Here is a 144,179-nt window from a genome sequence, read left to right as displayed (position 1 = left end):
AAGGTACATAAAACTACCTTATCATAATCTTATCTTTGCTATTCTGACTGCTCAGGGATTGTCTCCATATCCTCACGAGATAATGAAATCCACAACGCAATATAAAGTTGATGATCAATTGTTGAGTGGAAAACATGTGAAGGATGTTACACCAGCTATACCATCACTAGTGCCAGCCTAAACTGATGCGAATGAAGAGAACCTGACTCCCTATGTAACACCCCACTTTTCTATAAACTAAAGAGTTAATACCCAAAATGGTCCCTCGACTATGTCATAATTACCAATTTGGTCCTCAACTACCATTCTTACCCAATTAAGTCCTCAACTATGTAACTTTTACTCAATTAAGTCCTCAACTATACAATTCTTACCCAATTTAGTCCTCAACTATACAATTCTTACCCAATTTAGTCCTCTGTATTAATTTGACTGTTTGTTGACTGTCAAAAGTCGGGATAAAATTATAATTTTACAAGATTTCTCCTTCCTCTCCATTTAGCAGTGCCAAACCATGCAGCAATACACTCCGATCAGATTTCAATCGTCAAAAAATCGTTGGAAATCAAATTCATGGGCTATCTGATGCATAACCACTACTTCGATACTGACAGGTTTAGAACCCAACCGGAGCTTATTGCTACATAGTTTGGCACTGCTAAATGAGGAGGAAGGAGAAAACTTGTAAAATTACAACTTTATTTCCACTTTTGACGGTCAACAAACAGTCAAATTGACAAAGGACTAAATTAGGTAAAAATTGTATAGTTGAGGACTTAATTGGGTAAGAATGATAGTCGAGGACCAAATTGATAATTACGACATTGTCGAGGGACTATTTTGGGTATTAACTCTAAACTAAATCCCAACTTAACTTAATAAGATAAGCTAAACAAGATTAAAAGAAAGATTCAATAACTTAATTCAACCAAAACCATCCAACGGGTGTTACCGCCACAGTCACTGCTCGCGGTGACTGCACAAGCTAAAAAGGATAAACTAATCAAAGTCAAACTTCATCAATTAACAACCTTAAAATTAGGGGAAACAAGCCCCGGTGTCCAAGCACCAACAAAAAATCAACAACAAAATCTAACATCAAAAGTTTAACAGCAGAATCTAAACTAGAAATACTAACTCAATCTACGTACTAATCTAAACTGTGCGCGCTCAAACTCCGGGCCCACCTGAAAGGGGTTATAAAAACAGTAGGAAAATAAATCCATTAGCATGAATGCTAAGTATAAAGCCACTCAACCCTGTAAAGTACTATAGATATAGATTTTGAAAATGATTTGGCAAGCGCACATAATTGCAAGTACTTTCAACACTTAAACAACAAGCTCAAAAACACTTATAAACATCTCTATATGCTTGCAACTTAATCAACACATAATCATGCTTTCTCAAGTACTCAACAAAATCACAAATCTCAAGCTTCAACAAATATCTCAAGACATAGCCCAATATACAATCTCATGCTCAACTAATAGATAAAGAGATACTAAATAACTCAACAAACAATCTCATGCTGTCATGTCAAATAATAAGCAATCTCATGCTATCAACTCATCAAATTCATAATGCAAGTCATACAAGACATGTAACAATAAATGACAAGATGCTGTAAGTATATAAATATACTCTCTCTCTCTCTCATATAAAAAGGATTTCTTTTTCTGTGGAGGTTTCTGTTGAGTCACACAGACTCGCTTTTCTCTTCTTTCTCTTTGAGTCTCTTGACTCGCTTTCTTTCCACTTTCTCATTTATCTTCTTGGGCAAAGCAGGTACTCAGCCGCAGCGAAGCCCTAGCGAACGGTGCAATCTCGTGCAGCCGCCACATCCGTATCAACGGAACCTCTAACTCGTGGGGGAGGTAGGACTTCACGAATCGTGAATGGACCTAACTGGCTCGGCAATCTAGCCGGCCACATACTCAACTCGCCCACGGAACCCATTCTGGTGGTTCTTTAATCAATCTTTCTTTCTTTCTTTCTCTATGGAATCAGGTATCGTACTTTCAGTGTGCACACCCCTAACCAGGATTCCAAGCCCGGTGGGTAGTCTCCAACCTAGTAACGCGAGAATATCGACCTTGTTACTTCTAAAATATCTGTCAGTTCGCAATGTCCGATTCTTTCCTTTCTCAAACTTTCTTTCTTTCTATTTTCTTCCGAAAGGACATAGTCCTAACGGTCCTCCAAAATACTATTTTCCTCACAATAGATAATATATAGATATATCTCATGCAACACCTTTTTTCATGCAACAAACTCTTCCTATGCAAGCTCATGCACATAAATCTCAACAACTTCTCTTACTCACAACTTTGAAAATCAAATATCATGCAACTTATCAATGCCAATAGATAATGATTTTTCAAAATAGATATAGGTTTTTTGAAATAGATCTTAGGCTTACTTAGAGCCAGATGATGCACTTTAAACAATGAAAATTACTATCATGTTCTTTACTGGAAACTTATGCTCAAAATCTCATTCTCTATAAACCATGCAAATATGCACTACTCAAGTCCAGTTTCTCTAAAACTTATCAAAACTTCTCAATAAGTATAACAATTATTTAGACATGCTTCTCAACTCAATAACATATTCAGATGCTTTATTTACACTCACTGAAATGGTCCACAGGCAACAACATCATTAACAGAGAAGTCAATTCTCACATTTTCAACTATAAATCATGCATTACAACTCCAAATTCAACGAAATTAACTTCTACTAGTGCGTTGTAACAAGCCTGAGTGTCCGAGCCTCAAGGGCCCACGAGTCCCGGTCCAAACAACGCGTAGCTGAGCCACAAAGAGCCTGGCTAGAACTGAAAATGGCCTGGCGGAGCTTGGTGACGGGGCTTGGGAAGCCCCGCCACTTGGCTCCGCAAAACCGCGGTGCTTGGCAACGGACCATGCCATGGTCCACCTCAAAACGGGGCTGGCTAACGGACCTTGCCAGGGTCTGTTGGCTAGCTCCATTGGGTGATCTAGTGCACCATCTGTGTGCACCAGACACCTTCTTCTTCACCTGTAACACAAAACCAGTGCAATCCAACACTTCTAAACCACAATAAATCAATCATAGATCTTCAACAACATACAACATTTACCAAGCATTTCTACACATCTAACCACATTTCTAACAGTTAATAGAGATCAAAATGTAGTTTAGGAATCCATGGTTTATACCTTAGCTTGTTCTTCTTCTTGTGTGGATCTCTTCCTCCTGTTTACTAAACTTCCACCACCTTCACTACTTAAACTCCTCAAACAAACCACACAAACAACATACAGGAGGAAACCTCAGAGATTGAAGGCTAAGAGATGAAAATCAGGAGGAAAGATGAATGAATGGAGGAAAATGAATGTTAGAAAACCTTACTGCAAATTGTCTTCTTTTTCAATAGAGAACTCAAGGGAGGAGATGCAAGGAAAGAGATCAGGAATAACAAATGAATAGTGTTGAATTTATAGGGTGCAAAACCCTAGGTAAGAGACCAAATGATTGATTGAGGGTGGAATGGTAATTTTGACTTTTTCTAGCAAAGATCAGACAAAGTAGTAGAAGGCTCTTGGTTCACCTTACATCATGGACCAAAGTCTCAAAAAGTGATTTTGAATAACTTGGGGTCAAAAATAGCTTTTCTAAAAATGTTTTCTAGTTAAAACATTTGGTTCAGGTTTCACAGGTTCCTTTCCGGTTTCACTCAAATTGACTTTTTGGGTCAAAACTTGGTACATAAATGTACCTAAAGCTTAGGATTTTTGAAATAGAATAAATCTTGGTGTTGAATTTATTTAAAAACTCAGTTTAAAATATTTAATTCAAACACCGTTTTCGAAATAAAATTTTGAAAGAGTGAAAATGGCTATTTTAGAATTTAAAAAAGGAATTTAAAAAAAAATTATTTTTGGATTATCACACACTATGTGCGTGATTTAAGACACTCAAATTGAAATGCACTGTTAATGACCTGGAGGTTGCTAGCCGCATTATTAATCAGCAATTGGACGCAACCAAGACTGACCTTGCCACTGTCCTACTCAGACTGAGTCTGATAGATGCTGAACCAGTTGTTGCTGATGCACAAGTCATTGATGACGAACCCCTTGTTGATTGAATTTACTTTGCTATTATTTTGACAAAAAGGGTGAATACTGCTCTGGTTTAGGGGGAGTTTGGTTATTTAAATTGAATTTGAAGACAATATATAGTTCTTGGTTACTTGGTTACAAGCCGTTTAATTAATTTGTGTTTGGTTACTCTGGTCTGTAACAGTTTGAACAATTGTCCTCTAGAAAAGTGTTTATCTTTTACCTTTTATGTAAGTAACTACTCTTTGTTTTAAGGTTTTTTTTTTTTTTTTGGTGATTTAAATGTACTATTTTTTATCGAGTTGTTTTGCCAAATAATAGTTAAAAGTGAGAGTTTGTTAGTGTTTAGTGATGTAAACCCAACTTGTAATTGGCTTGATTATTATGGCAAACTAGATAAGTTAGGTTTAGTGTCAGTTAGAGTTCTAATTAAAGATATGAGTATCTTAAGGAGCAGACACTATACCAGAGCCTTTGAAAGCTTATCGTTGGAACCACACTAATGGATCCGAAACAACTTCTAGAGCAGTTATATTGTTTGAGGTTAGTTTACAAGAAAGTCCTTACCTGACTTAAATACCTCAAGGATAAGACAGTAATTCATCTACATGGAACATCTAAGGAATTACTTGTCTTCCAAGGGTTAGAGTATTATAGATACGCTGGTCAGAGAGAGAGCTCAACTAATTAAGATTAAAAATTTACGAAGAAACATTTGAATTTTATGAAACTCTCTCAGCATTCAAAAAGAGAGTATCTTCTCAAGAGAATACTCTGACATATCATCTTCTCAAGAGAATACTATGACATATCATACTCTTTATTGCCTCTCAATAAAGAGGCAATACGTAGTTCTTAGAGCATGCATCCATCCACTGAATTTCAGGATCTATTGTACTGGTGCAGGATGAGAAAATAGTGTACTTGCTTCTTGTCTTGTGCATCCTACCAAAAAATAAAATAAAATAAAATAAAATAAGCATTTGAAAAGGTGAAAATGAATTTCATATTTGCATCGATCTTTCATGGTGCAGGGTAAAAACTTGCATGTGTTGTGATCTTCGATTGTTGATGCTAGATTCTCACGATCTAGTTTGATTTGTGATTTTAGTTAGGGGGCTTGTGTTTAGATTTGGTCATTATTGTGAGCGATCATGGAAAAGTTGTAAAATAAAGAAATAAGGGAATGACTTCTTTTTTTTTTCTTTTTTTTTTTTTTTGTGGAAAAAGTTTTTGTTTACAAAATTTTGTATACAAATTTCATATATTAATGTGATTTTTATACTTGTTGATATTAATCCGATACTTTTGAATTGGTGGCCTCAGTTAAGTACTAATCAAATGAAATCATGTCCATCACAAAGTGTAAAAAAAAAAAAAAAAAAAAAAAAGTTTACTTGCATAATATATAAATTATAAAATAGTTTTACATTTTTTTTACTTAACAGAAGAATTTGAAAAGAACCTTTTTTTTTTCAAATACACAAACACATGTAATAACTTACGACTTTAATTTCTACTTCACCTATTTATTTAGAGTAAATATCAACTATGGTCCCTCGAGTTTGGTGGCTTAACCACCAATGGTCCCTAATTTCTATAATTACCATCTATCATCCTCCGAGTCGTGAAAAGTGACTTGTTACCGTCCTTCCGTTAGTTCAGGCCGTCTTAACCGTCAAATGCGAGGGTATTAATGTCATTTGGCTTATAAGAAAACATCTAAAATTAAAAACACACACAATAGTGATTTCCTCGAACTTAGAGAGATGGTGGAAGCCGGCTGCTGGGTCGTGGGTTTCATCGAGGATTCAACAGCGTCCGAGGTGGAGTGGCATTGAGAGAGTCGAGTGGAAATTGGGAATTGGCATACCTTCTTAGTTAAGAGAATTGAGAGTGGAAATTGGGAATTGGCATCACAGATCCGTCGTCAGCGCCATTGATAAATAAAAAAAAAAATAAAAAATAAAAAAGAGTAAGTCAACTTCCACCAACCCTATCACAGATCTTAACAAAATTGGTCAGAAAAAAACAAAAGGGAAAATATAAGAAGAGAAGAGAAGAGATGATGCTTCCCATTTTCCTCCGCCGACCCTCTCGTCGGGTAACAATGTTCCTCCTTCTCCGGCGACCTCGACGCACTCCTCCAGTTCTCCGATCTCAACGCCGCCGTCTCAGAAATCTTGTCTCAACTAGACAAACCCAAAAATTTACCAGAACCCCAAAATTAAAATCCCTTTGCAGTTCAGATTTTTCCAAAAAAAAAAAAAAAAAAAAAAAAGGAGATTCTAGTTATTGATACGGACCCGGTGTAGGGCGTGGCGGGAGAAAAGCGGTGTCTTTGGCGGGAGAGGGGAAGGAAGCGTGACGATGTCGAAGATCCCCCGCTAGCGCGCTCAGCCCAAAATCAGACACTTTAAGATTCCCCATCTCGTCCAGCAGAAGATTCTGCGGCTTCAAATCGCGGTGGTACATGCGGCGGCTGTGGCAGAAATCCACGGCGGTGATCAGCTGCTGAAAATATTTCTGGGCGGCTTCCTCCTTCAACCGCCCCTTAGCCACCTTGTTGAAAAGCTCCCCTCCCCGGACATATTCCATGATGAGGTAAATCTTCGTCTTGCTCGCCATAACCTCGCCAAATTCTCCGGCGTTAGAAGGCGGGGACAGAAGGGGATGGGTGGGGGTTCTTGATCTATGGAGGTATTTTGTGATTTTTTATTTCTAAATGTTTTGCTATATGCCAAATGACACTTTTATCCCTGCTTTTGACGGTTTAGACAGCATTAACTAACGAGAAGACGATGGCAGGTCACTTTTCGGAGGATGACGGATGGTAATTACAGAAGTTAGGGACCATTGGTGGTAAATGAGTAAATCTACCAAACTCAAGGAAACATAAGTGATATTTACTCTATTTATATTAGACCACAAGGTCCTTGACAGGTGAATTTATTTAAGGGTCAAATAGACCATTAAATCTTAATAGAGACGATATACAAAGGTCAACTTGCACTACTGGAAATTATGAAATTTCCGACCACCTGAAAGTGATCTTAAATCAAGTTGAAACCAAAAAGTTGTCGGAAATAGCAACAAAGATTTTTCGGAATACCAAAAGTGGTCGGAACAAGGCTTTCGACTTGATTTAAGATCACTTTCAGGTGATCGAAAATTCCATGATTTCCGATAGTGTTGGTGCCACTAGACCACAAGGCCACTAAATTTAATTAGTTGACCCTTATTCCTAAATCTAATAATAGTATGTTACTTTATTTATTTATTTTTTTAAAAAAATCGTGTTAAGTACAATTAACTTTATAGAAAGAAGGGATTGAATAAAAATAAAAATAAAGGAAGAAAAGTGGGAAAACCGCGCATGTCAATGGCGGAAAAATTGACCAGTTGCAAGAGTGAGACAGGTGGATGGTGCCGGTGGTCTCACTCAAATGACGACATGAAGTGTTATAATTGTAAGTAAACACTTTTTTGAAGTCTTCAATTGTAAATTGTAATTGTAATTGTGACCAAAAAAAAAAAAAAAAAAAAGTTGCTTTGGTTGGTGGGCCCTACGAGGTCCCCAATAATTGACATGTGTCTAACGTAATTATTATTGATTATGATTTACAATTCCCCTTATGGATTCGCCCTTGCCGCTCTCCACCCTTAGATTCATCTCTTTTCTCTTCAATGTACATCCAAATTCACTATTAATTTGTGGCTATTTTGGTTCAATGTTTTTTTTTTTTTTTTTTTTTTTTTTTTTTTAATTTTTAACACCTCTCCGCAAGTAGATTAGGCCTTGAGTCTATGCGCCAGCTGTGAACCTAGAGAAGATTCGTAATGGTCTCCCAAGTCTTCTAAAATATTATAATAGTTTTTCAAATTCTCAACTATCTAAGATTAGCTAAGGAGTTTGTCCATTTATTTCCTTCACTAAAATATCATAAACTTTCACAAAGGTTACGGGAGGTGTGTTTCGAGATCATACGAGTTCCTGAGTCGTGGGTTTCATTTCCAAAATCGGGATCATTTCTTGCTTTATTGTGGAAATCTGGGGTCTTTGTGAGAGCCTCGTTATCGCCAATAATAGAGGCTTCGATATGCTTGTTGTCGAGTGTGACTCGGAAGCCATGATCAACGCCATCAAAGGAGAATACTAGTCTTGGTTGCAAGCTAATACGCTCATCACCGACTGTAAATTAAAACCATCATGAAGCAATTTCAAGTTTGTGATATCACACATATTCTTTGAGAAGGAAATCAGTACGCGGACTTTTTAGCCAATCGAAACAAAGAAACAACTCACGAAACAATAGAAATTGCATAGTTAAAGTACTAAAGTAACATTTTTAATAGTCAAGTGTTGCAATTAACACAACCCCAATAGTTAATGGACCAAAATTGAAATTTTCTCAAAAATATATTACCATTCTGAAAACAATCAATTTATAAATAGGAAGAATATGAACATTTTGTTGTTACGTTAAATGTTAAAGAGATAAATATAGAAGAAAGAAATTAAAATAGCAATTTATAATTAAATATTAAAAAATTTTAAAAACAAGATTTATTTTATAATTATTGTAAATTTGAAAGTTTGTTTTTTAAGCACTACTCTAAAGTTCAAACCTCTGATCTCCTATTTGGAAGAGCCACATCAATGCCATTGAGCTACAAGCTATGTAGCTTTAAACTAAACATTTAGTTTAATAAATGTTTAGTAATGGTAAGATTCTAACATTTATTTTCTTAAGATGAATGAACGAATGGTGTTGATGTGTTCAGGTACGAGAATGGCTTCCCATGCGGTTGTGCGGTTGGACGCACCTTAAACATTAAAATGGCGCACATTAAGTATTAACTTCGGCATCTTAGTTTATAACATTGACGCACTTTAAGCATACGAATCACGCACCTTAAGCACACAACACACGCACCTTAAGCGCAAAAGTCACGCACATTAAGCACAGAACTCACACTGCTTAAGTTTCACACAACTACTCACATTAAGCACTAACCCCACGCACATTAAGCACAAACCCCATGCACCTTAAGCACAAACCTCACGCACCTTAAGTTTCAACAACTACTCACATTAAGCACACAATCCACGCACCATAAGCACAAACCACACGCACATTAAGCACAAAACTCACGCACATTAAGCCCAAACCCAAGCACCTTAAATTTACCTAGATGCAAAAATTACCAAATTGTCACCGCATTTTTTTTTTTGTAATTTTAGTAATCTTGGACGTTGATTTAAGCAAGATCAATGGCTTAGATTTAATCGCACAATCGCACCTGAGGCTGCCAACCGCACCAGAACCTAATTTATTTATATATATATATATATATATATATATATATATATATATATATATATATATATTGTTGGAACCGTTGGTAAAAAAACAAATAATAATCAAAAATAAGATTATTATTTTATAGAAAAATAGAGAAGGAAAGATGGAGAAATTTGGCTCGTGTTTGGTGTTGGGTTTTTGCAAGAGTCAAGCGATCACTCTTTCCTTAAAACCTTATTTGCCACCTCCCAAAGATGCTAGGAGCGTTGTGGCCTAGGCTTCCCAGGATAAAACTTGCTATGATTCAATGTTTGAGCATTCAAACAAAGAATCCGGCGAGCAAGACAAGGTTTTGAACACAGTAGGCTTAGAAAGTGAAGGAGTAGAAGCAGAATTTTGAGGCTTGAAAAACTCTAAGTTTCGTGTAAAGTGCTTGTGCTCTTGTGTGTAAAAATATGCTTCTCACTGCCTCTCTTATATAGGGGTGGAGGAGTCGATAGCTTTTAATATGGCAATGAAAACTGACATTAAAGCTGACTTCGAACAGCTATAACAGCATGCCACTACCCGGGAATTGAATTCAGAATTCAAAATTGGAGTTAATAGGATATTAATTCTGTAACAGATGAATTCAATCCCCATAACAGTCAGAACTTTCGGGTTCCAGACCGTTGGCGTGCAGGGTTCGGTCTCAACTTTCGACCTTACCCAGTTTCGGCCTTTACACCTCTCGTGGTCACCGTTGCACGAAAGTTGTGCTCTCGGTGCACCACAACCTCTCGTGCTCTCTGTAGCACGAGAGTGGTGCTCTCGGTTTCGACCGAACCAAGTGACTATACCGGTTGGAAAATGATACCGAAGTTTGGCATAACTTAGCCCGCAAGGCCAGCCAATTTCCGGACGACATTCGTGCCCGCAGGTGCCGGTGCACACGAGCTCGGGCTTGAATCAAGCCTTTTTCAATCTCGTCTAGTTGGAATTTGATTTGCACCCCCCTCCCCTCCACCCCCCCCCCCCCCCCGCACGAGAGAGCCTCTATGCTATACAATTCTACAAGCTTCAAAAGAGCTCTTGTATATAAGGGGGGAAAATCCTCATTCCAAACGAATGTGGGACAAAGCCCACTTTTCCCTTCCATTTTCCAATTCAAATGGGTCTACTTTGAGAATCAATATCTCATTCACCCATTATCCGTTTTGAGTGTACAATATATCGATCTCTTCGTCTCACTACAAAGAATCCGAATCCACTTTGACCCGACCCAAATTGAAAGTGGACCCCACTGATAATTGTACCACAAAATAGCCATTTAACATGCCATTTTAAGCTATTTTTCCAACAATCCCCCACATGAATGAAAAATTGATTTTTGGGGTATTTTGAAGTCGGAAACAATTGTGTTCAAACGGTCGATCCCTGCATAGGATAGGTAGGGAGTCACTATACCCTTTGAACCTTCCCTTGTGAAGACATGTTTACTCTACTGGCTGTACGGTAGAACGCGATGTCTTTGAACCGACTGCCATTTGTGTAGACGACGACATATCTCACACATGAATCTCCCAACCATGCTCTTGCTCTCACGAGTGTGCCCGTTTTGGTCGTGGGTAACCGTTCCTGGTTCTGCGAGAGTTTCTAAAGAATTGTGCCCAGCAATTCTCCTTCGAAGCGACCCTCACTTCTTCGAAGCGATCATCACTTCTCTCTAACATAGGTGATTCTTTCTCGAGTATCCCGCATACTCAAGAATCATTAAAGCATCAACATGCTAGCCTCATGCGGGAGTCACTGTTTTAACGAGGAGTGGTAGGGAGTCCAAGACCCCCACAGTGACGCACTCCGTTCCATAATTTAGTTGTCCCATTGAACCTAGGTGCCAGCTAGGTTGGGTATCCACTATAGAACTTTTTAGTCCAAGGGCATTAGACCCATTCCTCGTGTCAACTTCTCCACAACTTCTTTGCCTAACCCTTTGGTCAGCGGATCCGCTATATTGTCTTTTGACTTTACGTAGTCAATCGAGACAACACCAGTTGTGAGTAGTTGTCTAATGGTATTATGTCTACGACGCACATGTCTAGACTGACCATTATACATATGACTCTGTACTCTCCCGATTGTGGCTTGACTATCGCAATGCACACATATTGGAGGTACCGGTCTTTCCCAATTAGGAATATCCTCTATAAAATGGCGTAGCCATTCAACCTCTTCACAACCTTTGTCCAAGGCTATCAGCTCAGATTCCGTCGTGGATCTAGCTATCACAGTTTGCTTAGAGGATTTCCATGCAACGGCTGCACCGGCTAGTGTAAACACGTAGCCACTCGTGGACTTAGATTCCTTAATATCATATATCTAATTCGCGTCGCTATACCCTTCAAGTACAGCGGGGTATCTCCCGTAGTGCAGTCCAAGATCACGAGTATACCTCAAGTATCTCATAACCTTTACTATTGCCTTCCAGTGCATAGCAGCGGGGTTACTCGTATATCTACTGAGTTTACTAACCGCATAGGCAATATCCGGCCTAGTACAGCTCATAAGATACATCAAACTACCAATAACCCGAGCATATTCCACTTGTGAAATACCTTCTCCGTGGTTCTTGGTTAGATGAATGTTTGTATAAAATGGTGCCCTAGCCACTTGACTATCATCCTTGTTAAATTTCTCAAGGATTTTGTCAATATAATGTGATTGGCTCAACACGAGACCATCAGGTCTTCTAATGATTCTAATCCCGAGGATTAAATCGGCCAAACCCATATCTTTCATGTCAAATCTCGCATTTAACATGTTTTTGGTAGACTTGATCATCCAATCATTACTACCAACGATGAGAATATCATCGACATATAAACAAAGAATGACGTAGCCGTCTATCGTTTCCTTAACGTAGACACATTTGTCACTTTCGTTTATTTTAAACCCATTAGTTAACATCGCATGGTCAAACTTCTCGTGCCACTGCTTAGGTGCTTGTTTCAAACCATAGAGCGATTTAACCAACTTACACACTTTCCTTTCTTGGCCCGGAACCACGAACCCTTCGGGTTGTTCCAAATAGATTTCCTCATCTAATTCGCCATTTAGGAAAGCGGTTTTCACATCCATTTGATGAACTTCCAAGTTCCGCAACGCGGCTATGGCAAGTATCATCCTAATGGAGTTTATTCTCGTCACGGGAGAATATGTCACTACAAGAAATGTTTCATTTCCCGACGAAAATTTTAATGATGCTCTAAAAAACGTCGCTAAATATAACAATTTGGGACGTTATATTAAATAACGTCACTATATATTTTGGTAGAGTCAATAATTTTTTTTTTTTAATATTTACTGACGAAATATAATTTTTTTGTCAGTAAAAATATAGAATCAATGACGTTTTACAATAAACGTCCCTAAATATTTTATTTTAAAAATCAATTTTAGCATAAAACGTCAGGAAAAGTGAAAATATTGTGGCGGGAATACTTTTTATTATTTGGAGGCATTGGCGCCAATAAGAAACATCCTAGTACACTTAGTCAAATTTTTTTGTTTCAGTCCCAAATAAAATTTTTTGTTCCCTCCTCACTACACTTTAGCGTGAAAAAAATACTTCTGCCTTGCCTCCCAGTACACAGCTCACACCCAGCTCCCGTTTCTCCCTCCGGGGACCTCACACGCCCACGAACCCCGGCCAGCCACCGCCGTCGACGTCGCTCCAACCTCCTCCGGCGTCGCCTCTTTCCTACTCTGCTTCCGTCGCTTTTCCCGGCCTCCTCTACCGCCGTCGTGCCGCTTCCCGACCACCTCTCTCGCCCTTAAGCTCCTACAGGTTAGTCCTCAATTTTTTAACCCTAATCCCTAATTTCTTAATTGTATTGTTGAATTTCCATAGTTGAAAGATATGAATGTTCTTAAACCCTAGGTTAGTTGTGGATAATTAAGTTAGTTAATGACTGACAAAACAGGGACAATCACTGAAAATAAAATGATTTAAAAAGATGTTTTGTTAATGAAAGTTTCTATGGCAGTGAGAATGGAGATACTGTAAAAGGTAAGACTATACACTAGAAATTGGTGGCTCCTGTAGCTACCTTTGACCTGTAGCCATTTTGTGTACAAAATAAACCAAGTTTTTCTTGATAAAATGATAGTGTTAAACTAACCTTAAAGTTACACTTATAATTTATAAAAATTTGGCACCTCATGAGAGAAACTAGGATTGTGTTTTTATTACCCCTGTCGTTTATTTACATTCATGCAAAGCTGAGCAACATTTTATAATATAATTTAGTTGGAAAAAAGCCTTTAAAGGTTATTTTCAAAGTGAGACTTGGAGTTGTGATATAGATTTTCCTTTGTTATTTTATTATATATTTTATTCTAGTAAGGAAGAATTCACCAAAAAGTAAAAAATAAAAACTGGTTTGGCCAAATGATGGTACAAAGACATTATTGTCATAAGGAATGTATTCTATCCATAAATAAATTTCTCTAAATGTGTATGAATCCATTCAAAACATTTTTCATTCCTGTCATTCCATAAACTGATTTTTCTCATTCAGAAAACCCGTGTGAAAAGGGGTTGGTTGTTGAATCTAATGTCGATAAACTTACAAATGCTTCCCTAATTACTGCAAGTGGTGGAGCTGTTACTAAGAAGGATGAGCAAAAAGCAAATAAAAAGCCTGCTCCAAACAGCTTCCCTTCAAATAATGGTAGGAGTTTACTGTCAACTGGTATATTTGATGGAGTTCATGTCAAGTACATTGCATGGTCACGGGGGGTATATTTTACTTCTGATGGATATATTATACCCACGACCCGACCCGGGGTAGCAACATGGACCCGGAGCACCTTGGTGGATCCCAAGAGCAACATGGAACCGGGGGACCACGGAGGTGCCCAAGAGCAACACGGACCCGGGGGACCACAGAGGTGCCTAAGAGCAACACGGACCCGGGGGACCACGGAGGTGCCCAAGAGCAACATGGACCCAGGGGACCACGGAGGTGCCTAAGAGCAACACGGACCCGGGGGACCACGGAGGTGCCCAAGAGCAACACGGACCCGGGGGACCACGGAGGTGCCCAAGAGCAACGCGGACCCGGAGCACCATGGAGGTGCCCCGACCCGAGCCGACCTACGTGGAGCTCGGGTCGGGGAGCTCGGTCCTACCCGAGCTCGACACCACCCGAGCTCAGGACCCGACCCGACCCGGTCCGCCCGGGCCCGGTCAAACTTGAGATCTAACCACCCCCAATTTAAGGGGAGGCGGTTGGGGGGTTTGCTTGTATAAAAACCCCCCTCCATGTCCTAACAAGGGGTAATTCAATCCACATTATACGATTATTACACACTTTTGTCCTACGGAATCTTTGTAATAGCCAAATACTACGGCAATTAATATAATATACGGTCCACAGCGACTTTTACGACGTCGTTCCGTATTTCGTTTATATATTATTTATATAACGTTCTTGTTCGGATTTATTGATTCGGGCACACCCCCGGGTTAATTAAATCCATCATTGGTGCTCTTGTTGAGAGCTGCTGTATAAGCTTAAGCGCTCTCCCCACTATCGTTCATCCCCAGCGATGGCAAGATCGAGATCTAGCTCTCGTCATACCAATGGTTCCCGCGGCACCCAGCTAGTCGCGAACGGGAACGGCCCCAACGGGGCCCCCGCCCCCAGCATCCAACCAGCCACCTCCGCCAGGTCGGGGGAGGATCTGAGGGCCCAGCTCACCAACCACCGTAGCAGTGGTGCGCCACCAGCACCCCCCGCCGCCCCCGCTCCAGCTCGCGCACTCATCCGGGAGGGGGTGGCGGTCTTCGAACAAGCTTCCACCGCGCTGGCGCGCGTCGCGGCAGGCCTCCGAGCAGAGGAACAAGCCGCCTTAGGCACCACCGGAGGGGCGCCGGCGTCGCCCCCGCCTCCTCCCACCCGGGGGCGCAGTTGCCCGAGCACCCGACTGCCCCAGGCACCTGTCACCCAGGGGGAGGTCAACTCGCCTCGACCATCGGAGAGGCGGGGAAGAGGGGACTCCCGCCAAGACCGCCAGCGTAACGACGATGGAAGGGCCCCAACCCAAACCAGGCCCGCCCTGCAGAGGTTGGGCGACCGGGTGCCAGCCCGAGAGAGGTTGGGCCCAAGGCCTGCTGCTAATGAGCCTCCGCCAGCAGAATCCTGCTCCCGCAGGCAGGCACGACAGCAGTCAGTCACCCGGAGGTCGCCGAGCCGCGGACCCCGGGCCCCGCCGCGACAAGAGGTAGGCCCGCGGGGGTCACCTGGACGGGGGACCCGAGTCCCGCCTCGGCGTGCACAGGCCTCCCGGGTCGAACGATCAGGGGAAACGAATGGTAGAGCTCCGAGCTCCCATCGGGTAGAGGTCGAGCAGATGCGGAGGATGATGGATGAGCTCCAGAGAAAGTTCGACGAGAGGGACGGATCCCCAGAGCCCCAGGATGTGTTGTCCTCTCCGTTTGCAAACGCCATCATGGAGGAGCCCTTACATCGAGATTTTCGCTTTCCCACCATTAAAGCATACTCGGGGAACACGGACCCACGGGCACACCTGACCAGGTACAGAGCCGCCATGATGATCACCGAGGTGACAGACGCCATCCTGTGTAGGGGGTTCTTCGCCACCCTGGACGGGCAGGCGCATGATTGGTTCGGATCCCTCCCGGCGGGGTCCATCTCCACCTTTGCAGACCTCACCCGGCAGTTCCTGTCCCATTTCGCCACCAGCATACAGCGGAAAAAGCAAATTGCCGACCTGTATGATTTGAAGCAGGGGAGCTCGGAGTCACTAGTCGAGTACCTCGGCAAGTGGAAGAAAGAGGTCATGGGGGTCGCCGACTTCGATGCGAAATCGGCCATGGTAATTTTCCGGAACAACTTGAGGTCGGGCGCTTTTCACCAGGACCTCATCAGGTACCTCCCCAGGACCTACACCGACCTGATGGACAAGGCAGCAAGGTACGCTGACGCCGAGGCTGCCGAGAAGAGGAAGAAGGAGCAGGAAGAAGGAAGGGGTCGAAAAGACAAGGCACCCCAGGAGGAGCGCAAGGCGCCCCAACCGCACCGGCGTGAGTACGCTGAGGGGCCCAGGATGAACCCCACACGCTATCTCACCCCGCTGGCACAACCCGTGGGTACTATCTTGGCGCATGCGGAGGACCAGGGAATCGTGGTATTCCCGAAGGAGGAGTGCATGAAGATATCGACGAGGGGGGACCCCAACAAGTACTGCAGGTTCCACCGGCAGAAAGGACACGATACAGACGAGTGCATCCTCCTAAAAAGACAAATCGAGCAGCTCATCCAAATGGGCTACCTCGGCCAATTCATTAAGAAGCCCGGCCAGGCGCAGGAACAGGCCCAGGGCCAGAAGCAGAGCAATGTATGGCGGAAGGGGGGTGGCCAGGCGCCATCCACCTCTGCTCCTCCCCGCAAGAGGGACCACCACGACCACAGTTCCGAGGAGGAGGAGAAGACGACGGAGGACTCCCAGCCCCAGAAGAAACGGGCCATCTACGTCATCTTTGGGGGGCCCGAGGGAGGGGACTCGCCAGCCGAGCGGAAGAGGTGGGCGAGGAGCTTGTACGTGGGGGAGGTCACACGTACCCCCCACGAGAAGAAATCAAAGAGGGAGCCCATCACGTTCACCGACGCCGACCTGCCAGATGGGCCCCTCCCCCACCTAGACGCCCTGGTGGTCAAGCTGGACATCAACAACGTGGTGGTGCACCGGTGCTCGTAGACACGGGTAGCTCGGTGAACGTCATGTACTACGACACGTTCACCCAGCTGGGACTCTCAAGAGGGCAGTTGGAGCAGGTACGCACCCCCCTGTCCGGGTTCACGGGGGACTCAATTGAGACGGAGGGGTCGATCAGTCTGGAGGTAGAGATAGGCACCCCACCTCACACCAGGAGGTGGGAGGTCGAGTTCGTAGTCGTGAAAATCAGTTGCGCCCACAACATAATACTCGGCCGACCCGCCCTGGAAGACCTCAGGTGCGTAATTTCCATGGAGCACCTGTGTCTCAAGTTCCCGACACCGACCGGGGTCGGGGTCGCCCGTGGGGACCAAAAGGTAAGCCGCAGCTGCTACTTGAAGGCGTGCCGCCAGATTGGTCAAAAGGACCTCCAGGTACATACCATCGCCGAGAAGGCATTTCAGGAGGAGGTAGGTCGACCTCGGGCCGAGCCCGTGGTCAAGACAGAGGAGGTCATCCTCGACCTCAGCCGACCCGACCGGGTTGTGAAGGTAGGGGTCGGCCTCCCGGCCGAGCTCCGGGCACGGATAATCAACACCATCAGGAGCTACAAGGAGGTCTTTGCATGGGGTCCCGAGGACATGCCGGGCCTCAGCCGAGACGTGATCACACACAAGTTGGCCGTCGACCCCGTGGTCAGGCCAATCCAGCAGCGCAAAAGGTACCTCTCCGCCGAGAGGAGGGAGTTCGTCAAAAAGGAGGTCGACACACTGCTGGAGATTGGTCATGTTAGGGAGGTCATATACCCCACCTGGCTGGCCAACGTAGTCCTCGCCCCAAAGCCGCCCACCTGGAGGATGTGCGTGGACTACACCGACCTCAACAAGGCCTGCCCTATGGACCCCTTTCCCCTCCCCAACATCGATCAGCTGGTGGACGAGACTGCAGGGTGTGCCCTTATGAGCTTCCTAGATGCGTTCAGGGGGTACCACCAATTTTTTATGGAGGAGGCTAACGAGGAGAAGACAGCCTTCACCACGCCAGAGGGGGTCTATTGCTACAAGGTTATGGCTTTCGGATTGAAAAATTCAGGTACCACCTACACCCGAATGGTGGCCAAGGTGTTCAAGCAGGTCCTCGGTCGCAACCTCCAGGCCTACGTCGACGACATGATCGTCAAGAGCACCGACGCCGACCTCCACACAGATGACCTTACCGAGGTATTTTCAATTATGCAACGCTTCAATTTACGGCTGAACCCCAAAAAGTGCACCTTCGGGGTGCACGGGGGGAAATTTTTGGGGTACATGGTCTTGAAGCGGGGCATTGAGCCCAACCCCGACAAGGTCAAGGCCATCCTGGACATGGAACCTCCGAGGTCCCTCCGGGAGGTCCAGCGCCTCAACGGGCGATTGGCAGCCCTGGGCCGTTTCCTTTCGAGGTCGGCCGAGAAGGCCTTGCCGTTCTTTGGAGTCCTAAAAAAGACTAAGGGCTTCAAATGGTCCGAGGAGTGCCAGAAGGCGTTCGAAGACCTCAAGACGTACCTGATGTCGCTCCCCCCCCCCTAGCCAAACCCGTTAAGGGGGAGGTCCTATATCTATACTTGGGCATCTCGCAGGCCGCGGTCAGCTCCGTGCTGGTCCGGGACGACGAGGGGGTCCAGCGGCCCGTATACTACACGAGCCGAGCTCTACGGGGAGCAGAGATCAGGTACATACCCGTGGAAAAGGCCATTTTTGCAGTAGATGCGATCGCAAAAAAGCTGAACCACTACTTCCAGGCCCACCCCGTGCAGGTCCTCACCAACCAGCCGCTAGACGCAGTACTGAGGGCCTCGGGGTCGGCAAGCAGGCTGGTCAGGTGGGCCATGCGGCTGAGCCAGTTCGACATCCAGTTCAAGCCTCGACCCGCCATCAAGGGGCAGGCGCTGGCTGACTTTATAGTCGAGTGCACTGCCCGGGAGGCAACGGAGCGGGTCAGGGACGAAGACGAGGAGTGGTGGACCCTCTCAACGGACGGGTCCTCCAGCAACAAAAGCTGCGGAGGTGGGGTCTTCCTCATAACACCGGAGGGGTTTCGGGCCTACTACGCCCTCCGCTTCGCGTTCAAATTATCCAACAACGAGGCCGAGTATGAAGCACTCCTGGGGGGGCTCCGCCTCGCACTAAATATGAGGGTGGAGAAGCTCAAAATCCGATGTGACTCTAGACTCGTGGTGGGACAGGTCACAGGTGAATTTGAAGCAAGTGATGAAATAATGAGGAGGTACCGGGACGTGGTTCTCCAGCTACTGGGGCAGCTGATCAATTATGAGGTCCTACAGGTACCCCGAGACCAGAACACAGATGCTGACATGTTATCCAAGCTCGCCCAAGGGGCCTCGGAACATATCTCCAAGATAGCCCGAATTGAAGATTTCAAGAGGTCGAGCCTGGATGCCTACCCGGTCCTACCCGTGCAAATCCGACCTCCCTGCTGGTTGGACCACCTCAAGGAGTACAAGAAGACAGGCACGCTACCTCCCGACGAGGTCGACGCCAAGCTGGTGAAACAGCGAGCCCCCACGTACGTGGTCATGGGGGACATACTCTACAAGAGGTCCTATAACGGCGCCTTGCTGCGCTGCTTGTACCCAGACGAAGCCAGGTCAGTCATGGAAGAAATCCACGAAGGGACCTATTCAGCCCACCAGGGGGCCTTCGCCATGTCCCGGAGGGCCATCTTACAGGGGTACTTTTGGCCCAAAATGGCCAAGGAGTGCGCCGACTATGCCCGGGGTTGCGAGACCTGCCAACACTTCCAAGTCACCCCCGGCCGGCCAGCCACGAGCTACACCCCCATCAGCTCGGCCATCCCCTTCTCCAGGTGGGGAGTGGACCTAGTGGGAGCTCTGCTCATGGGGTCGGGAAAAAGGAAGTACCTCATAGTAGCAGTGGACTACTTCACCAAGTGGGTAGAGGCGGAACCGCTGGCAACCATAACAAGTGCCCGTTGCGAGCACTTTGTGTAAAAAAATATTTTGTTTCGTTTTGGGGTCCCGAGGCAACTCATCACCAACAACGGACGCCAATTCGAGGGGCAAGAGTTCGAGGGGTTCTGTGCAGAATGGCACATTACCCACAGCCGGGTAGCAGTATGCTACCCTCAAGCAAATGGCCAGGTGGAAAATGCTAACCGCACCATTGTGGGTGGCCTGAAAAAGAAACTGGAATCTGCGGGGGGAGCGTGGGTGGAGGAGCTCGACGCCATTCTTTGGGCCTACCGCACCACCCCCTGGAGGGCTACTGGGGAGACGCCTTTTTCCTTAGCCTACGGTTTTGAAGCCCGAGCTCCAGCGGAGGTAGTCATACCTTCTCGGTGGGAGGAGGACTACGACCCTGACACGAACGAGGAGCACCATAGAATTGACCTCCACATGATTGATGACAGGCGCGAAGCAGCCGCGATTCGAGCTGAAAACTACCAGAGGCAGACCAAGGCATATCATGATAAGCGGGTCCGACCCCGCTATTTCCAAGTAGGTGACTATGTGCTCAGGAGAAGGGAGGCGAGCCCGCCCCAAGCCGGAGGAAAGTTTGCCCCTAATTGGGAGGGCCCGTACAATATAGCAGCCGTGGTCCGCCCGGGCAGCTACAAGCTCAAAACTCCCAAAGGAAAGATGATAGCCAGGGTCTGGAACTCAGAGCACCTGCTGAAATTTTACCAGCAGACCTACCACGTGAGAGGTGGGTCTTGGCGTTGCTATTCTAGGAGGGAGACCATTCCCCTCCCCTAATAATGTCTTAGTGAGCGGCAATAGTCGGAATAAAATCGCATATTACAGAACACATTGTGCGCAGGATCCCTTTTGTTACAAAGTTGGTTATCAGGCATTTTATCTCCCTTAAAATAAAAAAAAAAAACGTGAAACAGGGGGGAACGTGTAACACCCCAGATTTTCAAGACATTTAAAACTTATAATAAAGGTAGAATCTTATTAAATCCCAAGATATAAATACAAGCGTTCAGGGTGCTATGCCACACCTGGGCTAGAGAACCCAAGTGCACAGGCTAACTAACTAATATAATCAAAGCGTAAATACGTAAATGTGGCACGCAGGCCAAAAGGGAAACTATCTACTTCTAAGTTCTAGCGCACTCCAGTGACTTAATCTTCTGTGCCTGAAAGCCAAATATATCTGTTCAGTGAGAGATGCTGGTAACCCACTCCAACGCGTTGAAATACAATACATATAGAGATATATATAGATATACGAAAACCATTTTGAGCATGAAGATATATCCTACAAACTCTAGCTTTAAAACCGGGAATGACTCGACAGATAAGGCCAGACACAAGCAACAGTTATAACAAGCATATGCAGTTCACAACAGATAAGGCAGATAAGGCAAAGCATAAACAATGATCATAACCCATCATGAACAATCCCCAATATAAATCCCATAGTCACATCCCCCAAGACACTCGTAATCACAACTCGTCCATGTCACAACACATAACACACTTTGTTGGCGCCACAGGACCAATCGCATGCCCATACATGAGAGTCAGCGCATATAGCTCTGACACGGCCCCGCAGCACCCTGCCCCGTATCGCAACACGGAGGGGTCGATCGCAACCGACCGATGAACCGCAGCTCATCATAGTGTTTGATCGCAACCAAACAGTGGACCGCAGCCCAAGAGAATGTCATCTGACCGCAGCCAGGAATAAAGGACGAACCGCAGCTCGTATAGAAACGTTTGATCGCAACCAAACGGTGGACCGCAGCCCAAGAGTATCAATCTGACCGCAGCTAGCTTCTGAACTGCAGCTCAGGATAACCAATCCGATCGCAACCGAATTGGGGTAACACACACACATAACACGTAGCAAGCACATGCAACACACATTACACATTGGGAAGGGGGAGAAAACGTATAACAAAACCTATGCGTGACCCATCACATACTAAGAATAGCCCTAAGGGGTTCATACTCCTTCCACCTAGGTTAACGGGATACCAATTCAACTAGCATGCAATATAATAGACTCGTAAACCTACGAACGGTACCCGAGATATCAAACTAGACATAGGCACGATAAACGGAGTCCGTTGGGACACCACGGGGAACAGGGGAACATCAAACGGGGATGTCGGGAACCCAAGGTGGGGGAAATTCCAGCGGGTAGCCGGTGGGTGGGGGCCACCCGCCGGCGGGCAGCTGCCCGCCCGCCGGCTACCCGCTGCCGGGCGGTGTTTCACGGCCGTGGGTAGGTGGCGGGTCCCCTACCCCCCCACCTAACCCCCACTGACTCTTTTCATCACTTTTGCGCCCCGGGAACCATTGTGGAACCCGAAACCATGCTTAGACACCTTACAACGCAATTAACGACAACACGTAAATAATTAACGGATCAAATACGAGAAACGAACGGCACATAACCTATCATGCTTTTCTAGACATAATCAACACCCAAACATGCGATTTCCCCACCCCACAATCCAAGAATCATAACATACGATACAACCTAGGGTTCTAATCACTTTTATATCAACAAGGATACGATTCGTCTTCTAATTGCAAGATTCGGTAAGAATAACACATAACCATCAAGAGCATCACACAATTATCAAGAACAACACATAATCATCAAGAGCATCACACAATTATCAAGAACAACACATAATCATCAAGAACTCCATATAATTATCAAGAACTCCATAATTATCAAGAATCTCCCAATATCAAGATTATCAAGATCCCTCATGGGATCATCACATCAAACATCAATAGTCATCATCATATCTCGCCAATCACAATAATATCGGGGAAACCCTAAGGGGGAATCATAGCTATGAAAATAGGTTTTGTTGAGACATGGGTTACCTCTTAGCCTTAATTAATTCCTTGGCTATGAAGGATCTTTCTTTAAGCTTTCTTGATTTCTTGATTTCTCCTAAGGGGATTCTTGGAACTCTTTGGGTGGTGAGAGATTATTGTGGTGGGGATTCTAGGTGCCTCCTAAGTTCCCTATTTATATATTTAAGACTCCTAGTTAGGGCCTGAATGGTATGGGTTTACTAATTCTATTCCTTATAGGGCTAGGGCTTGTTTTAGGGATAAGGGTCCATGGTCCATAGTGGACCATATTAATTAAAGAGGATCCTAATCAAAATCTGAATAGTAAAAGGCCTACTTCCTTTATTCCTAACAGGCTTAAGATTCTTATTCGGGCAAGGGAACACGGTTCATGGTGGACCTTACTAATTAATTAAAGGTAAACCTAACATAATTAAATCATATTTAATTATTATTAACGGGATTAATTAAATAATTAATCCGGGATTGAAGGCCGTAACACGGGGTGTTACACTCTCCCCCCCCCCTTACGAGAAGCTTCGTCCCCGAAGCTTGGAAATCATTGCAGGGTTAACGAGTCAAGAGAAGAACCGTGGTCCTATAGAGAAGGTATTCCACGGGGAAATTGTATACTTGCACGCCTATGTGTGTTGGGTTTTTGGGAACGATTAGGTTTACAGGGCTAAGAGAGTGGGTTTCAAACTTGAGGACACAGTGATATCAGGAATTAGGATCAAGTTTTCGAGGTTGCAACTTAGGTTGTGAGGTTTCCACTTGTATGGAATCGTTAAAACATGGGATTGAGAATGGGGTCTGAAGGGTAGAAAGGGTTTTGAAATAAGGAAGGGGCTGATTTTCCGAGGGATGGAAAGGAGTTCGGCTAGGATGGGTTAAGGTTTCTCGATCCCAAGTGAATAATCTGGTTAGATGCTTTGATCACGATGCGCCGACGAGCTGATGATCCTCCTTCCTTGGTGTTGGTGCTTGCTTGACTTTAAGATCCTTGTTAGACCTTGCTTCCCAGGCTAAGGTTTCATCCTTCTCTTCTTTCTTGAGGGAATTTCCCGTGGTGATTCGACACTTACTTCTTTAATGCGCCCAAGGTCTTGACCGAGTTGGGTCAACCAAGCCAATCTCTTAGGGCGCACTTCCCAAATTCTTCCCAAAGTCTCTTGGGAGTCGATGGACTTTGGGTTGAATTTCTCTTCTTATTGAATTTCATCTCCTCTTTAGTGGATGAAATTCTTAGTAAGACTTCATGTCTTACCCAAGGTTCGGCATTGTTGTGCCCTGTTTGTGTTATTTTTAATGATGAAGGTGTCCTTGGGTGCCCTTTTTCTTTTCAAGCGCAGTCGGTTACCAAATCTCGTTGTGGGATGACTCGGCGACTTTACGAGTCACCTCATTTCCTTGTGGGTCCTTAATGACCCTTGAAGTCTTGGCACGAATGTGTTCTTCACCCTTTTGCTTAGCACCATGGGCTACGTAGTTCTTGATTCCATACAACTTGTAAGGAGTCCTCTGATTTGCTCGAACGATGTCCATGGTTTGGAGGAGTCCCGGTCCCTCCTTAGCATTTTGACTTTTAAGGTTTTCGTGGGTTCTTAGTACGAGTTCTCAACTCGCCTCCTTGGTTTGCGCAATCCTTTACGCCAAACATCCCTAGTCGGTTGTATCGTAGGATCCGATTTCAATTACTCGTGCAATGTAATTGATTGTGATTTCCCGATGGTGTCTCGTGCGTCAAGGTCTTTTACGTAGGACACTATGTTTGGGTGGTCCATGGTTCCTTACCCAAGACTCACATTCCTCAATCGGGGCACACAAGTGCGCCACAAATCAATAAAATGAGGGGTTAAGAAATCAGCACATTGTACTAGTGGGCGCGAGGTGGGCGGTCGTCCGCCTGCCAAGCTCCTGCCAAGGACCCGCCAAGGTCCCGTCAAGGACCCGTTGGGGACCCGCGGGAAAGTGACTAGGAATAGTCAATTCCTTCGGGAAAGACCCCAAAAATGCACAGATTCATGTCCTGACAAGTCCCATGCCCTTGTGCACAATAAAAGGGACTTGGATACATAGGATGACCCATCGTACAATGTTCATTGATCCTTAAGCACAAGTTCTAGAGGTAGATATACATACATATATATATATCTATGTTTTCTTGGTCTGGGTATAAAGGGGTGTAAGAAGTGCAAGGGCTAGGTTTCAAAGTCGAGGGGCGGATAGGGTCGATGTCTCAAGGTCGTAATACAGGAAGGAAGGTTGCCACCTTGTACGGGTTTGTCTGTAATGAGGGATCAAGAGCGAGGTTTGGAGTGATAGGACGGATTCTTTAACGAAATGGTACTTGATTGGCAAGGGGATGGAAAGGGGCTAAGGACTCTTGGCTTCGAGTGATTATGCCTGTTTGGGGCTTGGTTGTGGCGTGCAGTCGAACTGGTGATCCATTTTCCTTGGCTTTGTTTGATTCTAAGATTTTCGTTTGATCTTCTCTTCCCGTGTCGAAGTCCCCTTCGTCTCTATGGCTTCCAGGGGAATTCTCGTGATGGTTTCCGTGCACGTTCCCCTCGGATGTCCAGAAGTCTGGACCCAGTCGGTTTAGTGGGTCAAACCCCTAGGTCTTGACTCCTAATCCTTGCCGAGGGTTCTTAAGGGTAAGGGGGGTTTCGGGTTAGTCTTTCTTGTTCTATTGGGTTTCATCCCTTCCTTGGTGGATGAAATTCTTAGCAAGGCTTTATGTCCTCCTTGAGGTTCGGCCTGTTGCACCTATTTGACGATGTTTTCTGTAGCGAGGGCCCCTGACACATTGAACGTATTTGTTTGCCTGCTCTTGTCAACGCATGGCGTTCTTCGGTGGCGTACGTACAGGCTATGGTTTCTCGTGAAGCCTTCACGGTTTTCGTGTAAGGGTGGGGTGATACGTATTCTACTTCGCCGATTCCTATCTAACAACTTATTTTAATATTGAATCAATGAATGTCGGTTCTTCACGCCCCTGGGCAGGGTAAGGGCCTTATGCTGCTCTACGGTTTTTAACAGGGTTTCCAAACGGAGTGGGGATATGAACTTAGAGTAAGGGCAATAACAATTTAGGGTTTCCGAGGGTTTGGGTTAAGCGCAACAAAGGGTGAGCAAGGTCATGACGGTTGCGAATTTGCTCTTAAGGTAATTAAGGATTCGGGGTGGGAGTTTTCAACAAATAGGGGTATCAAGATGCTGGGGTTTCGGGGCGGATGATATTTTAAATTGGGGTGGTGGGGTCGCAAGGTGTCGCGATATACTTATCTTGCACCCAAGGATTCGACTAATGGTGTTGTTCCTTCGCTACTTTAATAGGTGTCCTAGTTCTCCTTCCTGTTTGTTGTAGCCGCAACCCGGGTTTGCCGAGATAAGGCAACTTGTCGGAAGGTGCATGTCATTTGTCTGACTCGGGGGTTATCGTGGTTACCCTGGGTTGGTGCGTATTGCAGTCCGTCCATTTTAGCAGTCCTGACTGTAACGCCTCTTCTTAGTAGTCATCCAAATCTTCCTTTTCTTTGGTCAAGGTCCTTGTCAAGTCTTTTGACGGGAGTTAGGACGAGGCGATTTATCGGGTAAGTGTACGTTACCCAGTTGTGGAAGTAAACTTATCTATTCGCACCCTTACATGGTGTGGTAAGCGTAGGGGGAGGCTCCTTTAAGTTAGAGAGGGATGAAGTGAGGGGAGGTTATGTGTAGGTTTCACAATCTCACTGCGCGTCCTAAGATTCCTGGATCCTATGTTCCTAAGTACCTAGAGTTCAAGCCTAGTGTCCTAAAGTCCGGTCTTAAGAGTCTTATCCTAGGGTCAAACTTAAGCTCTGATACCAACTGTAACACCCCAGATTTTCAAGACATTTAAAACTTATAATAAAGGTAGAATCTTATTAAATCCCAAGATATAAATACAAGCGTTCGGGGTGCTATGCCACACCTGGGCTAGAGAACCCAAGTGCACAGGCTAACTAACTAATATCCTCAAAGCGTAAATACGTAAACGTGGCACGCAGGCCAAAAGGGAAACTATCTACTTCTAAGTTCTAGCGCACTCCAGTGACTTAATCTTCTGTGCCTGAAAGCCAAATATATCTGTTCAGCGAGAGATGCTGGTAACCCACTCCAACGCGTTGAAATACAATACATATAGAGATATATATAGATATACGAAAACCATTTTGAGCATGAAGATATATCCTACGAACTCTAGCTTTAAAACCAGGAATGACTCGACAGATAAGGCCAGACACAAGCAACAGTTATAACGAGCATATGCAGTTCACAACAGATAAGGCAAAGCATAAACAATGATCATAACCCATCATGAACAATCCCCAATATAAATCCCATAGTCACATCCCCCAAGACACTCGTAATCACAACTCGTCCATGTCACAACACATAACACACTTTGTTGGCGCCACAGGACCAATCGCATGCCCATACATGAGGGTCAGCGCATATAGCTCTGACACGGCCCCGCAGCACCCTGCCCTGTATCGCAACACGGAGGGGTCGATCGCAACCGACCGATGAACCGCAGCTCATCATAGTGTTTGATCGCAACCAAACAGTGGACCGCAGCCCAAGAGAATGTCATCTGACCGTAGCCAGGAAAAAAAGACGAACCGCAGCTCGTATAGAAACGTTTGATTGCAACCAAACGGTGGACCGCAGCCCAAGAGTATCAATCTGACCGCAGCTAGCTTCTGAACCGCAGCTCAGGATAACCAATCCGATCGCAACCAAATTGGGGTAACACACACACACAACACGTAGCAAGCACATGCAACCCACATTACACATTGGGAAGGGGGAGAAAACGTATAACAAAACCTATGTGTGACCCATCACATACTAAGAATAGCCCTAAGGGGTTCATACTCCTTCCACCTAGGTTATCGGGATACCAATTCAACTAGCATGCAATATAATAGACTCGTAAACCTACGAACGGTACCCGAGATATCAAACTAGACATAGGCACGATAAACGGAGTCCGTTGGGACACCACGGGGAACAGGGGAACATCAAACGGGGAAGCCGGGAACCCAAGGTGGGGGAAATTCCAGCGGGTAGCCGGTGGGTGGGGGCCACCCGCCGGCTGCCCGCCGGAAAGTACTGTTCCGGGAAGCGGGTCGCCGGCGGGCAGCTGCCCGCCCGGCGGCTCCCCGCTGCCGGGCGGTGTTTCACAGCCGTGGGTAGGTGGCGGGTCCCCTACCCCCCCACCTACCCCCCACTGACTCTTTTCATCAGTTTTGTGCCCCGGGAACCATTGTGGAACCCGAAACCATGCTTAGACACCTTACAACGCAATTAACGACAACACGTAGACAATTAACGGATCAAATACGAGAAACCAACGGCACATAACCTATCATGCTTTTCTAGACATAATCAACACCCAAACATGCGATTTCCCCACCCCACAATCCAAGAATCATAACATACGATACAACCTAGGGTTCTAATCTCTTTTATATCAACAAGGATACGATTCGTCTTCTAATTTCAAGATTCGGTAAGAATAACACATAACCATCAAGAGCATCACACAATTATCAAGAACAACACATAATCATCAAGAGCATCACACAATTATCAAGAACAACACATAATCATCAAGAACTCCATATAATCATCAAGAACTCCATAATTATCAAGAATCTCCCAATATCAAGATTATCAAGATCCCTCTTGGGATCATCACATCAAACATCAATAATCATCATCATATCTCGCCAATCACAATAATATGGGGGAAACCCTAAGGGGGAATCATAGCTATGAAAATAGGTTTTGTTGAGACATGGGTTACCTCTTAGCCTTAATTAATTCCTTGGCTATGAAGGATCTTTCTTTAAGCTTTCTTGATTTCTTGATTTCTCCTAAGGGGATTCTTGGAACTCTTTGGGTGGTGAGAGATTATTGTGGTGGGGATTCTAGGTGCCTCCTAAGTTCCCTATTTATATATTTAAGACTCCTAGTTAGGGCCTGAATGGTATGGGTTTACTAATTCTATTCCTTATAGGGCTAGGGCTTGTTTTAGAGATAAGGGTCCACGGTCCATAGTGGACCGTATTAATTAAAGAGGATCCTAATCATAATCTGAATAGTAAAAGGCCTACTTCCTTTATTCCTAACAGGCTTAAGATTCTTATTCGGGCAAGGGAACACGGTTCATGGTGGACCTTACTAATTAATTAAAGGTAAACCTAACATAATTAAATCATACTTAATTATTATTAACGGGAATAATTAAATAATTAATCCGGGATTGAAGGCCGTAACACGGGGTGTTACAGAACGAGTGCTCACTCATGTCTTCCCCCCCCTCCCCCCCCCCCCCCCCCCCCCCCCGCGGACCCTAAGGGGGCACGAGGTCCGGCCTCGCGTACTAACCCCGACGGAAGACGCACCCTAAGGGGGCACGAGGGACGACCTCGCGTACCAACCCCGACGGACGAGCCCGGTGGCACAGTTCCGTCGGACTGTGCCCGAGCAGCTAACGCGCACCCTAAGGGGGCACGAGGTCTAACCTCGCGTACAAACCCCGACGGAGGAGCCCGGTGGTTTGGTCCTGCAGGACTGGGCCCAAGCGGTTTGGCGCACCCTAAGGGGGCACGAGGTCCGACCTCGCGTACCAACCCCGACGGGAGAGCCCGAGGACATAGTCCCGTAGGACTTTGTTGAAGAGGCTAGCACATGGCAAAAAAAAAAAAAAAATATATATATATATATATATATATATATATATATATATATATATATATATATATATAAAATACCGTGCCTACCTCGGCCAGCTGCCGAGGCCGGCCTCGGCAAGCTGCCGAGGTCTACCTCAGCAACTGCCGAGGCCGACCTCGATGAGTTGCCGAGGTCCACCTCGGCAAGTTGCTGAGGTCCACCTCGGCAACTGCCGAGGCCCACCTCGGTGAGTTGCCGAGGTCCACCTCGGCAACTGCCGAGGTGGCAAAAAAAAAAAAAAACCAAGTATCTCAGGGAAAGGCGATAGCAGGTAAAAGGTGGCACCCGTTACTGAAGCAAAGGAGCAGTAGCCATAATATCCAAGTCTAGCACATGGCAAAGGAAGGAACAAGTTTGTGCTACCTGGGTAGTCAAAATAACAAGTCTAGTACATCACCAAGGGTGAACAAGGTCGGCTACTTTGAGCTCGGGCCATGTGCGTGAGGAAGGCGTGGAGCAAGGAGGTGGAGCGGCCCAAGACGTCTCACCACGGCGCAAGAAACCTCGACTCAAGACGCCTCGGTACAAGGCACCTCGGCCATGGTGAGTTCGGCTACATTCGCACATGGAGGTCGGGTCCGGATATTTACTCTCATGCGTTGACTCCTACTCGCAACGAAGAGAGTGGGGGACTCATGATGGATATATTATACCCACGACCCGACCCGGGGTAGCAACATGGACCCGGAGCACCTTGGTGGAGCCCAAGAGCAACACGGAACCGGGAGACCACGGAGGTGCCAAGAGCAACACGGACCCGGGGGACCACGGAGGTGCCCAAGAGCAACACGGACCCGGGGGACCACGGAGGTGCCTAAGAGCAACACGGACCCGGAGGACCACGGAGGTGCCCAAGAGCAACACAGGCCCGGGGGACCACGGAGGTGCCTAAGAGCAACACGGACCCGGGGGACCACGGAGGTGCCCAAGAGCAACACGGACCCGGGGGACCACGGAGGTGCCCAAGAGCAACGCGGACTCGGAGCACCATGGAGGTGCCCCGACCCGAGCCGACCTACGTGGAGCTCGGCACCACCCGAGCTCGGGACCCGACCCGACCCGGTCCGCCCGGGCCCGGTCAAACTTGAGATCTAACCACCCCCGATTTAAGGGGAGGCGATTGGGGGGTTTGCTTGTATAAAAACCCCCCTCCATGTCCTAACAAGGGGCAATTCAATCCACATTATACGATTATTACACACTTTTGTCCTACGGAATCTTTGTAATAGCCAAATACTACGGCAATTAATATAATATACGGTCCACAACGACCTTTACGACGTCGTTCCGTATTTCGTTTATATATTATTTATATAACGTTCTTGTCCGGATTTATTGATTCGGGCACACCCCCGGGTTAATTAAATCCATCAACTTCTAATTAGTTCTTCAAATTGATATTTCATTGATTGACATGTCTTTCATTACATGGTAGAAGGAGCTTCGTGGCATTATAAAGGGTACCGATTATCTCTATGGCTGTGTATCTTCTCCAAGGTCGATCAGTTATCAATTTTTTTTTTAAATCAGGATTCATATGTCCATTGTTTGTTTATTGATGTTCTATACTTGTTTATGCTGTAGACAATTAATGCATATAAGTTTGAGCGTCATGCTGGTTGTAAAACAAAACACCCAAATAATCACATTTACTTTGAGAATGGGAAGACAATTTATGGGATTGTTCAAGAGCTCAGGAATACACGTCAGGATTTGCTGTTTGAAGTTATCTAGACAATCAGTGGATCACCTATTAACCAAAAATCCTTTCGTATTTGGAAAGGTTCGGTGATCACTTATTTTTGTTATACTTCAAATACCTTTCTCATGGTATATATATATATAAATGGTTTGTGCTTTTCATCTATTTGTAAGCTCTTTCTTTATCCTCAGAATCCTTTCTAGCTGCTACACGTGAACTTCAGAGGATATATGGGAAGGATGAAGGAAAACTTTTGTCTTGAAATAGTGACAATAAAAAGTGATGTATGTTAAACAACTGAAATTTCCATGAATTCTGGAGCAATCTTAACTGCTGGAATCTTAACTACTGCAATCTTAATTTTATGAAATTCCAGCAGCTAGGTTGCTCTCTGTTTCTGTGAGCTTTGCAGGATATATTTTGTGAGTAGCATAGGAGCACAGTGCCAAAATTAGCACTTAGCATATTATTTAGTACTAGTGTAAGTAAATTGTATTTAATTTATTGTTAAATCATGTAAAGCTCAGGTAAAACACCCAATAGTGATCATGAGGTCCATGATTCTGATAAAATGCTTTTGATTCTATCACTTCCAAGAGAGTTTCACAATCAGGTCCACATTTGTATGATTTCATTAAATCCGAAGAGTATTAATAGGATTCTTTCTTCAACTGTTTCCATGAAGTATAAATGAAGTACGTAACATAAGAAAATGAACCAGCATCTTCCCAAGCTTTCCAGAATTGACATAATCTATCTTATGCATGTGTGCTAGGGTCTTCGACTAGAACTTCTTAATAATGCGCACCCAAAGCTGCTTGAGCTGATGCAGAGGTGTAGGGAAGCAGTTCCTGGCAACCGGCCATCGTTCTCTGAGGTAAGAGCAGAACTTGAGGAACTTTTACATGAAGTTTGATATAAAAGAGGTCAGAGGTGTATATATCATATATGCTTTACTTTTATCTTGTGTAGAGGAAATCAAAGTAAGCTTTTTAATTGACCAGTGAAGGAGTAGCCATTTCTTGTGCGGTAGAGTAGAGAGTAGAAATTGGGGAAGAAGGAGTTGCCATTATATTGAATTTTTTGTACTAGTGATTATATATATATATATATATATATATATATATATATATATATATATATATATATATATATATATATATATATATATTTTTGAATTTCTACTTCAGGCTAGATTTTTTCATTTGTTCACATTACTTCTCAGCTTCTAGAGTCATTCTTCTAATTCTTGCTTCTTATTTAGTTGTTTTTGTTGAAAGGCACTCCATAGTGTACATAAGTTCTTCTTTTGCTGCTCTTTTATCCTAAAATAAGTAGTGTGAGTGAGTTGTCGAAATGAGATAAAGAGTAATAGTATTATCTTTTGATTATCATGATCAAGAGTTAATGCCAAGCTTGATTTTGAAAAAAGAATATTTTCTGTTCATTAATTGTATGAAGTTCATTTTGTTATTGTTTCCGGATAGAAAGCTAGAGGACTGTGAAGCTGCAGAACAATATTGTGCAAATGTTGGTAGACCAGATGCATATATGCGGTGAGTACATCCTACAATTGCTTTCTCAGTGTTCTCTGCTAGATAAATTTTTGCTTATTTTTCATTGATTTATTTTCTTACGTTGCTTGATATGTATTTGGAGAAATGCTGGATCCATTATATACACATTACATCCTCGTAATTCAATATTATACTATGAAACGTGTTCTTCTATTTCGAACATTTAATTGATGCTAAAATATATTTTTTTCACTTACATGAAACTTTTGTTTAAACCTTTTTATATACAAGTATATGTAAATATAATCAATTATTAAAAAAAATTGCAAATATCTCCAAATATAAAACACAACAAATATTGAAAAAATGTCAGTAAATGTCTTTTTACTGATAAATTGTTATTTTGTCATCAATTAATTTTTTTAATGACAAAATAATAATGTATACAATCGTCAATAAACGTTATTTTATTGACGCATTTCATTTTTCGTCACCAATTAAATTTATTCATGACAAGTATAATTGTATGAAAAACGTTAGTAAAGACACATTTGCTGACGAAATATTTTACTTCGTCACAAACTATTACCGACGTTTTGTTAATATTTCGTTTCAAAAAGTATGCATTCCATGACATTATCAAGACCATGCAAAAACGTCGGTAATAGTAATATTTTGTGACGAAAAATTAACTTCGTCAGTAATACCTTTCCATACGCCGCTAACCCGACGGTCCGGGTGATGTTTTTATTTCGTCAGTAAAGACATTTGGCGACGCATTTTTTTTTTTACCGACGTTTAAAAAACGTCGCTAAATGCTAATATTCTTGTAGTGTGTGTCGAAGTAATCGAGGCCCTCGCGTTGCCTGTAACCCTTGATTACAAGCCTAGCCTTATACTTCTCGATGGAACCGTCCGGTTTCATCTTCCTTTTAAAGACCCACTTGGATCCTAAGGGTTTACTACCCGGAGGAAGATCAACCAGTTCCCAAGTGTGATTCTATAGAATAGAATCCACTTCACTTTTTATAGCCTCTTTCCACATTGGTTCTTCCATAGAAGTCACAGCTTCTACATACGTTCGAGGCTCGTTCTCGATCAAACAAGATAGAAAATAGGGTTCATTTTCTAATAAACAAGTTAGAGTACCCGAATCATACTCTAACATGTAAGTTAGAAAATCAGGACCGAATGATTTTCCAACTCTCGCCCGCTTACTGCGTCTCGGCTCGAGCTTGGGTTCTTTCTCAGATTCCCCACTATCATTATCCATAGTTTCGTCAAACGTTCGTTTTGACGTACTTGGTCCCTCGTTGGACCTACAAGGAAATATATTTTTGAAGAAATATGCATTCCTTGATTCTATTATCGTGTTCTCATGTACGTCCGGATTATGGGACTCGTGTACTAAGAACCGATAAGCACTACTATTATGTGCATAGTCAATAAAGATACATTCCACCGTCTTAGGACCTATCTTTACTTTCTTAGGTGTTGGCACCAATACTTTGGCAAGACACCCCACACTTTCAAGTACTGGTATGAAGGTTTCCTACCGTTCCACAGCTCATAAGGCGTTTTATCAAGCTTTTTGTGGGGTACCTTATTCAAAAGGTAATTACTTGTCAAAATCGCCTCACCCCACGCATCTTGAGGTAGGCCCGAACTTATAAGCATCGCATTCATCATATCTTTCAATGTAAGATTCTTTCGTTCGGCAACACCGTTCGATTGAGGTGAGTAAGGTGCCGTACGCTCGTGTATGATACACACACTTGCACAGAAGTCACCAATAGGTGCTTCGTACTCACCACCTCGATCGCTTCTAACCTTCTTAATTCTCCGATTAAGTTGGTTTTCCACTTCATTCTTATAAAGAATGAATTTATCAACGGCTTCATCTTTGCTTTTGAGCAAATACACATAGCAGTATCGTGTGCTATCGTCGATAAATGTGATAAAATACTTATTACCACCTCTCGTTTGTATCGCTCTAAAATCGCACAGATCACTATGGATTGTTTCAAGTGGTTCAGTTTCCCTTTCAACCGATTTGAAAGGTACTTTCGTTAGTTTTGCCTCAACACAAATTTCACACTTGTTATTTGTGTCAATTTAAAAGTTAGGGATATGGTCCATGCTAATTAATCTACGCATAGAATTAAAATTAACATGACCTAGTCTACCATGCCATAAACTGGAAGACTCAAGTAAGTAAACAGAATTAACTTTGCTTTTATTGATAACAGGAATTACATTGAGCTTAAAAAGCCCATCAGTTACATATCATTTACCAACAAACATCCCTAACTTGGACAAAACTACTTTGTCTGACTCGAACACCATGTGAAAGCCATGCTTGTTCAATAGTGAGCCAGACACAAGATTCTTCCTCAGCTCAGGAACATACAGCACGTTGTTCAACGTCAGTTCCTTCCCGGAAGTCATCTTTAGAACCACCTTGCCCATGCCTTCCACAGCAGACTGAGCAGAGTTTCCCATCCACACCTTTTCACCCTCAACGGTCTCAAAGGTGTTGAACATCTCTCGGTTGCAACACAAGTGCCTGGTTGCACCGGTATCAATGAACCACTCACGAGGGTTTAAGCCCACGAGGTTCACCTCGGTCACCATAGCCGAAAGGCTAATCTCGACCTCCTTCTGACTTCTATCTCCAACAACATTGGCTTCAGAACTCTTGTTCTTCTTCCTTGGAGCCTTGCATTCAGATGCTCTGTGGCCATGCTTGCCACAATTGTAGCATTCACCAGGAAACTTGTTCTTGGTAATGCCACATTTCGGACCTAGCTTTCGCTTGTCCTTCTTGTTCCTCTTGGAGCTCTTCCCGTGCTCCACAACATTGGCCTTGGCGCCAACAACGATAGGAACTTTCCTATCATTCGTCCTGTTCCCTTCCTTAATCCTGAGTCGCTGGATCAGGTCCTCCAGATTCATCTCCTTTCGCTTATGCTTAAGGTAGTTCTTGAAGTCCTTCCAACCTGGAGGCAATAAGTGGATCACAGATCCCACTTGGAAGGCTTCACTTAGCATCATGCCCTCGTCACGGATCTCATCGAAGATTAATTGCAAATCTTCTACCTGACTTAGCACGGTTTTTGAATCAACCATTTTGAAGTCGAGGAATCGGCCAACCACAAATTTCTTTGAGCCGGCATCCTCACTTCGGTATTTATGATCCAAAGCTTCCCACAAAGCTTTTGATGTGCTTATCTTTCGATATACATCATATAGCGTGTCACACAATCCATTCAAGATGTAGTTTCGGCAAAGGAAGTGCGAATCCTTCCAATAGCCAACCGCCATCACGGATTGTGCGTCTTGTTCCTTCAACTCGGGAACCTTCTCGGACAAGAACCTTGCCAAGCCGAGAGTTGCTAGGTAGAACAACATTTTCTGTTGCCACCTCTTGAAGTTCGAACCAACATCGGTGAACTTCTCCGGCTTTTTTGTCGAACCACTCGATACCGAAGGTACCCGAGACATGGGAATATATCCCTCAGTGCTCCCACCATCTTGTGAACCAACGTTCACTGGTGTAGCTTGGAAATTAGAAACATTGTTACCGTTTTCTCCACTGTTGTCCGCAACAACGTTATTGTTGCCGTTTCTTCCACTGTTGTCCGCAACAACATTATCCTCCCCATCGATTGGCAGTACGGGATGCTTCATTTTCTTCAAGGAAATTCGGAGAAGACCACCAACGGGAAAACAAAATATAAGGTTTTAAGACTGTTGGAATCGTTGGTAGAAAAAAAAATAATAATAAAAAATAAGATTATTATTTTCTGGAAAAATAGGGAAGGAAAGATGGAGAAATTTGGCTCGTGTTTGGTGTTGGGTTTTTGCAAGAGTCAAGCGATCACTCTTTCCTTAAAACCTTATTTGCCACCTCTCAAAGATGCTAGGAGCGTTGTGGCCTAGGCTTCCCATGATAAAACTTGCTATGATTCAATGTTTGAGCATTCAAACAAAGAATCCAGCGAGCAAGACAAGGTTTTGAACATAGTAGGCTTAGAAAGAGATGGAGTAGAAGCAGAATTTTGAGGCTTGAAAAACTCTAAGTTTCGTGTAGAGTGCTTGTGCTCTTGTGTGTAAAAATATGCTTCTCATTAATATGGCAATGAAAACTGACATTAAAGCTGACTTCCAACAGCTATAACAGCATGTCACTACCTGGGAATTGAATTCAGAATTCAAAACTGGAGTTAATAGGATATTAATTCCGTAACAGATGAATTCAATCCCCATAACAGTCAGAACTTTCGGGTTCCAGACCGTTGACGTGCAGGGTTCGGTCTCAACTTTCGACCTTTACACCTCTAGTGGTCACCGTTGCACGAAAGTTGTGCTCTCGGTGCACCACAACCTCTCGGTTTCCAGACCGTTGACGTGCAGGGTTCGGTCTCAACTTTCGACCTTTACACCTCTAGTGGTCACCGTTGCACGAAAGTTGTGCTCTCGGTGCACCACAACCTCTCGTGCTCTCGGTTTCGGCCGAACCAAGTGACTATGCCGGTTGGAAATTCGTGCCCGCAGGTGCCGCCTTTTTCAATCTCGTCTAGTTGGAATTTGATTTGCACCCCCCCCCCTCCCGCGCGAGAGAGCCTCTATGCTATACAATTCTACAAGCTTCAAAAGAGCTCTTGTATATAAGGGGGAAAAATCCTCATTCCAAACCAATGTGGGACAAAGCTCACTTTTCCCTTCCATTTTCCAACTCAAATGGGTCTACTTTGAGAATCAATATCTCATTCACCCATTATCTGTTTTGAGCGTACAATATATCGATCTCTTCGTCTCACTACGAAGAATCCGAATCCACTTTGACCCGACTCAAATCAGAAGTGGACCCCACTGATAATTATATCACAAAATAGCCACTTAACATGCCATTTTATGTCATTTTAAGCTATTTTTCCAACATATATATCTTCTTTTTTTTTTTTTTAATATAGTAACAATTTTAAATCCTTTAAAACTGATAAAGTCACATGAGACTGTTTCAGTGCAAAAACCAGTGAAGGTTTGCCATGAGCCTTATGAACTACACGACGGTTGTTATACCATGGACCATGGTCTAGAAAAGGTACCGTTTCTTTAAGTAAAAAATGATTGTCGTTAAATTTTAACAAATTTTGTATTTTTTTGTGTGTTTATAACAAAATAAAACTACAATGTATCTAAAATGAAATTGAATTACTTGTCTCGCATATTGTGTTTATATTTTGAAACTGTAATTGAATTGAAATGATACTTTAGTTGTATTGGAATGAAACTGTACTATGTATAAAATGAAACTGAATAACATGTCTCACATATGAAATGTATATTGTTAAATAGAATTGTAGTTGAATTGAAATGATACTTTAGTTTTGCTAAAATGAAACTACAGTATGTATAAAAAGAAACTGAATAACATGTATCACATATTGAGTGTATATTGTCAAATGAAACTGTAGTTATATCAAAATGATACTTTAGTTGTGTTGTAATGAAACTACAGTGTATATAAAATAAAACTGAGTAACAGTTTCACATATTTGAGTGTATGTTGTCCAATGAAACCGTAGTTGAATTAGAATTATAATTTAGTAGTGTTGTAATAAGACTACAAAGTGTATATAAAATGAAATTCAATAACATGTCTCATTGTAATAAGACTATTAATGTATAATGTCGAATGCAATTGTAGTTGAAACAAAATTAAACTTTAGTTGTGCTGAAATAAAACTACAATGTACATAAAATGAAACTGAATATGTTATACAAACAGAACTAATTACACGGAATGAGTGTCGTTTCCTTTCATTAAAAGAAACGACACCGTTTTGGACCGTGGTCCACAGTAAAATTTCCCACTACCAATCATTATATCGTGGACCAGGGTCCACAGTCCATTGTGGACCTTGATCCTAAACTGCGTAGTTTTGAATTTTAATTTTGATTGCGACCGTTTGGTATTCAATTCACGTTACATGTTTTTTTAATAATGTAAAGCATGTGTATGTGTCTTGTGTTGTATATTTCTGTGTTTCATGTTATGAAATTATGTATGTTAAGTAGCGTATGGATTTTGTATGCTTTTGTGTCTTGTGTTGTAAGTTTTTGTTTTTTGTGTTATGAAATTCTGTACCTTAATAGTAGTAATTTTGTACCTAAAATAAATTAAAATTTGTATTTGAAATGAGAAACGAGAAACTACAAAATATGGTAAAGTTTAAATATCAAAATGATGATGTTTTGATCCATAGTCCGTAATGCTATGTGAATCTTGGTCTATGATATAAATTGTCGCATCAAATCTGTGGTTGATGTCATTATTTTACTCATTCTAGTGTTTGGGTGTGCCTAAAAGCAAAGCAAATAAAAATCAAAGAATCAACGCCATTCCATTTGCCTACGTTTCATTTTTATTACTTAAATTACTTGCCCATCGTTTTCCCAATCCCGTCACCCTCACTCACTGCCCCACTCCTAAAGCAACGCTAATATTTATTACCTAATTCTATACCTCTAGCACTGCGTTTGGTTTCCTCAATCTCCTTACGGACAAAACGGAAAACTCCGTTTTTTTTTTTAAAATGATCATGACTTTTATTCTTTTTCTCGTCACCTCTGATTGATTTCCAATGTGCTAGCATGATGCCTATGTTACATAACCATGATGCTTAATGCGTGTGACTCTGAAACCCAAATCAATTGAAAGTGTGTAGTTGAGTGAAAGTGATTCATACGTATCTTTAATCAAACGTACGTCAATGGTTCAATCATTGACTTTGGGTATGGAGCAACTTATTGAGTTAATGTGTCTCTTACTTATAAGGGAAAACGTAATTTTTTTAGGACAAGTGTAATACTTTTATATTTTCATGTAAAAATATTATTATTTTTATTATCAAAAGTATTATATTTTTTCTTATAAGTAATGTTGACAAGTGTTTGTTACTTATAAAGAAAAGCGTACAGAAAAGTGTAATACTTTTATATATTTCCTCGAAAATATTACATTTTTCCATATAAGTAATAAATATTTTATTCCTGATTTAATATTACATTTACTAATAGATTATGAACTTAACTGATATTATTGATGTAAAACAATCAGCTTTAAATAGCATATAAGGGAGAGCACTGACAATAACTTGGTCTTGACGATACCAAGCTAAATGAGCCGGGTTGACAGAAGTTTGAGCAGGATCAGTGAATTTGGCTGGTTCCTTGGTTGTACATACCATCAATATAGCCAAAGAGATTAAACCCAACAAGTGTGGCATGAATTTGACGCCGCCACACTGAGAAATTCACGTTCGTGAGTTTAATTGGGAAGTGTGTTGGGGCATTTAATTGGATTATTGTGGTTGTAGTAGCGGAAGCCATTTGGAAGGGGAAGGAGAAAAAAAACTTCGTAGGAGAAATTAGGCTCTTGATACCATAATAGATTATGAACTTAACTGATATTATGGATGTAAAACAATCAGCTTTAAATAGCATACAAGGGAGAGAAGATAGTGAGTAGTTAGCATGTTATTGTAACAACCAGTCTAACAATGCTACATAAAAGGAATGCAACTAGATTTAATTATATATAAAAATATGTCAGCCACAGATATCCTTAACATTTACTAGTATAAGTATTACATTTTATCTTGATCCGACCTGTTTCACGGACAAGGATTTGTAAGGCGGTCTCATACAAATTTTTGCCAAACAAAAAAAAGAGTATGAGTAAACATATTTTAATTTCTATTTTCTTAATTCTCATTTTTTTAAATAATAAAAATTCCTTCAATTTAAAAACAAAATAAAGGGAGAATAATAGTACCTATACATTTTTAATTAATATATATTTTTAAATTCAATCTTGCTTTCCTTCCCTACCAAACACAACCTTTCACTCCAAGGTGATGCAAATATAAACGGCTGAGATTCACTCCCCGGCTTTCATTTTCCTCCCCACTCCACTCAAGAACTCCCCCCCTAAAACAAGAGAAGAGCGAGTAGTAGAAAACACAGATTTCGCAAGAAAACAAGATGCTGGGGAAGCGCGGTCGGCCTCCGTTCCGGCGAACCACCAGCATGACGGGGATCACCGTCGATTTGGGAAACCACGTCGAAGAGGGTCGGCCTCCGGCGCTCTTTGTAGATGATGAGTTCAAGGCTTTAGAGCAAGGACCGTCGTTGGAGCGACAGGCGGCGGTGGTGCCGAATGGGTATGACCTCCAGTACACGGCCATGGTTTCGCCGAGATACTACGCCGGTTGGAGGTCCACCGGCGATGGTTATAATATACAGACGGCCGATTTCTTGAGGAGTTGCGGCCTTTGCAACCGCCGGCTGACACCTGGCCGTGACATCTACATGTACAGGTACCAATAAAAATAAAAAATAAAATCCACTGCTCTCTATTCAATTCCTTCCCGAATCTTTTTAATGCTAAAATTAGAGGAATCTGATTTATTTTCAATAAAAATAACATAGTTATGAAATTAATTATATTTTTTCATTGTCAACTATTATGTAGTGTGATGATACATGTGTTACAATTTTAAATATGTGGTCACAGGATTAAACTCAGGTGCTAGGAGTGATTCTTTGGACTGATTTCAAAAAAATTTGAGAAAGTTTAAAACAGATACTACCTTGCAACAATTTGTTAAAAAAAAAAAATTATATTTCCTCATTATATTCTAGACTAATGTTAAAAAGTGATGTATGGTTGATTGCATTATTGCTCATCTATGATTAATTAATTAATTAATTATATATATATATATATATATATATATATATATATATTTCTGCTTTCTTTGACGAACAATTATATAATAATAATAATAATAATAATAATAATAATAATAATAATAATAATAGTTCTGGTTATAAAATAGGCACCGTAAATAATGTCTGTTCATCTATGTTTGACCTAGCTAGGTAAATTAATTAAAATTACGTGTATAGGGGTGACACAGCATTTTGTAGTCAAGAATGTCGGGAACAACAAATGAAGCAAGACGAAAGAAAGGAGAAGTGCAAAGTGAAGCTGGGAAACAAGGGCGAAAACCACCACAGTCTTTCTGAAATCTCCACCGCTAATTCAGACGCCGCTGCCGCCTCTGGCAATAACGAGACGGTGGCGGCCGCGTAAACAATGTAACTGCCGCCGTGCAAGCTATGGTGTAACGATATGTATGTATATACATACGTCGTACGTTTCCATGCACGCAACAGCGTTTAGTTTTACCATGATGAGCATATAATTACGAGTAATAATAATTATAAGTATGGTGTGGGTAACTAATTAAGGCTTTATTATATTGCGTTAACTTTCATGCAAGGATTATCAACTTTGTGTCTCCAACGTTTGCACTTGTTGTACCAAAGGTAATGTAGCTAGTATTTAGATCGTTCTCCCTGTAGTTAATGTGATGAAATTCTAATGTCAAATTAGTGATGTACTTACAATGGACCACTGAATCTTTTGCATACTATTTCTTAATGCATGTGGCTATGTGCGATTCCATATTGTACTCCGTATAAAATTTCATATGGCCTGAAGTACAATTCTAATACCATAGATCAATATTCATTTTGTATTGTCGACTCTATCTAAAAATTATGGTTACAGTCGACATATTCTGTACATGTAATTAACCGTTTATATGCTTATTTATAATTAAACTGAACGCACATATATAATATGGTAACTATAGACACATAATATAGTAATTATAATTTATGAACACATAATATGTTAACTGCGGACGCATAATATGTTAAAAGTGTTAATTATCGAAATGGTCCCTTGACTATAGCAAAATTACCAATTTGGTCATTGACTATTTCTTTTGACTAATTAAGTCCCTTAACTTTAAAAATCTTAACCAATTTGGTCCTCTGTTTGTTTGACCGTTAGTCAACCGTTAACTTGGGACCAAATTGGTGATTTGTTATAGTCAAGGGACCATTTTGGTAATTAACTTTAAGGGTGGCAATTCGGTTCAGTTTTCTCGAACCGAACAGTACCAAACTAGTTAGATTCGGTAATATACCGAACAACCGAACGGTAATAGATTCTTGTATACCTAACGGTTCGGTAAATACTCGAACAGAACTAAATTTGTTCGGTAAAAACCGAACTGAACCAAATACCGTTTGAACTTTGGATTGCTATTTTGTTATAGATTAGATATATTAGACTTTGGATTTAGGTTATGTAAACACCATAACACATAATATAGAACTTTTGATAACAAACCATAAAGAAATCAAATAAAACATTTACGAGAGATACCCGTGAGAATATGAGCTGAACGGCAGAGCAAGCAACACGAGACTTGGATTTACTTTTTATTTATTAATTTATTATTATTATTATTATTATTATTATTATTATTATTATTATTATTATTATTATTATTATTATTATATTTTATTTTTTTAAATCAAACGGTATTCGGTTCAGTTCAATTTTTTACCGAACAGTTCGGATCGGTTTTTTATCCAACCGCTCGGTATACAAAAATCCAATACCGTTCGGTTGTTCGGTATATTACCGAACCAAATTAGTTCGGTTCGGTTTGGTACTGTTTAGTTCAAGAAAACTAAACCGAATTGCCCACCCCTAAAGTTAATTACCAAAATGATCCCTAGACTATAGAGAAGTTACCAATTTTGTCCCAAGTTAACGACTGACTAACGGTCAAACAAACGGAGGACCAAATTGGTTAAGATTTTTAAAGTTGAGGGACTTAATTGGTTAAAAAAAATAGTCAAGGACCAAATTGGTAATTTTGCTATAGTCAAGGGACCATTTCGATAATTAACTCTATGTTAAAATATTATGTGTGCAGTTTGCATATATTGGCTCTGTTTACGCTTAGCTGAAAGTTAAAAATTGAAAAGTTAGTAGCTAAATTGTCTGGTAAAATTAATTGTTGAATTATCTATAAGTGTAAACAGACAAAAGGATAAACTAATTAAGATATTAGGATTTTGATTAATAAACGGTGGATGGTATCATTTTTATAAATTAATAAAAGATAAAAAGGTAGAAAAGATAAAAAATCATAGCTTATTTTAAAACTTTACTTGTGTCTTGTGGTAGGCTAGGTAGCTTCTCAAAATAAGAAGTATTATTTTAACCTCCCAATGTTTTACCAAAGAGAATTTATAGTTTATTTGTAACTCAAAATAAACTATAGATTCTAAAATAAACTCTACTAGAGCCATTTTACACACATCTATATTGTATATGCATGTAAAGTTATAATTAAATTATTACTCTGTATTTATAAAATGATGAATATATATATATATATATATATATATATATATATATATATATATATATATATATGCAAATGCAATAAACTTAATGCTCGCCTCACTTTAGGTCAAAGATGGGTGCCTAAAAACTTTAATTTATCAATAATAGAGTGATTACGTGATTACCAAGTAGTTAATTAATGCGGAACTTTTCAATTAATTAAAACATGACTAATTGTCAATTCTTAGTCTTAACTAGCCATCCTAGGCGCATTACCTTACCTTAGCTCATTGCTTCCGTGGTTTGAGCAACCCACATCCACTAGTACAAAACAAGCCATTCGCGTCTTTACTAATTGAGAATACGCGTCTTTTCTTATCAAGACGCGTATGGCGCAGACACTGATAGTTGGGTACTCTACGCCTCTTTATTTGGAAGTCGCGTAGAGTAGACTATACGCGTCTTTACTCTCTTAGTAAAGACGCGTATTCTGTTTTATAAAAATAAAAAAAAATTATAGGCGTCTTTACCATAAAGGTGAACACGCCTATAATTTTTTTTTTTTAAAACATTCTGTTTAATTCAATATATCTTTTCTACTAATCCTTGCTCAATAGAAAATCCACTACCAAACAACATTTATATGGTTTAAACCATTTGATACAATATATATAATCCAACATAGATAATTTTCTAACACTATATAATAATCCAATATTAATCTATCATAATATATAGTTATTTCATCTAAAACACATAATAAACATTTATATGCACTCATAAACATTTAAGGTATTCTTGTTCCAATGTTCTGACTTATTGTATTTAGTTTACCTCCTCATAATAATCCAAGACTAATAGATATGATGTAATTCTATCTAACACAATAAAAGTTTATACGCACCTATCAACAAAATATTTTGTCCATAACCTCCATATTTCATCTATTTCGTCAAGAAGACATCTTTCCACTTTTACGCTATGAGATCCTCATAAAACAGAAACTAGTAGCCTAGTAGGCAACTACTTATGAAGATAATAAATTAAATTAAAGTTTGCAGATTCATAAAAATATAATGAGAACTTTTGTAACATAAAAGGACATGAAAGGGGAGGCCAGTAAAAGCATTGGTGGAGATAATTCACATGATGATATTCACTATAGATCTATAATACATACACATGCATATGTGTGTGTATATATATTGTAGTCAGAAACTTTAATGTTTATATGCATGTCCTTTTTATTTTTTGACCATTCAAAAAGTTCTTAAAGAGAGAATTTTTTTTAAAAAAAATTATTTCTTGATTTTATATAAAATGATATGTAAATTATTATATTGTAAATTACCTGGATATCTTGAAGTGGGAGAGCAAAGATCCCATAGAAAGCAAATTAGCACAATGATCATATCTGACTGACTGTCACAGTGGTAAACATACTGCTGCATGGAACACTAACCTAAAAAAAATGCCACAAAACCTTTAATTTGTGTCACCATTCTCTAACATCAATTTTCTCAAATTCATTATATTCAAGCTGGAAACAAACAAATTAAACAAACATACATATACAGATGTATATATATGGAAAGAATTGTGAAAAGAAAATAAAGGTTAAAATAGGAGAAAATAAATAAAAATATCCACATTATATTATTGCAAAAACACAAGCAGCACTGATGGATCAATCTACTACCTGATCAGCATCTTGTGAAGGGGAAATTAAAGTTTCACAAAAGATGTTAGATTTAGAAATGGATATACAATATAACAATACTATAATACCATCCTCTGAACGAGTATAAAATGCATGCATCAAATGAATATCACACAAGTATAAAATCTGAAAGCAAAACAATTGGATAACTACAAAATTGAGTAAAATTAACAGAAGTTCTTTTTAAATGCACCACCTACTGCTCCTTCAGTACCATCTCCATCATCATCAACTCATGTATAGTAGTTGGAACAAACCTCATGTTCACATGTGCATCAAGGCAATGAATGTTGTAGATCCCAAATAATGATCTTCTGATCCATGCTTCTAATTGAAGCCCGAGGAGAGCTGCTAAGACAGTCATTTCAAGCTTCACCAATAATATTGAAGTAGTCTATATTATTACGTACTATTAATATGAAAACAAGGCTACAATGCATACCGAGGCTATATACAATCCAGTTCATCTCAAACGCCCATCAACTTCAAGAATCTTAAATCAGAATTGGAGATGATCTCCTACCAAAAGAACTATCACCAGGCATTAGCTCAAGAAATGGCACTAATCAACCATCAAAACAAGACTTAAATCACATACCTGCCCACAGTAATTCCAGGAATTCACATCAGCTCCATTCTCAAGCAACAATGCCACAATCTAAAACACAATTTACACAAATCAAGCACACTCCGAAATAGATGAAAAAGAACAAAACTTGATGGCACTGAAATGAAGGGAAAGAAAACGGCAGTACCTCATTATGGCCCTTAGCGGCTGCAAAATGAAGAGGAGAGTTCAGACCACCGAAAGTTGAGTACTTTGCCAAACATGGATTCCAATCTAGCAACATCTTGGCTTCTACATAGTCGCCGTCTTTGGCCGAAACCAATCTCTCTCCCGATGCAGAACAACCGAAGGAGTTCCCCATCTTCCTCCTCATCCCTCTCTCTCTATGGAAAATAGCTCAAATTTCACTATCAGAATCTAAATATATGGAGTGTATTTTAAATAGTAAATACATAAAAATTGTGTCTTCGTATTTTATATGTACCTTTGGTTGGAAGTGGCCAAGTGGGGTCTTCTAATCATTTTGAGAAGCGAACTTGAGAGACTTTCCGCCGGAGGAGTTGCGGGTAGAGGTCGACGCTGGAGACGGTGTTGAGATTTGAGAGGTGGAGGTCAGTTGGAGAGAGCGGCAGCGAGGTGAGGGGTCTAGGGTTTGAGGGGTAGGTGGGAGGACATGGCACGACGGCGATGAATCTGAGATGGGCGGCGGCGGCGCCTTTAGCTATTTGGGGGTTTTCTGAGATCTTCTGCTCGGGGTTTCAGTCATTTGCAGAGAGGTTGCTTTCACTGGCTCCGGCAGGAATGCGTCGCTGCTGCGGCGGCGTCCATCGGCTAAGTTGGGTGGGTGGGTGAGACCAGAAGGATTAGGGCTTGACGGCGCATAAGAGAATTGAGGTTTAGAATTGTCTGAAACTCTAAATACTCTTTATATACTTATATATACTTAGATATATTCACGCATACAATACTCGTCATTACCATAAATGTAATGACGTGTGTACTATAATAATTTTTAAAAAAATAAAAAAGCTGCACGATACTCGTCTTTACTATACAAGTAATGACACGTACAGTTTTAATATATTTACAAAAGTGCCACCGCTGGTTTTTTCCTTACTTTACGCGTCACTAATTTGAACTAAAGACGTGTAATGTTACATTTTTTTGGTCAATTCTCTACTAGTGATCAAATTGATGAATCTAAATAACAAAAAGTTAACACAAATTAAACAAACATTCAAAAAGAAATGAATGGCTGGGGAAGGCAGAAGGCTAGCTTGTAGAAGTTTTGTTTGTATATAGTTTTATATTGAGCAACATATACATTAATGGAGTACACATATTTCCAGAAGCCCGAATTTGAGCAAGGAATTGTCCTTGCATTTTGGATGATTATTGGAAACTAGACCAATCTTTAACACTTTTTTTTTTTTCTTTTTATCAAAACCATATCAATTTAATAACCCAAAAACTAGTTTGTACAAAGTCAAGGGGGCAAATTATTGTGTGGAACATGGTCCGCACGATGTTATGTGGACCATAACAAAAAGTACATTTTTAATATACTAAATTTATATTATTTTTATACTGTATGTACATTATACAATATAATATATAGCCAGTACAAAAATAATGTACATCCTCTGGATACAATGTACATTATTTTTGTACTGAATGTACATTATTTTACAGTATACAAAATAAGATCCATATAAGATACAACTTTTGTGCACCATGGTCCACACAATAATGATTGAGCCAAGGGGATAGGTCTCAAGCCCAAGAGAAACCCATCCACAAGTGTCCAAGTAAGAAAATAAAGGCCCGCACAATTTTGTCAAACGCTTAGACAAAATAACTATAAATTCCTAGGCTTAAAAGTAACCTAAACCTCATCTAACAAGAAAATGGCCATATCCAAGCCGCAACCACAAAATAGCAAGCAACATAACCATAAGGCCACACGCATCGCCAGGCGAGATAAACTAAGAACGTCCTGATTTAGCAAAAAATTCAGCAACATAACGACAGTTCCCGAAATATGGAAAAATGACGTAAGCGACCTAAAAGCCAAGCAAGCAGTAAAGAGGCACATAGGCCCACGAACTAGAACCAAAGGAGAATAGAGTGGCGCACATGCCTACGACCACCTGAAAGTGATCTTAAATCAAGTCGAAAGCCTTGTTCCGACCACTTTTAGTATCCGGAAAAGCCTTTGTTGCTATTTCTGACCACTTTTTAGTTTCAACTTGATTTAAGATCACTTTCAGCAGGTGGTCGGAAATTCCATAATTTTCAGTAGTCTAAAAAGAATGGCACATAGGCCTAAAGTAAACACAATGGCAACATAATTAAAACACAATGACACAAGCCTAAATTAACGAAAACACAATGACGAACTGTCCTAAACCAACACAAGATGCACATACGCCCAAAGCAAATTAAAGACATGAAGGAAAAATAATACACGATCAACAAGGGCTATTATCTGTACAATCAACACCACTATGAGCTAGTGTCCAATTCTGCACCAAGTAACTGCGGGCATGAACATGACAATTTGTATCGCTGCCATCATCACTTTGAGCAAGTGGCAAGCAAGTACAGGAATTATAGTCTGTACTAGCCTTCAACACTACCGGACTAGGCTATTGCAAACTGCCAATAGTTGTAGGGTAGTTTGAACTTACCACCATCACCACTTTGAGCAAGCGGCCAACGATATACCCAGGTAGGAACTAGAATTTTAGCTTTTACCCGCTACCAACACAGCCAGATTAGATTGTTGCAAACCGTCAACTGCAAGATAGTCTGGACTGCCATCACTCTTCAGGGTCTAACAGTGTTCTAATGAACCGCAATCACAAGGAAATAAAAACAAACAGAGGAGCTTGCAAAGCTAGAACATATATATATATATATATATATATATATATATATATATATATGTGTGTGTGTGTGTGTGTGTGTGTGTGTGTGTGTGTGTGTGTGTGTGTGTGTGTGTGTGTGTGTGTGTGTGTGTGCGCACGCGCGCGCGCGTGCGTGTTTGTGTTTGTGTTTGTGTGTGTGTGCGCGCACGCGTACTAGTCTCCCTTTCAGTTTGGATTTGCATGCAGTTATGCAAATTAAAACAAATTAATAAACAACCAATACATATAACTATTTTGAACTATTTTTTTTAATAAAATAAGTCTCACGTCAGGACTAAAGAAGTGGATTATATTGGATCGCATCTAGTCCCATACCCGCAACATCATGTTTTAGCATTCGTAGGAATGTAGAATACAAGACATTTGTCCATTAATCTTCTTAGCTTGAACCTGGTAAGAGTTGAGACTATATACAACAATTTTCAACTGGTAGTATACTATAGCCTATATGCCATTCAGAACATAAGATTTTGGCCCTGTTTGGTAACATAGTTTATCCGTCTATTTTAACTTATTTGACCACTATTAGTTGTTTGACTTGATTAAACAATCACTATGAGTGTTTGATTAATTAGCTTTTTGTAACAACTTCTTACTCCAAAATGCTAAAATTCAAAAAGTTTCTCAAAGTGGCTTTTTCGATAAGCTTTTTGAGAAAGTTATTTTACATGTAATCAGCTATCAACTAACAACTAATTTACCAAACACTTTGTTCACAATCACTAATGCTATCAACTAGTCAAACCTATTAACCCAATCAGCTAACAACTAAAAATTATTTACCAAACACCCCATTTATATGTAGTTCTCTAATAAATTTATGTACGGGAAATCATTTTTGAAAAATAGTGCAAAAGCTCCTGGCCATGGTATTTATTTACAAAATGTTAGAAAAATATCATAAAATGACATTTTAAGTGACTATTTTGTAGTACAAATATGTGGGGTTCATTTTCTATTTGAATCGTGTCAAAGTGGATTCAAGTTCTTCGTAGTAAGACGAAGAAATCAATATATATATATATATATATATATATATATATATATATATATATATATATATAGGATTAATGAGAAATTGATTCTCAAAGTAGACCCAATTTTTAATTTACCCCAGGCACAATAAAGCCAATCCGCATCCGCATCCTAGTCCTCTCATTCAAGGCTTCAGTGACACTTTACAGGACTGTGGTTTAATGGATTTGGGGATGGTGGGAAACCGGTTCACCTGGGAACGGGGTCGAGGCACGACTGCATGGGTGGAGGAACGCCTAGACCAGGTGGTGGCGACAATGGATTGGAGTGACATATTCAAGGATGTTGTTGTCAACAACTGCCTTACAATCACTTCCAACTACAGTGCCATCTTCCTTGATATAGAGGGCATTACTTTACGTAGTGGGTGCAAGAATTTCAGGTTTGAGGCAGCCTGGCTTCTCGATGAAGGCTGCCGTGACGTTGTGTAGTTTGCATGGGGACATGCTGCAGGGAAACCATTCCAGTTGAAGGTGGTGGAGTGTGGGCAGAGTCTAGCGAGATGGGGCAGCAAGCATTTTCCCAGGTTTGCTAGTAGGATTGGCAAATTGCGAAGCAAGATGGAGCAGATCCGTGAATGCCGCAATCCTGGGGCAGTGGAGGTATACACTGAGCTGGAGAAACAATTGAGGGTGGTGCTTGCGCAAGAGGAAACATTTTGGCGTCAAAGATCCAAACAGATCTGGTTGAAATGTGGAGACAACAATACCAAGTTTTTTCACAAGTCAGCAACAACCCGCAAACGAAGTAATCATCTACTAAGGTTGAAGGGTACACAGAACACATGGGTCGAGGGTACAATGATGGCTGCGGAAGTCATGCAATACTTTAACACTATTTTCACGTCCACTTTTATTTAGGCCGATTGGTTTCAAAGTGTGCGATGCGGGGTGACGGGTGAAATGAACACACAACTCGTGCGCCCTTTCACACAAGAAGAGGTCAAGCTGGCTCTTTTCGACATGGCCCCGGATAAGGCTCCAGGCCCGGATGGCATGACACCCGCTTTCTATCAACGCTTTTGGGCCATTGTTGGGCATGATCTAACAAATTTCGTCTTGAGCTGCCTAAATAACTGTACTATGCCAAATGGGCTTAATGAAACCAATGTTGTGCTGCTTCCCAAGAAGAAGGTCCCCGAAAGAGTGACAGATCTACGGCCGATAGCCTTGTGTAATGTTGCGTACAAGGTTTTGGCTAAGGTGGTGGCGAATCGTCTAAAGGAATTGCTGGATGCTCTCATTTCTCCGAGTCAGAGTGCCTTTGTACAGAATAGGCTGTTTTCAGACAATATTGTGGTCGCGGGGGGATTGGGCACTATCTTCGCCGAACACGTCAAGGGGCTACGGGTTGGGTAGGGCTCAAACTCGATATGGCCAAAGCTTACGACCGCATGGAATAGGGATTCTTGGAGGGCATGCTAGTTGCACTTGGGTTCGCCCGAGGGTGGGTTGACCTGGTGATGCTATGCGTGACTACCATCCATTATACTATTCAGGTTAACGGGAAACCGATCGGCACAGTGATGCCCACGAGGGGTATTCGAAAGGGTGACCCGCTCTCTCCACACCTGTTCATTCTCTATGCGGAAGGCCTCTCCATTTTGTTATAGAAGGTGGAGGCGAGGGGTGATATCTATGGCGTTCGGGTGGCAAGGGGTGCACCCTCGATCACGCACCTCTTTTTCACGGACGACAGCCTGGTGTTTTTTCGGGCAAATCAACGGGAGGTGCAAGCAATTAAAGGGTGCCTGGATCAGTACAACCGAGCCTCTAGGCAGGTTGTCAATTTTGACAAATCTAATATTATTTTCAGTTCCAGTACACTAGACACCATGCAAGCACTTGTCGCGGAGACTCTAGGAGTACGACGCACGGACGACCTGGGTAAATACCTTGGTTTACCTTCATTTTTGGGACGTGACAAAGCAGCAATTTTTTGATACATTGAGCAGAAAATCCGGGAACGTATGCAGTCTTGGAAACAGAAGTTTTTATCCCGAGCAGGGAAGGAGATTCTTTTAAAGTTTGTGGCGCAAGCAATGCCAATCTTTACCATGTCGACATATCTAATCCCCAAGCATGTGTGTGATAGGCTGGAAAGGATCATGAACCGCTATTTTTGGGAAACCAATGGGGCTAACGGCAGGGGAGTTCCGTGGATCAGCTTGTCACGATTATGCTGCCTGAAGAAATACGGTGGCCTGGGCTTCAAGAGATTGCACGAGTTCAATATTTCCTTTCTAGCAAAACAGGGGTGGCGGCTGATGGCGCATCTAGCGTCATTAGTGTGTCGGCTTCTTAAAGCAAAGTACTTCCCACATTGCGAGTTTCTAGATGCCAAGTTGGGAAGCAATCCTAGCTACATCTGGAGAAACATATTGGTAGGGAAAACACTTCTATGAACGGGGCGGTGAAACGTATTGGGGATGGTGCGGACACAGCGATATGGGGATGGCCGTGGTTGGCGGATGAGGCGGATCCGGGCTTGGAAACTCCATGCATTCCAGAACTCCGGGACGCAAAAGTGAATGGTTTGTTCCCTGCTGCGGGAACCTAGGATGGGGATATTCTTCGTTACATATTTCTTCCCAGGGACGTACAACGCATTCTCGCGACTCCAGTTTCTATCCAGTTCTGTGATGCCCGGCGGTGGAAAGGAAGCATAAGAAGAATTTACACTGTACGGGAGGGGTATTGAATGCTTACTGCCTCGACGCTGACGCTGGAGTCTCAGTTTGAATTTGTGGAGTGCGAGAGTTTATGGAGGCTTAAGATCCCACTGAAGGTGAAGAATCTTCTATGGCGTTGTGCTCGCGGCGTATTTCCAGTTCGCGAAATCCTAAAGGAGCGCAGGGTGTGTGCGGGGGGAGGTTGCCCACTTTGCGGTGATGAGTTTGAAACACTGGATCATTTTCTCTGTACATGTCCGATCGCTTCTGTTATGCTTCTACTTTCCTTTTTGAATAAACAAGATTGCCTCCAGTACTTTAGTAAGAAATGAGGGAAAAGACAGACAGAGAAGGAAGAAAAATAGAGAAGAAATGGGAGAACTTCAGAAGAAATGAAGGGAAAACAGACATCAAATTCACTCAACATAATAGTCTGAATACAAACACTGGTATATAAGCTTAAAATAACGACAAAACAAATTTAACCAACTCCTACACTTGCGGATCACCCTCCAGCACAGCAGCAAATCCAGCACAGCAGCAGCTATTCCAGATTAAATCCCACAAAGCCACGTGTAGTCCTTTCTCAGCCTAATTTTTTTTTTATAATATCACTGTCCTTAGGGATATAACAATCCCCTCCCCTTAACCTGATCCTTGTCCTAAAGGATTGAAGTGTGGAAATTGAGCCTTCAAATGATTATAATCTTCCCAAGTTGCCTCTTCTGGACTCAAATTGGCCAACTGGATCAGAACTTCCACCTGGGCAGCATTGTTTCTTTTCACCATTCTTCTCTGCAAAATGGCTATTGGTTCAGTGAGAAGTTGTCCATCCGGACCAGTGAGAGGGGGATCAACTTGAGGTGGATGGTGCCTTCCCACCTTTCTCTTTAGTTGGGACACATGAAACACAGGGTGAATAAGACACCCAGCTGGCAACCTAAGCTTGTATGCCACTTGACCAATTCTCTCAATGATCTCATAGGGACCATAGAACTTGGAACTCAACTTAAGATTTCTTTGTACTGCTGCTGAAGTCTGTCTATAAGGTTGCAGCTTGAGATATACCCAATCTCTCAAAGAGAGAACTCTATCAGTCCTTTATTTATCTGCATATTGTTTCATCCTGTTTTGAGCCATAAACAGGTTATGTTTTAAGATAGCCAACACTGTCTCTCTGCTAGTTAGCCATTCCTTAACCTCTGCCCCTGAGACTGGAGTTGACTGCTTTGCTAAGAACATGGGAGGAGCGTACCCATAAAGGGCTTGAAATGGAGTCATTTTTAAGGAAGTGTGATAATTGGTGTAATACCAATATTCAGCAATAGTAAGCCATTTTTTCCAGCTTCTAGGTTGATGTGAGGTGGCACACCAGAGATAAGTTTCAAAACATCTATTCAATCTTTCTGACTGCCCATCAGTCTGAGGATGGTAAGCTGTACTAAGATTCAATCTGACATTCAGCTTCCTGAATAATTCTTGCCAAAAATTGTTGGTGAAGACTTTATCTCTATCACTAATTATGCTTTGAGGTAAACCATGGAGTTTATATATATTGTCAAAGAAGAGAATTGCCACTTCTTTTGCAATAAAAGGATGGGCCAAGGGTAGGACATGAGCATATTTGTTGAACCTGTCAACTACCACCATGATAACATCTTTCGAATAAGATTTTGGAAGGCCCTCAATGAAGTCCATTGTGATATGAACCCAAGCATGATATGGTACACTGAGTGGCTGCAATAATTCTGGGCTATGGACATTTTCTGTTTTGTTCCTTTGGCATGTGTCACACTCTTGGACATACTGAGTAATATCTTGTTTCATGTGTGGCCAATAGAATGATACTTTAGCTTTCTGGTATGTTCCCAAGGATCCAGAGTGTCCTCCCAAAGCTGAATCATGGACTGCTTCCAAAATTTTCTGTCTAAGGCCCCCAACAGTGCCCACATATAACCTCCCTTTGTACCTGAGGATTCCTTTATCTTGACTAAATAGTGGTTGAGACACAGGATCTAACTGTACAGCAGCCAACTTATCTGCAACCCAACTATCTTGAGTATAACTTTTGAGAATTTCCTCTTGCCAAGCCGGAATTACCACTGTAATGGCCATAACAGACCCTTCTTCTTCATGCCTTCTAGAAAGAGCATCTGCTGCTCTATTTTCAGTTCCCTTTTTGTATTGGATCTCATAATCCAAGCCTAGTAATTTATTTAATCCCCTCTATTGAATTGTTGTGGTAATCCTCTACTCCATGAGATATTTAAGGCTTTGTTGATCTGTCCTAATAATGAAGTGCTTGTTTTGCAAGTATTGCCTCCACTTATCAACATCATTAATGATGTAGAGATATTCCTTCTCATAAGCAGACAATCCAACATGCCTGGGACCTAGCCCTTTACTGTAGTAAGCCAAAGGCCTTCCCTCTTGCATAAGAACATCTCCAATTCCCACACTGCTGGCATCAGTTTCAATGTTAAAAGGCTTCTGAAAATCAGGGAGATATAATACATGAGCATTACTCAAAACATCTTTCAATTGCTGGAAGGCATCCTCTGCTTCTGAATTCCATTTAAATCCTCCTTTTTGTTGTCCTTCTTTTTTCAAGACATGAGTGAGTGGCCTGCTAATAAGACCATAATTTCTAATGAACCTCCTATAATACCCGGTTAAGCCAAGGAATCCCCTTAACTCCTTTAATGAAGAGGGTGTAGGCCACTCTTGAACTGCAGTCACCTTGGTTGGATCAGTTTTAACACCTTCCCAAGAGATGATGTGCCCCAAATACTCAAGCTGTTTTAATCCAAAGAAACACTTACTCTTTTTGGCATAAAGGGAATTAGCTCTTAGTAGATGTAGTATAGAAGACAGGTGGTCTACATGTTGTTTCATTTTGGGACTATAAACCAGTATATCATCAAAGAAGACTAAGACAAATTTCCTCAGGTATGGTTGAAAGACATCATTCATTAAATTTTGAAATCTGGCTGGGGCATTTGTTAGCCCGAATGGCATAACCTTAAATTCATATAATCCAATGTGTGTCCTGAATGCTGTCTTATACTCCTCTCCTGCCTTCATTTTTATTTGATGATAACCTGCCCTTAGGTCAATTTTGGTGAAGTAGCAAGCCCCACTTAACTCAGAAAACAACTCTTCAACAATAGGGATAGGGTATTTGTTCTTAATGGTGAGAGCATTAAGTGCCCTGTAGTCAACACAAAATCTCCATCCTCCATCTTTCTTTGGGACCACTACTACAGGAGAAGCAAAGCTAGACTGACTAGGAGTAATGATTCCCTTGTCAAGCATTTCAGTAACCAATCCTTCTATCACATCCTTTTGCTCATGGGAGTACCTATAGGGTCTTTGGTTCACTGGTTGTGCATTAGGAATTAAAGGTATAGTATGATCATGCAATCTGCAAGGTGGTAGCTTTGTTGGTTCCGCAAAAACATCACTGAATTGTTGTAATACTTCTGAGATTTTAGGTTCAATCTCAATAAGAGCTTCCACAGCTTGTACTCCACAACACTGCACTATGAGTCCCATTCCCCCTTGCTGTATGACCTTACACATTTCTGCAGATTCCACTTCTTGCCACGGTTTTCTAGTGCTTAATCCCATAATTTTAATTTTATCCCCCTTGTGATTAATGGTGATGCTGTTTGGCTTCGTTTCTAAGAGGATAAGAGAGTGTTTGTGGATCCAGTCCATTCCCAAAACCATATCACAACTTCCAAGCTTAAGCAGATAAACATTGTTTTCAAATAGATTTCCCTACATATTCCACTGGAATTGAGGACAACTCAAATCACATTTAATTTTTTCTCCATTAGCAACTGTGACTTCTAACCCAGCCTCTTGTAATTGCTTTACCCTTTTATATTGAACCAACTGGGGATTAATGAAACAATGGGTGCTTCCACTATCTACCAAGATGACAAATCTTCTTTTTCCCAACACTCCTTGCAACTTAACAGTGTTCATGCCACTATCACTAAGGATTGCATTGAAGGAGACTTCAAAATTTTCCATTGGAATGTCTTCCGCTACTGGTTGATCCATTTCCCTTTCTTCATCCTCTTCCAATTCATTCACATTATCTGAGACTCCATTTATACAATTTAGAGCTCTTTCTCTACATTTGTGACCTGGTTGCCATCTTTCTCTGCAATGGAAACATAAACCCTGTTCCCGGAGTCTATTCATCTCCATATTATCATCATCATCATCATCATCATCATCATCATCATCACCATCACCATCACCACCACCACCACCACCACCACCACCACCACCACCACCACCACCACCACCACCACCACCATTATTATTATTATTCATAGAGGGTTTGCTAAGATCAGTGATCAATACTCCAGTTTTTTGGGTCTCTACTGGTTTAGCCACTATATTTTTGCTCACATAGGTTTGCCTCAACGAGGAATCATTAGCAGACAGTGCTTCTTCATACAATCGGGCACATTCATAGGCTCTTAGTAATGTTGTAGGGTCAGCAAGCTTGACAAAACACCTGAGGTTCCTTTTAAGACTAGTGATGTATTTAGCAATGAAAAAGGATTTAGTTGTATAAGGATGTAACCTCAACACTTGCACTCTCAACTCCTCAAACATCTGTGTATAAGCCAACACAATGGTGATTTGCCTAAGTAGAGTAAATTCCTCTTCCACACTAACCCCAACAGACATCCCAAACCTCTTGCAAACATCAACAGAGAAATCTTCCCAATTCACCCTCCCTCTACGGTCATTTATGTATCCTTCCATCCAATAATCAATTTTATCCTTAACATACAAGCTGACAAATCCCATGGTGGATTTCAGCTCCTAACTTGCCAAGGAACGTAAGCTCTGATACCACTTGTTATGCTTCTGCTTTCCTTTTTGAATAAACAAGATTGCCTCCAGTACCTTAGTAAGAAATGAGGGAAAAAACAGAAAGAAAGGGAAGAAAAATAGAGAAGAAATGGGAGAACTTCAGAAGAAATGAAGGGAAAACAAACATCAAATTCACTCAACATAATGGTCTGAATACAAACATTGGAATATAAGCTTAAAATAACGACAAAACAAATTTAACCAACTCCTACACTTGCGGATCACCCTCCAGCATAGCAGAAAATCCAGCACAGCAGCAGCTATTCCGGATTAAATCCCACAAAGCCACATGTAGTCCTTTCTCAGCCTATTTTTTTTTTTTTTTTAATAATATCACTGTCCTTAGGGATATAACAGCTTCGCAACTACGGAGTGATGGAGCTGTTTTACTAGTCGAGAGTTTTGCGAGGCTTATGAATATGATGCTTCACGAATCTAGTGCCAAGGAAACTAGACATCTAGCCGCGAGAGTTTGGGTGCTGTGGACGACGAGAAACAAGGTGGTATGGCGGGGTGAGCAGTTGAACGTCAAGGACATGCGGCGGCAGATTACTACTTTAAGCACATTGTGGACGGAGGAGTTATCTCTTCCCAGTGATGGCAGGATGAGCGACGCTACCACTGCGTTTTGGCAGCCACCACCGGCAGAGATGCTAAAATGCAACATTGATGCCGCAGCTGGTTCGAATGGAGTTGGTTTTGGAGCGGTTGTGCGGAACCACCAAGGCAACTTCGTGGCAGCTTGTGGTGGGCGGTTAGAGTGCGAGCGAGATCCGTACCTTGCGGAGGCGCTAGCAGTGAAGGAGGCCCTTCTATGGTTAAAATCATGTCATTTTAATAATCTCATCATTGAGTTTGATTGTCTTAATTTCTGTTCCGCTTTTACTTCGTTTGTGTTACACAATTCTTATGCTGGTATATATAATTGTGAAGCAATTCCATTGGATTGCTAGGGACATAGGGGATGTAGTCATTCGCCATGTCAAAAGATCAGCAAACCATGTCGCTCATGTGTTAGCTAAGGCGACTGTGTCTATGTCTGTCCTAGGGTCATGAAAGTCTGTTCCACCCGCCTGTATTTCTCATCTGATTTAATTGTTAATGCAAGTTGTTTTCACCAAAACACCGCCTACTGCATATGGTTGCACCCTATAATCACAACTACTAACCCCACCAAATCATGAAGACGCGGAAAGAATAACCACCATTGCACTTCACACAAACGTACCTACGATCGATGCAGTATGACTACCACACCATTGTACAAACAAGACTAATGGAATCCAACCTCAACACACAACCCACAATGCACCATAACTAGCAGTCTAATGCACAAACAAACTCACGGCATGCACAATTTCACCCAGCCTAATGTCACCAAAATGAAAACATACATTCATAACAACAACCAACAACCCTTAGAATCATCACCACCGCAATGAAATACACAATTGTCACTGTTACCATGCTGGACACATACTCAAAAATCGATGCACACACATATTATGCAATCCGACTATTATCAGAAAAAACATTACAAACAACAATCCACACCATAGAAAACTTAAACACTACTTGCATCCATTCATACAAACAAACTACAAGCATTCCACCACCGAAAATCAATTCACTAGCGATGCCAATTACAAACAGCTCCGAAAATACAAACAATTTCGACAACTAGATGATATTCACCACCTTACAAGAAGTTTTGTATTTCCTTAATTATTTATGTAAAGAAATAAGCTTTTTAAACACTCATTCGCTTAAATATTTAAGCGATAGTGGGGAACAGCTATCAAGTGCTTGGCACGAGGCATCACAAGAGAAAATTCCTCAGTCATGTCTAACTCTTCAGGTGACATACCATTTGGAAGTTTCCAATCAAAGCAGTGCACTAGTTGTGCTACCACCAATCTTACCACAGTAATTCCAAGTTGTAAACCAGGACAGCTTCTTCTACCAGAGCTAAAAGGAATAAATTCAAAATTGCTCCCGCGATAGTCTATATTGCAACCTTCAAACCTCTCTGGGATAAAATTCTCAGGATCAACCCACACATTTGGATCATGTCCAATTGACCAAACATTTATAATGATTCGTGCTTTTTTGGGTATGTGAAAGCCATCAACGGTGGAATCCTCCATTGCCTCATGAGGGATAAGTAATGGCCCTGGAGGATGAAGTCTAAAGGATTCTTTCATGACCATTTCTAAATAGTTTAGATCCTCCAAATCTGATTCATCCACCATCCTATCCAAACCAACCTTACTTTCTAATTCGTGTTGAACTTTCTTCAATACTTGTGGATGTCTCAAGAGTTCTGTCATAATCCACTCAATTGCACTTGATGAAGTATCTATTGATCCCGCAAGCATATCCTACATATAATATTCAATATTTAATTTTTAAAGAAAAATAATTATACTTGAAAAAATATATATATTGAATGAATGATTACCATCAAAACAGATTTGACATGTTCACGATTGAATTGAAACTTAGTCTCTCCGGACTTCATGATGGACAATATGATATCTACAAAATCCTTTGTCATCTTATCACTGCTTCCACTCTGTTCATGCTCATCAAGGATCCTCTCAAGGAACCGATCAATGACTTTGGCGAGGACCTTCATTCGTCTAGTTAATCCTTGAAAGTCAAGCTTACCAAGATAAGGAAAATAATCCCCAAGATTTGGTATAGCTGATAGCTGCATAAGTTCGTTAATCACACCTTTGAAACCCCTGGCATCAATGTCCTTATTCTCGTACTTCTTCCCAACCACCATCCTGCAACTCATGTCTGCACTCAAGTCAGAAACTTTAGCACTTAGATCAACAGCCACACGATCCAGAGCTGATTGCTTGAGTGAGTCGATAAGATAACGCAATTCTTCTCTTCTCGTGGCTTGAAATGAATTGATCTTGTGATTACTAAGCAACTGTAATGTACACAATTTGCGCATGTTGCGCCAGTAAGGACCATATGGGCTAAAACACATATTCTTTTGATTATAAGATATATACTTAGCTGCCTCAATAGGTGGTCTGCTTGCAAACACAAGGTCATGAGTCTTGAGGAAGAGCTGTGCAGCATGAGGAGATGAAGCCACGATGGTGTCAAGGAAGCCGAATCGCAAATGCATGATAGGACCGTAGTGTTTGGCTAGCTTGCTCAAATCCTGATGGGGATTTTTACCAAGCAAGTGAAGGTGTCCCAAAATGGGAAGCCCTCTTGGACCTGGTGGCAGTAGTTTCTTGGCTTTCGTCTTCATTAAAAGACCATGAATGAGAGACAAAGCTGCAGCAAACACAGCAAGCGTTGTCCAAACCCATGCCATGGTTACTTTCTCTTGATACGTACAACTCCAAGAGGACTACGAATTGAAGGAAGGAGAAAAGAAAATCAGAGAAGCTCTTAGGATTGGAACAAACAACTAATACTTCTCATTCACCTTAACTAAGCATCACACAATATAAATACACGCATGCATGCTGACGAAATTAAGGAAAAGATAGTAAAAACGTGAAACCGCATGAACACGTAGAGGTTGACTAGTAAAACACACTGGAAACTTCCTCATGCATGCATTCCACGTCCCTATGCAACTCTGTCGTCAACAAGTGGCTTGGAAGAATTTCCTACTTGTACGTACTGTCATCTATCAAACATAAATAAATATAATATAAAATGCGATGGTAGTAATTCGTTTTACCAATATTGCTTGTTAATTATACATAAGCCTGCAATGATGTATATTTAGTATTAACATATAATGTATTTAATATTAAAAGATTGCACACGTAAAAATGTGAAAGTGTATTGCATTAAATTTAGGTTTTGTACTCATAAAGATTGTTTTTTAGTTTAAATTTAGGTTTTGTACTCATAAAGATTGTTTTTTAGTTTTATTTGTACTTTAGATTTAAAATGTACGGAGTAGCCTTTCAAAAGATGTAAATTAACTGTGAGACTTGATCCCTGGTCATTCTTTCCAACTTTCACCTCTATGACCAGTTGAGCTGTCCATGCAAGCTTTAAAAAGCTATCCATGAATACATATTTATTTGTCACAGTCTCACATAATGCATAATATAGTGTTCTAAAATGCACAAGTACATAACAATAATTACGAAAATAACACCATATTTTTCTAAAAATTTGATATCTTATTTTTACAAATACGTGGGTGAACACCTCTGGAAAGATCTACCAGATGGACAATCCTTGTGAGAACTGTACGTAGACAAATATGGATTGTCCATCTAGTAGATCTAATTGGGAGGTTTTCTCCCTTGAATCTTTCATATATATATATATATATATATATATATATATATATATATATATGGAATGGTTCAGGTGCGGGTGATGCTTCCCGTGCGGTTGTGCAGGTGGATTCACATTAAGCATTACACTGGCGCATTTTAAGTAAACAACAGACGTACATTAAACACACAAACAAAATACATTCGGAACACAAACTCACCCACCTTAAGCACAAAACTCACGCATTTTAAGCACAACCCTCACGCACCTTAAGCACAAAACTCACGCACCTTAAGGACAAAAACACACGAACCTTAAGTTTTAACAACAACTCATATTAAGTACACACTCACGCATATTAAGTACAAAACTCACGCACCTTAAACACAAAACTCAGGCACATTAAGCACAAAACTCATGCACTTTAAAGTTTCAACAACAACTTACATTAAAGTACATACTCACGCACATTAAGCACACAACTCACGCACCTTAGGCACAAGACTCACGCACCTTAAGTACAAAACTCACGCACATTAAGCACTACACATTCACGCACATTAAGCACAAACCTCACGCACCTTAAGCACAAGACTCACGCACATTAACTACAAAACTCACGCACATTAATCACCTGCACAACCGCACGGGAAGCATTCAGCTGCACGAGAACTTAAAAAAAAAATTTATATATATATATATATATATATATATATATATATATATATATATATATATATATATATATATATATATATATATATATAGCCTATCTAGGAAAGAACTATGAGCTAAGCCGTCTATCTAGAAAGATCAATATATAGATCAAAAGCAATTTCAAAAAATATTATGGTATTTTTATAAATAAATCAAACTTTGGAGTGCAAGTAACAACTTAATTACATTACTTGCATGCGTTCTTCTACGACAAATTATTGTGTGGACCATAGTTCACATAGTTGTGTGGGCCATGAATGCAATATATATTTTTAATATACTAAAAGTACATTTTGTACTGAATGTGTATTATTTGATAGTATATAAGAAATCATATATTTTCAGATAATGTATTTTATGTGTACAAATAATATACTTTTAGTATATTAAAAATGTATTTTTTTTATTTATAATTTACACAAATGTGTGAACCACGTTCCACAGAATAATGATCGCTCTTCTACTTATTCATTCTCAACCTTATTCCTTGTAATATATTTAGTAGTTATATTCACATCTTTAGTTCACAAATTGCTTAGTTATTTTATTGGGTTATAAACATTGCCTTGTTGAGATTGACCATTGATTTTACATAGAGTTAATTCCCAAAATGGTCCTCTGACTATGAAATTTTTTTAAATTGGTTCATTGACTTTTAATTGCACCTAAAGTGGTCCTCTGGCTATTGAATTTTAAGTCAAAATGGTCCTCTGTTAGTTTTGGTGTTAAGTGTGTTGGTCCCGGTAGGGTCGGAAGGTGAGTTTAGGGGGGGGGGGGGTGAATAAATTCTACTCGATTTTTCAAAGCAACTCCTTTTGGAGTGATGCACAACGAAATAACTTGTTTGTTTTTAATTTGAACTTTGCACATTTTTGTTATTGAGAATTATCGTTGGGTCAGTGTGAAATGCAATGCACGAAAGATAATCAACCGAAAGTAAAGAGAGATAGAGAGAGAGATTTTTATAGTGGTTCGGCTATTAACAAAGCCTACTCCACTCTTCTTTTACAACTTGTGAAAGGGTTTGCACTATCACTCCTAGTACAAACTACTTCGAGCTAGCTTCCTTGATCACTAAGCCGGATAGCCACTTAGTTGGTTTTTCAACTCCTCGAGTTTACTCCGCCTCTATCAAATTCTTCCTCAGAGTTGAGTGTTGGAATCATGATGTTGAGTTTCTCCAACATGTTGAAGTCTTGTCTTGTTAACTGGATGAATCTTCACGTGAGAAAAGATGCAAGACTTCTTCAAGTTTGTGAAGTGTAGATGTAGGATGAATCTCTTTGAAGACTTCACAAATGTACCACGCTGATTATGAAAAGCTTATGAATGAGCTTGTTTAAGGAGCTTTTCAAAGGATAAAATCTGTTGAACAATCAGCACCTTATTCAATGGTGAAGAGAGGTATTTATAGGTGAGGAGAAATTCATCCGTTGGGGGGAGATCATATTTCGAACCTATAACCAGTGGGTAATAACCAGTGGGCATATAACATTTAATTTGGCGGTACTATGTAGCCGTTGATGATAGAAAGCACCGTGACTTTTTGTCCTTTCTAATGACAAGATGGTACCAATCATTTAATGCTCATTGGTTTTTGTGAATATCATTCCTAAGACACCTTTTGTCTATGATGATTGCCCAGCTGAGAGACATAGACAGCATTCTTCTTGCTTCACTTAATAAAAGTTGTCTTTACAAATCTAACTTAGACTTGTTGTCTCTAAAAGGTTACTTTGAAGGATAGACTTTATCTTTCGTCCTTTCTTTTAGAAGAATGATCTTCCTTGTTATTTGATGATTGTCCGAGAGTTAGACCCTTCCATCTTTCGGTTTGAGTTGATCTCTAGTCTTTCTCTTTGTCTTCATGTCTTCAAGTAGACCTATCCTACTAACCTCAATCAAGATTCGTGTATTGCATAGTGCGAATCATTCGTTGAGTTACAATGGCTTTCGTTTGCAACGAAAGTTCTAAAGAAAAATGAAAATAGGGGTCTACAATCCTAGCAAGTTTGGTATCATCAAAGTCTAATTACACTTGTTCCTAACAATTTCCCCCTTTTTGATGATGTCAAAACCTATACTCTTGCTATCAGGCCGAAGGATATCCTTTAAAAGAATTTTTATTACAAAACAACCAAATAGTTGAGTTTACATGAAGTTCTAAGAAGCTTTAACAACACTAAAAATGTATTCAACACAGATAACAAAAATATATGGATTTTCATTCTGATCAAGCACATTACAAAAGAGATAATGAAATTAAAAGATATTACATGTTCAAAAGTTTCAGTTTCATCTGACATGCTTCCTCTCGTTTTTTGTCATCACGTTCCTTTTGTTCCTTGAGCAATTTCTTGAAATCCAGATCATTGTTGATTAAGTTTTTGAATGTTTGGACTGGATTGGCTTGAGCTAACTTGGCGTATTTCTCCGTCAGGTTGTAGCTCATGTAATTGTTGTAGGCTTCTAAGATGTTTCAACCTGGTACAATGCCGAGATTCCACTATGACACGAGCTCAATAGAGTTCATTCCCTCCATATAGCTTTTGCCTGATTCTTCATGTATCTTGAACACAACATTTTATTTGGCGCTTGGATCAACATCTTTTTCAACTGAGGAAACATCCCTTATTTTCTCTTCTATTTCTTGAATGCGAATGAGGTCTTGTTCTCTCTGTTTTTTATCTTCTTCTTGTTCGAGCCAAAGTTTTTCATTTGCTCTCTTTATTTCATCATTCTTCTTTCTTTGGAACTCCTGTCTTGTTACATTGTCTTTCTTCATCAGCCATATAGGCAAGTTGCATCCTTCAAACCTTTTTCCGCTTCCTTCCTCATATTCCTTGTACTGAAGAAAATTTCCTGAGCCATCCATTGTCATAATTTTGTCCATCATCAACCTTTGACGAAGGTTCTTCTTCTCTCTCAGAGTTCGTCCTACAAATGAATAGGCAGATTTGGATCCATAGGATTGTCGAGGCCTTAAGGAATTTTGTCGAGATCTGGAAGGAGGAGGGTGACTTGACTTGGGGACAGGTGGAGGTGTGGACTTCTGCGTTCTTGCATTACTTCTATGATCTTGTTTCCTTTCGCCTTGTCTGCTTTCAAGACCTCATTCCCCTCTTCTTTCGTTTTCATCATTATCATCTTTCTTGTTCCTCGTTTCCCTCTTTTTGGCATCATCAGTAGATGGATCGGAGGGCTTCAAGAGTTTGTTGACTGCAATGGTTAGATCCTTGACATACCGCAAGATTTAGAGTTGGTAATCGGCCATTATAAACATGTTATCACTAGCAGTGTCAATTTTTGTGGATGCTAAATCCACTCTTTCCTTGAGACCAAATTGGGAAAACTTGATAGTATGTTGGTCTTTGGAAATTGTTTAAAGAAGTTGTTGCTTACATAGTCCCGAAGTTTTCTGACTTTGTCGAATTGTAGACAAACTTTCCAAGACTTGATCCATGTTCTTGGATAAGGCATCATGTTTCGAGTTGTCGATCTGCTGTTTGGCTTGTAGCCACTCATAGCTTATCCAAGACTCCTCACATTGTTGTTTCAAGAGTGAGATTATTGCCCTTGCTTCAGGTTGTGAAATTTCAATAGCATCCGAATTTTGAGCACCTTTATCCCTTGGACTGGAGTTGTCATGGCTCGCTCTAGGTGATGCATCCATTTTGCCATCATTAGTTGTCATGCCATCGTGCATCTCATTCAAGGGATTGTTCTGAGCACCAGGTGAAGTTTCGGGTTGTCCTTTGTGTGATAGAGAGTTTCTTTCAGCTTCCACATCGGTGTTTCGTGTAGCAACAATACCTTCATTATCAGGATCATCATCATCATCATCAGACTTTCATCACTTTCGTCATCATCATCGTTGTCCTGATTGCTGTCATCACTTCCTTCTTCATCTTCTTTTTCTTCACCTGTTTCATCCTGTTTCTCTTCTTCTGATTCATTGTCATTTGCTTCTTTGTCTTCTCCTGTGTCTCAATTCTCTTTTTTTGCTGGATTTTCTTCTTTCTCATTTCCCTGGTTTCCTTCCTTCTTTTCTTGGTTTTCATCTTGTCTTCTTTCTTTCTTCTTATTTGTGTTTGTTTCAGGGATGTTATCACTTAGCTCAACATCTTTCGTCCCGCTTGTGCTACAATTGGGGTCATTTTGATGTAACTTTTCACGCTCAGTTTTGATCTTGGATAACCTCATTGCTTCCCTGAGCTCCTTCATTTTGGCTTCAAACGTTGGATCAAGTGGAGGCTTCTTAACGTCGAGACTTATTGTAGCCTTTCCTTTCGCAATACTGCGATTTGTCAGCTTGTATGAGTAGGCTCGATTGATAGTTTCGAGTCTTGTAGCCTCATAGACATTCTGAGTGCCAATCCATGCAAGTGCAAACTCTTCTTCATTTCTTATTACATCAAACTCTTCAAGAAACTGATTGAGAGATGATGTTCGCCACTGCTGCCATCTAATCACTTGTTGATAATCACTCGAGATTTCTTGTTGAAAGAAGTTGATCTTGAGATAGTGGTGGAATTTCTTCTTGCGTGTTGATCACTTCTCTCGTCTCTTCTGGCAAGCCAGGTTCTTGTGGGAGACTTAAGTGATCAGCTGGTGGAAGAGGCAAACTTTGTCCTTGTCTACTATAGCATGTTCTTGTGTCAGAATCGTTTCGATATGCTCTGCCATAGTAGGTTCTTGTGGAAAGATGCTTTCGGTTTCTGGTTCTCTGGTGGACTTTCGTTTACGAGACTTCTTGTTCTTTCTGTCCAGAGCAAGTGCTTGTGAAAGATGTTTGACTCTTGATGATTGGCTCGTATTTCCTTCCCCTGAGCATCTTGCTGGTGAGATTCTGTCCTTTCCTTTGATTTCGGTTTGTCAGAAACAGAAGGTCCTGGAGCAAGTCGGAGTAATACTTTCTGTGTTTTTTTATTAGTTGGTCTGAATCTTTCTTTGGTCTGTTCAGCTCGACTTAGCTATGAACTGTCTGCTTCAATTTATGATGATTTAGATGAGAGACTGCTTATTTGCTGTACTTTCGAGGAAGGCTTCTTAACAACTTTTTGTTTCTTGGATTTTCTCTTTCTTTCCTTTCCTTTCGGATTTTCCACCACTTTTGTTGAGGGTTTAGAAGTAGCTTCAGCCAAAGCTATATCTTGTTGAGGCAGTTCTTTCTCTGAGACTAGTGCCTAGACTTCTTCAGTAGGTGTCTTAGCCTTTTTCACCCATTTTTGTTTCTTCTTTGGTGATTGTTCTGGATCCGAGACCTTCTTTCGCTTGGACTTGCTTTCGGCTGGAGCAGGTGAGGCTACCACAAGTACACCCATTTCTAATGCTCGTTGTCTATCATACCCAGGAGGTTTGGACTTCATGTGATAAACTTTCGGGCCTGGAGGAGTTCCTTCTCGGAGAACAACTTTCTTGTGATTCAGGAGGTGTCCAATCATGAATCCAAAGGCAATCTTTCGCTCTATATCTCCTTTCGGCGTCTTTCCAGAGGTCATATTTAACCGTAAAAAGTCGAAGACGACTTTCAACCAATCAACCTTATACCCATTCAGAAATGCATGGAGCATCTTCTATTTATCCTTTGACACATCATCCGTTCCTGAGGTTTTGTGCTCCACAATTTTGTTGAAGATGTCCACTATGAACTCGTAATCGAGTTTGAAACACTTTTTCCTCAAAGGTCATTCGATCTCCTCGAAAGATTGTGCATTCCGAATGCTTTCGTAAAAGACCTGTTGGTCGAAGGTGTGCTGAGAGAAATTCGAGTGATATGTATCATCTCTTTCCGGGAACATGAAAGCCTCTTGGATGTCTTTACTGGTGACGGATATATCCTTTCCGTTCACTTGAGAGGTAATGGTTGTAGCATCTGAAGAAACTCTTGCATTGAGATAAAGTTGGGCGACATCAAATGCAAAGAAGAACTGATAAGTGTGAGTGACGAAGTTGTATAGGCCGCAATCTTTGATTAGATCAATAACTTTTTCACCAAACTTCTTGTCAAGAACGTGCTGGCAGAAGCCAAGAGCATCCCACATGAAGCCACATAGCACAAACGGTGCCCTTGATCGGATGAACTTCTCGTCTGAGATAGGGTAGGTAGGCAACTCTTCCTTGTTGGTGTTTTCAGGCTCTGGATTAGAGGCTTTTGATCTAGTTTTCTTAGCCATTGGAATAGAGATGGAGAGGCAGAGAAATTGCAGAAGTATGAAGAGTAGAGAAAGTGTTTTCTTGGGAGGAATATGATGCTGAGAAACGTGTATGAGAAGAAAAAGGTTTATGGGTGAGTGGGTGTAGGTTAAATAGTATATGGGTAGTTTCTCAGGATCGGGTGTTCAATGTGGGTCACCCGGAATTTGAATTAGAGATGTTTGGGTGGAAAATCGTATAGACCCTTGGTATGTTTGACAACTTTTTGTATTTGTGGTAAAATACTGTCAAAATTCATCTGATAAGGCATATAGCAGATCAAAAAGAATCATTCCGCATTTAGTGTGGAGAGAGAAAATACTTAAGTATGGAGGTATGGACATTTAATACATGTCCTCTCAACTAACACGACATGCGATATCATGGGGTAGTGGACCTATTTTCTTGGTCACACGATCCTCTTCCATTTTTTCATCGGACGATTGGGATGCAGACCTTTCAAATAACTCTCAGTTATGGAAAGAATTCATAATTGATTTTGTCTTGCATCGAATAAGGATTCATCAGTCCCCACGAACCAAATAAAGTTTCGTGGAGAGTGTTGATTAAACGTCTCGTGTTTAAGATCCAGATGAAGTTTCAGAGAGAATTATAGTACTGATTCCAAAGACACGAAACTTAAGGATTTTTATTTAAAAGATAGAACACGAAACATCAAGATTAAACGACAACCAGCTTAACACACATAAATAACATTAAGGATCACAGAATGACTCTTACTAAGACTACTCCGTCAGTCTTCTAGACCATAGCCGAAAGTTACTTCTTGCCCTTTCCTTTCGAGCTTGTGCTGGCTTCCCCCTTAGGCATGTATTTCTTGTAGAGTTTGAGGGACAACCAGTCCGTAAGAGTTGAGACGGTGGAGTTAGCCGAAGAGTTGGGTTCTAGTTCGTCTTCAGTTTCATCATCAGGTTCAATTTCTCCATCATACTCACTGAGAAACTCAAGATAGTCTCGGTCAAATGAGGGGTTGTTCCAGTCTTCCTTTGATGAAAACATTTTTGATTTTCCTTTCTTTTTAGTGATTGGAGGTGGTCCCTCATGTTGATCCACAACTGGAGATGAGTTTTCGGAGTCATCCGCCAAGAATCCTTCATTATGTGGGTATTGTTCCTCTTCAGAAGAGATCTTTAGTGGTGCTCTGACACTGTTTCCAGGATAATAGTCACCTTGCTTTTCCCGGATCTTTCTATTAGTTTCAACCTTTTCAGTTACCCAAGAATTTCGTGTAGCTTTGACTGCATTTGTTGACTCAATTTGACATTCCCAATGTCACTTTATTAACCTTATGGCAGAGGTTCTTTCGTCCAAGTGCAATTTCCTTGTGAATTAGTCAGATAGTTGGTGAAAGATTCTCCCTGAGATATCCTTTTAACAGTCCCGTGAAGTTTCAGAGAATAAAGTGACTGTTTTGAATCAAATAAAGATTCATTGTTTGAAGGAAACCATAGACGATCATTACGAAACAAATAAGGTTTCTGATAGAGAATTTATCATAATTAGCAGCAACACATTCATATTATCATGGATGGACACTTATTACACTAACACTAAACATTATTAAAGACATGTGTCCACAAATATTACATGAAAAAGAGAAGATCATTTCTTTTCTTTCTCTTTGAAACTTGGCACATCCACAGATGATTCTTCCCCCTCAGAAGTTACTTCTCTCTCAGAAGTTTCTTCATTTAGCCACTCGCTGGCTTCTCTCTTCCAAGTGTTGTATGATATTAGTGATCCCGGATCACTGTCTAAATCATTTGCAACCGGATGGCTATCAACGAAGGCTAAGAAATCCCTGTTGAAGTTTGGATTAGCCAAATCCTCCTTTGTGAGTTGCGGTGGTTTTCCGGGAATTTTCTTTCTTCTGAGACGTTTCTTCCTTCTTTTTGCTGCTCTTATCCTTTTGTTTCCTGGGAGATGCCGATTTGTCTCCTTATTTGTTCTCCATTTTTCTTTATGATGAGAAACATGAAAGATAAGCTGCCTTTAAATAGCCGTTTCAAGATGATCACGGATCATGAGTTTTTGGTGGTCATAATGACGAGTCGGTTATTATGTCCTCTATGACCGTGAATTTCTCCATAGTATTCAATTTCCGTTTTGAATCCTTGAATACTTTGTCAAATCAATGCTCTTCCAATTCCATGTGTCATTATTGCATTTGACCCTACTCATAGGGAATCAATCTGAGACCCTTTTGTTGGCCAAAGATGAAATTATGGCAGGATAGAAATTGTATTATAATCCATGACATAGTTAGATAAGGAAAACCATGGAAGTGAGGATTTCATTTAATTTTAAAAAAATATCACAACAGTAGTGGAGATTGTGCCACTTAGACATTAATCTTTCTTTGTCTTGCTAGCAGTGGACTTTAGAGTGCCAGTTAGGCCGGAAGGTGTGCCAGGAGGTGAATAATCAAAGCTATCTTCTTTCTCCAATATTGAAAAACTTATGCCGTCATATTCATCCATTTCTCTGATGGTTAGAGTAGGGGCACGAGATTCATCACCAGGGTTAGATATTTGGTAACCATGAGAGAATTCCTCTGGGATTGGGATGTAGCCGAACGTTGGAATAAATTGAGGTCTCTCATGGAGTGGAGAGTTTGCCTTTTTGAAGTATTTTTTGTAAATTGGGATATAGCGAAAAACAGAACCTGTTGATGATTTCTCATTAAATGGGGTATACGTGATTTCGACTTTGTCATGCTGTTATCTTATTTTCTCAATTCTTTTATCAGCTAACTTCCGTGCCTCCTTCAGATAATGATCCTTTCGAGCTTGTCTTTTGTCAAGTTCATCAACCTTTCCATTGCCTTTGTCCATGCCTGTAATCAAAACACTAAAACAAGCTTGAAGTAAAATAGTTGGTTAATATGAATTTTTCTTCTGAGGAGCACTGCATCTTATATAGGAGTGAAATGAAATTGTTTGCGTGTAGATCTCTCCAAAATATTTTCACTCCATTTCCCAAGGCTATCTTTTGAGAATCTTTCAGTTCACATGCACGGAATAATTTTGGCTCATTCCATCTTTATGTTAGATCATTTCAATCATCCCAAGTTCATGTCTGAGAGATGAGAATATGTTTTCATTTAGTGGCTTTGTGAGAATATCAGCTAGTTGATCATCAGTGTTAATATACTCTAGTGATATGTTTTTCTTCTCAACATGATCTCGAATAAAATGATATTTGATATAAATATGTTTAGTTCGAGAGTGAAGCACTGGATTATGAGTTTTGGCAATAGCACTTGTATTATCACAATTTATGCGCACTTCTCGTGCTATCACACCATAATCCTTGAGTTGTTGCATCATCCATAGTATTTGCGCACAACAACTTCCAGCTGCTATGTATTCAGCTTCAGCAGTGCTGGTTGCAATTGAGTTTTGTTTCTTACTGAACCAAGACACGAGTCTTCCCTCTAGGAACTGGCAGGTTCCAGAGGTACTCTTTCGGTCAGTTTTACAACCAGCGAAATCTGCATCGGAATAACCAATTAGGTCGAAAGATCCTCCTTTCGGGTACCAAAGTCCAACACTTTGGGTTCCCTTGAGGTACTTTAAGATCTTTTTAGCAGCACTCAGATGACTTTCTTTCGGTTTAGCCTGAAAACGCGCACATACCCCAACATTGAAAGAAATGTCAGGTCTACTCGTTGTTAGGTACAAGAGAGATCCAATAATCCCTCGATATTTTGTTTGATCCACATATTTCCCTTCATTATCAACTTCCATTCTTAAGGATGTATTCATTGGAATTTTGACGGATGATTTTCCATCAATTCCAAACTTTCGGATCAAACCTTTCGTATACTTCGCTTGATTAATGAATATTCCATCAACACATTGTTTTACTTGTAGCCCAAGAAAGTAGTTTAATTCTCCCATCATGCTCATTTCAAACTTTCCTTGCATGAGTTTAGAGAATTTCTCGCACATATCAGGATTTGTGCAACCAAAGTTGTTGTCATCTACATAGATTTGCACAAGTAGAATGTGATCACCATCCTTGATACGAAAAAGAGTTTTATCAACAACTCATTTCGTAAAGCCACAATTGATCAGGAAGTATGAGAGTGTGTCATACCAAGCTCGTGGTGCTTGTTTTAAGCCATATAGAGCTTTCTTTAAGTGATAGATTTGATCATTTTCATGATTAGTTACTAAACCTGGAGGTTGTTCGACATAAACTTCTTCTTCAAGAAGCCCATTTAAAAAAGCACTTTTCACATCCATTTGGAACACCTTAAAATTCTTGTAGGCTGCATATGCCAGAAAGATTTGTATTGCTTTCAGTCTTGCAACGGGAGCAAACGTTTCGTCAAAATCTATGCCTTCTTCTTGACAATAGCCTTTGGCCACTAATTATGCCTTGTTCCTAACAATGATTCCATACTCACTCATTTTGTTCCTGAAAACCCACTTGGTTCTGATAACATTTTGATGAGTGGGCCTTGGAACAAGCTCCCATACATTGTTTCGTTCAAACTGGTGTAGTTCTTCCTGCATAGCTGTGACCCAATCTAAATCACATAAGGCATCCTCAATGGATTTAGGTTCTATTTGAGATAGGAAGCATGCCATCATGCTTTCGTGCATAGAACCACGAGTTCTTACTCCTTCTTGAATATTTCCTATGATTTGATCAGATGGGTGATTTCTCAACCATCTCAAGTCTGGTTCAAAGGATGTCTGTTGTGTTTGCACATCCATCTCAGGAATGTAGGGCAATTCAACATAGATCATTGGTTCAGATTGTGCCTGGGGTGCCGGAGAGCTTTCTTCCACCGTTGGTTCGTGCTGGACTCTTGTTTTTGGTTCAGTGGAATTAGGTAGACATCTTTGATAAGATGATAAGAAATCTTTATGTTCTGAACTATCTTCTTCCACATGGGTAGGTTCACCTTGCATGCTTAGATTTCTCACGTCGATAGTTTCATCATTTTGTGGAGACTTTTCAGTTCCTTCATCAAATTTGATGTGGATGGATTCCTCAATCACCATGGTTCTTTTGTTTAGAACCCTGAAAGCTTAACTTACTGAAGAATAACCCATGAAATTTAACGTGGATGGAGACTTTTCAATTTCTTTCATCAAATTTGACGTGGATGGATTCCTCAATCACCACGGTCCGTTGTTGTGAATAAAACACCTGCAACCAATGATGTGAAAATAACTAACAACAGGTTTCTTGCCTTTCCATAATTCAGATGGAGTGAGTCCATGAGCTTGATTGATAAGTGATCGATTTTGGGTGTAGCATGCAGTATTGACGGCTTCGGCCCGGAAGCGCTTTGGTAATCCTGAGTATGCTATCATAGTTCGTGCAGCTTCCTTCAAGGTTCTGTTCCTCCTTTCGGCTACTCCATTTTGTTGTGGTGTTCTTGCTGCCGAAAGTTGATGGAAAATGTCATTCTGTCCACAAAATTCCTTGATAACCATGTTCACGAACTCTGTTCGCTGATCTAACCTTATTCTAATGATGTTCACTTCTTTCTCATTTTGAAGTTGTCTTAGCAAATCTGGTAACATTTTCTCAGTTTCGTTCTTCTTCCTTAGAAACATCGTCCAGGTGTATCTTGTGTAGTCGTCTACTACAACTAGTGAATACTTTCGTCCACTTAAGCTAGCAGGATCAATTGGCCCAAATAAGTCAATGTGCAAAAGACTTAATGGTCGAGAGTTTGTATCAATAGACTTGGAATTGAATGATGCTTTGATTTGTTTTCCTCTCTGGCATGCATCACACACTTTATCCTTGATATATGATATTTTTGGCAAGCCTTCTACAAGATCTTTTTTCGCCAATTTGTTGATGGTTTTGAGATTAAGGTGGTTCATCTTGTTGTGCCAATCCCAACTTAAACCTGCATTTCTTTTAGCAACAAGACAAACATTAGCTTTAGAGAGTTCCCAATTGACGACATACATGTTTTTCTTTCGTCTTGCTGTGAGAACTGTGTCACCATCTCCAGTGCTGACCACTTTACATTCGTCTTTGGAGAACTCGACTTTGTAACCTTTGTCACAAAATTGACTGGTGCTTAGTAAACTGAATTTCAATCCTTCAACATGTTAGACATCCCGAATGATCATTCCGTTTCTAATGATGTCTCCAGTTCCACGAGTTTTTCCACTAGATTCTCCTCCAAATATAAATTTTGGTCCATCAACTTCTTTATAGTTTCTCAAATTTGATTTGTCCTCGGTCATATGTCTTGATCATCCACTATCCACATATCAGATGACCTGTTTTTCCTGCAATAAAAAATTATGCATTTTTAGGTACCCCTTCAGTTTCGGGTCCTTGAGGTTTAGCAGACAATTTTGGGATCCATGTGAACCTAGAGTGGGTATTACTCATCCTTTGTCCTTTGTATCCATTAAATACACGATAAACATAATAAATGTTTGCAAAATTTTTGGCTTTGTATCGACTTTGAAAGTAGGCATCTGGTGGATTGCGATACTGCTTAGAATAGTTGGTCTGTTTATGCCTGTGAATCTTTTCAAACTTTGCTTTTGATAAGGGTTTGGGATAAACAAGCTAATCTTCTTCAGATGGTCCACTCCATCCGTTGCCCATCATTGGTCTTCTAAGTGACCTCTTGGCATGTCTGTTTCGTTCATCTCTTTGATTCCTTTGTAAAGGATTCGTTCGTTGATGCACAGAACGATTTTGCCTCTAATTGACATTTGGATTTACCCTCGTTTGGTTAATCCTTCTAGACTGACCCTTTTGATAGTTTAGACTAGGTCTATTATCTTTTAGTCCATTCCTTTGGTGACACCCCGAAATCCGAATTCGATTAAGGGATTAATTAAGTAATTAATCCTATTTCAATTGGTAATTTAATTCCTAAAAATCCTGAAAATTCAATAGTCGGGGACTAGTAATTGACTAGTCAACCCCAAAGTCAAGGTTGTACCTTAAGCTTTGTAAGGAGTTCCCTTGTTCCCTTACACCTCTTCATGTTAGTAAGGGTATTCTTGACTTTTCACCTTGTGTTAGTATTGTATGCTAACCTAGTAGAACACCCTCATTTCTCTCCTTACACTTTCCAAATTCTAGCTCTACCTTCTCTCTAAAAAGGTAGATAGCTTTTCTTCCAAGCCAAGTTGAAGCTTTGTCAAATCTTCAAGAGTTGTCTCCAAGATTCTACCTTTCATACATTTGGGCATCTAGGAGGGTAAGGTCTATGTTCATCTTGTGTTTTTAGTGTTTTCTTAGGTGTCTTTTCTTAAAGATAGAATCTTTATGATCTTTTGGTGTGTTCTTGAAGTGGGTTTGGAAGGTGAGCCTTAGTAGGAGCTTGGTGAAGTGTTAAGTGAAGGTTTTTGTCTTCAAGAGGTAACCCATGCTCTACAAAATCTATTTTGCTTACCTATATAATGATTTATTGGATAGTACATGTGATTTTGCTATGAAATGTGAGTGTTTATGCATTGTCTCGTGAAAATGCATATCTAGAGCTTGTGTTTAGGGTTCTTTTATGCCATTGCTTGGCTATTCCTTTGATTCAATTCATTTTGTTGTATTTGGTGAGTTTTGGCATGTTTTGGACTTGTATTTGAGCTTGGAGTTGAAAATCCCCGAAGGAAATTATTTTGTGCTGGTATACGTACCCGCTGGCGGAACGGCGAGTAGGCGTCCACCCGTCGCCCACCCGCGAGGTACAAGTGGCCGGTGGGTAATGTACCCGCGGGCAGAACCGCGGGTAGGGGCCTACCCGTGAGTCCACCCGCGGGGTACACTTCGGTGTATGTTCGGGATTTGTTCCCTGTGATTCTTTTGACTGGGTATTTGGTCTTTTGACTTCCCGTTGTTCTTTTGTGGAACTATTTGAGCGTCTTCTTGATGTTTCGTACGTCTAGAACTATATGGTAGGAATCCATGTAGGTTTTGGTGTCTTGAATCGTGTTAAGTGTTCAACATTGTGTTTCGTTGAACCGTGATGAATCTTGTGCGTTCTTCGAAACTACGTTTGGTTTACCCGTTTGTTAAGCATGCTACACTAGTACAAAAAACATCAATAAAATTGAATAATTTGCGTCCAAAGTTAGAACTTTGGACTCCTAAAGTGTAGTGCGGTGGCATTTTTGTAATTAAAATGTCACTATATAAATAAATTTCTTATTTTATTTATTTTAAAACAGTATTGGCGTCCAAAGCTCTGTACTTTAGACGCCAATATTAAAACCCTCGTATTATACGCGTCCAAAACTCAGTATTTTGGACGCGTGTTATTTTTTTTTAATCAAAATAAGCCCTAGCGCAGCAGATCAACCCGCACCATCGTCCCCGCCGTCTTCATCCTCCTTCGATCTCCATCCTCCTTCACCGTCGACTTCGATCTCCATCCTCCTTCATCTTCGACGCCGACGCCCCCTCTGCCACCGCTCTCCATCTTCCCGTCGACGCCCCCGCTGCCGCCGTCGATCGCTGCCGCAAAGTCGCTGCTTCACTTCGACCGCTGCTTCACGCCGACGTCTCCGCCGCTCCGGACCCAGCCGCCGTCCCCGCCGCTCCTCGCTATCATACCAAGTTTCATAGGGCTTAGAATGTCAAGAATAAAGTGAGAGTGTGATCGAATGGTGCATCTGGGGTACACTAGGCTTAACATCCCACTAATTTTTGTACTTGTCTACTTTGTATGATTGTCATTTTAATTTAAAATCTTTTCCCAATATTCAAGTTAATTATGTGGTGGATCATGTTGATTCATAGATTGTACTTGGGGCAATGCTTAAACCTGCTACAATGAATCATAAACAACCTTGTTCATAGAAGTTCAGGAATCATAAAATTCGTAATTAGATTCATGGATTGCTAGTAAGATTGAGTAAGAACTTATAGTCATTAACTGTGTGCAGTTCAGTTCTAGTTGGGAAGGGAGATTTAGGTTGCTGTGGGTTTTATTTTGTATTTGCAATTTTCCAGGGAATGACATAGTAGCGAGCTTTATGCTTGAGAAACCAGTTTCTCTCTTGGAGGATCATATCTTGCAACTTGAAGATGAAATTTTGTATGAAATAAGTGTTTCCAACACCAAAGTATTCCCCATAACTCCCCTCTTGTGTTTCGTGTGTGGTTTTATTTATTTATTTTAAATGTGTTTCTTAATTCTCTTTCTAATCTTCCAATTCTCTTTAAATGTGGTTTTATTTGGGAACCCCCATCATTTGAGGTGCTGAAATAGTGAAGTGAGATGATAGCTTTAGAGTTGCTAACCCCTTCTAGTCTTCTCTAAATATATCTGCAGCTGGTCTATGAGAGTGTAAAGACAAAACAGTCTCGGAGCTTATTACTCTCTAAAAGACATGCATTAGAGAAACAACTTCAACAGTCTAAAACGTCAGCAACCATATGATCTGTTTCTGTTATATTAAACATTTCCTTTCTTAAAGGTAATGAGAGTATGCTATTTATTACAAGTAGACAATTCTTCACGAATTAATAGATGTTGCGCATACTAGTTGTATCTAATTTCTTAATGTTACTAGAGCTAATAGCTTTCTATCTTAATATTCTGAAAGAATTTAACTCGACTTCAGAGTTTGATGTTTCTTTCCAACAGTTAGTTATTATTATAGTTCTTGGTATGTATGACTAAAACTTTTTCTAATATAAAAGATGAAAGTGCAGGTTATGTTTTCTTTGAATTCTTTCTATGATTGATCTTCTGGTGACCTGAGACCAGACAATCCACAAAGCTAATGTATAATGCATTTGATTAGTCAATGATTATCATCGTTCTTTTTTCAAAGGTTAGCTAATAGATTTGCAAGTTGGGGTCTTAAATTGGCCATAAGTTAGTAACTCATCTTTATATAACTCATAACTGTTTCTATGACTTATGCAGGTACAAAGCTGCCATCAAAGCTGATCCTTTGTGTTACGAGGTGTGCGGCTTAATTTGTTATTTGGTTATTGATTCTCCAAATTTTTATAGGTGCTTTTTCCTGACTGAATGGAATTGCAAATCCTGAAACTATTTTCTATACATTGGACAACAAATATACAAATGTATTTAATCTTTCTTTTTTAAATATATTTTTCTTGCCTTTTTACAGGCCTTGGTGCTGAAGATGGTTGGCTCTCTTCATTCTATTCTTGCTTGGTAAAGAAGGTAATAATTTCATATGAGCTGCCATCAACAAGTCTCAAAAGATCTTTGGGATCTGTTTTTGAATCTTAAGCACTAATATTCAATTCACTAATATTCAATTCTCATCTACTACAGGGATCTTTCTTTCAACAATCTGACTTTGTGATCTGTTTTTGAAATGCAACAGGCTTCAGACAAATCGGTTATAATCAGTGAAATTCTGGACTCGAGGACTAAAAATCTGTTGACCATGTCGAAAATAAGTGATTATGTTTTGTCAAATGAGCTTGTGAGCATTGCATTGGCTATGGTTGCAGAGGATCGTCAAATAAATGAGGTACTGGAAGAGCTTTTTGCTGAAGAGGTAATGTAACCTTGCTGTCACATCTCATTGTTAAATAGAAGTATAGAAGAGTTAACTCACTATATGCTGCCTTTAATGCAAAACAAATTTAATGAGTACTCAACACATGCCACTACTGGACATTATAAGAATGACTGACCAATTGGGCTCAATACATAAGATACTTGTAGTATGCAAGGTTTAATGAGAGTATGCAACAGTGTTTCTGCTTGAGTTCTCAGAGAGGTGATTTTCAGTGCTTGAATCATGGTATAATGTTTAGTGAGCTGGCTTTTTATTAGGACAAGCATTTTTGCTTATTGACATTTATATGATATTTGTATAGAAATGGATAGTAATTTATCTATACCCAAAAAGATGGGTTCCTTCTTGCTTGCCTGGATCCACCGACTTCAATTTATTAAAGAGCGAAGCTAAGCTCTTCAAAATTAGTTGCTATATGTACAGAAACTGATTTTAGGAAATTTCTAAGACCATGAAACTGCTCTTAGAAATTTCCAGCGAGCTGTACAACTAAATTCCAGATTCGCATATGCTCACACATTCAATCAGGATTTAGTCTTAGTTATAGTAGTGACAATCAATTTCTCAATAATATATTATACTAGAAGTGCGCTTTCCTATTTATTTTGGTGCTTTTATATTGAGAATAAGATTATAATTTGTTCTCAGGTATGTTGCTGTGGAGCACAGAGAAGATACACACTTTCTATTGTACATTTATGGTGTCATGAAGATCAAGTTGCTTTCTTTATATGTCAACACTGAAACAAGCAGTTCTCCTTTGGCAGAGGTAATGTCTGTGTGTTTTCTTTCTCAGTACATGAAAAAAGAAAGTGTTTAGCAATGAGAAATATGAAGTCCATGACTAGACTTACCTGAAGCTCAAACAAGAACCTTTTTGGTGTTAAAAGAAAATGTTTGCCTCTGACTTTATATAATTCAGTTAATCAATGAAATATTATTATTATTATTATTATTATTATTATTATTATTATTATTGTATGAAGTTGCTAATTAGATTAAAATGATTAATTGTCTTACAGGTATACAAACTTAGCTATGATATATGCATGCAGCTGTATACAAACAATTGTTTGTGCAAAGATATGTGCCTTTTTCTCATGCAATCATTATGAGCTTTAATAATTCATTTCTGGGGCAAACATGAGAGTTTCATCATCTTGATTAATGCTCTCATGTTTTCCTGATAAATAAATTATTAATGCTCTCATGTTTTCCCCATCTCGATTAATTGAACGTTTTTTAATTGCATTTGATCCCAAAGATCGTCCATCTGCTGAAGAGGTAATATTATTAATGGTGTTTAGAAAAGTTTGCATAACTTTCCTAAATGTCTTGTGCACTTTTTAAATAAAGTTGTTCTTATCCTGATATTGGTGATTCTTTGATCTCTTCTTCAGGCATTGGCAGATCCATATTTTCACGGTTTGGCAAATGTCGAAGAAGAACCTTCTGCTAGGCCAATTTCAAGATTTGAATTTGACTTTGAAAAGTAGAAAACTGACAAAAGTTGATGTTAGGGAGCTTGTATACAGGGAGAAAAGTTCATTCATAGCCGCATAGGTTAAGAGGACCATAGACATGGTTATTAAAGAAATGGTTGTCATATCTTGGAATCGAACTCAGGATGCATGACATGTTACTTTGTTCTTGAGAATGCCCTGGTTTTTAGTGCCTACAACTTCAAATGAAGTAGTGCAACCAAAAACTTAATTTTCCATTATTTGGCAATATTTTAGGTTAAAATAATTACTTACATATTTTATACAGGGTCGTGACGGATTTGTCATGGGGGAAGGAGCTGGGGTTTTACTCCTGGAAGAGCTCGAGCATGCCAAGGTAAACTTAAAGATTCATTTCCATTTTCATTTTCTTTGGAACTCAGAAATCATTAGAATACCTTTGATTGGTTAGTTTTTTGAGGTGTGCTTTAATTTCGTTGTTTGGATGAGCAGCGAAGAGGTGCAAATATATATGCTGAATTCCTGGGTGGAAGCTTCACTTGCGATGCTTATCACATGACAGAGCCTCATCCCGAAGGTAATGGTTATACAGCTGGATATATACTTCAATATAAGAAACCCTTAAACGGCAGTCCTATTATTTGTGTTATTTTAGTTGAAGTGTATGCCTTCTAGCTTGATTGGACTTAAGACTACTTCTGTTTATCGATAAAGTAGTCTTAAGTCCAATTTAGCTACAGATTTGACACATACTTGAATTTGCCATTTTATGCAAGCAGGCACTGGTGTTATCCTATGTATAGAGAAGGCCTTAGCTCAGTCCGGGGTATCTAGGGAAGATGTGAACTATATAAATGCACAGGCAACATCGACACCAGCTGGGGATCTCAAGGAGTACCAAGCACTTGTAGTTACGAGTGAACTCAACAAAATCTATGATTGGTCACCTTCTAGGAGCAGCTGGTGGTGTGGAGGCTGTAGCAACTGTTCAGGTAACTTTTCTACTCGATCTCTCATAATTCCCCAGGTACCTAATACTTGCATATACATGATAAGGGGTCTGCTTGAGTAACTTTAAATCTTGTATATACCCATGTAAAAGTTATTCTTTAGTAAATGCCTGCTCTTTTATTGCAGGTTGAGGGTGAGATGGATAAGCTTGCAATGGAAGAAGCTGGCTTTCGTAATTGGGTATATGGGTTCTCAATATTTAGTGTTTACAATCTACTACTTGCACAGATACTATGAGGACCAAATTGACTCAGATCGATTTCGCAGAGGTTGTTAGTTAATTTGAGCAGTTAAATGTGCAAGCAATGTGTTGATACCCTATATAATGTAAAAGTTGCAAAAGCAATTGTCTGCCTACATCTTATTTTAGCAAAATATCTTCTTTTTTTGGTATCTTCTAATTTGTTATTCAACTTGGAATAAATTGTGGCATTCTTTATGTTTATTTACAGATTAAGATGGAGCCTCTTGCTATATCATTGGACGATGATCTTAACAATGCGGCAAAACAAATCCAGGTTTGCACAATATAATGCTGCAACCAGAAGGTTTTGGTTCTCTGATTTTTTTATTTTATTTTTAATAGGCATCTCGTATAATACTTGCAACTGATGGGGATCCACCTGGCCAGGCTCTAGCAGAAGAACTTGCCCGCCGTTTAGGGAGAGAAAGGTTTATATTTCTCTCCTTTGATGTTATGATCATGTGAATTAGCATTTTCGGAACTGATTGTCTAATAGCTAGAATTTTTACTTGCTAGTAGTTTTTGCTTTAATGGTAATTAGCATTTTCGGAACTGATTGTTTTAAAATTCGAAAGTTCATAGGGTCTTAGATCATTGGGTAGCAATGTTCTTTTCTAGATTATTCTTAGTCATTCATGTGTACATTGATGATAGTTATTTACATGAATTAGTAGAAGTTAATTATTTAAGAGGTATAACTTTACTTAATGATTAAGTGTTTAACCAGTTATATTGCAGTTTGTCCTCTTTCTCTCTTCATGCATAATCTATGGGGATGGGGGATAGTTTGAACCTATCATCTTAAGAACACTTGGAGAGTTTGCAGCTTTGACATACTGATTTGTTACTGTAATGCAATACATATTACGGAGTAATAATATATCAATTCCCAGATTGGACTATGAGCAGAAGCGGGACATGGATTCAAGGATTACCAAATTGGGGGCAACACTTGAAGATATATAATGTACCCAAATGCAAGCAGGTGTGCTTTAGTATGAATAAAAATTGGAGATTGATTACATCTTAAGTAGTTTATTTTAATTGTTAACATTTAGAATTTGTAGTTTATTTGTAGTAAAATGTTATTAGAATTGAAATTTTAGATTGGTGTGTAGTATACATCTTAAATTGATTAATGTTGAAATATATTATTTGGTAGTTATGCTGGAATGTACAGGAAAATATTGGTAGTTTTATAAAAAAAAATGTTTTTATTTTTAATTTATTTTACTATAGGCGTCCAAAGTTCAGAAACTTTGGACGCGTATAGTACTTTTTTTAAAAGAAGATGATTAATCGCGTCCAAAGTCGAAGAACTTTGGACGCGATTTACAGACTTTGCGCGTCCAAAGTTGACCAACTTTGGACGCGCAAAGTCAGTGTTCAACACTATAATGAGATTAATCGCGTCCAAAGTTCTTCAACTTTGGACGCGATTAATCGTTTTTCGCGTCCAAAGTAGCTTTGGACGCTGATTGTATATACAATCAGCGTCCCCGCCATCTGCGTCCCAGCTACTTTGGACGCGAATGAGCCTTAACTTTGGACGCGAATGACTGTTTTTGTACTAGTGCTAGTTCGGTGTTTAAATGCTAGCGTGTGTGTTGTTCGTACCTTCTTATTGGTTGATGATAACTTGTGTTATTCATCGTTGTTGTTCTTGGGCTGTGATCAATTCCTTGAATTAGTATGGTTTCATATCTTCGTTGTGATCGGTTGATTTATTCCTGTTGAGGTGTGATGTGTGTGTGGCTTTACCTGGATTGCACGATTAGTGGTATGGGACACTAGTCACCAAGGTATTGCAGTGGTCCTCGTGGTGGCCATGACGTGATTATGGAGTTTGTGACCTATGTGTCAGGTTGACGTATTTTTTGGGAGGCGTGTGTTGCCGTGTGCGTGATCGGTACCCTCGTGTACTATGAAATTGGTGGTTTTGTTGGCGGTCGTTGGCGGATGGGGACGACGGTCCTCGGAGGGAAAAGATTGGACTTGGTTGTACTGGGGTCCTGGAGGTAAAGGTTGGAACTAGATATAAGGTTGGGGGTAGCCATAAGGTTGGAACCGGGCATAAGGAAGGCATATCAACTTGTGATGGGTGATGTCACGAGGGCTTGTGTAGCCATTGTTGTAACACCCCGAAAATTTGAAACTTTTAAAACTTATATAACAAAGGTCAATTCTCATTAAATCCCAAAACAGAGTTGTACTAAACATACGAGTGCGGGGTGCTATGCCACATCTGAGCTGGAAAACTCAGATGCACAGGCTAAACTAACTAAATATCCTCAATATATCATCATGGCACGCATGCCGAAAGGAAAAATATCTATCTACTCCAAGTTCCTCTAGTGCGCTCTGGGAGCTAATCATCTGTGCCTGAAAGCCAAATATATCTGTTCAGCGAATGATGCCGGTAACCCACTCCTACGCGTTGAAATACATTATAGATAGATATATATAGATATACGAAAATCATTTTGAAGCAGGAAGATATATATACTTAAGAGACTCTAGCTTTAAAACCAGGAATAGACTCGGCAAATAGGGTAAGCACACAATCAATAATAATAGTTAAGGAGAATCATCATTAAGAACACACAACTAAGGTCACAGTCTATTTTCACATCAATCATATCATCATTTAATAATCATTTAATCATCATTCATATCACATAATCGTTGATGGCGCCACGGGACTAATCGCATGCCCTGAACATGAGGGTTAATGCTTATAGCATTAACACGGCCCCGCAACACCCTACCTCAGTACCGTGGTACGAGGGGAGTTGATCGCAACCAACCCTTTGAGAACCGCTGACGAACTCAACGTCGGACCACGATCCGACATACCGCTGACGCGCCCAGTCGGTGGACCGCGATCCCCATTACAAGGGGGGACTTACGACCGTACACACCGTTGATGCGCACAATCGGTGGGCCATAGCGGATCAAGCCCGACACACCGCTGAGCTAAACTCAGTCGGTGGGCAAAGATCCTCAGAGACTACGATCCTACATACCGATGTCCCACCACTCGGTGGATCGTAGCCAGTCGTAGCCCTACACACCGCCTGATTACTCAGGTCGGTGGACTACAGCCTTCCTCGGCTTGTTGGCCCTACACACCGCCTGGCGCGTCCAGGTCGGTGGGTCATATCACCAAGACCCATGTGGACCTTCAGTCCTATACATAATCTTTATATACCTGAGCGGTCTCTACCAGCCTGGTTAACAGTTGGGATGGTTCTCAGCCCATTCAACTGCCCGTATAGTGGACCTCAGTCCTATATCATATTAATATCCCTGACCGATCTTAATCGGCCTGGTTAACAGTTGGGATGGTTCTCAGCCCATTCAACTGCCCGTATAGCCCAATTGATCTTAACCAAGTTGGGGTCATGCATCACGTAACACACAATAACACATAATAACACATAATTCACATAGGGAAGGGGGGAGACATATAATTAAGCTTACATGTGATCATTCACATACTAAGAATAATTCCTAAGGGCTCATATAACTTCCACCTAGGTCCACGGGTTACCAATTCAACTAGCATGCAATTCATAAGACTCGTTTAACCTACGAATGGTACCCGAAATTCCAAACTAGACTCAGGCATGACAAACGGGGTCCGTTGGGACACCATGGGGAACGGGGAACATCAAACGGGGAAGCCGGGGACTCGGGGTGGGGTATGGACTAGCGGGTAGCCGGTGGGTGGGGGTCACCCGCCGGCTGCCCGCGGGTGGGCACTGTTCTGGGCAGCGGGTAGCCGGCGGGCAGCCGGCTGCTCGGTGGCTGCCCACTGCCAGGCAGTGCCCTTTTGGGCAGTGGGTAGGTGGTGGGTTCCCCCACCCCCTCTTACCCCCCACTGACTCATTCATCATAAATTCGTCCCGGGATCCTTTGTGGAACCCGGAACCATGCTTAGACACTTTTAAACGCAAATAACGACATCACATAAGCAATTAACGGATCAAAAGCAAAAATCATGTAGGACTTAACCTATTACGGCCTCTAAATATAAACAACACCCGAACATGCGAATTCTCCCCCCCCCCCTCCCCCCAAATATAAATCAAGAACATCTTCAATAAAAATTCCCAATCCAACCTAGGGCTCTAATCCCACCCAAATCATCAAGAACATATTTTATTCTTAACATCAAGAAAATATCAAGATTCGTCAAGAATCATCATATCATAATCAAGAACTTCTTTTTAACATCAAGGTCATCAAGATTCTCAAGAAAGCATATAAGTCATCTCATCAATCATCAAGAACATAACATAATTATTATAGAAGAATTCCATCAAGACACAAGAATATAGAGGGAGGCCAAGGAAAGAGATTATAGCGAAGAAAATAGGTTTTGTTGAGACATGGGTTACCTCTTAGCCTTAATTAATCCTCTCTTGGCTATTAAGGTTCTTCCCTAAGATTTCAATCCGTTTGATCTCCCTAGGCATGGTGGTGGGGAGTCCCTTGGGAATTCTTGTGTGGTGATATCTATTGTGGTGTGACTTCTAGGTGCCTCCTATGTCCTTATATATATATATATATATATATATATATATATATATATATATATATATATATATATATATATATATATATATCTAGGAGTCCTAATTAGGGTCTGAATGGTATGGGTTTACTAATTCTATTTCTTATAGGACTAAGGGCTTGGTTTATGGATAAGGGTCCATGGTCCATGGTGGACCATATTAATTAATGAAAGGGAATCCTAATCATGATCTGAATTGTAAATGCCTACTTTCTTTATTTCTAATAGATAATTAGGTCTAAGACTCCTAATTAGAATCTGATTAGTAAAAATGTTTACTCTCTTTATTCCTAATAGGTTTAAGACTCTAGTCTAGGTAAGTGTCCACGATCCATGGTGGACCACATTAATTAATTAAAGGGAATCCTAGCCAAATTAAATCCCTTTTTAATTATTATTAACGGAATTAATTAAATAATTAATCTGGGATTGAAGGCCGTAACACGGGGTGTTACAGTTGTTGTGAGTTCTCTTCTTGTGACGTGTGTTGTCACAAAGGCATGTGTTGCCTAGGCATGTGTTGTCATTGGTTGTGTCCTTATTCTTTTGAGTTGTGTGTGTCGGGTGTTAATCTATTGTGTGATGATAGATTATACCTTGAGACTTCTTGTGAGTCGTTGTTGTTCCTTGTAGTCTGGGGATGTGTTCCCGTGTTCTTGTTGAGAGTGTTTGAGTCTTGTGTTGACTATTACTCTTGGTTTTTAACTTACATATATGTATTCCATTTCGAAAATGGCTTTACGAACTTATATCTTATCTATGTATGATATTTCACATGTATTGGTGGGTTACCAGCATTAGTCGCTGACCGGGCGTCGTCCCATGTTTTATGTGTTTCTTTCAGGTGATGTTTAGACGAGTGCGCGGCTTAGTGCCAGCTAGTGTAGCTCCTCCCTTATGTTTTGTGGCCTGCGAGCCAATTTAGACTTAGTACTTTGTGATGTTGGTTTTAGATATTGAACAATGCAGATGTTAGCCTGTGCATTCACACCTAGGTGAGAGTGGCATAGCACCCTTTTACTTCCAGTTTATATATTTCCTCTTTCAGTCTTCCGCTGTGTTTGATGTTTTGATTTAGATATCTGCATGTTTAAGGCTTTAAAAAGCATGGAATTTAGGGGGTGTTACACCTTTTGACATTTGCATTGTGTCTAGGATTGCCTTTCAAGAATCTTCCATTTGGAGGTTCCACAACTCGTTGTACAACCTTTCCTTTCAGTTGGCTTGTTGGTTGTGGTTTGCTTCCATTGTTAATCTGTGCCATAGGCTTAGACATTTGGTAGGGCCTTGAACAAATACAGACTTAAAACTTTCATGTGATTAAGTGTCTATAGGTTTGTTCAACAAGATATGTGATGAGGAGCTGGGGTCGTAACCAATTCCGGTTCTTTCCCCTGTTGGTTTTGATCTGTTCACTAATCGATCCATTAGATTGGATGAGTTGTTAAATGAATCAAGAACCTCATGCAAATGTTGCTCCCGTAACTCTCTTTCTGTACACTGCTCCTTTAGAAGAAGAACCTGCTTCTCAAGCTGATCATTGGCGATGGCTAGCTTAATGTTACTGATTCTAACGCGCCTTAGCTCATCGTAGCTGATCAATAGCCGAGAGTTATCTTCTTTTAGTTTGGAGTATGTGTTTTTGATTACCTTGAAATCCATCATCATCTCAAAGATAGTTTCATTTGGATTTCCTTCACTTTCAGAGCTGGTTTCTATTTGGGTAGATGAAGAGGTTCGAGAGTTTACCTCATCATCATCGGGCATTAGGCATAGATCATCTACATCTTCCTCTTGACTGAAGAGGCATAGAAGTCCATTCTCATATCTCGAACTTTCACTTTCTGAACTTGAACTTGAAGTGCTGGTTTCGGGTTGGACCTCTTCAGTTGGTTCATTTGCAACCATTGCTTTCCTTCTCCTTTCGTGTCATGGTTGACTTGACTCTTGTTTACCACCTCTTTTGCTGGTTTCAGCGGCATCTTTCGGTGAACTCGTGCTAGGTTCCTGGTCATGGTATTTGCGGACCATAGGATGAGGGCAATTCGCTTTGAGATGTCCTGGCTTTCGACAATTGTAGCATAGCACTTGTGCATCCACAGTTTCTTGCCTTAGGGATTGAGGTGTTCTTTCGGAGTTCCTTCGGTCAAGCCAATATGGCTACAAAGTGCATTGATCAACACTACAAAGTACAATGACCAATAAATAAAGTACACTCACTTATATGTGATTTCATTTCTCGAATGCACTTCTACATCTCATTATTAGGACTCTATCTATGTATTTGAGTCTACTTATGATTCCCAATCCTAGTCTCCCTAAGTCTCCCAATCCTAGTCTCCCTATATCTCTTCTTGTATATATATACCTAGGTCTTATACTCTTGTCATTTAGGACTGTTAGTACAATTCATTACAGTTCTCATCTAGTATCAGCTAGCTAGGGTTTCTATCTAATGGCCGACGGATCTGTCAATTCCTCTGAATGGACCATTTCTGATGCCCCCCTCTCATCGGTTACTTCAACCGTAACCACCCTCTCCATGGCTCATCACTTCATCAGCGTCAAATTGACTCATCGGAACTTCTTATTTTGGAGGGCTCAAGTTGTTCTTTTTCTCAACGGATATGATCTAATGAGTTTCATCGACGGAATCAATCCTTGCCCGCTGGCCACGATCTCGTCCGGCAAAGAGGGAGCGCTGCCTCTGCCGAATCCTCCTTATCATCCATGGGTTCGTCAGGATCAGGCACTTCTCTCTATACTCATGTCATCGTTGTCTGATGAAGTTATGTCCTTGGCAATCGGACATCACACCAGGCGTGCAGTGTGGACTGCCGTTACCTCCGCACTTGCCTCTTTGTCTCGGTCTCGCTCGTTAAACCTTCTCGGGCAACTTCAGACGTTGCAACAAAGTGATGCTTCCGTCATTGATTATATCGGTCGGGCACAGGTTCTCATTGAGGATCTAGCTCTCGCCGGCCGGCACCTTCCGCATGAAGAACAAAACCATTACGTATTTCGCAGTATGCGACCTGAATTTTGGGGTCTTGTATCTTCTCTCAATGTCCGAGGAACACCGGTGACCCTTCATGAACTCTCGGACCTCCTCAGTGCCGAGGAATTCGTCGCCGGCAGTGGAGGACCGTCACCGATAGCTTTTTCCGTCCAGAAATCCGGGCAGTCTCGTGGCGGTAGTGGCGGCCTTCGCGGGAATGGCGGTGGTCGTGGTCGCGGCCTTCAGTATCTTACTATCACCAGACCAGATTTATCCTTTGCAGTCAATAAACTTTGTCAACACATGCATGCTCCTACGGTCACTCATTGGGAATAAGCCAAGCGTGTATTGAGGTATGTCAAAGGGACTCTATCTTATGGTTTACATATCTGAAAATCTGAATCCAGAGAATTACATGCCTTCTCTGACTCAGACTGGGCTGGCAGCCTTGAGGATCGTAAGTCAACCAGTGGTTATGTTGTTTTTCTTAGGTCAAATCTTGTGTCTCTGGTATGCAAGAAGCAAAGAACTGTTGCAAGATCCTCTACGGAGGCTGAACACAAAGGGGTTAGCATATGTTTGTGCTGAAGTGATCTGGGTTCTCTCCCTCTTACGTGAGATTGGCATCACTGGGATTTCAGTTGCAAAGCTATGGTGTGATAATCTTGGTGCTACATATCTGTGTGATAATCCTATTTTTCATGCTCGCACTAAACATGTTGAAATTGACTATCATTTTGTGAGAGACAGAGTTGCCAATGGAGAGATTCAAGTCAACTTTATCTCTACCAAAGATCAACTTGCTGAAATATTTACAAAAGCTTTAGCAAGTCCTAGGTTTTCTTTTCTTAGAGACAAGCTACAGGTCACATCTGTACCCTGTGCTTGAGGGGGAATATTAAGACTCTATCCATGTATTTGAGTCTACTTATGATTCCCAATCCTAGTCTCACTATGTCTCTTCTTGAATATATATCTAAGTCTTATACTCTTGTCATTTAGGACTGTTAATACAATTCATTAGAGTTCTCATCCTCATCAAATTGTCAGTGCATTTTTTTTCCAGATTGCCTTGCTTTATAACTTCGTTGATATTCTCCAGATCTTCAATTCAAATTTTAATTCTTTTGGACCTTTGAATCAGACGCCACCGTAGTGTTAGTGTTTTATTATCTGTAGGTATATTATATATATATATATATATATATATATATATATATATATATATATAAGTCGGCAATACAATATATATATATATAAATATAAAATAAAGGGTTCAAATTCTGAGAATATAAACCCAAACGGAGCGATACAAAACAAAAGAAACTCCAAGTAATGTGTAACACTCTATTTTCTTAAAATTGATTTCTATCTTATAAAGATACTAGAGAAAAAACATTTAATTTTTTTGTTGGAAGAGAGAAAAAATATTTATGTTATACAATGTAAACTCCTAAAAAAGAATCGTATATATACTTGTGCAAATCCACTTCACATTCCAATGTAGGGCAAAGGCTATTTTCAACATTCCTAACTCCATTTTCAACTCAACTCAAATTGGTATGCTTTGAGAATTAACTTCTCATTCATTTATTATTCATTTTGAACAAAATAACAATGTTTTTGAATGTCACTGGCTCTATTATATTGTAGTATGATATGTTCAAACATACTTTCTCAACCTAATGAAGCATAAAGAGTCAACAACGCCTCTACTGAGGTCCGATCTCATAACCTCCCACATGGAAAAAGTCACTACATGCCATCTGAGCACAAGGTGCTTGACACAAAATAACAATTTAAAATATCATTTTTTTAATACTATTGACTCTATTACAACGTAGTATCTGTTCTATACTTTCTCTAAGTAGTGCAGCTCAAAGGGTCAATACCCTACCACAGGGGTTCGATCTTGTGACATTTCCTCAAGGAGAGCGACAACTATGTCATTTTTTAATTTAAAAAAAAATGAGTTAATACCCAAAATGGTCATCGACTATTGTGATTTTTCATAATTTCGTCCTAAACGACTTTGATGACCTAATATAGTCCCATACTTTTGTGTTTTTACTCAATTTAGTCATCTGTTTGTTATTCCGTCAAATTGGTGTTAAATAAAGTGACAATTCAGTAATCTCAATATTGGTCTCTCTTTACTCTCAGTCATGCAAAGTGCAAAATCCCTGTTTCTTTTACGAATTACTTCGAGAATTACTCCTAGACCTGCGAATCATATTTTATATTTGCAGGTTTGGGAGTAATAATTCATAAAATAAAGATGGATTTCACACTTTGCAGGTTTATGAGTAAAAAGATTCTAATACTGAAATTACTAAATTGTCCTTCTATTTAACACCAAATGGATAGAATAACAAATGGAATATTAAATTGAGCAAAAATACAAAAATTTGGGACTATATTAGGTCACCAAAATTATTTAGGATGAAATTGAAAAAAATCATGATAATTGAAGATGATTTTGTGTATATTAACATGAGTAAATGCCAGCTAAGGTCCCTCGAGTTTGGTGGTTTCACCACCTATAGTCCCTAACTTCCGTAATTACCATTCGTAGTCCTCCGAATTACAAAAACGGACCTGCTATCATCCTTCTGTTAGTTCCTGTCATCTAAGCCGTCAAAAGCAAGGGTAAAAATGTTATTTGGCATATATATTTCTTTTTTATGTATTTTATTATCTCCTTTTCATTTCTTCTCCCGGTCGGTAGCAGAAGACGGAAAGCATTGGATCTCGCGACACTCACATCTCCTTCGGCGAACTCTGTTCTTCCCGGCGAGCAGGGCACGACGGCAACCAAGCAAATTGACACCGACACCATCTGTTTTTGGCGACTGATCTCTCTCTCTCTCTTAGTCGACGGCAAAGATGGGTCAGTGAGAAAAAAGCAACGACGAACGACAAGCTTTGTTTCTTTCCGGCGAACATTTGACGCGAGGCGAGTAGATCCGGTGGCAGCTAGGCAGATTCGACGACAGTTGACGGTGGTCGCGGCTGAGCAGTGGCTGTCGGCGTGGTGGTGGGTGTTTCCGGTGAACTCTCATCTCCAAATTCAACTATAATTCTCAATTTCACGAAAAATACGTCTGCTTGGCATGTTTGTTACCGCTCTTCCTTGTTCCAATTGTCAACCTTTTCCCCCTTCTCTTTGATTTCATCATGGTAAAATTTCCACACACATCTTTCTACATATGGATTTCAAAATTGATTGTTGGGGTTTTCAAGATCAAGGCATGGAATTGTTGGGTTTCAGAAATTAAAAATCACAAAATAGCTTCGTTGGCTCCATTTCTAGGAAATCAAGAACCCCTACCCACCCCCTTATGTCTCCGCCTTCTGGGAAATCAAGAAAGAAATTCCGACAACAAGTTGGTAAAGAAACCGTCCACGGCGACAGTGACGAGAGCGTTGCGCGCACCCAAGGAGAATGCTCTGGCGATTTGCGAGAAATCTCGCAATTTTGACTTTTCGCCAATTGTGACCGCGCTGTACTTCGCCTAAGGTCACAACTTCGATGGTCGATTGAGATCCTCCAGAGCAGTTGCCTGGTCCCAGCATGATGATCGCCACCATCAATTTAGCGATCGACGTCCATCTTCGAACTCTCGCATCGCAATCCAGTCCTCATCGCTAGGTGCAATTCCGGCGATGGACGATCGGAGGATGTAGTTCGTGATAGGTGCAATAGAAAGTTGAAGCCACAGCTGAAAACAATGGTTTTAGTCATCATTCAAGTGGGGTATATACGATTCCGACTAATTTCTCCCTATACGGTGGAACCCCGACCTCCGGCTGTGTAGCTCAGTCGAAGCACCACCACTTGTGGCACTACAAGGGATCAGTATGGAAAATGACATATTTACCCTCGTTTTTGACGGCTTAGACGGAAGAAACTAACCGAAGGATGGCAACAGGTCAGATTTCACAACTCGGAGGACCACGGATGGTAATTACAAAAGTTAGGGACTATAGGTGGTGAAACCACCAAACTCGAGGGACATTGGCTGGTATTTAGTCATATTAACATTGTCATAGTCGGGGTATCATAGTAATCAATGAAAATAGAGACATTTTTGGCATGTAGCCTTAATTATTCCGAATAAAGGGAGCTTTCATTGTCTCCTTTATATGCATCTTCTTCCCCATCATATATATATCGATTCGATGTCTGTCATTTCACACTTGGAATAAATAATGATCACTCGATCATATATATCCCTACACGCAAGCATTACACATCACACAATTGGTATGGCATAATCCCCTTTCCCCTCTTCAACACGTACCCTATTCGTATAGAGTTTTATTTAAGTTAAAAGAGATTCATAGCATTATATCTACATTTCTATAACTGTTGTTTTCAAATATTTTGTTTCTTTATGTTTGTTTTATAGTATAAAATGCATTTTGAATTGAGAAAAGCATGCATGATCATGATTCATGACGATGCACATGCTTGAAGATAGTGACCACACATTACCAGCAATCCAAAATCAAAGTTGTTGGCTCCTCATCTAATGACAAGTCTATGCCCTCCCTCGAGTTTTGCAGGGATGCCATCACTTAACACGCACACACTTTTGCAGGAAGAGGATGTAATTTCACATTCTATGCTATTTGTTGTTTGAAAGTAATCTTACCACAGAGATTTAATTTATGTATATATATTCACATTCCCACTAACAAAACTATGGGTAATAATACACTACCATATATGTGAATTGAAGTTAGATTTACTAATCTCGCACACAGGATAGTTTAGTTGGTCCTTAAATAATAGATGAGTTAATTACTTTTTGGTCCTAGATTTATTGAGGCGTAGATAGTTTTCGCTCTCCATAATAAAAATTGTTCATTTGTAGCCACGCTTATTGGTCTTTGGAGACTTTTAGTCCTCCGTCAGTGCAGTCGTCCGTTGACCGTGAAAATGAAGGGTAATGCTGTCTTTTTATGTGTTCTTCTTCTAATCTTTGTATTTCTCCATGCTGGCAATAATAAAATGTACTGGTCTCCCTTTCAATTTGGATTTGCATGCAGTTATGCAAATTAATAAACAACAACCTACTTATAACTATTTTGAATTTTTTTTTTTTTAAAAAAAAATGTGTCACGCCAGGACTAATGAAGGGGATTATGTTGAATTGCATCTAGTCACATGCCCGCAACATCATGAGACTATATGCACAAAAATTTTCAACCGGCAGGTTACTAATATACTATAACCTATATGCCATTCAGAACATAAGATTTTATATGTACTTCTCTCATAAATTTATGTACAGGAAATCATTTTTGAAAACTAGTGCCATTCAGAACATAAGATTTTATATGTACTTCTCTCATAAATTTATGTACCGGAAATCATTTTTGAAAACTAGTGCATTAGCTCCTGCCCATGGTATTTGTTAGGAATAAATTGTAAAAATTTTGATGAGCCGAATGTATTTTTGAAAAATCAAGTAGTTCCCAATTGTATTTTATTTGAGTCAGTTTTGAACCCACAGAGTATGGTGCACCCATATCATGCAACCCATGTACAAGTCTTGAAGATCATAATTTATTTGAAGAGTTAAGCGGGATTATAGCTTAACACAATTATGATTGATTGGCGTATAAATCACCAAGAACCATGCTAGAAGAGTTGGATGATACATGTGTGAGCTATGCCAAATAATCCTAAGTTCGAATCTCATGCTATATGGGAAACTAGGCAAGATGTATTGGAGACAAAGTAAGCTTGGGAGACTGAGCTATGCCAAATAATCCTAAGTTCGAATCTCATGCTATATGGGAGACTAGGCAAGACATATTGGAGACAAAGTAAGCTTGGGAGACTAAGCATCACATAATGAAGAAACACACCATGCACAAACCATGAAGTTTTTACAGAGGTTCCAATATAGCATTCTACATGGATTATGAAGAAGAAAATAACTGATATATTTTTATCTGAACATCAACCTTTTCACGATGGAATCGGAGATGCTCGAAGAAGGCTGATTCACGGAGATATATTTTCATACTCAAGCAAGAATCAGCAGATGAATTATTTGATCAACTTGATATGTCAAAACATTTATGAATGACAAGAAATGACAAGTTTGCCGCGCCGAACTTATTCAGATTTTGGAGGCTACATTTCTCAAGAGACGGCAATGGGCAAAATATTAAAATCATCTGACAAAAGGTGAAAGACGACTGCCTAACATTTCAGATCAAGTTGACAACTTTATTTTGATCAACTACATACGAAGATAGACGATCGAGATCGAAAGTTGATCAACGGGCAAATAGCTTTGGTTGGCTATAAATTGTCCAAGCAGACTTGAAGACAAGCACCAACTTTGAATATGGCTGATTGATTAAGATATACAAGCAAGAGAAAAGTAAGCAATATTCAAATCAACCAAGAAGAGAATTTGAGCTTCATAGAATAATATTCAAGTCTGAGTGAGAGAGAAATATTTTATTTCTTTGTAATCTTCTCTACTGAGTGTAGAAAGAGGGCGGAGTAACTAGAGAGAGTGAAAAACCCTGGTTGAGTGTAGCTTTGTGCGTAGCACTCGTTGTAAAGGGTAGAGTAACAAGGGGGGCTTGTGAAAACCCTGTGAGAGCGTAGCATTGTGCGTAGTTCTCGTGGTGTAGGAATACAACTTGGTGCGAAATACTCGGGAAGACGGAGTAACAAGAGGAGCTTGTGAAAAACCTTGGTGGAGTGTAGCTTTGTGCGTAGCACTCGGAGAAGTGTCGGTGGACACTTATTCACTATTGTATCTGGGTGATCGATGAATAGTGAATTCCCTCCTTGGAGTGAAAGGAGAAGAGTGGAGTAGGAGAATTACACCATCTCCGAACCACTATAAATCTCTCTCACTCTCTCTCTTTACTTACTGTTCATTTATTTTGTGCATGGTTGTTCTAACTGCGAACTAACCCGACTACGATTTATCGCATTTCTTTAACTGTCTGGGTTTGATAGTTCCCACGTTTGCATGCAAGCTAAGCCAAAGTTTACATACATCATCCTTGAGCTATATCAAGTGTTTCTAACGAGTTGCATGCTTAGAATCTCTCTTTGACCACTACACAATGAAGCATAACACTTTACCGCTATCTATTCCGTTGCACACTCTAAGTTGTTTAACTTGTTGATGCCTGTTATTTAGAGTCAAAATTACCAAAGTGTTATTTGCCTTGTGTGTTTTAAAACGAAGTTGAAAAAGTTAGAGAAGTCAATTCACCCCCCCCCCCTCTAGACTTCTCGGCACCCTTTCGAGACCAACAAGTGGTATCAGAGCGGTTGTCTATTTGAGTCAATTTTGACTGCTAGATAGATCTCAAAATCTTCAAGATGAAGAGAGATATGGTTCTTGCTCAAAATATGCTTTTCTCACTTGACAAATTTGATGATTGGAAAATTCGAATGCAGGTGCACTTATCTGCTCTAAATGATGAAATGTGGGAAGTCATCACTAATGGTCCTATCAAGATCATGGAAGTTAATACTGCCGTTGCACGAGATCCAAATGCTCCACAATATGTTCCAAAGCCAAAAATAGAGTGGATAAGTGAAGATAGAGGACGAAATAATTTGGACAACATTGCCAAGGACATTTTGTTCAAAGCAGTTGATGACACCATATTTCCAAAGATTCGAAAGTGCACCACAGCAATAGAAATATGGGATACACTTATCGGTATCGGTGAAGGCGACGAATAAGAAAAAGACAACAAACTTACCATCGCCATAAAGAGGTTCGAAGATTTCAAAATGTTACCGAATTAAAACATCACCGATATAGAAGCTCAACTAATCAAAATCCTTGGGGAGAGCACGGATCTGGGAAACACCATTACCCAGAAGGAAATATCGCTCAAAGTGTTACGCGGACTACATACAAGTTGGGATATGAAGGTGACCGCAATGCGCGATCATAGAGATCTAAGGATACTATCTACGGAAAAACTCTTTAGTGATCTTAAGGCGTATGAGTTCGAAATGAAGACACAAGTCGAAGAAGAACGCGATGAACGAACATCTGCACTGATGACCGAACAACCATCCACATCAAGGTCAGTAGGAAATAATGATTTTTTATCTGACGAACAATTTTCCTTATTTGTTAGGAAATTCAAAAAGTTCATGCGAAAGAACAAAGGATCACCACAAGGAAATTCTTTTCCAGAGAATAGAAGATCAAGAAGAGAATCTACTGAAGAAAACACAAATGTGTGTTACAACTGTAGGAAGCTTGGACACTTCATGGCCGAATGTCCACACCCCAAGGCGAACAAAAATTCGAATACTTCTAACTCTCCACAGGTTGAGTACAAGTCAAAAGAAAATAAATTCAAAAAGGACAAGCGGAAGGCACTAATAAGCGATCCACTAGAAGCAAGTGAATCCGAAGAATCATCTAGTGACGAGAGTGATTCATCACAAGAAGATACGGCGCTACTATGCCTAGTATGCAAGACATTCGAACATGAGGAATGCTTAATGACGCGTGAAACCGACAAAGAGGTATCTTCTAGTTCCTTTGGTTCCTTTAGTTCAGTTGACACCTCTTTCTAGACTCAATAATCATTTCTAAGTCTCATGAAAGATTGTCAAGAAGTCATGGCCACTCATACTCAAGTCAAAGAGCGCAATAATTTATTAATCCTTGAAAAGGAAGAAATGACATAAAAATTGCAAAATGCTTTACTTGAATTGAGTAACTTGAAAGCCGAAAATATTCGACTGCAAGAAGAGTGCAAAGCTAGAGAGGTTCGAGAACATAACCTTCGGAAAGTAATCGCATTATTTACGCATTCATCCAAAATAATGGATAAAATGGTAAGCATGCAAAAACCCGCTGGAGATAAAGCCGGACTAGGCTACGATCCATCATGTTCTCAAACCCTTGTGAAACTGACTAATTCTACTACTACTTTAATTAATAAAGTTCCAGTGATAAAATTTTTGAAAAGTCAGTATAGCACAATGAGACAAGGAGTTGGTAATCAAATAAATGCCCAGAAAAATGTTGCAAGGCCGAATCAACATAATAATATCTCGGCAAAGCAACAAAATTTTAAAAGTCAAAAATTTGTATCTCAAAGGAGAGCCAACAAGTCTAGTGCAACAAAACCTCATAGGAATATGGGAAGAATTCCGAGAATTGGGCCTGGGAGATTATATCCCTCAAAACAAGATTGGTCGCTTGAAGACGAACCATGCACCAAGTCCAGATTTGCTCTTTTTCATAGGATCAAGCAACTATCTTCTTCCCAACCCGCACCAAAGCATTTTTCGCAAGTGCGCTATGATTATAGAGTCTTTAATGGTTACAAATCACCTACTCTTTGATCAGTGGGATCTAGGTGGATTTGGATGCCAAAAATTACTAACACAAAAGGACCGAAACAACTCTAGGTACTTAAAGGCAATTAATCTTTTTTGCAGGAAATTTGGTATTTCGATAGGGGATGCTCTCGACACATGACCGGCAATATAAAGCTAGTCTAGTTGAGTTCAAAAGTATCGAAGGACCAAAAGTAGTTTTTGGAGGAAATGATCGATATGGAACAACAAAAGGAACGGGTACAATTGTGAAAAATGGTCTACGAATTGAAGACGTATCTTATGTCGAAGGATTAAAATTGAACTTGTTCAGCACAAGTCAATTTTGCGACAAAGGATATCTCGTAGAATTTTTCAAATGCAAATGTCAAGTCAAGGACGAATCTACGAATGAAGTTGTAATCACCGGATCAAGAAAGAAGAATATGTACGTTGTAGATTGGAGTACAACAAAGGACTCCGTATGCTTGGTGGCAAACAATTCGAATGAAGCTAGTTGGGAATGGCACAGAAGGCTAAATCATTTGAATTTCAAAACCATCAACAAGCTTGCAAGAAATAAAATAGTCGAAAGACTACCCAATATTGTGTTCAAAAAGGATCAAATATGCATGCCAGAAAGGAAAACAAAACAAAGCATCTTTCAAAACCAAAGCTCAAGAGTCAACATCAAGACCCCTAAGTCTTCTACACATGGATTTATTTGGTCCAGTAAATCCAATAAGTATAAGTGGTAAGAAATATACCTTGGTTGTTGTTGATGACTTTTCCAGGTACACATGGACAATATTCATCAAGAAAAAGGATGATGTCTTGTCAAAGTTGCCAGAGCTACTGAAGCTACTGCAAGTAGAAAAAAACATGAAGATTGCAACAATACGAACCGATCGAGGAACAGAATTTGTGAACAGAGTGATTCAATCATACTGCAATTCACAAGGAATATTACACCAATTATCTGCCGCACGAACGCCGCAACAAAATGGCGTAGTTGAAAGAAGAAATCGAACACTCACGGAAGCCGCACGAATTATGATTTCAGCCGCCGGACTACCAAAGAGATTTTTGGCCGAAGCTATCAATACGGCGTGCTATACTCAAAATCGCAGTCTAATCCACAAGTCTTATAACAAAACACCATATGAGTTATGGAAAGGGAGAAAACCCAATCTCACCTATTTTCATACATTTGGTTGTAAATGTTTTGTACTTGTTAATGGAAAGTCTCACTTAAAGACTTTTGACGAGCGAGTGGACAAAGGAACATTCTTAAGATACTCATCTACCAGCAAGGCATACAGAATTTTCAACAAATCAACCATGGTGGTAGAAGAATCGATCCACGTCGTGTTCGACGAAAATCACGACAAAAATGGCATACATAATGGAGGTAATCGTGATTTAAATAATTCTAATTATATTTTAGAAGATAATGTGTTGTAGGAGGTAGAGGAATCAAGTGATATGGGTACTCACCAAGTTGAAACAATGCCAAATGTGACACCCGAAGTATCACTTACACCCACAACCGAAATTGCACCTGGAATTTCAACGGAAGAAATCCCAGTAGATGAACCCGAAGATATACCCGTCAACAATTCACAACAAGAGATATCTCAACAAGTGGTATTTCAACAAGAAGGAAACTCTGAGAATCCAATGAGTCTTCAACCAAATCGAAAGTGGCTAAGAAATCACCCACATGACTTAGTCATTGGAAATCCAAGAGACGGAATAAGAACACGATCATCTATAAGGGACCAACTAGATATACCAACAAGGGATGCAATGTTCTCATGTTTTCTATCACAACTGGAACCGAAAGAAATTGACGAAGCTTTAGCCGGTCCAAGTTGGATAGATGCCATGCAAGAGGAATTAGATCAATTCAAGCGCAACGATGTATGGGAACTTGTTCCAAGAATAATGCACCAAAATGTAATTGGCACTAAATGGGTCTTTAGGAACAAAGCAAATGAAGACGGCGTCATTGTTTGGAATAAAGCAAGATTAGTCGCGAAGGGGTACTCACAAGAAGAAGGCATAGATTTTGATGAGACGTTTTCCCCCGTCACACGACTCGAAGCAATCCGGATATTCCTAGCATATGCAGCGCACAAGAATTACACTGTGTATCAAATGGACGTAAAGAGCGCATTTCTTAATGACTTACTTGAAGAAGAAGTTTACGTCGAACAATCACCCGGTTTTGAGGTAAAAGACGTTGGTGATCAAGTCTACAAATTAAAGAAGGCATTGTATGGGTTAAAACAAGCTCTGCGAGCTTGGTATGACACCTTGTCAATGTTCTTAATTAGTTGTGGATTAACCAAAGGTCTAGTTGATAAAACCCTCTTTAGAATTCAAGAAAATAATCACATTTTGTTAGTACAAATTTATGTTAATGATATTATTTTTGGAAGTACTAATAATTCTCTATGTGAGAAATTTTCTAAGCTAATGCAGAACAGGTTCGAGATGAGTATGATGGGAGAATTAAATTACTTTTTGGGACTGCAAGTCAAGCAACTTGAAGAAGGAATTTTCATAAATCAAGCCAAGTACACAAGAGATCTTATCAATAAATTTGGCATAGATGGAAAATCCTTAGTCAAAATTCCCATGAGTAAATCTCAAAAATTGGATAAAGATGATGAAGGAAAAGATGTCGACCAAACAATGTATCGAGGGATGATTGGATCGTTACTATACTTAACTGCAAGCACACCGGACATATCCTACTCGGTTGGCATATGTGTGAGATTCCAATCAAAGCCCAAAGAGAGTCATTTGATTGCGTTCAAGAAAATAATTTGATATCTCAAAGGAACAATCAATGTGGGATTATGGTATCCCAAAGAAGGAGATTTTACACTAACTGGTTATTCAGATGCAGATTTTGCAGGTTGTAAAATAGACCAAAAAAGTACCTCAGGGACATGCCTATTAGCATATATTATATATTATTAGTATAAGTCAATAATTGTTATATTGACCTTGTCCTTAGCCATCTGTGTAGGATCTATTTACTAGTAGTATATCTTGTAACCTTATCAGTTTGTTACGGTAATTGAATGAAACACTCGTTCCTAAACTCATCTGGTATCAGATTGCCAAGTTTCACCTAGTTCGGGGGGTTTGTACAATCTCACAATTCCGCGGTCTCATTTTGGTTTCATAACGGCCCGGGCGTCCTCTCAGGTGTGGCATTGCCGGCTCGGGCATCCACATAATCAGGCACTACAAAGGGTTCTACATAATTGTCTAGTGTCCTCAAATAAATCAAGTTCCACAGCCATATGTTCGTCGTGTCAGCGGGGGAAAGCATCTCGTTTTCCTTTAGATAGGGTTGAGCATTCCAGTAGCAATGTATTAGATCTTTTATATACTGATATCTGGGGTCCCGCGCCCGTTGTTTCTGCGGAAGGTTTCCGGTATTTTGTTCTTTTTGTAGATGATCATACCAGATATTGTTGGTATTATCCTCTACGTCTCAAAACTGACATCTATAAGGTTTTTGAGCTATTTAGGACGATGGTAGAACGTTTGTTTTCACGTTCTATCAAGTCCATCCAGTCCGACTTGGGCGGAGAATACCGTCGTTTGCATGCTACGTTTAATGCCTTGGGTATAGTGCACAGACAGTCATGTGCCTATACGCATGAGCAAAATGGCCGAGTTGAGCGCCGGCACCGACACATTGTCGAGACTGGGCTTGCGCTTTTAGCCGAAGGCTCAGTCCCATTACGACATTGGGATTCCGCTTTTGAAACAGCTACATACCTAATCAATCGGCTTCCGTCGTCTGCCCTACAGTTTGATACACCCCACTACCGTCTATATAAAACACCACCTACATACACCTTTCTACGTGTCTTCGGGTGCTTATGCTTTCCCTATCTACGGCCATACAATCGGCACAATATAGAGTATCGCTCAGCCCCGTGTGTCTTCTTAGGGTACCCAGCTTCCTTTAGAGGTTACCGATGCATGGACATAAACACGGGCAAGACCTATATTTGTCGCCACGTGCGCTTTGATGAAAATGTGTTTCCTTTTGCAACTGCTTCTTCAGTACAGGACACAACACCATCAGTCGCAGAAAGCCAACCATGGGCTTCTTGTCCGGTCATACAAGGAACTACAGGTGGACCACCCCCGGCACCACCGATGAGCTGTACCGCCACAGCTCCACCACAAGTTCGGGCCACCAGAAAAAGGGCCCCAAAAAGACCACCGGGACCACGGGATCATGTGATGCGATTGCGGCACATGACTAAAGGCACCGGTGAGCAACTTCAAGCTTTAACCGCAACAACTGATCCACCGGATCCCACCTGTTACACGCAAGCTATTGGTCATCCACAATGGCGTGACGCCATGGACCAAGAATTCAACGCCTTGCTACACAATGACACGTGGCGGCTGGTCCCTCCGACACCCAACATGAATGTGATCGGGTGCAAATGGGTGTTTCGCACCAAGCGAAAGGCCGATGGCTCAGTGGAACGCTACAAGGCACGCCTTGTTGCAAAGGGTTTCAATCAAGTTTCTGGTGAAGACTTTTTTGAAACATTCAGCCCAGTAGTCAAGCCGACTACAGTCCGCATTCTGTTCTCTTTCGCAGTCTCTCGGGCCTGGACTATGCGGCAACTGGATGTCCACAACGCTTTTCTCAATGGCCATCTGGCTGAGACAGTATACATGCGTCAACCCCCGGGTTATGAAGATCCGGACCATCCGGAACATGTCTGCTGTTTACAAAGATCCTTATATGGGCTAAAGCAGGCCCCACGGGCCTGGTTTCGCCGTCTGCATGATTTCTTACTCTCTGCAGGGTTTGTGGCATCCAAAACGGATGTTTCTCTCTTCCACTACTCCACTGGGGATTCACGTGTCTTCTTGCTTGTCTATGTGGATGACATCATCATGATGGGTAATGATTCCACATTGGTAGACACTCTGTTGCAAAGACTGGCGTCCACTTTCAAGATTCGGGATCTTGGAACACCGAGTTTCTTTCTTGGCATAGAAACCATATCCGCAGGGGACTGCATACTCTTATCACAGCGTCGTTACATGAAGGACCTTTTAAATCGAGCAGGCATGACTGACTGCAAACCGCTCGCAACTCCTGCCGCCACAACTCAAGCTGTTACACCTTCGACTGATCCCTATGACAACCCTACTCAGTATCGACGGCTTGCTGGTGCTCTACAGTATCTCACCATCACTAGACCGGACCTGTCGTTTGCTGTGAACAGACTCTGCCAATTCATGCATGCACCCACACATGAACACTGGGGTCTTCTCAAAAGGGTTCTACGGTACGTAAAAGGGACGCTGGATCTTGGATTGCGTCTATCTCCTTCACCATCCTCCGACATACATGCTTTCTCAGACTCGGATTGGGCAGGCTGTCCGGTTGATCGAAAGTCTACAAGTGGTTATGCAGTTTTCCTTGGGACCAACCTTGTTTCTTGGGTATCTCGGAAGCAACGCACTGTAGCCAGGTCGTCAACTGAAGCCGAGTACAAAGGCCTTGCGGACGTCTCGGCAGAGGTAACCTGGGTAGTGTCCCTACTACGTGAGCTCCGGTTACACTCAGAGACTCCGGCCACCCTCTGGTGTGACAATCTAGGCGCCACCTATCTCTGCGCTAACCCAGTTTTTCATGCAAGGACCAAGCATGTTGAGGTGGATTATCACTTTGTACGTGATAAAGTATCCTCCGGGGATTTTAAAGTCAATTTTGTCTCGACGAAAGACCAGCTGGCTGATATCTTCACCAAACCGCTAGCTGCGCAACGTTTCGGGGATCTACGTACCAAGCTCAATGTTATTCCGTTACAACCTTGTGCTTGAGGGGGAGTATTAGCATATATTATATATTATTAGTATAAGTCAATAATTGTTATATTGACCTTGTCCTTAGCCATCTGTGTAGGATCTATTTACTAGTAGTATATCTTGTAACCTTATCAGTTTGTTACGGTAATTGAATGAAACACTCGTTCCTAAACTCATCATGCCAGTTCTTAGGGGGAAGATTGGTCTCTTGGTTCAGCAAAACGCAAAACTCCATAGCTACGAGCACTGCCGAAGCCGAATATATTGCAGCTGGGAGTTGTTGCGCACAAATCTTGTGGATGAAGCAAACAATTATTGGACTATGGGATTAAGTGCGAAAATGTTAACATTTTATGTGATAATACTAGTGCGATCGCCATAACCCAAAATCCGGTGCTTCACTCGCGAACCAAGCATGTTGGTTTTATGATTTTTGGGCACTCAACGGTAGGCCAACACTACTGTTAGAATAACGAGAATATAGGAAAAATATAGGCGAAATATATGGAGAGAAATATAGGTATTTTGTATTGATGAATATTGACTGTGAATACTGAAAGTTGTTCCCCCCTCCTTTATGTGAGAGGGTCTATTTATAAATATTTTAGGCCTAGAGCCCTACAAGGAATATGAATTTTAGACTGCCTCATATTGGGAGTCTTAGTTACATAATGAGACCTAATTCTCTTATAATAGAAATAATGAGTCCAATTCTAATTATATTGGGAATAATAAGCCCAATCCTTGACAAAGTCTTCGATTGCTCCGTATCGTGTATCTTTTTTGGGCTTTCTTATCCAGTTGCTTTCTTAGGCCGATCCATGTGGCCCAGGCATAGTGTAACACCCCCTAAATTCCATGCTTTTTAAAGCCTTAAACATGCAGATATCTAAATCAAAACATCAAACACAGCGGAAGACTGAAAGAGGAAATATATAAACCGGAAGTAAAGGGGTGCTATGCCATGCTCACCCAGGGGTGAACGCACATGCTAACATCTACATTGTTCAATATCTAAAACCAACATCACAAAGTACTAAGTCTAAATTGGCTCACAGGCCACAAAACATAAGGGAGGAGCTACACTAGCTGGCACTAAACCGTGCACTCGTCTAAACATCATCTGAAAGAAACACATAAAACATGGGACGACTCCCGGTCATCGAATAATGCTTGTAACCCACCAATACATGTGAAATATCATACATAGATAAGATATAAGTTCGTAAAGCCATTTTCGAAATGGAATACATATATGTAAGTTCAAAACCAAGAGTAATAGTCAACACAAGACTCAAACACTCTTAACAAGAACACGGGAACACATCCCCAGACTACAAGGAACAACAACGACTCACAAGAAGTCTCAAGGTATAATCTATCATCACACAATAGATTAACACCCGACATACACAACTCAAAAGAATAAGGACACAACCAATGGCAACACATGCCTTTGTGACAACACACGTAACAAGAAGAGAACTCACAACAACGGCTACACAAGCCCTCGTGACATCACCCATCACGAGTTGATATGCCCTCCTTATGCCCGGTTCCAACCTTATGGCTACCCCAACCTTATATCTAGTTCCAACCATTACCTCCAGGACCCCTGTACCACCAAGTCCAACCTTTTCCCTACGAGGACCATCGTCCCCATTCGCCAACGACCGCCAACAAACCTACCAATTTCATAGTACACGAGGTTACCGATCACACACATGGCAACACAAGCCTTAGCAACACATGCCTCCCAAGAAATACGTGAACCCGACACACAGGTCACAAACTCCATAATCACGTCATGGACACCACGAGGACCACTGCAATACCATGGTGACTAGTGTCTCATACCTCAAATCGTGCAATCCAGGTAAAGCCACACACACATCACACCTCAACAGGAATCAATCAACGGATCACAACGAAGATATGAAACCATACTCAATCAAGGAATAGATCACAGCCCAACAACAACAACGATGAATAACACAAGTTATCATCAACCAATAAGAAGGTACGAACAACACACATGCTTGCATTTAAACACCGAACTAGCATGCTTAACAAACGGGTAAACCAAACGTAGTTCCGAAGAACGCACAAGACTCATCACGGTTCAATGAAACACAATGTTGAACACTTAGCACGATTCAAGACACCAAAACCTACAAGGATTCCTACCATATAGTTCTAGACATACGAAACATCAAGAAGACACTCAAATAGTTCCACAAAAGAACATCGGGAAGTCAAAAGACCAAATACCGAGTGAAAAGAATCACGGGGAACAAATCCCGAACATACACCGAAGTGTACCCCGCGGGTGGACCCAAGGGTAGGCCCTTACCCGCGGTTCCGCCCGCGGGTATATTACCCACCGCCCACTTGTACCCCGCGGGTGGGCGATGGGTGAACGCCTACCCACCGTTCCGCCCGCGGGTACGTATACCTGCACAAAATAATTCCCTTCGTGGATTTTCAACTCCAAGCTCAAATTCAAGTTCAAAACATGCCAAAACTCACCAAATACAACAAAATGACTCGAATTAAACGAATAGCCAAGCAATGGCATAAAAGAACCCTAAACACAAGCTCTAGATATGCATTTTCACAAAACAATGCATAAACACTCACATTTCATAGCAAAATCACATGTAGAATCCAATAAATCATCATATAGGTAAGAAAAATAGATTTTATAGAGCATGGGTTACCTCTTGAAGAAAAAACCTTCACTTTACACTTCACTAAGCTCCTACTAAGGCTCACCTTCCAAACCCACTTCAAGAACACACCAAAAGATCATAAAGATTCTATCTTTAAGAAAAGACACCTAAGAAAACACTAAAAACACAAGATGAACATAGATCTTACCCTCCTAGATGCCCAAATGTATGAAAGGTAGAATCTTGGAGACAACTCTTGAAGATTTGACAAAGCTTCAACTTTGCTTGGAAGAAAAACTATCTACCTTTTTAGAGAGAAGGTAGAGCTAGAATTTGGAAAGTGTAAGGAGAGAAATGAGGGTGTTCTACTAGGTTAGCATACAATACTAACACAAGGTGAAAAGTCAAGAATACCCTTACTAACATGAAGAGGTGTAAGGGAACAAGGGAACTCCTTACAAAGCTTAAGGTACAACCTTGACTTTGGGGTTGACTAGTCAATTACTAGTCCCCGACTATTGAATTTTCAGGATTTTTAGGAATTAAATTACCAATTGAAATAGGAATAATTACTTAATTAATCCCTTAATCGAATTCAGATTTCGGGGTGTCACATCCTCTCCCCCTTCAAAGAAGCTTCGTCCCCGAAGCTTGGGTACGATGAATTAGAACAAACGGTAAAAAGGAACAACAATGTCACAAGAGTGTCAAGAGCAATTTCTTTTGGTCAAAACCCAAAAGATTCCACAAGAATTCAAGGCAAGAAAGAAATCAAAACAAGGATTGGCAAGAATTTTAACAACGGATAAATTGAGCATAACGAACTCTAGTCCCAACACAAACACCAACTTCTAGCCAACAACTAAGAATTAGACAACCAACTCAAAACACCAACTACAAAACTAACTAAACAACGAAACAACAAACAAGAACAAGCATAAAAGGCAAACAACAACCAAACGGTAACAACGGCTAAGAAGATAACAGCAACTAAGGAAGGGCGAACAAGATGGCCACAACTCCACTCTAGAAGGACTTGCTCCCTGACTCCTCGGATTCCTCATCATCCTCTCCTCTGCGGCTTGAACTGGCTTCGATCTGATCTAGCCTTTGGTGCACGGCGACAAACTGCGTCTTCATGTATGCGAAGCCTTCTCCGATCATGCGGTTCTGATAACGAAGTAAGGTGACAACACGCTTCTCATGTGTCATGGCATCATGCTCCCTTTTGGTGCGAGCTTCCCTTATTCTTTGATTTCCTTCACTTTCAGAATCACTTTCTTCGGCCTCAACAGTTTCCGGTGCCTCCACTTCTTCCTCACGGCCTGCTTCGCTCTCAACTTCTTCATCGCCTCCCAAACTCTGAACTGCGAGGTTCAACATCCCGGCATGAATCTCAAGCTCAGCTGCCAACTCAGCTCTTTCTTCGGGGGATTTCCTTGCAACTTCCTCGAGAGTGATGTAATCACCATCGCCCAACTGAAACAAGTTGCAACTTCGAAGATTGGTGGCATCCAACACCATCTTTCCCATGGGCTTCGGTATACAACAATCCACACTTACCCCCTTCTTGACAAGAATCCAGCTCAACACCATCCCATACGGTAGGCTCTTTCGGTTGTGGTCACGGCAGAAAACCATATGTTAGAACATCAAAGCTGGCAGGTTGAACTTGACCATATTCTTGAGGCAAAAGGAAAAGGTGCACTCCAACTTTCCTAACAACTTACTTTTGTTGTTATTGGGTAACAAACAATCCGATACCAACATAACCAAGATCCTCTGTTCTGCAGACAACCACTTTTTCTCCGGCCTTGAAGCTTGAGTGAAACCACTCGTGCGACCCAACAAACAACTCAAATAGTCCCGGTACCCCATGATATCCGTACTAATCCATGAGTTACTGCTATATTGAGCAACTCCCGAAGCAGATAAACTCAAAGTTGAGCCAGCCTTTTTCCAGACAGAACTACCTTCATGCCTCTCACTTTAGAAGTGATCTCGAGCTTATCACCATCCTTTGTCACAACCATGTGACGATAAAATTCCTTGACTAGACTCGGGTAAGTTTCGGCCCTTATGGCGAGAAACCCATCCAACAAACCTTGGAATCTAAGCTTATCCAACAAAGAATTAGGAAAAGATTCCGGGTCAAAGGCTTTACCTTCAAGAACGAGGTAGTGGGCATCCACCCATTCCACTTTCCTAGCCAAGCTTGACCTTCTAGGCATGGTAAGAGATGACCCAAAGCTCAACAAAGGAAGCCCACAACTTCTCCTTCTACTACTCTCTCTCGACGACTCTCTCTCTCTCGCTCTCGCTGCATCTCTCTCGTCTTCCGGCGAACAGGGCAGCTCTGTAACACCCCGTGTTACGGCCTTCAATCCCAGATTAATTATTTAATTAATCCCGTTAATAATAATTAAGTATGATTTAATTCGCTTAGGTTTCCCTTTAATTAATTAATAAAGGCCCACCATGAACCGTGGACCCTTGCCTAAATTAGAGTCTTAAGCCTAATAGGAATAAAGAAAGTAAACCTTTTACTATTCAGATTATGATTAGGATTCTCTTTAATTAATTAATATGGTCCACTATGGACCATGCCCTTATCCCTAAAACAAGCCCTTAGTCCTATAAGGAATAGAATTAGTAAACCCATACCATTCAGGCCCTAATTAGGAGTCTTAAATATATAAATAGGGATATAGGAGGCACCTAGATCTTCCACCACAATAATCCCTTACCACACAAGAAGTTCCAAATATTCCCCTAGGAGAAATCAAGAAAGAAGAAAGCTTCAAGAAAGACCCTTCATAGCCAAGGAATTAATTAAAGCCAAAAGGTAACCCATGTCTCAACAAAACCTATTTTCATAGCTATGATTCCCCTCTTAGGATTTCCCCATATTATTGTGTATTGATGATTTGTGATACTATTATTGATGTTTGGTGTGATGATTCCATGGGTGTTCTTGATGATGAGAGGTTCTTGATAATTATGGTGTTCTTGATGATTATATGACGTTCTTGATGATTATATGATGTTCTTGATGATTGTAGGAAGTTCTTGATGTTTATGTGATATTCTTACCGAATCTTGATATTAGAAGATGAATTGTGTCCTTAAAAGTGATTAGAACCATAGGTTGTATCGTATGATATTATTCTTGGTGTATTGGGTGGGAAATCGCATGTTTGGGTGTTAATTATGTTTAGAAAAGCATGATAGGTTATGTGCCGCATGTTCCTCGCTTTGATCCGTTAATTGTCTACGTATTGTTGTCAATTGTGTTTAAAAGTGTCTAAGCATGGTTCCGGGTTCCACAAAGGTTCCCGGGGCGTTTTTGGTGATGAAAGAGTTAGTGGGGGGTAGGTGGGATAGGGGACCTTCCACCTACCCACGGCTAAAGATGGCGTCGCCGGCAGCGGGCAGCCGGCGGGTGAACCCTCACCCACCGGCTACCCGCTGGAAAATACCCCAACACGGGATTTTGGCTTCCCCGTTTGATGTTCCCCCGACCCCCGTGCTGTCCCAACGGACTCCGTCTATCGTGCCTATGTCTAGTTTGATATTTCGGGTACCGTTCGTAGGACGTATGAGTCTTATATATTGCATGCTAGTTGAATTGGTATCCCGTTGACCTAGGTGAAAGAAGTATGAACCCCTTAGGATTATTCTTATTATGTGAAGGATCACGCATAGGTTTTGTTATACGTTTTTTCCCCCTTCCCAATGTGTTAATGTGGGTTGCATGTGCTTGCTATGTGTTATGTGTGCATGATACCCCAATTCGGTTGCGATCGGATTGGTTATTCCTGAGCTGCGGTTCAGAAGCTGGCTGCGGTCAGATTTACACTCTTGGGCTGCGGTCCACCGTTTGGTTGCGATCAAACGTTTGTACATGAGCTGCGGTTCATATTTCCTGGCTGCGGTCAGATGACATACTCTTGGGCTGCGGTCCACTGTTTGCTTGCGATCAAACTATGATGAGCTGCGGTTCATCGGTCGGTTGCGATCGACCCCTCCGTTTTGCGATACGGGGCAGGGTGCTGCGGGGCCGTGTCAGAGCTATATGCGCTGACCCTCATGTATGGGCATGCGATTGGTCCTGTGGCGCCAACAAAGTGTGCTATGTGATGAGATATGGATGAATTGTTGTATGAGTGTCTTGGGGATGTGACTATGGGACTTATACTGGGAATCGTACATGTTGGGTTATGATTATTAATTGTGCTTATCCTTACCTATCTTGCCTGTCTGTAAACTGTATATGCTTAGTATAACTGTTGTCTGTGCTTAGCTCTATCTGTCGAGTCTATCCCTACTTTAAAAGCTAGAGTCTCGTAGGATATATCTTCATGCTTCAAAATGGTTTGCGTATATCTATATATATGTCTATATGTATTGTATTTCAACGCGTTGGAGTGGGTTACCAGCATCTCTCGCTAAACATATATATTTGGCTTTCAGGCACAGACGAGTAGATCACTGGAGCGCGCTAGAAGCTTGGGGCGTAGTTTAGATAGTTTTTCCTTTTGGCCTGCGTGCCATGTTTTTGTATTGATACTGATTGAGGTTTTAAAATTTAACCTGTGTACCTGAGTTCTCTAGCTCGGGTGTGGCATAGCACCCCGTACTCTTTGTATCGTATTTTGGGATTTAATGAGATTCTACCTTTATTATATAATTTTTAAAAATCTTGAAAATCTGGGGTGTTACAGTTGGTATCAGAGCCTAAGTTTGACCCTAGGATAAGACTATTAAGACAGACCTTAGGACATTAGGCTTGAACTCTAGGTACTTAGGAACATAGGATTCAGGAACCTTAGGACGCGCGGTGAGACTGTGAAACCTACACATAACCTCCCCTCACTTTATCCCTCTCTAACTTAAAAGAACTTCCCCTACGCTTACCACACCAAGGTAAGGGTGCAGCACACTGACTCATCATTACAATAAATATTGGCCCTGAAAACCAGCAGCATGGCGCAATAAGAAGACAGTCAAGGATCCGACACTTCTCGAAGAATGAATCCGAACCTTCAACAAAATCCTCGGGTTAGTGGAATGCCAAGAGGAACGCCGCGTAGAGATAGCCTCATTCTACTTCAAGACACGAGGCTAATCTTTGATAAATCCACGAAGAACCTACTTATGGGCAACAACCGGGGGTTCAACTAGGAGTGCCTAGGGGCACGGCTATGAGGACAATTCCACCTCGCACCCATAAGGGCAACCATGTACGAGGAAATTCTCCATCTAAAACAAGGGATGGCCACTATCAAGGAATACCACAAACAATTCCTCCAGCTGGCTCGTTTCGCGCCTGAATTAGATCCTACAGAGTCAACCAAGATAAAGAAGTCGGTGACAGACCCCAAACTACGAAACCCAGAAGGTCCTAATTGTAAGCAAACCCCGAACACCCAACGAAACCTACACCAGTAAACGCCAACTTCTATGAACGGGGAAATTCAGGAACAAATCCGAAAGAAGAAGTAACAGAAGTGGGAGACTGCTCCCTCCAGCATGAGCGAACCCTTTCCTTAATCGTTAGCACGAATTGTCGAAAAGGGCTCAATATGACAAGAAGAGGCAACAGACACATGGAAAGTATCATACAACTAGAGCCTCCCGGCGATAAGGGTCTTATCTTGGAACAAGGACCTTGATGGTTTTAAGGCACCGTAAGAAGTACATGTAACACACAAAATCGCCAAAACACCATGCGACGTCAAGGGCAGTCAATCAAATGCATTCCAAGGAAGAGAAATGCATCGCCAAGCACTTGGTCACCAAAGGATTGAACAAAGGACGAGCGACAAGCCGAACACCAAGAAAAACCAAGAAGGCTTAACATTAATCAAACAAGGAAAAGACAAAGTTTGCTTATGACCAACTACCCGATGAAGATGACGAGGTCGCTAAATTAGGAACCGGACCTGACCTACTGGAGGGAAAGAACATACGAGAGTCTTGACTCATCTAGAACTCGTACTTAAGGATCAATAACACTGTACAATGGGTCATCCTATGTATTCGAGTCCCTTTTATTGTGAACATGGGCATGGGGCTTGTCGGGACTGGAATCTGTGCATTCTTGGGATTTTTCCCGAAGGAATTCGCCCTTCATAGTCACCTTCCCGCGGGTCCCCAACGGGACCTTGATGGGACCCCAACGGGTCCTTGACGGGACCTTGACAGGGCCCTGACAGGAGCTTGGCAGGCGGACGACCGCCCACCTCGCGCCCACTGGTACAATGTGCTAATTTCTTAACTCCTCATTTTATTGATTCATGGCGCACTTGTGTGCCTCGATTGATGAACGCGAGTCTTGGGTAAAGAACCATAGGTCGCCCAAACATGGTGTCATCGGTAAAAGACCTCGACACACAAGACACCGTCAGAAAAGCACAACCGATTGCATTACACGTGGAGTTGAAGTTGGACTCTACGATGCAACCGACTAGGGATGATTGGCATAAAGGATTGTGCAAACCAAGGAGGCGAGTTGGGAACTCATGCTAAGGACTCACAAAGGCCTTACAAGTCAAAATGCTAAGGATGGATCGGGACTCCTTCAAACCATGGATATCGTTCAAACAAATCAGAGGACTCCTTACAAGTTGTATGGAATCAAGAGCGACGTAGTCCGTGGTGCTAGGCAAAAAAAAAAAAAAGTAAAGAGCATATTTGTGCCAAGATCTCAAGGGTCATTAAGGACCCACAAGGAAATGAGATGACTCGTAAACTCACCGTGTCATTCCACAACGAGGTTAGGTAACCAACTGCGCTTCAAGAAGAAAAAGAGCATGCAAGGACACCTTCATCATTAAAAGTAACACAAAAGGGCACAACAAGCCGAACCTCGGGGAAGACATGAAGTCTTACTAAGAATTTCATTCCCTAAAGAGGAGATGAAATTCAATAAGAAGAGCAAGTCAACCCAAAGTTTATCAACTCCCAAGAAACTTTGGGAAGAATTTGGGAAGTGCGCCCTAAGAGATTGGCTTGGTTGACCAAGCTTGGTCAAGACCTTGGACGCATTAAAGAAGTAAGTGTTAAATCATCACGGGAGATTCCCTCAAGATAAGAGAGAATGACGAAACTTTAGCCTGGGAAGCAAGGTCTAACAAGGATCTTAAAGTCAAGAAAGTGCCAACACCAAGGAAGAAGGATCATCAATTCGTCAAATACGTCGTGATCAAAGCATCAAACCAGAATAACCACTTAAGATCGAGAACCCTTAACCCATCCTAGCCGAATTCCTTTCCCTCCCTCGGAAAATCGGCCCCCTCCTTATTTGAAAACCCTTTCTACCCTTCAAACCACATTCTTGATTCCCTATTTTAACGATTCCATACAAGGTGGCAACCTCACACCCTAAGTTGCAACCTTGAAAACTTTGATCTTAATTCTTGAATCCACTTTGTCCTCAAGTTTGAAACCCACTCTCTTAATCCATTTAACCCAATCGTTCCCAAAAACCCAGAACACATAGATATACTATTATATATTCTCCCCATAGAATACATTCTCTCTATATGACCACCATATTACTTTTGACTCGTTATCCCTGCAATGATTTCTAAGCGTCGGGGACGAAGCTTCACGTAAGGGGGGGAGAGTGTAACACCCCGTGTTACGGCCTTCAATCCTGGATTAATTATTTAATTAATCCCGTTAATAATAATTAAATATGATTTAATTCGGTTAGGTTTCCCTTTAATTAATTAATAAAGGCCCACCATGAACCGTGGACCCTTGCCTAAATTAGAGTCTTAAGCCTACTAGGAATAAAGAAAGTAAACCTTTTACTATTCAGAAAGTAAACCTTTTACCATTGGGTTATGATTATTAATTGTGCTTATCCTTACCTATCTTGCATGTCTGTAAACTGTATATGCTTGGTATAACTGTTGTCTGTGCTTAGCTCTATCTGTCGAGTCTATCCCTACTTTAAAAGCTAGAGTCTCGTAGGATATATCTTCATGCTTCAAAATGGTTTTCGTATATCTATATATATGTCTATATGTATTGTATTTCAACGCGTTGGAGTGGGTTACCAGCATCTCTCGCTGAACAGATATATTTGGCTTTCAGGCACAGACGAGTAGATCACTGGAGCGCGCTAGAAGCTTGGGGCGTAGTTTAGATAGTTTTCCCTTTTGGCCTGCGTGCCATGATTTTGTATTGATACTGATTGAGGTTTTAGAATTTAACCTGTGCACCTGAGTTCTCTAGCTCGGGTGTGGCATAGCACCCCGTACTCTTTGTATCGTATTTTGGGATTTAATGAGATTCTACCTTTATTATATAAGTTTTAAAAGTCTTGAAAATCTGGGGTGTTACAAACTCAGCGGGGAGGCTCCGGCGGTGCGTCTACAGCGGCGGTCAGAGACAGTGTAGCGGCGGATTGACGGTGGTGGCGGGTTGCAGGTGGGCGACGGGTGGGGGTGTATCTCGGCTGCTCACGGGTAGGGAAGAAGAAAGAAGAAGATTTGGGAATTTTAGGGATTTTTGGGAAAAATTGGGGAAAAGATGATTTAATTTGTGTCAAAAGCAATTTAAAATGATCCCATGCCTCATGAAACAATTCACCCTCTCTTTGAGTAAAAGTGCATTTTCTACTCCTATAGTCCATTGTCTTTTGAGATGAATAATATTTAAACATGAAAGCATTGTAAACATCATCCCAGGTTCTTAAAGTACCCTCTGGTAAATTTAACAACCACTGCCTAGCATCACCCCACATGTAATATGGAAAACATTTCATTCTAAGCTCTTCTTCAGATAAATTATTCAAAGGTAAAGTTTGTACCGTACTATAGAGCTCTCGCATGAAACTCAAAGCATCTTCACTTCCCAAACCGTTAAAGGTCGGGAGCATATTCAAATGGAAGGTCTTGAGTTCATAATTTCTAGCTGCATCAGATAATTGAATGCAAGAAGGATTAACAGCTATTACCGGTCTTTGGATGTCTCGAAGACGTGGTTGAGCTACTTGATTGTGAGGAGGTGGAACTATTGGTGGTACGGGGTCATCCTGTTGACCCACTCTATTGTTTTCAGTCATTTCAAGCCGCCTTCGTACCCTGTTTTTTCTGCAAGTACGCACAATTTCAAGATCAATAGGAAATAATTCAGCACTTTTATGCCTTAGTGAACGCCTTAAGTTCATAAACAAAACAAAATAAAAACAGAAAAAAAAATTAAATAATAAAATAAAAATAAAATAATAACGAACCTAACAACTAAAATAAATTTGAAAGAAAAACTTAAAGAAAACAATTTAATAAAGTGTTCCCCGGCAACGGCGCCAAAAACTTGATTGTTATAATCTGCAAGCGCACAGAGTCAATCACAGTATAAATTTCTGGAGTATTCCAGGGTCGATCCCACGAAGAACACTATTAATTGTTATCTTTAATAATCAAATTATTGATAAAGAAAGATGCAAATAAATAGAATTAATGTAATTAAATAGAATATTTATGAATTTAAAGCAAAGTGAAACTTTCAATTGAGAAAAGACTAGGGATTTGGGTTCACCTATTAGATAATTAACTAACTCTCCTAAGTATTAATTCTCATGATTATAGTGACAATTGCTCCATATATATCCTAATACTCCGTCGAGCTACTAGGTTGTATCCAATTAACTGTGATCATCCGTCGATATCTCACCAACATTAATTGAACCCATTAAGCAACAATCAAATATCACCACAAATACCTAAAGCTATGTCTAGTTTAGGTCAATTATGTTTATCTTACGAGTTCTAGGTTCATAATTCACCTGTTAGTTCTTCTTATGAACCCTAATATTAGAATTATGCAATGGCCAGTCACACAATCCACAATTAAAATACATAAAATAAATATAATCAAGTTCAATTATTAAATTGAAATTGGAAGAATTAACTCATCATGAAGAATAATCAATTAATCTAATATAGGCTAATCCAAATCCTTAATTAAAGTTCTAGTCAGTAATCATAGTTAAATGCATAAATTGTTCAAGGAACATCATTATGAAATTCTAAACAAGAATAAAAGTAAGGAAGAGAAATAATTCAAGCCTAAGAAGAAGATAATCGCGATTGAAACTCGAAAATTCTAACGCGATGAAGTCTCGAATTCCCTTGCTCGCTGAAGCCGCTGCTGCGCACGTACTCTTCTCCCCCTTTTGTTCTGTTCTGTTTCGTCGTTTTTTTTCTCTTATGCCGTCCCTCTGTTCTATTTCGCTTTGCCGAACCCAAAAATAATAAACAAAAGCAATTCAAGATGGGGTCTTTTTCTTTGTCCTTTTTTTTTTCCCCTTTTATAGCTGCGCAAATCCAACTAATTCCAAAAACAAAAATTAAGTTGAAATAAAAACAAGTATAACCTAACGACACAAATTAATTAAACCTAAATAATTAAAACACTTAACTTGAAGAAATAAAATTACTAAATAAATTTAATCCTATAGATAAAATAGAACTCTTATTTATATTAATAAAAATGCAACATTAGCCTAATATTTATTAAAACCCATCTAAACTAGTAACATATAACTAAATATAATATTTATAATAACATTAACCCTAAAACTTAATTTATTTATGCGAATCACTCACTAAAATTACTCTAAATAATGTCTTGAAATTACGCTTATCAGGTACTTGGGTTGAAGATGACACAAACTTAGCTTGAAAACTCCGTCGTGGCTTCTTGAAGGTGGAAGAACCTCCGCTCTCGGTCCTCTTCCTCGCTAGCTCAAAAGACCCTCGTTGAAGCTGCTGAACACGGTACAGATCCGCTGTAACACCCCCTAATTCCATGCTATTTAAAGCTTTAAAACATGCAGATATCTAAACCAAAACGTCAAAAACAGCGGAAGACTGAAAGAGGAAATATATCAAATAGAAGAAACGGGGTGTTATGCCACGCTTACCTAAAGGTGAACGCACAGGCTACATCTGCATTGTTTAACATCTAAACCAACATAATAGATTACTAAGTCTCAATTGGCTCACAGGCCACAAAACATAAGAGGGGAGCTACAATAGCTGACACTAAACCGCGCACTCGTCTAAGCATCACCTGAACGAAGCATATAAAACATGGGACGACGCCCGGTCAGCGAATAATGCTGGTAACCCAACTATACATGTGAAATATCATACATAGTTAAGATATAAGTTTGAAAAGCCATTTTCGAAACGGAATATATATATATAAGTTCAAAACCAAGAGTAATAGTCAATACAAGACTCAAACACTCTCAACAAAAACACGGGAACACATCCCAAGACTACAAGAACAACAACGACTCACAAGAAGTCTCAAGGTATAATCTATCATCACACAATAGATTAATACCCGACATGCATAACTCAAAGGAATAAGGACACATCAAACGGCAACACATTCCAAGGCAACACATGCCTTTGTGACTACACACGTCACAAGAAGAGAACTCACAACAACGGCTACACAAGCCCTCGTGACATCACCCATCACGAGTTGATATGCCTTCCTTATGCCCGGTTCCAACCTTATGGCTACCCCCAACCTTATATCTAGTTCCAACCTTTACCTCCAGGACCCCTGTCCGCAAAGTCCAACCTTATTCCCCCGGGAACCGTCGTTCCCCATCCAACAGTCCCTCCAACAGAACCACCGATTTCATAGTACACGAGGGTACCGATCACACATGGCAACACATGCCCTGGATAACACATGTTATCCCAGAAATAAACACGTGAACCTTACTCAAAGGCCACAAACTCCATAATCACGTCGTGGCCACCACGAGGACCACTGCAATACCATGGTGACTAGTGTCCCATACCACTAATCGTGCAATCTAGGTAAAGCCGCACACACATCACACCTCAACAGGAATCAATCAACGGATCACAACGAAGATATGAAACCATACTCAATCAAGGAATGGATAACAGTCCACAACAACAATGATGAACAACACAAGTTATCATCAACAAATAGGAAGGTACAAACAACACACTGGCTAGCATTTAAACACCGAACTAGCATGCTTATCAAATGGTAAACCAAACGTAGTTCCAAAGAACACACAAGACTTATCACGATTCAACGAAACACAATGTTGAACACTTAGCACGATTTAAGACACCAAAACCTACATGGATTCCTACCATATAGTTCTAGACATACGAAACATCAAGAAGACACTCAAATAGTTCCACAAAAGAACATCGGGAAGTCAAAAGACCAAATACCGAGTCAAAAGAATCACGGGGAACAAATCCCGATCATACACAAAAGTGTACCCCGCGGGTGGACCCACGGGTAGGCCCCTTGTGACACCCCGAAATCCAAATTCAATTAAGGGATTAATTAAATAATTAATCCTATTTCAATTTGTAATTTAATTCCTTAAATTCTTGAAATTTAATAGTTGGGGACTAGTAATTGACTAGTCAACCCCAAAGTCAAAGTTGTACATTGAGCTTTGTAAGGAGTTCCCTTGTTCCTTACACTTCCTTATGTTAGTAAGGGTATTCTTGACCTTTCACTTGTTGATGGTATTGTAACCTAACCTAGTAGACCACCTTCATTCTCTCCTTACACTTTCTAAAAATCTAGCTCCACCTTCTCTCTAAAAATGTGAGTAGTTTTTCTTCTAAGCCAAGTTGAAGCTTTGCCAAAACTTTAAGAGTTGCTTCCAAGATTCAACCTTTCACATATTTGGGCATTTAGGAGTTTAAGATCTAGGTTCATCTTGTGTTTTTGGTTTTATCTATGGTGTCTTTTCTTAAAAGAAAGGATATTTATGATCTTTTGGTATGTTCTTGAAGTGGGTTTGGAAGGTGAGCCTTGAGAGGAGCTTGTTGAGGTGTAAAGTGAAGTCTTTAGTCTACAAGAGGTAACCCATGCTCTACAAAATCTATTTTGCTTACCTATATATGATTTCTTGGATTCTACATGTGTTTTGCTATGAAATGTGAGTGTTTATGCATTTTCTTGTGAAAATGCATATCTAGAGCTTGTGTTTAGGATTCATTTGTGCCATTGCTTGGCATTTCTTTTGATTCAAGTCATTTTGTTGTATTTGGTGAGATTTGGCATGTTTTGGACTTGAATTTGAGTTTGGAGATGAAAATCCGCGAAAGGATTTATCGTGGTACAGGGGTGTACCCGCGGGCGGAACGCCGGGTACGCGTCCAACCCGCCGCCCACCCGTGGGGTACACAGGTTGGGCAACCTGTAGCCGCGGGCGGAACCGCGGGTAGAGCCTACCCGCGGGTACTGTAACACCCCAGATTTTCAAGACTTTTTAAAACTTATATCAAAGGTGGAATCTCATTAAATCTCAAGAAATAAATACAAGCGTACGGGGTGCTATGCCACACCTGGGCAAGAGAACCCAAGTGCACAGGCTAACTAACTAATATCCTCAAAGCGTAATTACGTAAACGTGACACGCAGGCCAAAAGGGGAAAACTATCTACTTCTATACTCCAAGTTCTAGCGCGCTCCAGTGACTTAATCTTTTGTGCCTGAAAGCCAAATATATCTGTTCAGCGAGAGATGCTGGTAACCCACTCCAACGCGTTGAAATACAATACATATAGAGATATATATAGATCTACGAAAACCATTTTGAGCATGAAGATTTATCCTACGAACTCTAGCTTTGAAAACCGGGAATGACTCGACAGATAAGGCCAGACACAAGCAACAGTTATAACGAGCATATGCAGTCCTCAACACATAAGGCAGATAAGGCAAGGCATAAACAATGATCATAACCCAACATGGACAATCCCCCAATATAAATCCCATAGTCACATCCCCCAAGACACTCGTAATCACAACTCGTCCATGTCACAACACATAACACACTTTGTTGGCGCCACAGGACCAATCGCATGCCCATACATGAGGGTCAGCGCATATAGCTCTGACACGGCCTCGCAGCACCCTGCCCCGTATCGCAACACGGAGGGGTCGATCGCAACCGACCGATGAACCGCAGCTCATCATAGTGTTTGATCGCAACCAAACAGTGGACCGCAGCCCAAGAGAATGTCATCTGACCGCAGCCAGGAAAAAGGACGAACCGCAGCTCGTATAGAAACGTTTGATCGCAACCAAACGGTGGACCGCAGCCCAAGAGTATCAATCTGACCGCAACCAGCTTCTGAACCGCAGCTCAGGATAACCAATCCGATCGCAACCGAATTGGGGTAACACACACACATAACACATAGCAAGCACATGCAACCCACATTACACATTAGGAAGGGGGAGAAAACGTATAACAAAACCTATGCGTGATCCATCACATACTAAGAATAGTCCTAAGGGGTTCATACTTCTACCACATGGGTCAACGGGATACCAATTCAACTAGCATGCAATTTAATAGACTCATAAACCTACGAACGGTACCCAAAACATCAAACTAGACATAGGCACGATAAACGGAGTCCGTTGGGACACCACGGGGAACGGGGGAACATCAAACGGGGAAGCCGGGATCCCAAAGTGGGATAATTTCCAGCGGGTAGCCGGTGGGTGGGGGGGCCACCCGCCGGCTGCCCGCCGGAAACTACTATTCCGGGCAGCGGGTCGCCGGCGGGCAGCTGCCCGCCCGCCAGCGACCCGCTGCCGGGCGGTGTTTCTCGGCCGTGGGTAGGTGGCGGGTCCCCTACCCCCCCACCTACCCCCCACTGACTCTTTTCACCCAATAACGTCCCGGGAACCTTTGTGGAACCCGAAACCATGCTTAGACACTTTACAATGCAACTAATAATTAACACGTAGACATTTAACGGATCAAATACGAGAAACGTACGGCACATAACCTATCATGCTTTTCTAAACATAAACAACACCTGAACTTGCGATTTCCTCACCCGATAAACCAAGAATAATATCATACGATACAACCTAGGGTTCTAATCGCTTTTATATCAACAAGAATACGATTCGTCTTCTAATTGCTAGATTCGGTAAGAATAACACATAAGCATCGAGAGCATCACACAATTATCAAGAACAACACATAATCATCAAGGACTCCATATAATCATCAAGAACACCATAATTATCAAGAATCTCTCAATATCAAGATCATCAAGATCCCCCATGGGATCATCACTTCAATTACCAATAATAATCATCATAACTCGCCAATATACAATAATATGGGGAAACCCTAAGGGGGAATTATAACTATGAAAATAGGTTTTGTTGAGACATGGGTTACCTCTTAGCCTTAATTAATTCCTTGGCTATGAACGATCTTTCTTTAAGCTTTCTTGATTTCTCCTAAGGGGATTCTTGGAACTCTTTGGGTGGTGAGAGATTATTGTGGTGGGGATTCTAGGTGCCTCCTAAGTTCCCTATTTATATATTTAAGACTCCTAGTTAGGGCCTGAATGGTATGGGTTTACTAATTCTATTCCTTATAGGGCTAGGGCTTGTTTTAGGGATAAGGGTCCATGGTCCATAGTGGACCATATTAATTAAAGAGGATCCTAATCATAATCTGAATAGTAAAAGGCCTACTACCTTTATTCCTAACAGGCTTAAGATTCTTATTCGGGCAATGGTCCACGGTTCATGGTGGACCTTACTAATTAATTAAAGGTAAACCTAACATAATTAAATCATATTTAATTATTATTGACGGGATTAATTAAATAATTAATCCAGGATTGAAGGCCGTAACACGGGGTGTTACAGGTACGTATTGTGGTTGTTTGGGGATTTGTTCCCCGTGATTCTTTTGACTCGGTATTTGGTCTTTTGACTTCCCGATGTTCTTTTGTGGAACTATTTGAGCGTCTTCTTGATGTTTCGTATGTCTAGAACTATATGGTAGGAATCCATGTAGGTTTTGGTGTCTTGAATCGTGCTAAGTGTTCAACATTGAGATTCGTTGAACCGTGATGAGTCTTGTGTGTTCTTCGGAACTACGTTTGGTTTACCCGTTTGATGAGCATGCTAGTTCGGTGTTTAAATGCTAGTGTGTGTGTTGTTTGTACCTTCCTAATGTTGATGATGACTTGTGTTATTCATCGTTGTTGTTGGACTGTGATCCATTCCTTGATTGAGTATGGTTTCATATTTTCGTTGTGATCCATTGATTGATTCCTGTTGAGGTGTGATGTGTGTGTGGCTTTACCTGGATTGCACGATTAGTGCTATGGGACACTAGTCACCAAGGTATTGCAGCGGTCCTGGTGGTTGCCGTGACGTGATTATGGAGTTGTGACCTTTGTGTAAGGTTCACGTGATTCTTGGGTGGTATGTGTTTCCGTGTGTGTGTACGATACCCTCGTGTACTATGAAATTGGTGGTCTCGTTGGTGGGGGACGACTGTCCCAGGAGGGAAAAGGTTGGACTTGGTTGTTCAGGGGTCCTGGAGGTAATGGTTGGAACTAGAAATAAGGTAGGGGTAGCCATAAGGTTGGAACCGGGCATAAGGAAGGCATATCAACTCGTGATGGGTGATGTCACGAGGGCTTGTGTAGCCGTGGTTGTGAGTTCTCTTCTTGTGACATGTGTAGTCACAAGGGCATGTGTTGCCTACGCATGTGTTGTCATCGGTCTAGTCTTTATCCTTTGTGTTGTGGTTATCCTTTGTGGTTTTGGGATGTGTTCCCGTATCCTTCTTGAGAGTGTTGAGTCTTGTGTTGGCTATTGCTCTTGGTTTTGTACTTATATACTTATGTATTCTGTTTCGAAAATGGTTTTACAACTTATATCTTACTTATGTATGTTATTTCACATGTATTGGTGGGTTACCAGCATTATTCGCTGACCAGGCTTCGTCCCATGTTTTATTGTGTTCATTCAGGTGATGTCTAGGCGAGTGCGCGGTCTAGTACTTGCTAGTTTAGCTTCTCCCTTACGTTTTGTGGCCTGTGTGCCAGTTTAGATGTAGAACTTTGAGAAAATAGGTTTAGATGTAAACATTGCAGATGTTGCCTTAGCGTTCATCCTTTTGGTGAACGTGGCATAACACCCCGTGTTTCGGATTATGTTTATCTACTTATCTTTCAGTCTTCCGCTGTGTTTGTTGTTTAAGTTCAGTTATCTGTATGTTTATGGCTTTTAAATAGCTTGTTTTTAAGGGGGTGTTACAGTTGGTATCAGAGCCTAGGTTTGAGCCTTGGAAGGTTAAGTCTAGACTTTCTAAGTGGCTAAGTGCGGTTTGAGACCTTAAGGTGACCATAAGAATCTAAGTGTTTAGGCTTAGGATTCTTAGGACGCGCGGTGAGGTTGTGAGTTCTTGTGTCATTTTTTGTTGTGTTTTCTGTGCCTTGTTTCCTTTTTGCTTTGGTTCTCTTTAGTTAAGGCACCATGTAAGGGTGCGGGTCTTATGTTTCCTCCCGTTATCGTGCTGTTACTGTAGAAGTCGAGGATGGCACCATCGACACGTCGTGCAAGGTCTTCAGAAGCAGTCGCCAACAAGCAGTTAGCTCAAAGCCTCCATCAGCTGACACAGTTAACCCAGACGCTAAGCAACGCCCTCCTCAACAACCACCCTCTTCGAAATGGGAATCGTGACGTAGTACGCCGAGTCGCAAGTAGCCGTTCCCCGATCTTCGCCGGTGAAGAAGATTCCGCAGTGCTGGACGAGTGGATTCGGATGTTTGACAAGATCTTCGAAGTTGTGGTATGCTCGGAGAATCGCTGTAACACCCCGTGTTACGGCCTTTAATCCCAAATTAATTATTTAATTAATTTCATTAATAATAATTAAAAAGGATTTAATTTGATTAGAAATCCCTTTAATTAATTAATGTGGTCCACCACGGATCATGGACCCTTGCCTAAACTAGAGTCATAAGCCTATTGGAAATAAAAAAAAGTCAACATTTTACTAATCAGATCCTAATTAGATATCCTAGGCCTACACATCTATTAGGAATAAAGAAAGTATACCTTTACTATTCAGATTATGGTTAGGATTCTCTTTAATTAATTAATATGGTCCACCATGGACCATGGACCCTTATCCCTAGAACAAAGTCCTTAGTCCTATAAGGAATAGAATTAGTAAACATATACCATTCAGACCCTAATTAGGACTCCTAAATATATATATATATATATATATATATATATATATATATATATATATATATATATATATATATATATATATAAGGACATAGGAGGCACCTAGAAGTAACACCACAATAGATATCACCACACAAGAATTCCCAAGGGACTCCCCACCACCAAGCCTAGGGAGATCAAAACGGATGGAAATCTTAGGGAAGAACCTTAATAGCCAAGGAATGATTAATTAAGGCTAAGAGGTAACCCATGTCTCAACAAAACCTATTTTCTTCGCTATAATCTCCTTCCTTGGCCTCCCTCTATATTCTCGTGTCTTGTTGAATCCTCTATGATTAATTGTGATATATTCTTGATGATTGATAAGATGATTTATGTGCATTCTTGATAATATTGATAATCTTGATGTTGAAAAGAAGTTCTTGATTTTGATGTGATGATTCTTGAAGAATCTAGATATTTCTTGATATTAAAGATAAAATATGATCTTGATGATTTGGGTGGGATTAGAGCCCAAGGTTGGATTGGGAATTTGTATTATGATGATCTTAATATATATTTGGATTGGAATTCGCATGTTCGGGTGTTGTTTATATTTAGAAGTCGTAATAGGGTGAGTCCTAAGTGATTCTTGCTTTTGATCTGTTAATTGCCTACGTGGTGTCGTTATTTGCGTTTAAAAGTGTCTAAGCATGGTTTCGGGTTCAGAAAAGGTTCCCGAGACGAATGTATGAGAAAAGAGTCAGTGGGGGTAGGTGGGGGTAGGGGAACCCGCCACCTACCCGCTGCCCAAAGGACACTTCCCGGCAGCGGGCAGCCGCCTGCCCGCCGGCAACCCGCTGCCTGGAACAGTGCCCCCAGCGGGTGGCCCTCCACCCATCGGCTACACGCTGGTCCGTTACCACCCCGGGTCCTCGGCTTCCTCGTTTAATGTTCCCCATTCCCCGTGGTGTCCCAACGGACCCCGTTTGTCGTGCTTGAGTCTAGTTTGATATTTCGGGTACCATTTGTAGGTTAAATGAGTCTTAGGAATTGCATGCTAGTGGAATTGGTAACCCGTTGACCTAGGTGGAAGTTGTATGAACCCTTAGGACTATTCTTAGTATGTGAATGATCACACGTAAGTTTATTTATATGTCTTTGATGTTATCACATCTGTGCTTGTTTTTATGGTTATTTTGAATCATCATAGTAATTAAGTTCTTTAATTTTGCTTATTTAATACAGGTTTTCCTTGCTATTATCATTTAATTATGGTTCGTACTTGTTTTGAATGTTTTACGGTGTTTGTTAGTGTTTTTGAACCATTGTAGGTAAATTCTATGAGCAAGGGAAGTTCAAGGATGAGTTTGGAGCAATTTTGGATGAGTTCGGGGCCCAGTGCACTCAACGCGTCGAAATTTTCCAGTAGCTAACTAATTTGCGCACAGGAAGTCTCGACGCGTGGAGAAAATTCTCGACGCGTCGAGAGAATAGGCGTCTATTTCTGGGATAAAAACAGACGCCTAAAGTGGCGCAGCTGGGCAAAATTCAATACAAGCGCGAGATTTCTTTTCCTAATATCAATTGCACGGATTTCAAGGCTCATATCTCCATATTAAAAGTTAGCAATTCAAGGAATCTTCCAAATTCTAAATATCATTAAAGACGGCAATTTCTTTATTTAAATATAGGAATTACAATTTGAGTCCAATTTGGTACAAGATTCCTATTTCATCTCAACTTTGTACCCACTATAAAATCCCTCCTTCCTCAACCCTAAGATGACACCGAGAGATTTTTAGAGTTCTTTGTAGACAAGAAAGAGAGAAATCAAGAGGCTCAAGTCGTCTTTGGAAGCAAGGAGGAAGCCAGGGAGATTTGGGAGAATCGCTTGGTTAATTCTTGTACTCTTCTGATGATTTGTAATCCTTTATTCATATTTGCTATGTATAATTTAGCCATGTTCGGCTAAATTCCTTAGGAATTTTTGGGTGAATTTGTTTATGAACCTATGTGCCTAGTTCGTTAATTTCTTAATATATTTATGTTTGGTTTTATGATTTGTGTTGCAATCTTATTTTAATCTGTTGTTGTTGGTAGTTAAAGGCCTAAATTACTAGCTTCACAGTCATATTTGTGTCACCAATGGGAGTTGGGGCATAAATTAGGGCACACACGATTGCACATAACGGTTGGTCCTTGGGAAAGGGGAACTTATTAGGGGAAATTTATTCTAGATTATTGCTCATCGGGAGATGGTAGTAATTAGGAATAATTGAATGCTGATGTTTGATCTTATGGGGTGTTTAAGCCATGGGAGTGGAAATTCACTAGGAATAGAGATTACGGGAGTAATTCGATTCCACTTTGCATTCCCATACAAATCTTAATTCCAAACCAAATATTACAAACGTTAATTGGCACTAGGTGATTAAACATTGTGATCCCAAGAATCCTATTTTGCTCTATTGTCTACAAAACCTTGCTACTTATTTTATTCTGCTTGTTATTTTATATAATCAATCAACCTCCAAGTTTTGTTCGGACTAGTTTCATATGAGTAACCTAGTAGCTAGTTATTAGTACACCACCTCTCTGTGGTTCGACAACCCGAATACTCCGGGTATTATTTGTTTGCCCCAAATTACAGCAATCAAATTGGCGCCGTTGCCGGGGAGGTGGCGTTACGTACTGACATTAGTGAAAGTCTTACTTAAGGAGTCTAGTCCAATTTTTTTTTTATTTTATTTATTTATTGATTTATTTTATTTGCTAATCCATAACAAGTTCCTTGTTCTTGAGTGTGATTTTTCTTTGAATCTAAGAACTTGGCTTTTTATGCATACACGATCTCGTGGGAAAGAAGGATTATTACCTTTGAATCTTGAGATTGAGAAAAGAGCCAAGTTTCTTAGGAAACAAACTAGGATGGCACAGGTACAAGAAAACCAAGCTGGAGGGAGATCAATGTCTGACTACCTTGCTCCGGATGTTGAGGAGCATGGTAGCATCAATATTCCAAATGTGGAGGCCAATAACTTTGCGATCAATCCAGCCATACTTAGCATGGCTGCGGCAGATCGATTTGGTGGGATGCCCACGGAAGATCCCAATGCTCACGCCACCAAGTTCCTACGACTTTGTGGCACTGTCAAGATAAATGGAGTCACTCAAGATGCTGTCAGACTTAGGCTTTTTCCCTTTACACTGAAGGACAGGGCTGAAGATTGGTTATCCTCACATCCAGATAACCATTTTGACACTTGGGACAAATTACATGGAGAATTTTTGAAGAAGTTCTATCCTATCTCCAAAACTCAACGGATGAGAAGGGCAATTCAAAAATTTAAGCAACTGGCAACTGAGTCCCTCACTGAGTCTTGGGAGAGATTTAAGGAATTGAAGAGGCAATGTCCACACCATGGATTTCAGAGTTGGGATTTGATGATGTCTTTCTATGAAGGATTGCTGGATAATTCTAGGATTTTGGTGGATGCTTCTTCGGGTGGTTCGTTCACGATTCTAGAGCCAACACAAGCCGAGGAACTATTGGAGAAAATTGCTATGAATGGATCTACTTGGTACACGGAGAGGTCTCCACAAAAGCTTGTAGGAGGAATTCATGATGCGGGGCAGTTAGCCGATTTGTCAACAAAGTTGGATAATGTGGTCTCCTTGGTTCAAAAACTTGCCCAAATCACCAGCCAAAATCACAATTCAGGGGATTGTATCGACGAGTTCAACTCCCAAACCTCTATGGAGCAAGTTAATATGTTGGGATATAATAGGCCTCATCAACAGTCTTACCAACCTCAAGGGACCTACCATCCTAATAACTCAAGGAACCATCCCGGTTTTTCATGGAGCAACCCAGTGGGAGCTGCCAACCCTCAACACTTTGTTAATAGAGGTCCTCTGGGTTATCAAGGTACTCAAGTTCAATTTAAATTTCCCGTTTCAGAGGCCCCACCACAATCGAATACGGACGCTTTGCTGGAAAAATTGATTAAATGTCAGTTAGAGATTACAGAAAGGATGGATAAAATGGAAGCTCGCCAAAATCTGGTTGAAAGGCAATTAGCAAATCAACCTTCTATATTAAGTACTAAAGTCGCAGGGAAGTTGCCAGCTATGCCTGAAAATCCAAGGGAGCATGTAAATGCAATTGTTACAAGGAGTGGCAAAATACTTGAAGAGCCACCTCTTCCAATCAAAGTATCAATTCCTAAAAAGACAGTTGAGGAGAAGATTGAAGAGATACTTGATGGTATAGAAGATGAGCCAATTGCTGTGCAAAATAATCCACAAGTTCAAAAGGAAGTAGAGAAACCTGTGAGAAGGTATGTACCCCCATTGCCTTTTCCTCAAAATCGTGAAACAACAAAAGAAAGTAGGTGGAAAAAGTTTTTGGAGATTGTTGAGAGTTTGAAAGTTTCAGTTCCCTTACTTGATTTGCTTTCACAAGTTCCCTCTTATGGAAAATTTTTGAAAGAGATTCTAACTAAGAAAAAGAAGTATGGGGAACGAGAGATGGTAGCTGGGGCACAAGAGTATCAAGCGTTGACCCCGGGAATTGGGAGGAATATACCTAAGCATAGAGATCCGGGGAAGTTCACAATTCCTTGTGTGATTGGAGGCCGACCTTTAAAGGGATCCCTTTGTGATTTAGGAGCTAGTGTGAGTGTTATGCCTCTTACTCTTTGTCAAGGGTTAGGGTTGGGAAAACCAAAACCAATCCAATTCACCTTAGAAATGGCTGATAGATCCATCGTAAAGCCTATTGGAATTCTTGAAGATGTCTCAGTTCGTGTGGACAAGTATTTTGTGCCTTGTGATTTTATTGTGATAGATGTCCAAAGGAACTTAGACGTTCCACTCATTTTGGGGAGACCCTTCCTAGCCACTATTGGAGCAATGATTGATGCAAGGAAAGGGTCCATGATTTTTGACTTTGGGGAGGAAAAGGTGGAATTTAATGTTCTTGATGAGCCAAAAATCATTGAGTGCAAGTCAATTTTGCACATCGACCCTACTCTCAAGGTGACCCATGATGAGTATTTGCATTTGAAGAGTCTATGGGGTGATGAGATCAAACTCGCGGATCAACCAGGATGAGCACTCCATAACCAGGTTAGGTCGAGCTAGCGACGTTAAACTTAGCGCTTCATGGGAGGCACCCCATGTTATCTTTTATTTATTTCATATTTATTGCTTTCTAGTTCGTGATTATTTTATTGCTTTTTAGTTTTCTCTTTTCTCTTGTTCTACTTTTATTTTGCATCAGGGACGATGCAAAGTTTAAGTGTGAGGGGGAGGAATCATTAATTTGGGGATATTTCTAAATTTTTAAAATTTTTGCTTTTGCTTGGATGACTCATATGCTATTTTTGGTGAATAAGCTACTTGTCTTAGCATGCAGTTACAATTACTCTCTCTTGTTGGTTTGTGGTTTGTTTTAGTGGTGCTTGCTGCATCTCAATTTGTGATGGATGATTTGAGGTGTAAAACATATTTGATCTATTCCCTTGCCAATAGCTTTGTTAACCACTTAATAATTGGATTAATCCTTGATCTTGTGTTTTGCATTGCTAGTGAAGGCTTATGTGAGATTCCGGTCATGGGTGTTTTTGCTAGAACTTGCCTCATTACTCCCTAAGTGATCTATTCCCTCGCTGGCAACCCGCTGCGTGGAACAGTGCCCCCAGCGGGTGGCCCTCCACCCACCGGCTACACGCTGGTCCGTTACCACCCCGGGTCCTCGGCTTCCTCGTTTAATGTTCCCCATTCCCCGTGGTGTCCCAACGGACCCCGTTTGTCGTGCTTGAGTCTAGTTTGATATTTCGGGTACCATTTGTAGGTTAAATGAGTCTTAGGAATTGCATGCTAGTGGAATTGGTAACCCGTTGACCTAGGTGGAAGTTGTATGAACCCTTAGGACTATTCTTAGTATGTGAATGATCACACGTAAGTTTATTTATATGTCTTTGATGTTATCACATCTGTGCTTGTTTTTATGGTTATTTTGAATCATCATAGTAATTAAGTTCTTTAATTTTGCTTATTTAATACAGGTTTTCCTTGCTATTATCATTTAATTATGGTTCGTACTTGTTTTGAATGTTTTACGGTGTTTGTTAGTGTTTTTGAACCATTGTAGGTAAATTCTATGAGCAAGGGAAGTTCAAGGATGAGTTTGGAGCAATTTTGGATGAGTTCGGGGCCCAGTGCACTCGACGCGTCGAAATTTTCCAGTAGCTAACTAATTTGCGCACAGGAAGTCTTGACGCGTGGAGAAAATAGGCGTCTATTTCTGGGATAAAAACAGACGCCTAAAGTGGCGCAGCTGGGCAAAATTCAATACAAGCGCGAGATTTCTTTTCCTAATATCAATTGCACGGATTTCAAGGCTCATATCTCCATATTAAAAGTTAGCAATTCAAGGAATCTTCCAAATTCTAAATATCATTAAAGACGGCAATTTCTTTATTTAAATATAGGAATTACAATTTGAGTCCAATTTGGTACAAGATTCCTATTTCATCTCAACTTTGTACCCACTATAAAATCCCTCCTTCCTCAACCCTAAGATGACACCGAGAGATTTTTAGAGTTCTTTGTAGACAAGAAAGAGAGAAATCAAGAGGCTCAAGTCGTCTTTGGAAGCAAGGAGGAAGCCAGGGAGATTTGGGAGAATCGCTTGGTTAATTCTTGTACTCTTCTGATGATTTGTAATCCTTTATTCATATTTGCTATGTATAATTTAGCCATGTTCGGCTAAATTCCTTAGGGATTTTTGGGTGAATTTGTTTATGAACCTATGTGCCTAGTTCGTTAATTTCTTAATATATTTATGTTTGGTTTTATGATTTGTGTTGCAATCTTATTTTAATCTGTTGTTGTTGGTAGTTAAAGGCCTAAATTACTAGCTTCACAGTCATATTTGTGTCACCAATGGGAGTTGGGGCATAAATTAGGGCACACACGATTGCACATAACGGTTGGTCCTTGGGAAAGGGGAACTTATTAGGGGAAATTTATTCTAGATTATTGCTCATCGGGAGATGGTAGTAATTAGGAATAATTGAATGCTGATGTTTGATCTTATGGGGTGTTTAAGCCATGGGAGTGGAAATTCACTAGGAATAGAGATTACGGGAGTAATTCGATTCCACTTTGCATTCCCATACAAATCTTAATTCCAAACCAAATATTACAAACGTTAATTGGAACTAGGTGATTAAACATTGTGATCCCAAGAATCCTATTTTGCTCTATTGTCTACAAAACCTTGCTACTTATTTTATTCTGCTTGTTATTTTATATAATCAATCAACCTCCAAGTTTTGTTCGGACTAGTTTCATATGAGTAACCTAGTAGCTAGTGATTAGTACATCACCTCTCTGTGGTTCGACAACCCGAATACTCCGGGTATTATTTGTTTGCCCCAAATTACAGCAATCAGTCTTTCCCCTCCCAATATGTTATTATGTGCTCCTATGTGTTATGTATTGCATGATTCCCCATTTTGGTTACAGACCAATTGGGTGATTCCCGGACTAAGGTTCGGAAGTCGGCTGAAGGCCAAATGGATTGTTCCTGGACTAAAGGTTCGGAAGTGGTTGATGGCCAAATGGATTGTTCCTGAGCTAAGGCTCAGAAGTTGGCTAAAGGCCGAATTGATACACTTCTTGGGCTGCGGTCCAACATGGGCCTCGGTGTTATGACCCACCGACCTGGACGCGCCAGGCGGTGTGTAGGGCCAATAAGCCGAGGAAGGCTGTAGTCCACCGGCCTGAGTAATCATGCGGTGTGTAGGGCTACGGCTGGCTGCAATCCACCGAGTGATGGGACAGCGGTGTGTAGGGCCTTAGTCTCCGAGGATCTTCGCCCACCGACTGAGTTTAGCTAAGCGGTGTGTCGGGCTTGATCCGCTACGGTCCACCGACTGTACGCATCAACGGTGTGTAGGGTCGTAAGTCCCCCCTTGTAAAGGGGATCGCGGTCTACCGACTGTGTACGTCAGCGGTGTGTCGCATCGTGGTCCGACGTTGAGTTCGTCAGCGGTTCTCAAAGGGTTGGTTGCGATCAACTCCCCTCATACCACGGTACTGAGGTAGGGTGCTGCGGGGCCGTGTTAATGCTATAAGCATTAACCCTCATGTTCGGGGCATGCGTTTGGTCCCGTGGCGCCATCAATGACTATGTGATATGAATGATACTTGAATGATGATTGACGTGTTTGAATTGAATCTGTGACCTTAGATGCGTATTCCTTATGATGTTATCTCTACTTAACTGTTTATCATTGATTAATGTGCTTGTCCCTATTTGCTGAGTCTATCCCTGATTTTAAATCTAGAGTCTCCTAAGTATATATCTTCCTGCTTCAAAGTGGTTTTCCTATATCTATATCTATATATATACATATATTGTATTTCAACGCGTTGGAGTGGGTTACCAGCATCTCTCGCTGAACAGATATATTTGGCTTTCAGGCACAGATGAGTAGATCCCAGAGCGCGCTAGAGATCCGAGGTGTAGAGTAGCTAGTTTCCCTTTCGGCCTGCGTACCATGCTTATGTATTGACATTATTTGAGGATTTTAGTTAGTTAGCCTGCGCACCTGAGTTCTCTAGCTCAGGTGTGGCATATCACCCCATACTCTTATGTTTGATTTCGGGATTTAATGAGGATTTACCTTTATTATATAAGTTTTGAAAGTTTTAAAATTTCGGGGTGTTACAGTTGGTATCAGAGCCTAAGTTTGACCCTAGGATAAAACTCTTAAGACCAGACTTTAGGACATTAGGCTTGAACTCTAGGTATTTAGGAACATAGGATTCAGGATTCTTAGGACGCGCGGTGAGATTGTGAACCTACCTATCATCACATAACCGCCCCTCACTTTAACCCACATTGATTTAAAGAATTTCCCCCTTCGCTTATCACATCAAGGTAAGGGTACAACACACTGACTCTTCATTCAACATACTGGCCCTAGGAATTTGTTATGTCCTTGCATGCTTTTACCTGCTTTGTTGCTTATCACTCTTTGATTATCATACTTGTTTATTTGCTTAAGAATATATGTTCCTAATTGATTTTAGACCATGTTAGGAACTGCATATTATTGCTTAACTATTTGATCAAACATGCGTTATTCGGATATCTGTTAGTTGATAAAGTATTTTGGAACTTGCAATTAGTAATTTTATTCAACTTATAAGGGCTCACTTGTCCTAATCATAATTGACCAATATAGTTAACTCACTAAATAGCCCGATAAGTACTTACATAGGGAAATTTTGGGGAACATAGCTTTAATTAAGAAGGGAAAGAATGGGGCGCGGGATCCTTATGATATTTAATTGAAGTCTCCCATATTCCTTATTAATAACGTGATCCCTTGAGTTTTTCCATGTATTCAGACCCGTTTCGTTGTTCACATAAGTATGGAATTCCTTGAGCTTAAAATTGTGCATTCTCGAGGCTTTTCTCGAAGTGATTCCTCCTTCAAAGTCACGTTCCAGTGGGGCCTTGGCAGGAGGTCGACCACCCACCACGTGCCCACTGCCACATCCCAGTGGGGACTTGACAGGCGGTCGACCGCCCACCTCGCGCCCACTGGTCCGGTATGTTTTCACGACTTCTCGTTTTTATTGATCCATTATGCCTTTGTGTGTCTCCCTTGATACTTCCTATGTGTTTAACATATAGATAACAATCTAATGCTTGAACATGAAAGTCGAATTACCTTCCTAATTAATTTTTTTATATGTTACATAATAAATTATAGGGACCAATTCTATTTCTAGAAATCTAAAACCTCGGATACCTATGCGTATTAAGTTTCGACCCGAAAGTCAATATGAGTGAGGCCGGTAGAAACCTAAAACAAGTGGTCATCTAGAAATTATCCTTGGAAAAATATATTTCGTCTCCAAACTATCTTAAAACTATCCCTCTAGACTTTGGTACATGTTGCATAATAGACCACAAGCTTCCAATACCTTGTTTAGGACCCTTTTACCACTAAGATAAGGACCACTACTATTCTAAATAGGTATACCACTACTATTCTAAATATATTCCCCTAAAACTTCTATTATATATATATATATATATATATATATATATATATATATATATATATATATATATATAGTAAACTTATGAACCTATAGAACATCCTCCCTTATTCATACGTATCCATAGAAATTGTTACAGTCATATTACATACAACAATATCCCTAGCCCAAACCACACACATGTACCCTAGCTACGATAATCTTATATACATCTATGGGTTTGCCCTTACCGTATCCTAACCCTGAAATATCATTCCGTACAAATTACATCACTCTTATATATATACATACACATGTCCTGAGATAACCATAAATTCTACATTTCCCCCTCGCATGACCTCCCTGTTACCACTCCTACCTTCCCTAAATAATTAAAAACTTTAGCCTCATCATCAGGTCATCAATTAATTTAGGAATTAGCAATCAAGGGTCTTCAACTCTAAAGTTGTTTAGATATTCTAGGCTTCTAGAGGTAAAAATTACGCCTACCTAAAACCTAATTTCCACCGAGAGAAAACTAATTTTCCTAAGTGCTTGTGTGATTACATTCTGTCAAGATTTCTCAAGATAAAACCTTCAGTACTCGTGAACCTAGGCTATCTTACTCGTACTTATTAAAGAATATTTGTATGCAAATTATAGGTGGAAACTTATATTTTTCATATGTGTTGCATGAAAAATCACATAGCTCGCATGTTTATGTCAAAACACACACTTATGCCAATACTTGTTAGGCTGTGCACCTGAGTTCTCTAGCCCAGGTGTGGCATAGCACCCCATACTCTTATGTTTGATTTCGGGATTTAATGAGGATTTACCTTTATTATATAAGTTTTGAAAGTTTCAAGATTTCGGGGTGTTACAATCACAAGGTGGAGTTGGCTACCTTCGGCAAGAAGCGGACTCGTGGTGGATGCTTGAAAGGCCTATCTGCAGTCAAGATCCGCAGCTCAGTTGGGAGGACCTAAAGGTTAAGTTACGTGAGCAGTTCTATCCTGCTCAAGTCAAGGAGGCCTACCTTTGTGCAGACAACGCTAAGAGAGGTAAGGCTCCCAAACCAATTCGGAACAACAAGGCTAAGAGAAGGCGCTCCGTTTGCAAGAAGTGTGGAGGTGACCACCCCGGCGTCGTCTGTCTTGGGAACCGATAGAGTGCTTTGTTTGTGGCAAGAAAGGTCACCGGTCCTTTGAGTGCAGGGCTAAGAGGAAGACTTCAACGAACTCAACTGATATGAATCTAGTCCAAGATTCAAATAAGATGAGTATTGTCCCAAGAATTGCTCTCAATGCAAAGATAGAGATGGATCGAAATACCTTAAACCTCACGAGAAACCCTTTGTCTCGAATCCTCAAAGACTTGGAAGAATCCCATTGTAGCTTCAAGTACCTCGATGATGCAATCTTCAATCAACTAGAGTCGGATCTAGTTTCCTTCGATTCAAGAACGAGTCCACGAACCTAAATCTAAGGTTGAAGAAAGTAAGATTGATTCGAGTCCACGAATCAATTTGCTAGTCGAGTCCACGACTAGTCACTAATTGAGTCCACAATTAGCTATAAGGTTTCTTACACAAGAGTAAAGAAAAACTTAAGAATTTTATTGAATTAAAGTCTCCCCAAAACTGATATGGATGTGCCCTATTTATAGGTATAGGGCAGCATTGTAATCTAAATACAATGGGAAAAAGAGTCCTAAACCTAATCTAGAAAACAAGTAAATAGAGTTTTATTTAGAAAAGGATTTAAGGAATCCTTTCTAAATACAACTAGTGTTTTCTCTTTTATGCCAAACAATTTAAATTAATGATGACAAAAAATAATAGGGCTGATTTGGGCCTAATTTAATCACCAAAATCAGCACTTAAACAATTATAAAAAAGCCTTGAGTTATTCTTCATATTTTGCAAATGGGCTTGACTTGGATTTCCACCATCTTTGAACATCACCAATGAAGAGTTGCCTTAATTGTTTGGACTTGGGCCTTGTGATTGGCCCAATTAGTACTCTTAATGGATCTTCATATGTTGGGCCGCATCATCCTCCCCTTCTTGAAAATGATTCGACCTCGAATCTTGTAAGCATTGTCTTCGATCCATGATATCACTTGAAATTGGCCACTATAATATTTTCCTCTATCGAATGGACTTATTATAGGTCTTTGTTGTTTCTTCCACCAATGATGTTTTAAGGTCGTCGTTATGGGCCTTGTGATGAGCCCACTATTTACCCTTTCTGGATTCCATGTGTACTGGTTCCTATTATTCTCCCATTCTTGAAAAGGATTCGTCCTCGAATCCAAATCTTCAGTGAAAGACAAAGTAGCAAGCTCACTTTCTATTTTATCACGCTCATGGAACTTTTTCTTGGGATGCTTGACATGAGTCGATCCAATCATCATCCTTCTTTTCTCTTGCTTATTATCCTTTTTTGTTAGCAAGCGAGGCTGCACTTTGATAGCTCTGGCTGGTTCTTTCCACTGTACCACTGATAGCGGTTCCTTTGTTTGGCTACAATCTAAGTTAGAGGACTGGAGTGGTGACTCCAATTCTGGAGGTTCCAGTTTGCTCTCTTTGATTTCTTCTTTCTTCAATGCTGGTTTGAGAACTTGCTTCGATCTCAATTGAATTTCTTCCACCTTTTTTGGGAGTAGAGGCTTAAGCACATGTATAAATCTATTATAGGTGACATTGCATGTGTTGTTGAGTGCATTATAATAAAAATGTCTATCATGTTGCCATGACCTTCCAAGTGAAACATGTGCAGTACGCATTGGCACAATATCGCATAGAACCTCATCATAATACTTGCCAATACAAAAAGGAATAAAAACTTGTTTAGTCACTCTCACATCCCCAGAATCAATAAGATTATATGGTTGGGGGTGATTGATAAGAGGTAACTTAAGGTAGTCCACCATGGCTGCACTAGCTAAATTCATACATCGATCCGAATTGATAACGATAATGCATCCCTTTCCATGAATGTTTCCCCTAGTATAGAGTGGTTGTTGCACTCGCTTAGGGTGTTGCTCTAGATTAGTCATTCGAGTGCTTAAACCTTCCATGACAAAGGCTAGAGCATCTATTTTCTGCTCTAATCTCTTACGTGTGTTTGGAACCTCTTCAGCCATCTGTAGATGAGAAACAAAATCTAAAAACAAGAAGATATGTGAGTATTCATGTTAGTGAAACCAAAAAGTTGGCTCGCTCCCTCTCTATTCTCAGCTCGCAGGTAAGAGGTAGATTATATGGCTCTGGGGTGCACTACAAACTCTTACAAACACATACTCCACTCGTGTATCGCTCAAGGTGGCAGATACTCTCACAAGCCTTTTTCCAAATAGGAAAATTCTAGTCCGGAACTCAAGTTGATATGGATTCAACCTCAAAGTTCAAGAAAACGTACCTTGGAAAACTTCACAAGCCTTTGAGAGTAAGGGTGTATCGCGAGATAGGTAATAAAATTGAGAGCAAGAAGCAAAGAAAAAGGACAATACGAGCAAAGAAACTAAACAATATTTGAAAGAAAAAGGAAACCAAAGAATGAAGTATGGCAGAAAGATATGCAAGACCAATATCAAAAGATAGAGACAAATAGAATAAAAGGGGTTCACGTGTACCACAATCAATTCGGAATCTATCAAGAACTCCTTCCAACCTTATACTTTTCCCCTTCCTTGTCCCTCCAAAATTCTCCTACCAGCCAAATTCTTTCCCCAACCTTATTCTTCTTCTTTATTGCTTTCTTTTTTTTTTCAACTTTCTTGATTTTTTTTGATTTTTTTGATAAATAAACTCCAAATAAATACTGTAAATATCAACAAAAATTTCGAACCAAGAGGATCCACACAACCCCTTCAAAACAGAACCAAGAATTTCAAGAATCACCCAGAAAAACAGAAACGCTGCCCTTACTTCGAAGATCAATATCTCAATGGCCGTAAGGAATTAGAAAGTGTATAATATATCAATAGAACGCCCCAGAAGAGATCTAAAACATATCAAAATTTCAGAAAAAACTAACTGGTGGATCGCGAGATATAGGTCATTCTTTAAAACTGGTCACAGAAAGCGGAAATCTGGACAGGGTGTGATTGCGACGTGATTGCGCGTAAATGCCCTTTGGATATAGGTAATGGTGATATGGGGTTGTTTTCCTGACAGAATGTTTGATAATATGGTGCTTAGGAGGTGTGAGTTCTCGTTGATATTGGATGGTAAAAAAGGAAAACCTTTTCGGGATTGTTTTTCAAGAAACTGGACAACATGTATCAAGATTCAAGAACACAATCAAGAATGCAAAGGAAAATTTTTTTGGGGGTTTTTAATGAATAAGACACGAATAAAAGTAGTATGTAAGATAAGAACGAGATAAACCTAGGGAACCAAAGAAACCAAATTTCTAATGATAATGAGATAAACCTAGGCTCTGAATACCAAATTGATATGAATCTAGTCCAAGATTCAAATAAGATGAGTATTGTCCCAAGAATTGCTCTCAATGTAAAGATAGAGATGGATCGAAATACCTTAAACCTCACGAGAAACCCTTTGTCTCGAATCCTCAAAGACTTGGAAGAATCCCATTGTAGCTTCAAGTACCTCGATGATGCAATCTTCAATCAACTAGAGTCGGATCTAGTTTCCTTCGATTCAAGAACGAGTCCACGAACCTAAATCTAAGGTTGAAGAAAGTAAGATTGATTCGAGTCCACGAATCAATTTGCTAGTCGAGTCCACGACTAGTCACTAATTGAGTCCACAATTAGCTATAAGGTTTCTTACACAAGTGTAAAGAAAAACTTAAGAATTTTATTGAATTAAAGTCTCCCCAAAACTGATATGGATGTGTCCTATTTATAGGTATAGGGCAGCATTGTAATCTAAATACAATGGGAAAAAGAGTCCTAAACCTAATCTAGAAAACAAGTAAATAGAGTTTTATTTAGAAAAGGATTTAAGGAATCCTTTCTAAATACAACTAGTGTTTTCTCTTTTATGCCAAACAATTTAAATTAATGATGACCAAAAATAATAGGGCTGATTTGGGCCTAATTTAATCACCAAAATCAGCACTTAAACAATTATAAAAAAGCCTTGAGTTATTCTTCATATTTTGCAAATGGGCTTGACTTGGATTTCCACCATCTTTGAACATCACCAATGAAGAGTTGCCTTAATTGTTTGGACTTGGGCCTTGTGATTGGCCCAATTAGTACTCTTAATGGATCTTCATATGTTGGGCCGCATCAACAACAACCTCGGCAAGGCAAGCCCACAGTCGTGGGGCAGATACATGTGGGAATCGTTGAAGTAAGATCTTGTACCCTTTTTGTTGCACCTCCCTTCGTCTTTAAGCCTTTCCTTGCATGTTAGCTTCGAGCGTTGGCTTGTTTGAGTGTTACCCTTGACCCTCGTAAATCTCTTTTTTCCTTTAGACAAACCCAATCACCCTTTTTGCCAAGCGATCCTTTTCTTCCGAACCTTGTTCTTGTTTTCTTTCCGAACCATCTTGTGCAAGACGGCGGTGTCATCAGCTTATAAAGGAATCTGGCAAGGTCTAAGTGTTAAGCCGTGTTTGAGTCGAAGTGAAGAGCCTTCAGTTCGTCAAAAGTGCAGTGATCGAAGTGTCAAATCGAAGAAGTCACCTGTAGTCGAGAATCCTTAACCCTCTTTAAGCCGTCTTTCTATCCTCTTCTTGTCAAACCAATTTTCTCTTTCTAAGAAATCTTTCCTATCTCTTCAAGCGTCATTCTCGTTTCCTTCTTAATTTGATTCTATACAAGATGACAACCACGTTTTCCTAAGTTGTAATCTTAAAAATCTTGATTTCCTTCTTAACCTACGCTATTCTTGAGCCTAAATCTAGTACCCTTCATTAGGAAATCCTTTCAATTCTTTCAAACCTCATTCTTGTTCCTCTCTTGATTTGACTCTGTTCAAGGTTACGACCTCATCTTTCCTAAGTTGTGACTTTGAAAATCTTGATCCCCTTCCTAATTATTGCTATCCTTGAGCTCAAATCGGATACCCTCCGTGGGGAAATTCTTTCAATCCCTAAAACCCCGTTTTGATTCCTCACTCTTTGAGTTGTAGCCTTGTTTACAATCCTCTTCTTCTTAATCAACATGGTCCTCAAATTGTTGAATCTTAACTCTTACCTTGATCGTCCCTTTCAATCGAACCTCGTTCTTGTATTCCCCACTTCTAATGATTCTGTGCAAGGTGGCAACCTTATTTCCTAAGTTGCAACTTTGATGACTTTGATCCTAGTCCTAAGTAACATGGTCCTTGAGTTTCTGAACCCAAACCTTTCACTCTAATCCTTACTGTTGAACCGCATCTCTTCTTGTGAGCCTTCTTTCCCCTGAGTTACCTTTCTCCTTTGTTACAGTTCCTATTTTGGACCTTTCATCCGGACCGAAGTTTTGAAGTTTCAAGCGTTGCTTTGTAGAAAGTTGGAAGTGGTGTGCTAATGCAAGTGTTAAGTCGGTAGCCTGTATCAAGTTCACCCCAGAGCCGGAGAGAAGGACATCCAACTCATGTTTTGGATCTAGCAGTTGAAGCTTTTGTCGGAAGTGACGGATCAAGTTCAAGCAGATGCCGAGCTCAAGTTAAGTAGTGGGGGTACCTTGTTTCCTTTGGTTGAAGAAGCCAGCAGAGATCAGTTGAAGATGCAACCCTGGTTCTATGATCACGAGTGATCTAGTTTAGGGTTTTTGTGGTGTCACTTTCTGTTTGTGGCTTGTTCCTTAGCTGAGCTGTCTCGTTTTGAGTAGATCGTTGGCTAGTTTTGAGCAGGAGTTAGGCTCGGTGTGAAGTTAGCTTTCCTTTCCGGTAAATCTGTTACCTATCACCTTATCTTTCTTTCTTGTCTTACCTTTGTGAACCCTCAACCTATCTCTAAGTCTTGTCTCTTGTTTTGTTAACCGAAGGTTTTGGTGTTGAACTTCGTTGTGACCAAGCCTATCAATCTTACTACCTTACTTTAAACCCTTGTTTTCTCTAACTTTGGTTGGTGGTGAGCGCCTTTGTTGCTTAAAACCTCGTTTGCAACCCATCTCTTAAGCTTTGTCATCCGTTTCGCAAGCCGACCGTTTTCGTTGTGGAACCTTGTTGCGTCTCTTGCTTGTTTTGTTAGTAGGTTCTCTGGTAGTTGTTTGCTCAGTTGTTCATTTAGGCGTTCTCTCTTGGTTTCTGCGGTTGTTAGCTTTAGTTGGGTAGTTGGTTTGGTTGCTCCGCTTTCATGAAGACGCAGTTTGTTGCTGTTCACCACAGGCTGGACCAGATTGAAGCCAGTTCAAGCCGTAGAGGAGAAGATGATGAGGAATCCGAGGAATCGAAGAGCGAGTCCTTCTAGAGTGGAGTTGTGGCCATCTTGTTCACCCTCCCTTAGTTGTTGTTATCTTCTTAGCCGTTGTTACCGTTTGGTTGTTGTTTGCCTTTTATGCTTCTTGTTTGTTGTTTTGTTGTTTACTTAGTTTTGTAGTTGGTGTTTTGAGTTGGTTGTCTAGTTCCTAGTTGTTGGTTAGAAGTTGGTGTTTGTGTTAGGACTAGAGTTCGTTGTGCCCAATATATCCATTTGATTAAACTCTTGCCAATCCTTGTTTTGAATTCTTTCTTGCCTTGAATTTTTGTGGAATCTTTTGGGGTTTTGACCAAAGGGAATTGTTCTTGACACTCTTGTCACATTGATGTTCCTTTTTACCGTTTGCTTTTAATTCGTCGTATCCAAGCTTCGGGGAAGAAGCTTCTTTGAAGGGGGAGAGGATGTGACACCCCGAAATCCAAATTCAATTAAGGGATTAATTAAGTAATTAATCCTATTTCAATTTGAAATTTTAATTCCTTAAATTCCTGAAATTTAATAGTTGGGGACTAGTAATTGACTAGTCAACCCCAAAGTCAAAGTTGTACATTGAGCTCTGTAAGGAGTTCCCTTGTTCCTTACACTTCCTTATGTTAGTAAGGGTATTCTTGACCTTTCACTTGTTGATGGTATTGTAACCTAACCTAGTAGACCACCTTCATTCTCTCCTTACACATTCTAAAAATC

At 40.6% G+C, this 144,179-nt stretch overlaps 7 protein-coding genes and 2 long non-coding RNA genes across 14 annotated transcripts; 5 read left to right on the top strand and 4 right to left on the bottom strand.

Annotated features, from left to right (window-relative positions):
* Positions 1–1,058: 1,058 nt before the first annotated feature.
* LOC109178489 lies at positions 1,059–3,465 on the bottom strand. Its single transcript, XR_002053721.1, has 3 exons — positions 3,397–3,465; positions 3,204–3,276; positions 1,059–1,187 (listed from the first exon to the last, which is right to left on the bottom strand). It is a non-coding gene; the product is annotated as an uncharacterized LOC109178489 (long non-coding RNA).
* Positions 3,466–6,068: 2,603 nt separating this feature from the next.
* Positions 6,069–6,799, bottom strand: LOC109178488 (CBL-interacting protein kinase 18-like). The gene is made up of 2 exons (XM_019328117.1): positions 6,416–6,799; positions 6,069–6,301 (listed from the first exon to the last, which is right to left on the bottom strand). Exons 1-2 carry the CDS (start codon positions 6,735–6,737, stop codon positions 6,270–6,272), a joined length of 354 nt encoding a protein of 117 aa, XP_019183662.1. The 5' UTR covers positions 6,738–6,799; the 3' UTR covers positions 6,069–6,269.
* Positions 6,800–31,232: 24,433 nt separating this feature from the next.
* On the top strand, positions 31,233–32,407 carry LOC109178520. 2 transcript variants are annotated; one of them, XM_019328155.1, is made up of 3 exons: positions 31,233–31,533; positions 31,656–31,736; positions 32,228–32,407. In XM_019328155.1, the coding sequence occupies exons 1-3, from the start codon at positions 31,288–31,290 to the stop codon at positions 32,366–32,368; spliced, it is 468 nt and encodes a 155-aa protein (XP_019183700.1). In that variant the 5' UTR covers positions 31,233–31,287; the 3' UTR covers positions 32,369–32,407. The 2 variants fall into 2 exon arrangements, 1 of the variants encoding a protein (XP_019183700.1); XR_002053734.1 differs by lacking the exon at positions 32,228–32,407 and having other exon boundaries at positions 31,351–31,533; positions 31,644–31,712.
* Positions 32,408–40,898: 8,491 nt separating this feature from the next.
* On the top strand, positions 40,899–42,490 carry LOC109178519. Its single transcript, XM_019328154.1, has 2 exons — positions 40,899–41,356; positions 41,949–42,490. The coding sequence occupies exons 1-2, from the start codon at positions 41,022–41,024 to the stop codon at positions 42,133–42,135; spliced, it is 522 nt and encodes a 173-aa protein (XP_019183699.1). The 5' UTR covers positions 40,899–41,021; the 3' UTR covers positions 42,136–42,490.
* Positions 42,491–46,052: 3,562 nt separating this feature from the next.
* On the bottom strand, positions 46,053–47,443 carry LOC109178522 (E3 ubiquitin-protein ligase XBAT33-like). 3 transcript variants are annotated; one of them, XR_002053736.1, is made up of 5 exons: positions 47,029–47,443; positions 46,732–46,927; positions 46,575–46,634; positions 46,419–46,507; positions 46,053–46,327 (listed from the first exon to the last, which is right to left on the bottom strand). XR_002053736.1 is itself a non-coding variant. In XM_019328157.1 (4 exons), the coding sequence occupies exons 1-4, from the start codon at positions 47,064–47,066 to the stop codon at positions 46,496–46,498; spliced, it is 306 nt and encodes a 101-aa protein (XP_019183702.1). In that variant the 5' UTR covers positions 47,067–47,443; the 3' UTR covers positions 46,053–46,495. The 3 variants fall into 3 exon arrangements, 1 of the variants encoding a protein (XP_019183702.1); XR_002053735.1 differs by having other exon boundaries at positions 46,053–46,324; XM_019328157.1 differs by having other exon boundaries at positions 46,053–46,507.
* A 12,195-nt stretch (positions 47,444–59,638) lies between these two features.
* LOC109178518 (cytochrome P450 CYP736A12-like) lies at positions 59,639–61,510 on the bottom strand. The gene is made up of 2 exons (XM_019328153.1): positions 60,544–61,510; positions 59,639–60,463 (listed from the first exon to the last, which is right to left on the bottom strand). Exons 1-2 carry the CDS (start codon positions 61,423–61,425, stop codon positions 59,849–59,851), a joined length of 1,497 nt encoding a protein of 498 aa, XP_019183698.1. The 5' UTR covers positions 61,426–61,510; the 3' UTR covers positions 59,639–59,848.
* A 17,523-nt stretch (positions 61,511–79,033) lies between these two features.
* Positions 79,034–80,947, top strand: LOC109178523 (protein RRP6-like 1). 3 transcript variants are annotated; one of them, XR_002053737.1, is made up of 4 exons: positions 79,034–79,069; positions 79,165–79,204; positions 79,376–79,431; positions 79,598–79,984. XR_002053737.1 is itself a non-coding variant. In XM_019328158.1 (4 exons), exons 2-4 carry the CDS (start codon positions 79,743–79,745, stop codon positions 80,911–80,913), a joined length of 246 nt encoding a protein of 81 aa, XP_019183703.1. In that variant the 5' UTR covers positions 79,233–79,431; positions 79,598–79,742; the 3' UTR covers positions 80,914–80,947. The 3 variants fall into 3 exon arrangements, 1 of the variants encoding a protein (XP_019183703.1); XM_019328158.1 differs by lacking the exons at positions 79,034–79,069; positions 79,165–79,204 and adding exons at positions 80,447–80,567; positions 80,821–80,947 and having other exon boundaries at positions 79,233–79,431; positions 79,598–79,774; XR_002053738.1 differs by lacking the exon at positions 79,034–79,069 and having other exon boundaries at positions 79,173–79,254.
* Positions 80,948–81,347: 400 nt separating this feature from the next.
* Positions 81,348–82,436, top strand: LOC109178521 (3-oxoacyl-[acyl-carrier-protein] synthase II, chloroplastic-like). Its single transcript, XM_019328156.1, has 4 exons — positions 81,348–81,637; positions 81,754–81,838; positions 82,041–82,253; positions 82,399–82,436. The coding sequence occupies exons 1-4, from the start codon at positions 81,587–81,589 to the stop codon at positions 82,401–82,403; spliced, it is 354 nt and encodes a 117-aa protein (XP_019183701.1). The 5' UTR covers positions 81,348–81,586; the 3' UTR covers positions 82,404–82,436.
* Positions 82,437–82,548: 112 nt separating this feature from the next.
* On the top strand, positions 82,549–100,729 carry LOC109178524. The gene is made up of 4 exons (XR_002053739.1): positions 82,549–82,826; positions 90,268–90,278; positions 96,801–96,808; positions 100,719–100,729. It is a non-coding gene; the product is annotated as an uncharacterized LOC109178524 (long non-coding RNA).
* The last annotated feature ends 43,450 nt before the right edge of the window (positions 100,730–144,179 follow it).

This window comes from Ipomoea nil, unplaced genomic scaffold (genome assembly GCF_001879475.1).
Source record: "Ipomoea nil cultivar Tokyo-kokei standard unplaced genomic scaffold, Asagao_1.1 scaffold0848, whole genome shotgun sequence".
NCBI lineage: Eukaryota > Viridiplantae > Streptophyta > Magnoliopsida > Solanales > Convolvulaceae > Ipomoea > Ipomoea nil.
This window is presented reverse-complemented; position numbering and strand designations above follow the sequence as displayed.

What these genes read in the sequence shown, in the direction of transcription:
- LOC109178488 (XM_019328117.1), bottom strand. Translation starts at nt 6,737, where the DNA reads ATGGCGAGCAAGACGAAGATTTACCTCATCATGGAATATGTCCGGGGA. An exon ending in CCCGCCACGCCCTACACCGG is followed by an intron (nt 6,302 to 6,415) that starts GTCCGTATCAAT and finishes GGGTTTGTCTAG; the next exon opens with TTGAGACAAGATTTCTGAGA.
- LOC109178520 (XM_019328155.1), top strand. Translation starts at nt 31,288, where the DNA reads ATGTCCATTGTTTGTTTATTGATGTTCTATACTTGTTTATGCTGTAGA. An exon ending in ATCCTTTCGTATTTGGAAAG is followed by an intron (nt 31,534 to 31,655) that starts GTTCGGTGATCA and finishes AATCCTTTCTAG; the next exon opens with CTGCTACACGTGAACTTCAG. An exon ending in TAGTGACAATAAAAAGTGAT is followed by an intron (nt 31,737 to 32,227) that starts GTATGTTAAACA and finishes CATGTGTGCTAG; the next exon opens with GGTCTTCGACTAGAACTTCT.
- LOC109178519 (XM_019328154.1), top strand. Translation starts at nt 41,022, where the DNA reads ATGCTGGGGAAGCGCGGTCGGCCTCCGTTCCGGCGAACCACCAGCATG. An exon ending in CGTGACATCTACATGTACAG is followed by an intron (nt 41,357 to 41,948) that starts GTACCAATAAAA and finishes TTACGTGTATAG; the next exon opens with GGGTGACACAGCATTTTGTA.
- LOC109178522 (XM_019328157.1), bottom strand. Translation starts at nt 47,066, where the DNA reads ATGATTAGAAGACCCCACTTGGCCACTTCCAACCAAAG. An exon ending in TTGGCCACTTCCAACCAAAG is followed by an intron (nt 46,928 to 47,028) that starts GTACATATAAAA and finishes TATTTTCCATAG; the next exon opens with AGAGAGAGGGATGAGGAGGA. An exon ending in CCGCTAAGGGCCATAATGAG is followed by an intron (nt 46,635 to 46,731) that starts GTACTGCCGTTT and finishes ATTGTGTTTTAG; the next exon opens with ATTGTGGCATTGTTGCTTGA.
- LOC109178518 (XM_019328153.1), bottom strand. Translation starts at nt 61,425, where the DNA reads ATGGCATGGGTTTGGACAACGCTTGCTGTGTTTGCTGCAGCTTTGTCT. An exon ending in ATGTCAAATCTGTTTTGATG is followed by an intron (nt 60,464 to 60,543) that starts GTAATCATTCAT and finishes TATTATATGTAG; the next exon opens with GATATGCTTGCGGGATCAAT.
- LOC109178523 (XM_019328158.1), top strand. Translation starts at nt 79,743, where the DNA reads ATGAGGTACTGGAAGAGCTTTTTGCTGAAGAG. An exon ending in AAGAGCTTTTTGCTGAAGAG is followed by an intron (nt 79,775 to 80,446) that starts GTAATGTAACCT and finishes ATTTGTTCTCAG; the next exon opens with GTATGTTGCTGTGGAGCACA. An exon ending in GCAGTTCTCCTTTGGCAGAG is followed by an intron (nt 80,568 to 80,820) that starts GTAATGTCTGTG and finishes ATTGTCTTACAG; the next exon opens with GTATACAAACTTAGCTATGA.
- LOC109178521 (XM_019328156.1), top strand. Translation starts at nt 81,587, where the DNA reads ATGGGGGAAGGAGCTGGGGTTTTACTCCTGGAAGAGCTCGAGCATGCC. An exon ending in AAGAGCTCGAGCATGCCAAG is followed by an intron (nt 81,638 to 81,753) that starts GTAAACTTAAAG and finishes TTGGATGAGCAG; the next exon opens with CGAAGAGGTGCAAATATATA. An exon ending in GACAGAGCCTCATCCCGAAG is followed by an intron (nt 81,839 to 82,040) that starts GTAATGGTTATA and finishes TTATGCAAGCAG; the next exon opens with GCACTGGTGTTATCCTATGT.